Source organism: Saimiri boliviensis, chromosome 1 (genome assembly GCF_048565385.1).
Source record: "Saimiri boliviensis isolate mSaiBol1 chromosome 1, mSaiBol1.pri, whole genome shotgun sequence".
NCBI classification, from domain to species: domain Eukaryota; kingdom Metazoa; phylum Chordata; class Mammalia; order Primates; family Cebidae; genus Saimiri; species Saimiri boliviensis.
Genome location: NC_133449.1, coordinates 100,461,102 through 100,602,503, shown reverse-complemented (window position 1 = coordinate 100,602,503; position 141,402 = coordinate 100,461,102). Strand labels below are relative to the sequence as shown.

Genomic DNA, 141,402 nt, shown 5'->3' with positions numbered 1-141,402 from the left:
AGGAGGAGGAGAGGGAAAGGAGGAGAAAAATGAGTGAGGGGCAGGAGGAAAGAAGATGAGAAGGAGGAGCAAGGAGAAGGAAGAAGAGGAAGAGGAGAAGGATGTGGATGGGGTGGAAGGAGGAGAAGGGAAGAGTAGGAGGAAGATGAAGAAGGCAGAAGAAGGAGGAGGGGGAACAAGGAGAAGGAAGGAGAGGCGTGAGAAGGAGGGGGAGGAGAAAGGAGGAAGAGGGGGAGAGAAGAGGGGAGGAAGAAGAGGGAGGAGGAAGAGAGAGGAGGAGAAAAAGAAAGAGGAGAGAGAAATAGAAGCTAGACAAGTACAGAAACAACCATTACATTGTGCATAATAATTATTGTTTACAAGGCACTTTCACATTCTTCATCTTTCTGCTCCTTAACCACAACTGCAAGGTGGGACGGGGGTTTGGGGCCAAGATTGTTGTCTCTGCTCTGCAGATGAGACAAAGATTTCGGAGAGGTGAGGTGGCTTGCCTGTGGTCCTGTGCCTGGTTAGATCATGGAGGAGAGGGAAAAGCCCCAGACTTTCTCACTGCTTCCTGCAGAACCCCATTCTGTCCAGTGCTGCTTCCCAAACATCAGCCATTCCAGCAAACATGGTGCTTTCTGGAGCACATGACACTGTTCCATTATTTCGTTGATATTTTCCTTTAAGTTGACTCACATTTTTACTTCAATAGTTTTTAAAAGTCAACTTTACAGCACTGCTGTAAATGGAAAGTTAGTATCTCTTGATGAGGAGAATGTTAACTAAAAAATGAATACAATAAAAACAAAGCAGCGTGATTAAACTCTAGCTAGACATCATTACCTGCCCAGGGCTCCATGCTGCAGGCCTGGATCTGTCTGTTAAATGAGAAGATTAGCAGGTGCTAGACAGGCCCTCACCAAACTGAGACTCTCCTTGATACAATCAGGAGGTGAGGAAGAGAGTGGAAAAGGGAAGAGCTTTCCCATTGGGTGCCTCAAAGATAAGCAACCCTGCATCTGTATGTCATGTAAAAATCAAATAGGGATAGCATGTTCATTGTAGTTAGTGCTTATTTTCAGGCTGTCCTTTAGTGATGGTAGAGATGTCTGTTTTTCCTCCTCCTCAGGGACGTAAAGCTGCTTTTTGAAATAAATGTGTTTGTATTTGCAGTTTTAAGAAAGCAGAATAAAATTATTATCCCTCTATGCTTTAAAAAAAAAAAAGTCAGCTCCCCCTGCAAGGAAAAATAAAGAAAAGAAAACCCAAAGCTCCTTTCAATGACATGAGAAGACACCTGTGACCCTGAGTGGCTCTAAGGTGCTGTGCATGAAGCTAGGAAAACTACGTGTTGAGGAGGGGATCCCCACAAGCCCAAAGCTCCACTATTGGTTTACTACACTCCTGCAGACCCCTGGGAATGCTTGGGAGTTGGAAGCACCCTGTACTTTGGAAGGTGAGCTGAGACAGGGCTGAACGAAGAGGCAGCATGGGGGCAGTTAGGCTACAGGTCCCTGAACCAGACCTCAGTCCCACATCATGCAGACAGGATATCTGTCCACCCCATCCCTTTTCAGGGGTCATGACTGTTTTCTCTGGATATGTTAAACTGAAGAGCCCAGCACAGGGTCTCCAGAGATCTTGAGCAATGCTGGACTGCAAACATAATCACAAAAGTCAGCATCCTAAAATGTAAGATCCCACCATCTCCTGCCCTGCTAACCCCGAGTGCCAGTCACCCAGGCTCCTATTCCCAGACAGGAGGGAGCAAGACCCATGCCAGGAGAAACGGAAAGTATAGAGAGAAAACTTTTGGAGGACTGCAAAACCTTCCATTCGCTAAAGGGAAGCCCCCCCACGTGCACACCTGCTCTGTGCTCACAAACCTTCCATAGGACTCTGTGTGCTTGGCTTCAAAACTTGACTGTCCATTTAGGGGTCTGCAACGCAAAAGTCAGAGAACACAAGCTAACATTTAAAAAAAAAATCCTCACAAACAGAGAAAATCCAGAGCACTGGGGAAAAAATAACATAGTCAGAGACTGGGTAGTTTTTGAAGACAAAGGTTTAATTGGCTCACAGTTCCACATGGCTGGGGAGGAGTCAGGAAAGTTCAATCATGGCAGAAGGCGAACAGGAAGCAAGGACCTTCTTCACTGAGCGGCAGGAGAGACAGGGAGACAGTGAGTGGGGAACTGGCAAACACTTTTAAACCCCTGGGTCTTGTGAGAACTCACTACCTCAAGAAGAGCATGGGGAAACCATCCCCATGATCCATCACCTCCTATGAGATGCCCCCCTTGACACATGGGGATTACAGCTTGAGATGAGATTATGGTGGGGACACAGAGCCAAGCCATATGAATGACCACATGGGAAAGTCTGGGGAAAGTCCTACATGAGAGATAAATATGTGAGAAAAAAGAAGGGTGGTGGTGATGGCAGGGGGTGTTCCGGGCAAAGGGGAGAGCTGTGCAAAGTCTTCGAGTTTAGGGCAGGACCAGAAAGTGTGAGGAGCTGAATGGTCAGTATGGTGACTTACATTTCTCAAAAGCAGGTGGGGGTAGGGAGAAGCAAGGCACCTCTCACCTGGCAGTGGGCTCTCTTGTTTATACCCTGGTAACCAATGCACCTCGTGAGTGCGGAAAAGAGAGATTTTGGCTTCTGACTCACACGAGGGAGCTGGAGAAGAGGGAAAGCTGATTGGGCTTCCCTTCTGACCAGGAACAAGAGTGTCCCTGGAAAAGCATCTCCCTCCCTGGCTGTTCCTGCCCCTCTTTCCTGCTGAGGCTCAGTCAGGACAAAACTGGCTTCTAGCCCTGCAACATCTGTCCCTTGTAACTGTGGGTCCAGACAGAAAATGCATGTGGGTATCAGGTATGCCCGGAGAATGGAGTGATGTGGAGGGGTGAGAGGATTTATTCCAAGATAGGGAAAAGGGAGATATTAAGCCTATCAAAATTTAAAATAAATTATTCTAATAGACTTGATTGTATGAAATATATTTCCTACATAATCCTTGAGAATTCATATTTTGTAAGGGAAGAACTTGTTAAATGCAAGAATGCAGTCAGAAAAATCCAAAGTATGGGCTACGCCACATGATAAATGGCTTGTTTCCTTAATAAATAAATTGCAGTGAGCGGGGGTTGGGGAGGGTGTGGAGAAGAAAAAAGAGGAAGGAGCAGGATGGGGAGGAGGAGGAAGGAAGGAAGGAGAAGACAGGAACCACGGATTAAAATCAATCTCCTCCCAGCCTACATGTTTCTCCTGTGCTGGATGCTTCCTGCCCTTGAACATCAGACTCCAAGTTCTTCAGCTTTGGGAGTTGGACTGGCTTCCTTGCTTCTCAGCTTGCAAGCGGCCTGTTGTGGAACCTCGTGATCATGAGGAAGGGAAAGGAGAAGACCTGGAAGAGAATAGATCTCAAGAGAATGACCCTATCACTAAGCTTTGAACACAATCCCAGAATCCAACCTTGGCCCCACTGCTGCAGCCACGGAATCCTGCTTCACTGGACAGTGAGCCCATCAGCAATGACCTATGTGAACAGATGATCAGAGGACCTGCCCATCTGTTTGGCTGTCACAAGACCTTGGGTAGCCATACGAATTGGGATTAGCAGGCATGGATAATGCTGAAGCCTTATCACCTTGGTGAGTAAGATTGGAAGTTATATTTAATAAACTCAGAATAAAATGTATTCCTGCCAAACAAACAATGAAAGCAATCTCAGTGAGACTGCAACAAAATGCAATATACAGCCATTGACTCAAATAAGCCGATTGTTTAAAAAAAAAAAAATTGTGAGAAAATAGAGGAGGTTTAATACCTGGCAGGGCATTGTGTGACGCTGGAGAGGTCTTGTCAGTTTGTGAAAAGGGTATTGTGGAATTTTTCAGAATCTTTTTTTACATTTTAGAGCTATACCCTAAAATATAAGGAGGATGTTCTGCAGTCCAAATTCATTCTTAAATCAGCAGGATTAGCACTGCACTGATACTTGCTGAAGCTCTGTGAGCTCAGGAAGGCACTCTCTCGTGTTTTAAACTTTTCATCGTAAAAAGTTCAAAATAACTCAGATTTTATGAACGAATAAAATCTGTTTTATTAGACGTCTTGTGTAAGTTATATTCCTCTAAAATGTGGGGAGCCTAGTCCTCAAAAATGTTTTCCAGGTTGCAGTTCTCTGGACAGAGTCATTGGTTCCATGGAAAGGAGCTTACAGAGTCTTGTCTGACCCAGCCAATGAGAGGACTCCTGGCTGGAAGGCTGTTCACCCAGCCAGTGAGATGGCTCCTGGCCCCAAAGGCTGTTCACCCAGCCAGTGAGATGGCTCCTGGCCCCAAAGGCTGTTCACCCAGCCAGTGAGATGGCTCCTGGTCCCAAAGGCTGTTTTCCCAGCCAATGAGATGGCTCCTGGCCCCAAAGGCTGATTTCCCAGCCAATGAGATGGCTCCTGGCCCCAAAGGGTATTCATCCACCCAATGAGATGGCTCCTGGCCCCAAAGTCTGTTTACCCAGCCAATGAGATGGCTGCTGGCTGCAAAGGCTGTGGTCATGAATTGGAGGAGTGCTCTGACAGGTCTTCAAAAGAGAGTGGGTCTTGCCCATGTCACAGTCCACTGAGAATTCACAGTTCTCTAATTGTGAACCAAACATGAACCTTTTTTGACTTGGGAGCTCATTTATGCTTGGCAAAAGGCACCATCTCATTTCAAAGCTGGGAAGGAAAGACTTTAAACTCCTTGGACATCAAATACCTTTTGAAACAATGTTCTGATGAGTTAAGAGCACATGGATCAGAAACATATGGATTAAATTCCCCCTAAAATCCACATGAGTATAAAAGCAAAGGGGAAAGGGGCTTGGCAAATGTCTTTCCAGTTTTATGAAATCCCAAGCATGTTAAAAACAGTGTGAGATGGTCAGTGAGTCCAAAAAGCAGATGAATTCATCCAGTGCTAATCGCAGGGCTAAGGAAAAGATCCAACTGCACAAGTTCGGAACACCACGCCTGGATGGGTATCAGTTTCTCACTCTATCCAACAAGCACAGGTCTCCCTCCAACATGCCAAAAGCTGCGAACTGGAAACTACAGCTAACGGTGCCATGACGTGGTTCTGGTCTTTGTGGCCACCATTGTTCTTCTTGGAGATGTGTAACTGCATTACAGGAAATTGCAAAAGGCAGCATTTCCATGTGACTCTGGCCTCCACCTGCAGTTAGAGACTCCCTCCAAAATTCTTCCTGCAGCTGTGTATGGGAAACCAAAATGGCTCCTGCCAAAAGAAAGTAACATCTTCTTGCTCTGTGCACCAGAGACGGGGCCCCAATTCAGCCTGTGAACAAAGCAAAGCATGTGCCCTTTTAGAATCAAAGTTTGGACTCTTGAAGGGGTGTGTGTGGTCAGGCATGTTTCAATGGCAGCGTCTCTAAGTTCAAATGGCAGAGATCCACAGCATGTCAGGACTGAACAGCTTTTGGCCATCACTGAAGCCAACTCCCATTTAGTAGGTGAGGAAATAAGGCCCAGAAGGCATGGGGGCCTGCTGGGGGTCACCCAGTGAGATGAACAGCGGCCATGCAGGTGACAGGATTCATGATTCCCAATTCCCAGGCCACACATAGGCTGGATCTCAGGAGCACATGCTGCACAACTCCAGTGCAACATTCTAGAGCACGACTTTGAGAATCTCTGTGGATGGTGCACCTGGGGTTGCGCCAAAAAAAAAAAAAAAAAAAAAGCACTGGTGGGGCCAGGTGCGGTAGCTCATGCCTGTAATCCCAGCACTTTGGGAGGCTGAGGCAGGTAGATCACCTGACGTCAGGAGTCTGAGACCAGCCTGGCCAACCTGGTGAAACTCCGACTCTACTAAAAATACAAAAATTAGCTGGGCATGGTGTCAGGCACCTGTAATCCCAGCTATTCAGGAGGCTGAGGCAGGAGAATCACTTGAACCCAGGAGGCAGAGGTTGCAGTGAGTGGAGATCGCAACATTGCACTCCAGCCTGGGTGACAGAGCTAGACTCTGTCTCAAAAAAAAAAAAAAAAAAAAATGCACTGGTGGCCAATGCTTTTCTAGAATCAATGCCAGCTTTCACCTCTGTCTTTGTCTGTGCTATCTGAATGGCAGCAGCATTCTAACCCTCTGTGCTGAGAACCTGCCACTGAGACATTCCTTGAGAATGGACTCTGGTACCAAACTGCCTGGGCCTGCCTCCCAGCTCTACCACTTAGAGCTGTGTGAGGTGTGGCAAACAACTCCACCTCTCTGTGGTCGAGTCGCCCCATCTGTAAAATGAGGATGGTAGCAGTTCCCGCCAGACGCTTGCAGGAATAATTGCCAGCTTGTATGTGTCAGGCTCTGAGCACTCAATTGGTGCTTGCTGTTTTTCCGATGATGCGCCAGGCACTGTAGATACGTGACTTCATCCCATTTAACCCTCACTGCCACCCCAGTGTTATTAGCTCCATTAAGGGATGAGAAATCAGAGTCTCCAAGAGGCTGAATAACTTACTAGCAAGTAGCAGTGCCAGATTGCCGGTCCAGATCGGGCTGGCTCCAGGGCTACTTCAAACCCCAAAGGCATAGCTTCTTCAAGGAACAAACTTGGTAAGGAGGAGCCACGCTTCCAGCTCAGCCCCTCTACTGGCTCTCAGAGCAGTGAGCAAGAAACACAGCCAAACAGTATCCCCTGTTCCAGTCCAGAACTTTGTGTTCCTCTTAGCTAAACATGGCACAGAGGTGAGGGGAGGGAAGAGTCCCTACCCAGCACACAGACGAGAGCCCTGTTTCTGTGTCCTCCCAACTATGTAGCCTTGAGCCAGTGACTTCACTAAGCCTCAGTTCCCTCATCTGTAGAATGGGCCTAATGTTAGCACTTACCTCACAGAGTCGAAAGAAATAAATGACAGAAGACCTGTCAGCTCTCACTTGGCAGGGTTCCCAGCACATGCTAATTGCTGGGTAATTGTAAATGCTCATGACTATGTGGTCTCTCGGGCATGCTCCAGCCTCCACCCCCAGAAGTACAAAATTTCTCCATAACATGGAGTCCGGCAAACCCGGTGTTCCTTCTGCGAATCATCTCCACTATGCATGCCTTCATAACCAGCTTCCTGTGCACCAGAACCAGTCCAGGACTGTGGCACGGAGACCAGTGTTCCTGTTCCCTGAGCATCTCCACAGACATCTTTGGGTGTATCTTCATGGGCGTGCCAGGTGTCTGGCAGTTGTTATGTCTGGGAATGTTCAGGTGACTGCATCTAGTCACACTTTGAGATCTGAGACCAAACGAATCATTGTCACCAAGGATGGGGTCACATTGATGGGTCATGTCTTCTGTCCAGTCTGATGGATACAGGCTTAGCCCACCTCCACCTCAGTTCTTCCATCTGCAAAGTGGAGCCAATAATACCTACTTCTAAAGGGTGGCATCAGAAATCTAGCAAGCACCCAATCCCTTCCGTTCCCACAGTTGGACACCCTCCCTCAATCCTCAATGCAGTCTCCCATGAAAAGCCAAGAACACCGCAGGTTCAGACCATGAGCAGTAGGCACTGGGATGAGTCCATCCCCTGGGATCTCTGAAGATGAAAAGAATTGCTTTGCTATGTCAAGATCGCAAACCTATTACATGTTTAAACCCAAAGAGGGGGGCCTGGACCCTTTGAAGCCAACGTAAATACAACCGCTTAACAGCTTCTTTTAACTACCCAATGGGAACCGAGTTGTTTAAATGGATTCACGTTGCCGGCAATCTCTTTTTGCAACATGGTATTTGTTAGAAATCAGGATTTTACTTAACTAAATGTCTTGCGGTTGCCTTCACTTTGTTTCTTAACGGGGTTCTCTTTATGTGAGTTTTCTTTGGCTTCTCAATAGAAGAATAACAGATTCCTTTTGAAGTTTTTTATTGATGAATGAGCCGCTATAAATAACCCTTCATGGCAGCCACCCGATCTCTGAAGTTTACTCTGGAATAATAGTAGCAGTGGGAATGAAGGGCAATTTACAGCAGCATGTCATGAAATAGTTTAATGGGCTTCATACTGTTTAACTTAATCTTTACAGATGTAAAAACAGAAATACAATTATTTTAACAACTATTATTACATATTGCTTTGCTAATGAAAACAAAGGTTTGGGAAGCACTCAGAGACACTGACTCAAGATCTTAGAGGATGGTTTTAAAACAGAGAGGAGGGGAGGGGAGGGTGCCAGGAGGCTGGCAGGGATCTCCCTCCATTTGAGGATAGATCGAGTCAAAGATAGAGTCAAAGGTCAAAGATAAATCCCCCTAAAAGTCTCTTTCTGTCCCCGAGTTTTGCTACACACAGACAGACAGACAGACACACACACACACAAACACACAAACCATACATGTCATAATCATGTGGCCAGGCAGAGTGCAGCGTCTCTGGCCTGACTTCAAGCTCAGCTCTGTGATATAAATTATGGGCTCCATGGAGAATTTCTGTTGCCGGGAAGGACAGCCACTTGCTCTTAACGGAGCTTGAAGGACTTTTGCTATTTCTCACAGTCCCCAGCGGACACCTCCCCTCCTTGTTCCTTTCTCGTCACAACCTCAGCCTCTTGAGGGCACCCTTTTGCTAAAGGGGAAGGGGACATAACTCTCCTGAAATCCTATAAATCCAGAGATTGGATCTGCAGTTTGAAAGTTTTCCCTGTCCCTCCAGGAGGTTGTGGAGATTAAAAAACCAAGGTCCTGAGTCTTGTCTATGGTGGCGTAAATACTGCCCTACTCTTTGATTCTTTGGGGAGGTCCTCCAGACTCATCCAGTTAGCATTTTCATAGGAGCTTCAGGCTAAGCCCACTGATTTTGTGTCTTGGGGGAATTCATCTCTCTCCACTGTCCCTCAGTGAGGTTCTCTCCAGTGAAACTAGGAGGTTGTCTGAATTCGGAACCACTTGAGAAATGACAGACTGGGGCAAAGAGAAGCGAAAACTTGTCATGAAAGCTCAGTTGGGAGCCGGTGGCTTAGATTCAGGGTGAGCAGCAGACTCAAGCGTGCAGCCACAGCAGCCTGGGACCATGAAGCCCCCACCCCATTATTAGGGTGGATGTGGACAACTCCTTCTAAAATCCAGTGCGCAAAGAGCAACATAGAATGTCCCCATTGCCAGAAGAGCCAGGCTGGGTCCCAATTTCCCATTAATTCTCCTCTCGTTTATGAATCCCATCAGCCTCACCACACCCCCCACCCCTCCAGATCTGAGTGAGTAAAGGGCTGGGGCACCTCTGCAGGGAAGAAGTCTTCAGGAGCAGAAAGAAAACATGGAGAGGAAGAGGGCACCTTCAAAAGATTTCACAAGATTTCACGTCCATTCCACAAGCATTTATTGTCTATTATGCTCTAAGCGCTTGGTTGTAATCAGCTGGGGACTTTCAATCCACCAAGAGAGTCAGCAATAAGGGAAAAATTCATCCTTTAGCAAGTAGTTTTGGGGTACCCACTGTGTGGCAGGGACTAGGCTAGATGCTGTAGAAAAAAACGGGAGCAGCAAACAATAAACCTCTGCCTCCATAGAGCTCAAGAGTAGCAGGGAGGGGAGGGCATAGACAGATGCAAAACGTATTAGTGAGCAAATGATTATCTTATTGCCATTGTGACATGTCTATAAAGAGCTGCAGAATTCTCTAACAGCTCATGAAAGGGCATCCCAAGGGAGATGGAAGCCTGGCTGTCCAGTGCAGGAACTGCTGGACATGCTTCTTGAGCTCATGACCTGCGGCCAGTCTAAGTGGAGACGTACTGTGAGCACAAATGATGACCCGAATTTTGAAGACTTAATACCAAAAAAGTGAAGTAGCCATTATTTATTAAATTAAATGACACGATGAAATGAGAGCATTTTGGGTTTTTTGCTGGCTTGTTTGAGACGGAATCTTGTTCTGTCGTCCAGGCTGGAGTGCAGTGGTGCAATCTCGGCTCACTGCCACCTCTGACTTTGGGGTTCAAACAATTACCCTTTCTCAGCTTCCCAAGTAGCTGGGACTACATGCTCCTACCACCATGCCCAGTTAATTTTGTATTTTTAGTAGAGACAGAGTTTCACCATGTTGGTCAGGCTGGTCTCGAACTCCTGGCCTTAGATCTACCCACCTCGGCCTCCCAAAGTGCGTGGATTACAGGTGTGAGCCACCACGCCTGGCTGATACTATTTTGGATATGTGGGGTTAAATAAAACATTTTACTAAAATTCACTTTTTAAAAAATGTGGCCACTGAACATTGTTAAATTACTCTTTTTTTGGCTCACTGGTCTAGAAGGTCATAAGAAGCATCTGTACTTAAGAGGTATTCTATGCCCTTCAGCTTGAGAATCCCAGAGTTCTGTGAACTTCTAAGAGAGAGTTGAGAAGGTAATAGAAACATGACTTTTATGCCATTACTCCGTTCTTTGGAGTCAAGACCTCACAAAGAGAGATTATACAAGGTTTCTCAAACCTCAGTACTGGTAACATTTTGAACCCAAATATTTTCTGCTGTGAGGAGCTGTCCTGTGCTTTGTAGGGTGACAGTGGCATCCCTCTGGCAGTCATGACAACCAAAACTGGCTTTAGACATTGTCAACTGCCCTCAGCTGAGGAGCACTGTACTAGAGCAGTACTGGGGTCTGTGAGATTCATGGTTCCCATCCGTGTCTGTACTAGAGCAGTGCTGGGGTCTGTGAGATTAATGGCTCCCATCCGTGACTGCACATCAGGATCACCAAGTAAGCGTCCACCCAACCTCAAGCCAAATACATTAGAATCTCTGAGGGCACGGTCTACATATCACATTTTGCTAAGTTCCCTAGATGGCTGTGATGTCCTGTGCTGACCAAGGACTTCTGTGTAGGAAGCTGTTTGATAAGAGGGCATTTCCTTGCCTGTCTCTTTCACTTTATGTTGTGAGCCGGTAAGCATTGGCCCTGTATTCCTAATATTTTGATGTCTGGTTAGATGATACAGAGAAGTAGCCAGGAACTTTAAAGATAGGCATACCTACCTGGTGTGACACTTTGCCAAGCACTGGCTTTTCCACCTGGAGAAACTCAGTAGAAAACCACTAGTAAAGTAGAAACGATAGTACTTGCCCCCTAGGATTGCTCAAAGATTAAAGAGAGCATGCATATAAAGACCTCGGCACAGCGCTTGGCACATGACCATCATCATCACCTTCACCATCATCACCACCACCTTCATCACCACCACCACTACCATCACCATCATCACCACCACCACCACCATCATCATCATCACCATCACCATCATTATCATCACCACCACCACCATCATCATCATCACCACCATCACTACTAACATCATCACCACCACCGCCACCATCATCATCATCACCACCATCACCATTAACGTCATCACCATCACCAGTATCATCACCACCATGATCATCCTCTATCATCAGCATCACTATTATCACTATCATCATCATCATCATCATCACCTTCAGCAGCATCACCATTACTATCATCTCATCACCATCATTGTCATCCTCATCCTCATCACCATCATCACCTTCAGCATCAGCATCCTCCTCATCACCATCCTCAGCCCATTGTTGACTGTCTCCCCTACTGAAAGCGCTGTGTGGGCAAGGCCTGCGTGTCATTCACAGATGTATCACTCATACTCAGTTGGGTTCCTGGCACCTGGTCGTTATTCAATAAGAGTAAACTATCACTGTTTTTCACCCATTGGGTGTACTAATGTTCAACACAAGTTTTGCTTCATCTCCTCACTCAACAACCACGCACTGAGAGCCTTGCAGAGAACATGCCCTGGTCATGAAGATGCTCCAGTCCCTGCTGAAGTCTTCCTGGAAGAAACAAATGTACAAGTGACTTCTACTAATTCTTTAGGTTTTGGTTAGAAACACTTCTCTATAGTGTGACTATCGAGTAATTCTCCATAGGGTGAGTAGCTATCCCAGCTTATCCAGGACAAAAGTGTTTCCTGGGACCCATACTTTCAGTAATAACTTGGGAAAGTCTCAGGCAAACTGGGATGAGTTGGTCGCTCTACTTCTTTGACTTCTAAGGATGGGGGTAAGGAGCCCTCATGCCATAGAAGGCTGCTTCCAACAACAGGAAGTGTGGAGTGCAGTGGTTAAAGGCATTGCTCCAGAGCCAGCGAGCCCGAATCCAGACTCTAACTCTGCCACTTACTAGCTATGGGAACTTGGGCAAATGACTAAGCTCGTTAAACCTCTGTTACCTCACCTGTCTTTAAGTAAGGGAAAACAATCGTTCCTGACAGGGAAAAGTAAATGAGTTAATACCGTGTACATGTAAAGTGCTTAGAACAATCCAAGCAGAGACCAAGTCATCAGAAAACATTAAAATTACAATTAGCCCCTCATGTATCTTATCATTCTTAGTGGCTTTAGTTTTACTGCAAACTCTCCTTCGTTTACACAGACGGTGTTTATATTAAGGGATGCACACAGCTTACAGAATCTTTGCAAAACTTGCAAAACAGATTTGAGGCTGAGCTTCCAGGGGCGACTCTCTGCATTCTATTGCAGAAATAAGGACCAAGGAAACTGCTGGCTCTTTTAGGAACAGAAGCCTTCAAATTACACACAAAGTAGCTGCCACAGCCTTTGGCCCCTGGGCCACCTCCACAGTCCACAGTGGCAAAACCAGCATAGAATACCTTCCTCTTTGCTCACCTGTCTCCCTGACAAATCCAAGGCTCACTCCTGCCTGTCTGAGTGGTTGAGTCCAGATGACTAGCACACAGACAATCGGGGCTTTCTTCCTAAGTGATTGTCTCTGTGTGCTTCCTACCAGTTTCTAATGGATTCACATACTTCAAATCCTACCTATTAGGAAGGGAAGATTTAAAGTATGTGAATCCATTAGAAACTGTTTAAAAGATTTTGAGTACCCATAAAAGTCCAAATTGCCTTAGATGGTACATGTTAATTTACTTCTCTCATTTTTCCCGCTAGAATATGAGCCCTTGAAGGTCAGGACCTTGGTCTGGTTCATTGACATATTCCTAGGACATATCACAGCCTGGCAGTTAATGGCAATTACTATTTGTTAGATGAGAAATGGCAAACTATGCTGATTACAAAGACCACTAGGTACAAGGCATGTTCCTCATCACAGAAAAATGTAAGCCACCCTCCTCCTCTATGGATATTCCTAAATGCATGCACTTCCTTTGCCCTGCACTGGAATGCATTTTAGCATTTGTGAAACTGTAGCATGTGCAGCATGGAAGATGGGGTGAAGGAGAGCAAGGGTTGTAGAAGAAATTGACTTCGATTTTTGACTCAGCCTCTTCCTATGTGCTACTCATGAAGTCCTGTGTCCCTGCCTCAATTTCTTATCTGTCAAATGGAGAGACTCTAGCCAACTTCCTGGAGTTGTTGAAATTATCAAAGGACATGATGTATGGCAAAGACTGTGTGCTCAATCCTTCTCTCAAGTGTAGGGATGAGGAGGTGAGGGTACAGGGCTTGTGTCACATCAAACAGCTGAGCTGTTTCTTTCAGCCCTGAACCCACTTTTTTGTTCCTTCATGCCAAGTGGTTTTTCTGAATTATCCGGGCACTTGACCTCAAGCCATCCCTTAATGATGTCAAAACCACTGGTTCCCAAAATCAGTTACACTAGAATCATTTCGGGAGGTTTCTGAAACACCATCTGGGGTTGCAACAGTGCTGCTAACACTTTTTAAAGCTACTCCCCCTGACACACGCACACACACGCGCGCACACACACACACACACGCATAGAGTGATTTCAGTGCTTAGCCCACATTGAGACTCACTGGTCTACACAGACAACAGAAGTCACCCTTCTAACCGATAGCTAATTCTGTAATTTCAGGAAGCATAAAAGTCAACCTGAAAACAGAAAGTAGATTCTGGCAGGGCTTAGAGAGAGAAGCCAGTATGGCTTCCCCCATGAGAGTGATGGAGGGGACAGCAAGGTCATTGACCGAAACTGCCAGCCAGGGGTCACTTGGCAGAAGCCTTTGTTCCCAATCCCTGGTGCCAGACATCACAGCAGGAGGTCAGAATGAACCAGTGGACTAGAAGTGCTGCACCCTCAATTTCAGGACTAATTCTGAAACTGTCTGGCTATGTGCATTAAGAAAAGCCACCGAACCCTCTCTCAGTGTCCCCGTATGAGTGTGTGTGTGTAAGTGGAGAAAATGGTAGTGCCTGCCTTGCTTGCATGAAGGTGGTTAAAATAGAATGAGAAAGTAGATATGAAAATTCTGGGACAAAATAAGTCTCTCACCTCCCCATGCATTTCTTTGCACCTTCCTGTGAATCTTCAATTATATCGAAATTAAAACTTTTAATAAATAAATCTTTTTCACTCACCTCTCTCCATTACCAAGCTGTCAGAAATTAAAGTGAAAGAAGTGTCAATGCAGAGTTCTCTGTCCCCAGTACTCCACATGTGCACTGCACAGGCAATGTTGAAAATGTAGCTTGATGACGGTCATGATGACAATGCTGGAAAGGGTGGTGGTGATGATGATGGTGGTGGTGGTGGTGGTGATGATGACGGTGGTGGTGGTGATGATGACGGTGGTGGTGGTGGTGATGAAGATAGTGATGGTAATGGTAATGGTGAGGGTGACGATGATGGCGATGATGGTGGTGATGGTGATGATGGTGATGACAATGATGGTGACGGTGATGATTATAATGATAGTGGTGGTGATGGTGGTGGTGGTGGTGGTGATGACGATGGTGACGGTAATGGTAATGGTGAGGGTGATGGTGGTGGTGGTGGTGGTGGTGATGACGATGGTGATGGTAATGGTAATGGTGAGGGTGATGATGATGGTGGTGGTGGTGATGACGACGATGGTGATGATTATAGTGATAGTGGTGGTGATGGTGGTGAAGGTGATGACGATGGTAAGAGTGATGATGATGGTGGTGGTGGTGGTGATGATGGTGATGATGGTGATGGTGATTATTGTAATGGTAGTGATGGTGGTGAGGTGGTGATGGTAATTGTGGTGGCATTAATTGAAATAAAGACAACTTAGAGAAAGGTGATATACCAAAAGAAATGCAAAATACATTAGAAATACCAAGCATATTCTCTTGGAGGTGCTATTGTTACAAGTAATTGTGGGGCTATAGGTTTATTCGCTTTTTACCACCTTTCTGAATGTTACGCATATCCTGTATGGACACATATAACTTCTACAGTCGTATTTTATTGAAAGACAGCTCCATAAAGAATAAAGAAAAAGCATAGTTGAGGTCATAGAGAGATGCTGATAGTCTACTCCGAACAAATGAAACTTGTATATAAATATACATAGAGGGAAAGAAAGAAGTGGTGACTAATGCTGAGTACATCTTCCCACTACCCCTACAAATGCACCTGGTGACATTTGTACCTCACTGCAGTGACTCTCAACTCTGGTTGCAGAATCAGTAGAATTGCCTAAGGAACTTTTAAAAATACACCTTTCTGGTTTCACCACGGGCCAAGTGAATCAGGGTCTGAGGTCATGACACAGGTGTTGGGCAGATCGAAAACTCCCAGGTCAATCTTGGTGCAGAGCAGGTGGGAACCACAGCCTTATGGGTGTCTTTTGACCGCATACGGATGCTGCAGTGAACACCTACCAAAATGGCTGAGTCAGAAATGCAACACACTGGAGATACATTTGTTTCTCTTCTTTAGACGTGGAGTGGCCATTATGGCGACACGAGGCTGCCCTCGCTGTGACAGTGTCTCCCCCAACGTCTATCCCTGCACCACAACTTCAGTCCATGCAGAATGTCCAGTGCACTCAGCAAGAGCCCTGGGCAGTGCCAGTGATGAATTATTCATCATTTACCCACCCATCATGCTCTCAAGATGGAGGCTGCAGTACCGACTCAAAGTTCAAAAATGTGGGAAAGTTTATTTATTTCTTCAAAACATTCCTGATTTGTAATGTGCTTTCTAAAAATGTTCTAGCTGACCAAGCCCTGATATATTTAGCTGCAGCATTGAAAAGAAATGCTCTTTACACTTTATAAGGCGGGCTATGAAATGCATGTGTTTAGGGAAAGCCGCTCCTCCAGGCTAGGCCCCTTGTCCCCAGGAGAGGGGTGGAGCCTCTGTTTTGGCTTATAGGAATGGTCTCAGTGCTAGGGGGGCAGAAATAAAGAGTTGTATTTATTCCCAAGGCCCTTGAGTTCACAATGGCTAGACAGCCAGCCCTGGAAAGTCTCCTGTAGGCTCCTTCTACCCCTGGGCAAAGCAAAGAAGCACCAGAGGAATGCTGCTCTCCTCCAGCCTGTGAAAATCAGCTCTCCTATGGTTTTCCTACGATCCCCTGCCGTGTGTAGCAGCTTATTTTGCTTTTGGTTTCGTGTTCAAGCGGTTGGATCATCTCAAGAGAGGAAACATTGCAACAAAAAGATGAAATGGATCCCAGCCTGCCCGGGCAGGAGGACTGGAGAAATCAGCCCCAGGAGCCTTCTTTTCTCCACAGAATTCTCTAACATGAGCCCTGCTGTTGGTTTGTGATTTTGTTACTGAACAGAGAAGTCACGAATGGAGACTAGAGGCCACATCTGTATGTAGCCATAACACCTAGCGTGTATTGAGTGTTTTCTGTGTGCCAGATATTTTACAGATATCGACTAATTTAACTCTGGCCAGGTCCCATGCAGGAGAAGAGATTATTATTCCTATTTTGCAGACAAGAACCAGGGCAGGCTGTTGTCACGAATGTATAACCATCATTTAACTTACACCTCATGACAGCTCTACGAAGCAGTTACTGATGTTATTTGTACTCATGCCAGAAGTTAAGGGACAGAAGAGTTAGGTCACTGCGCCAATGTTCACAGCAAGCGAGAGCTCAGCTGTGTTACTCGCCTCTGTCTGATGGGTTCTGAGACCACACTCTTATCCAGGTTAAGGAACCGTCTTCCAGGGCCACCCCACCCCGACTAGATCAATTTCTGAGTGGTAAGGAATAAATGAGATGCAATTACAGCAGTTGTTCCCATTGTTGGGTGTGTTGGGACGGACCTGGAAGAGGCAGATGGAAGATAGTGACCAGCTACCTGGGAGAGATGAGGAGCCAAGAGTCCTGGGTGACGTGAGAGTCATAGTACTTCCTGCTGCATGTTGTGAAGGCATGAGCTGTTCCTTAGAGTTCATGCTGTTGAAGTCCACATGACCTCATGAACTCCAGGGTTTTTTCCTCACCCTTCCAAGTGGGCTAAACATGGATACTGTCCTGGGGTGGAGAAACCTTCCTTCATCTTCCTCTGCATTGGGCTTGAGGATGCCCTTGCCAACATGTGGTCCACACATTCTAGAAGGGCAGGACAGCATCAGCCATACATCCCAATGAAATCTGGGTGCAGTGGCTCATGCCTGTAATCCCAGTGCTTTGCAAGGCTGAGGTGGGAGAGTCACTTGAGGTCAAGAGTTCAAGACCAGCCTGAGCAACATGCCAGACAGACCCCTCTCTACAAACACAAAAATTATAAAAGAAGCCAAGTGTAATAGTGTGCATGTATAGTTCTGTCTGCTCCGGAGGCTAAGGCAGGAGGCTGGCTTGAGCACAGGATTTCGAGGCTAGTGAGCTGTGATGACACCACTGCACCGCAATCCAGCCTGGGCAACAGAGTGAGATTCAGCCTCAAAACAGAAACAAATTAAAAAACAACAACATGACTACCGTGCATATTCACAGGCAGTCCAGCAACTTCTCAGGCTCCAGGCGTCCCAGCAGAGACGCATGGCCGGAGCAGGCCCTCTCTGGAGCTCAGATCAGGCCGAGGCCCTGCCCACATAAGAGTGTCCCAGATGAAGGTCTACAGCCTGCTTCTCTTGGAAGCTTGCCAGATGGGAGATTCCAATCTTCTGGAACTCCAGAGGCAGGCGTCAACATTGTCTGAGACATCCCATCCTTGGCTCTTGCACATCAAGGTGTGGTCAGGAGAGTGGCAACTTCCTGGCCCCAGCAGAAGGACCCCCACTGGGCTGCTCACAGTCAGCTTGCCAACCGCTCCCTGGTCCACTCTCAGTCCCCTTCACCTCCTCTGCAGGTTGACGCCTGTGGATGGCATTAGGTGGGCTCCCTTGTAGGCTCGGCTTCCAGCAGATTTCAGCCAATCGGAGGGATCCAATGAGGCTGGAAGGCGAAAGAGGAGAGGTGGGCTATTTCCCTTTCCTCCTGTCCACTTCAGCTCTGAAGGTGGCACCTGCAGCATGAGGGGGTTGGAGCCGGGATGGAGCCGTTCTCTCCCTTGCTAATCACTGGTGGTTTCCTTCACCCAGCCCACGCCTCCATAAATAGTCCTTCCACCCCGATCCATTCCATGGACTCATTTAAGTGGATTTCTATTTCCTGCCAGGACCCCGATTCTTGTACCTAATGGAAAAAAACAGGTTGGGACCAAATCTTTGTCTCATTGCTCCCTCCTCTCTCATTGCGTGTGTAAAGACACCTGAGTTGACCGTGTCCCCCCAGATTTCATTTGCACCCCAAGGTGTAGAGCCTGAGCTTAACTCCACTTCTGGCCTATAAGCCACACATTTGATTTGCCCGGTGCAATTGGCATTTGGATGCCAATTTGAAGGGACAGAACTTCCCCCACCCTAGCCCAGCCCAAGCCCCACCAGTGCCCACTCCAGTGATCAAGCTCCACACCAGGTCACTATAAACACTTATGGCCCCTGCCTGAACCCTGGAGTAGAGAACTCAGCATTGGGACCTCTGGATAAGGACCAGCAGAGGAGAGAGCTTGCCATGTGCTTATCCAGGCATATTTTAAACACTGCTTTAAATGTAGGTCAAAATAATCTTATTTTCACAAGAAACTCATGCTTTTTATTTTTAATAACAAACTTTGCTTTTTATCATTTATGTTTTTCATTCCATGAAACAACCTTTATTTTGTGAAAGCAAAACTTCAGCCACCATGAAGACAGGAAGGGTACAAAATTGTGGCTCTCCCCCAGTTTTCTCATTCCTGGGCGCACCTGGTTACTGGAAATGTCACTCGCTTTTGTGGCATTAACATTAACCTGCCAGTGCCTGGGCAGCCTGGCTCTGGCTTCCAGCAGTAACAATGATTATATGTGGCTGATTCTTTAACACACACACAGGTATATGCTCACCACTTTGAGTGAAATGGTAAAGACCACCATTCAAACAGGCACGTTTAAATCTGAAAATGGCTAAACAGGTCCTTTCCAGGAACCTGTTTCAAAAATCTTATGGTTCATTGGAGACATAGGAGGCCATTGGCTTCTAGAAGAGCCAGCAACTACATGAGGCCAGGCAGAGCAAGAGTCCTTTGTAAAGCTCTCTGTCCTTGTGAACAGAGGGAAAAGTTCTCAAAGCTGGTATGTCTTCCAGGATTTTTAAATAAAATATTTTTGTTTCACTACAATAACACAGAACAATAAAGTCACCCCTGGTTTCTCTATGTTACTACATAGAGAAATAAAACTATTAAAGCAATATAGAAATTATACCTATTTTAAAAAACTATATAGAAAAAAATCTTTCAAATAGTAACAATACTTGGGTTAATGTGAAAGTTCTCAGTACTTGATCTAAGTCTGTGAGCATTCATGTGCACAGAACAAATACACACACACACACCCCTACACATTCATGTTTTCATATATATGCATATACATATATAAATGTATACATATGTATACAGTTATTACACATGTATCTGCCATATCCTCATCCATGCACACGTGTGTGTGTGTGTGTGTGTGTGTGTGTATGTGTGTGTAATCAGGGCTTGAACCAAAAGTCATTTACAGAAGACAGATCTGTTCTCTTTGTTTAGATGAGAGCAGAGAGGTATTCCTTCAGATTGCGTAAGAGTCCGATGATAAGCTTGCTTCTGGCTCATCCTAATCATAGCTGAGATTCTGTTTTAATTAAGAGCAGAAACTATTGACCTTATTAAGCCATAATTTTGAGCCAACGATTAAATCTGGATCAATAGAACACCTATTCAGATTGGTAAGAGCCGAAGTTCCTCTTTTTGGGTTTCGGAGGAAGGAGTACACGTGAAATTATATAGATTATATAAAAATGACCTCACTATCCATTTCTCTTAGCTTTCCTAAACCAGATGAAAGTGGAGATTAAGTAGAATTTCTCTTTATACATGTATAAACACAAAAGTGGATACATCTGCATTTTTCAGTGTCATAAAAATGTTTGTACAATACTTTTTAGAATGGTGACTTTAAATATGATCCTTTTAAAGTTGCAGTTATCAGATTACTGGCTTCTTCAAAACTTAGCCACCACAAATTAACAAAACCCCCAAGATAGCATATCAAACACAAAAAAGAAAAGATTAAAAACTGATTCAATACAGCAGATTTACTCATCGTGCTTTGATATCCAGGCACCTTTGAGAGCTGGCATCCTCTCCACTCCTTCCCCTCCATCTGTGTGTTTACCCCTCAGAAGCCAGAGCCTCCTGAGATGCTAACACAACTCCCAAATATAATCCCAGTCTCCTCTTTCTTATTACGCTGTTTGTTTATTTCCCTCCAGTAATCCACTGAACCAGTCACTGAGAGGTTAATGAAAAAACAACTTTATTCACAGAGGCTGAGGGTTTGGGAAAACAAAATATCCAGTGACAGCCCTTCCACCACATTTTCAGTTAATCACAGTGAACCTGGATCTCAGCAATGATATCTCCTGGAAGTTCTTCCAATCAAGGATAGGCTGCAGTTTCCCAGAGTCTTCCCACTGGCCTGGGTGGAACCCAGTTGTGGAAGCCTGCTTCAGCATGGCTATAAGAATGAATTTTCCAAAAGTCACCTCTGTGTCTATGAATTATTCAGTGACTCTGCCTGCCTGCAATGTCCTTTCAACACACTGACCAACAGGCCCGCTGGATTCAAAGTTGTCATTGTTTTTAGATAAGTTCTGGAAACCATTTTAAAGGCTATCTGAAAGACCTCCCTCCCAGCCTACTTCCAAGAATGTGTGACTGTGAGTGTCTTTCTCACATGACATAAAATGAAAGTTACTTGAATTTTCACAAAACTGCATTTCAGGACCTCAAAGATGACCCAGCTAGAGATGCCGTACAGGCTGGGTGCCTCTCCCCAAAGTTGCGGGCTGAACTGGGCTGTGAACATCTCAATGTGCTTCATTAGATTTTTGTCGCAGCCCTCTGCTCCCCTCCCCTGACTGCCAGTTACCTCTTTAAGGTGTTGATTTAGCATCAGCCTCCTGGACTGCCAGGCAGGGCTGGAGGGACGAGCGTACAGCAGAAGGGATACAGAGACTGGGTGTCTGGGAGATTCCTGCCATCAAGACTCAGGTCCTCTGGGGCTCAGAGAAGCCCCTTCCAGCGGACACCAGCAGGTCCCCTTATTCTGTCCCCCACATTCATCTCTCTCTCTCTCTGTCTCTCTCTCTCTCTCTTTCTCTCTCTCTGCATCTGCTTTTTGGCTGTTTCATCTAACTTTTTATAAATGTAGTCCTTCATTATCTGATTCTGAAAAATATAGCAACAAGCAAGACTGGATCTTAAAAAAAAACAACATGGCAATCAAAACTCTGACACTGTCTGAGACATATCCCCTCCCCCTCACACCCTTCCTCATGGTATCCCTTGAAATATTTTGATCCCTTAAAAACAAAAGCAAAAAGATAGGACGTCTGCTGTCTTGGTTACATTGCTGCACGTGTATTGGCTAATGAGCTATCATAATGCAAGAATACGTTATATAGAGTGCACGTTCTTAATCAAAGTTGTTAATACAGGCGTTTTCAAAGGCTTAGAGTCAAGTATTAATGCAAAGAATAAAACATGATTTTTTTTTTTACTACCCGGAAAGAAATTAAGAGAAAAATTCTCTGTTTAAAATACAAGTGTTACTGCTCTGGGCGGTTTATCAGCTTCTGTACCTGAACATTGGTAACAAATCCTCACCCGGCCCTGCACCTCCCAGAAAACCTGAAAACCCGGGGTCACCCCGAGCACTTCCACAACTTCAAGTCAGGGACAAACCCAGCTGTGTCCACCCACCACACAGATGGGCTCAAAACCAAGACCTGAGCCACATGGCAACAGCGAAGCAGTCTAAAGTCATACAGGGTCCCCGGTCGAAAGGACCATATTGAGCCTCTACTAAGGCCTGCCTTGGGTGATCTTCGGGCCCTCGCAGGTCCGGGACGGACAGGACCTGTGGTGGGCGGCTGAAGACCACTCCGTTAGGCAGGCCAAAGGTCAAGGAATCTCCTGCGGTAGAGGTCCCTACGGTGCCCACGACCCCGCGGGGACTGAGTCTTTTAAGTCTCCGTAGCCACGCCGGGTTGCTGGGAAAAGTTTGCTTCGAAGTCAGGCGAGCGCACCCACCTGCGCGCAATGGTTGGTAACACTTTCCTGAACCCACAGGCCGACCCAGGCAAAGATCATTTTTAAATCCCCGGCCCTTGAGAGCTGAGGCCTTTCGCACAGGGGAGGCTCAGGCCCGGCCAGGGAGAAGAACCGCGTCATTGTTTGCTTTACTGGAAGTGGAGTGTCGTGTCGGCGAGCTGCAAGGGGAAATAGGAGAGGAAGGGGATCCCGAGCTGGTAAAAGCCGCCCTGGACGTGCGGGTCTAGCATCAGGGAAGCGTTGAAAGGCGGACGGAGGCTGGAGGAGGCGGCCAGGAGCGAGGCGCCCAGACGGCCGCTGGGCCCCGGCTTGGCGCCCCCCAGGAGCTCGTCCCCTGCAGCCGGCTTCTGGCCCTGCCTTCCCGCCAGGATGCTGTCTATGCTGAAGCTCTTGGACTTGTCGGAGCTCTTCGGAGAGCTTCGGGAGGCGGGGCGCACGGGGGACCCCCGGCCGTCCCCCGTGCGCCCTGACTGGCCGACCGCCACGACCGCTGCGCCCTGGACAGCGTCACCGGGGTCCTTGTCTGGGGACGCGGTCCCCTGCCAGTGGAGGGGCGCCGACGGAGAGGGGTCATCCAGGTGAGGCGAGGGGCCGGCGGGCGCGCCCTCCAGGCTGGGGATCGCTGGGCCGGAGCCCCCTTCCCCGCTCCCCGTCTCCGGTTGAACCTCCGCGCCGCGCTCGTGAGTCTCCGCGCGGGGCCTTTTGGCCTCTGGAGCCCCGGGGGCCGGCTTGGGCTTCCTCTTCCGGCGCCGGTAGTTGCCGTTCTCAAACATGTCCAGGCAGCGGGGGTCCAGCGTCCAGTAGCTGCCCTTGCCCGGCCGCCCTTTTTCGCGGGGCACCTTGACAAAGCAGTCGTTGAGCGAGAGGTTGTGGCGGATGCTGTTCTGCCAGCCCTGCCGGTTGTCGTGGTAGAATGGGAAGCGGTCCATGATGAACTGATAGATGCCGTTGAGCGTGACCCTCTGCTCGGGCGCATCTTGGATCGCCATCGCGATGAGCGCAATGTAGCTGTAGGGAGGCTTCTGCGGAGTCTCGGCCCGGCCCGAGGCAGCCAGAGCGGCTGCTGGGGCGAAGGCTAGAGGCAGCCCGGGTCTCTCAGCGCCGTACAGATAGAGCATGGGCGAGGCGGCCAGGGCAGGCAGCCGGGGATCGAAGAGGTGGCTCATGGCAAGCGAGAGCCTGCGCTGTGCTCCCCGCCACGCAGGCGACTCGGGCGGCTTAGGCACAGCGCCCCGCGCCGCAAGGGCCCTCCTGGGGAGCCCGCCGTGCCTCTGCCTCTGGCTCCGACGCTCTCCCCCGCCGCTCCGAGCTCTGTCCCTTCTTCATGGCTTTAAAAATGTTAAATAATTGTTGTAAGTTTGCTGTTATATGTTGACTTAGCGCTGGAAAATAAATTGTCTATGATAAACAGTCCTTGTGTTCTCAGCCCACCCACATTAATTAAAATTTCATTGCTGAAAAACTCCAAGCTTTTCCCTCCACGTGTCTTTTTGATACCAGCCAATCGGTTTTGGGGCTATTCCTTCATTTGTTTATAGAATTAGTCTGTTGATAAGTCCGCCCACCCAAGTTGAATCAAGCTGTGTTTATTTGGAAAAATTTCCGGGCACCCAATATATAAACGCACTGATCTGATGTTTGAAATATCACGTCCACCCCTTGACGCTGTAAGCACACACAGTCAGTGAAGCAGGATGTAGACCCGGGTGGCTGGAGCAGGGTCTGCCGAGGCAGGAAGGAGAGGTGGAGACTGGGGTGGGTATGCAGGGATGAGTTTTATGCTGGCCTGGGGGAGCCCCATAACCTCGGGGCCTCCCACAAAAGGCCTTTTCTTCTCCCAGGCTTAACCGGAGATGTGGAGATGCCACAGTCTAGAAAATGCTTTTCGAGGTCCTAGGAACCGTTTAGATTGCGGCAGGAGGGTGTCTAAGAAGCCTGAGTGTCCGCTGAGAAGGAGGTGCAGTCCTCCTTGGAAAAACAGGTGGCAGAGCCCGTAGGACGCTGCACTCTCTAGGGACCTGCTCTGCCACACCGTCCTTTCCAGGGCTCCCTGAAAATCAAAGGGAAGTGGACTTTGGGAGCCCAGCCTCTCTGCAAGGGAAGGCCTAGGGCACTGGGGACCTGGGGAGAGCACCTGGTCTCCAGCTCCATTGAGGATGATTTCAAAATAAATCCATTTGGAGAATCGGGGGTAAAGCTAAGGTCCTCCTGAAGGGGCCAAGGTTGCAAAGGAGGAACACCATAAAAGGAGGCCGTGGCAGCTGGCGCGGGAGGCCTGGTATTTGTGAATGTGGGTCTCCAGCTTTATATTCTGGGCTTTCCTGTTTATAACAAGGAGGGGGTTATAACAACTTTACAAGTGCATGCAGCTGGCCCGTGATTACATTAGGCATTTGGGAAGGCTGCTTGCTCTCCCCGCATCCACCCACCCTAGGGTGTATGCGGCCCCCCATCCCCATCACATTTTACAATTTCCCACGTCACTGTTTGAATAAAAAAAATACTGAATCATGCTGATTTCGAAGGAGGCTTCTCTTTCCCACTCCGGCCGTTAGGGCAGGGGTAAAAGGGTACCTAGTGTGACTAATTCCTGTTTATGATCTCCCCCTGAATATTCACACACACACACACACACACACACACACACACACACACACACACTCGGGGTAACTGGCGTCTCATTGAGTAAGTCGCGTGAGCATGCCAAAGAGAGGAGGGAAGGGTGAAGATGGCAGGTGGGTGTAGAAATGGCCCAGTGCCGGTGGGCCAGGAAGGAGAGGCACCGAGTGTATTCACAGGAGTGGGGCGAGTGTCTGTCGCTGCCACACCCGGCTGGGGACCCGACTAGGGATGTGAGTGCCCAGATAGCCTCTGAACCCAGAAACGTGGCGGGCATCCCACTTCAGAATGAGAAAACCAGAAATAACCCTTGTGTTTGGGGGTCCCGGCTACCCGACCCATGGAATAAAGAGACCGCAGGGAAACAGGTAAATTTAAAATACCAAAAAGGAAGTCGCAGTACGGGTGGAAAAACCGGTCTGGGTATCGGCATTGCCTGTGGGAGCGACAGGCCAGCCCCTTGGGCACCCCGACTCTCTCCGCAGCCCAGTTCCTCTAACGTGGGGCTGGTGGGCAGTCCGGCCGGGCCCGCCTAGATCCTAGAGGTGGACCTCTGCCAGGAGGGGCGGGGCGTTGCCCTTTCGTGACTACTCTTTGTCACCCGCGCACCCCTTTCAACCTTGGAGTGAAGAAACCTCAATGCCCACGCCTTTGCAACCCGTGGGCCCCACAGTCTCTGGGGTCACCCAACCTCTTCGGGGCCGATGGCCTCCAGCAAGCTCAAGTTTGGATCCAGTTCCGTTTCCAGCCTTGGCTCTCGCTCCAGCAAACCCAGACCGAGAGATAAGCCGATGTCACTATGCAACCCCTTCCCCACCTTCGTACCCCACAGCCCCTCCTGGAGCTACCCCCGCGGCACTCGAAGACCAGTACCCACATCCCTGCCTCTACCGAAACGCCCGCCGTCCCGGCGCGTCTTCTAAACTCTAAGGCAAATCCGAGCTTAGCTTAAATTTGTACAATAATAAACACTGCCCGATTTGGTAATGGGCGGGACGCGGGCGGAGACTCCGGCGGCTGGTGGGCGGGGCACCGATAGTAAAGGAAAGAAAAGGAAGAGAGAAAGAGAGATTGGGGAGGAAAGGAGGGAGGGAGAGAGAGAGAGAGAGATGAGAAGAGGAGAGAGAAGAGGAGAGAGAGAGAGAGAGAGCGAGCGCAAGCAAAAAACCCAAAACAACAACAACAAAACGCAAATGCCCACATCCTAGCCGTGGTTTGGAGACGCACACCCAGCCCCGCGCGTTTGCAGAAGTGTCCAAAGTCTCTGGGAGGTTTCAGCTGCAGAACTCCGCGCCTTGCGCCCCAGCCTGGCTCGGCGCGAGTTTGAATCCCAGGCTCCCCGGTGATTGATGAGTTTGTAACCTGAGCCCAGGAGGGGCCTGCGTTAGAAGGAAACCCGCGCTGGGGCAATTTCCATATTTCCGGGGAGTGCGCTCTGTAGCCCTCGGCGTCCGAGAGCGGATGCGCCCTCGTGCGGAAGCTCTGTTGGCTGAGGACCGAGCGAAGGCCCTGCGGAGGGCAGCGGAGCCTGCGAGACGGCCGGCTGGGCGTCTAGAACCAGTGTCCCAGAGAGCCAGATGGGGACACTGAACGTTCCCTGCAGATTCATAAGCCTCAGATCCAAACAAGTTCGTCATGTGAGAAGTCCCTTGGTGAGTGCTCACCTCCCAGCCTGCAGGAAAAGCCTGATATCTGGCCTGCCCGGACGCTCCGGAAGGACTGGAGTTTCCAACTCTGAGGCTCGAGCAGAAAAGGGGTTCCCCGTGAGATGAGGGCAGACAGCCCCGTTCCCAGTTCTGGAACAAAGCACATGTGTGCTCCTCAGGAAGGCAGATGGGAGCCCAGGCACTGGTGAGAAAAACGGCCTCAGATAAAAAGGCTGAGGGGTGAGAGACAAGAGGTCCTCGCGCTGCCCCCCAGCCATCCACACGACCTTCCCCGCTGACAGTAAAACGTAGGAACCAGAGTTAACAGTAACCGGTGTCACCTTTCCAAATGTCTGCATCACTTCCAAGACGGTACACACACACATAATGTGTGTGTGTTACATACATATATATGATTCAACCCCATGTGTAGCAAGTTTGAGAAGAGCCCGGGTGAAAAGATGAAGGACTTAGCCTGTCACCTTACTGACAACCTAAAAACACTGGAGACAAAGATGATAATAATGTTAATAACTAAAATGTATTGAGGCATTTCGTCCTCACAGCAGCCCTAAGCAATAGAAACCTTTGTCGTTCTCATTTTGCAAACTAGGAAACTGAAGCCCTGTAAGTTAATCTGCCTCAGGTGTCCCATGAGTAAGTGCTCCAAAAGACAGAAAAACAATCATCTTATAATAGCACCAGCTGTGGACACTCAGAGCCCAGTGGAAGTTCTCTTGCCAACCCTTACAGCGTCTGTGAAAAGCAGGGGTGGCAGATTCACCCATTTGACAGACGATGAAACTGAGGCTCGGCATGGAACACCCCAAGACCCTGAAAATAGGAAATGGAGGCACAGGGATCACAGCCCACGTGATTGTCTTCCAAAAATAGGTGCTCTGGGGTCTGACATGCTCAGATATCCAGAAGGGCTCAAAGGCAGAGAATGTCTGGAGTAGACAGTGGGAGAGGGCCCCTCTAGAAAAGAGAGGCTGTGCAGCAGCACCCCTGGAGCTGGGAGATTTGGGACACTATAAGTAGAAAATCACAGAGTCCCTACTTACCTTCCACCAAAACCCAGAAGACCTCTTCCTCCTTCCCTCCCCTCCCACTTTGAAAAGAGTGGAAGAGTTCCAGAGCTGGGAGAGCAGGGCCTAGGGTCTCCCTTCGCTTGGCGGGCAGTGAGCGGCACATGAAGGTAATAGCGGTCTGAGTCAGCGAATGCAGGAGACCCAGAAGGCAGGGTGGGATTTCCCAAATGATCCACTTATTTATAGCACACCTTGTTCCCAGAAATGACGGAAAGGCTGTAAACGGAGGCAGTTGGGACAATGCACTCAGTGGGTTTTTGAAACGCCCAACCCTCTGCTTTCCCTGCAGAGCAGGAAGGTTGAAAAAGGAAGGAAAGCCTGGCAGAATTAAAGGTGAGTGGCATCGTCCCAGACACCGTGGCTTTCCCTGCTGGGGCTCTACAGCACGGTGTGACAAATGCATGTCATTCAGACCAAAAGCTCCTTTCTCTTTTTCCGTTCTGAGCTCCAGTAAACCTTAATGGCTGGTCCTGAGCATTTACTATGAACAGGGCACTATGGAAGCACCTTGCCAACCTGTGTGAGGTTCATGAATCCTGGAGGTAACCTTCTCAAGCCAATTTTTTTCTTTCAGCTGAGAGGCTGCCCCAGGGAGCTCAAGGTGATCTGTCTGATGTCACCTGAATCCTTTGTAAGGGCCTAAGGGGGTGCACGTGGATTCAGACTTAGAGAGGGACTCCACTGGGGAGGTCACCTATGAAAATAACACAAGACAGATGGAGACCTAGGGCCAGAGGACCTAGGACAGAAGGGCCACCAGGCTGAGACTGGCAAAGCTCGGTGTCTCCATGATCTGGAAGCCTGGGTGGGCAACGACTGAGGTTCCAGAGCATGAAGCTGCATCTCAGGACATGAAGTGGGTAAAAGCCTCCCAACTCCATCCTGTAAAAGGGTCGGGTGTGCCAGCAGCTTTACCAACCGTCCCCTTTCCCTCTTCACGCACCCACAACCCCGCAAGGCTGACACTCAATCCCAGCCCTCCGCTTTTGTTCTACAGCAGGAAGGTTGAAAAGGGAAGAGAAAGCCTGGCACAAATTACAGTTGGGTGGTGTCTTCCTAGACCTAATGGCTGTCCCTGACGAACGGCTGCCAGCCTTCCAACCTCCCCTGAAACCGTCCACCCACTTCCTTACATGCCTATGTCAAAAAGCAAACATTTCAAACGCCTTGGTGAGCTGAGGCTGTGCAAGAGGCAGGCAGTGAACGCGTCTCAAAGTTTGGGAAAGCATTTCAAATATGTGATGGAAGAAGGCGCCCACTGGGAGGCAAGGGGCGGGCTCTTCAGAGGCTCTGACCCGGCCAGTCCCACTCACCTGGAACAAAGGCATGGGACTCCAGACCCCCAGGCAGCCTCAGCCTACTGGCACCTAAGGCATAAAACCTCAGGTCTCTACTTACCCACCTTCATCCCACTGAGAGAGTCAGACAGGGACCTGGGCAAGCACACATTCCCGAAGTGCCAGCCACAGGCCCAGAGACCCGCACCTTCTCAAGGCACAGGGCTCTGCCACCCTTCCATGGGTGTCTTTTCTTGGTGTCTCTATCTACACCCAGCTCAAGTTTTCAGTTAACAGTAAGTTCCCATCAGTCAACCTTGTGCCCAACACCCCTTCCCCCTTTTCTGGATGAGGGTGGGAAGTAGGAGTGAGGAGACCCTCACAAGCACACAGGGTTCATTTTCACCAGTGAGCTGGAAGCTCTGTTCACAAGCATCTCCCTGCTTCAGCAGCAACCCCCAGGCAGTCACCAAGTAAAAGGGAGGAGACGGACCCCAAAAGATTTATGAGCCAAGCGCAGAAGTTCCCAGGACCCTGTGTTTTCTTCTGCCTCTGGCTTCTGATCTTCTTGTGTTGGTGGCAGGAGGGTCAGCAGTGTAAGCAGCCCTGGCTATGCCCAGAAGGAGAGTGCAGTGCAGCCCTGGCCACTGGGTCATTTGACAGATAAAAAGGCTGGAGAGGGGAAGAGGTTTGTTCACACAGAGAGACGTGGTCTTCTCATTCCTGGCCCAGTGCTCCAGCAATTCCTGGACAAAAGTCACAGCAAGATTTGCATCTTCAAGGATAGGCCACCTGTTACGGCGGTGATGGCCTTTCGACCACAGACCCAAGCCCAGCCTTTGAGAGGCCTGGGCATGGCCGGCAGGAGGCAGGCAGTCCCTCTTCCTGAAAGCTGTGAATGTGGGTGGAGCCTCAGAGGCCCATTTGAGGAGGCTACTCTGGCTGCATCCTCTCTGTAGCTGAGAATGTACGGGATTCTCAGAGGCCACGGGGTGTCTCCGAGTGGCCCATATCTGTCATAACAGGGCTATGCTTAGAGTCAGAGGCCACCCAGCCAAAACCCACCAGGGACGCAGTGTGAATTCAATGGGAAGGTCTCTGCCATGGTGTTCCGGTGCTTTCGTTTCATTTGCCATTAGCTCTGGGATATCTTCTTACTGGATTAGGAAGGCACAGGGCCATCAACAGACTTCATGCAAACTGCATTTGCGTGGCCCTCAAAGTCACTCCAAGCCCAGTCTCTGCAGCCTATGGCAGACAGTATGGCCCTTCCCTCCCTAACCTCCTTTCCCCTTTCCTTGAAAGGCCCAGAACGTCCCAAGGACCAAAAGGCCATAGGAAAAGGTGCTGGACGAGGGGATCAAGAACAGTCAATGCCCTAGACATGTGCTTTTTGTACAGTGGGCAGCAGACAAGCAGGGTGGCTGCCAAGACGCGCAACTGTTGGTGAGAGCATTGGCTGCTCACAGCATGTGCTGTAGAACCTTCCCACTCCACAGGGAGAGCAACGGATGTCCCAGAGGCCACTAAGCCCCAGGCCTTAGGTCCACACAGGCTCTGCAGGGGGCCTGGACTGCGGGAGGGAGAGCGGAGAGCGGGGCTGCACGGAGCTCTGAGCCAGTTCACAGCACAAGGGGCTGCGGGCCTTCTAGCACTTACCGCACCTATCCCTGTCCACTCAGACCGAGGAAGCCTTGAGAGGGTCCTCAGATGAGTCCCAAAATGCCCAGGCCGATACACATTTAGGGCCTGGTTCTCCACTCTGCTGCCTCCGAAGACCTGAATAAAGCCCCAAATATAACACGCAGTTGCCTGGGGAATGGAAATACTCCCTCCCGATAACCTCCACAAGGACCACTCACTTGGGTTTCCAGCCCCCACACAGCAGGACTTCTTTAAAAAGGCTTTCTAAAGGTGTGAAAGCCCAGCGTGGTTTCAGCAGCAGGGCTGGGGGCTCTGAGCCACACCACCACCGCCGCACTCGTTGATTTTCCGTGTGTCTCTCAGGCCTTGCCATTAACAGGACACCAATAGTTTCAAATCTGACGACTAGGGCAAGCTTTCAGAAAGACTTCTTTAAAACATCGAGGGAAGGAAAAAAGCCAGCTCGCTTAGGGTCTGGAATCCTCCCCTCTTCTCCTAGGGCAAGTAGCATGAAGGGAGCAGAAGTAAAATGAAACCGTCTCGGCAGAGGAGGGCAAGGAGCTTGGGCCACCTTATTCTGCAGCTTGGAAAGGGTCTCTCCCCACCCCTACCTCCTTAACTTCCTCCCCCTGTTCATTCAACCAAAGCCCGCCTGGCCTGGGGCCTGATGAAAGTCTAGCACCCGGGCACCCGCACATTATGAAAAGGAATGAAACAGCCTCTACGTCTTAACTGTGTGCCACCTCCGGGGCCACAGATCGAAAGAGTCTGTGTTGCACATATGGGAAAATTGTCATAGTTTAAGCTTCCCCTAATTCTCTTTCAACACAGCGTAGAGATAAAGTGCCTTGTTTAAAGCAACAAGAACAGCACCCAGGTTACGTTCAGCGCCACAGCATCAAGCAAAATCACCTTTAGCAAAATCATCAGCTCTTGAAACATTAAGCTCACAAAGAACTTCACCATTGGCAAGGCACAGCTCACTGCTCACCTGCTGGGGTGGGAACTGATGAAGCTTTGGTCCCGAAATTCACACATAGAGACCAGCAGGGGAATGGCGGGTTTTAGCCATTGAAATAGATAATAAAGCCATTTCCCCAGCTACATTTCAAGAAAACTATGTTGCTATTAAAAATGTAAAAGACAAGATATTAACATTGAAAAGAAAAATAATCTCTATTATTTAACATTGACAAACTTGATGAATTTAGAATTCTAAAAGCATCATAACTTATTTTTGAAGGGTAAATGAGGTTTTAGAATTTTTCACTGCCATGACGGTACAGATTTAGATATGACACCAAGAAGTAAAGAAGTCTGAAATTCCCCTCTGATCTGGCTGCTAAAGGGGTATGGATATTAAACGCTAGAAAATCTGTCCCCTTCAGACCTTCATTGGCTCAGTTAAAACTCTCAGGAAAACCATTAGACCAGGCTTAGAAACTCGAATTTTAGAAAATCGGGGGAAAGCACGACTTAGCCTGGGTTGCAGTTAGCAAACGGGAAATGTTTACTCTTCCCTTCCTTCACCTACTACGTCGGGGACGGCTGGACACTGAGATGCAGTGGCATTGCTTGTTTGTTTGACATCTGGCATATTTTTCCTGCATTTAACAAAATGCATTACAGCAAGCTCATGGTCCAGTCCTTCAGGCAGCCCTCTCCAACTGGGCAGTCTCTCCAAAAGAAAAAAATCCTAGACTGGGATTTTAAAATAAATAAAAAGACTTTTCTGTCACTAAACAAGACAGCAGGCATGTACTCCCTATTCTCTGATCGTATTTATGTGTCTACATGTATACCCACCTGTGTAACAAAAATAATCAAAACAGGTGGGTTTGCAAACACACCTCATTTTTTAAAAATGCAAGAACACAAACACTGTCCAAACTGTGGGCAGGAAAACATCATGGGTTTATTTTAAGGTAAGTACAACAATTAAGACCACATAAAACAAACATAGATGAAGTTAGATTTTTTAAGTTTTTTTTTTTTTCTTTTAGGAATACTCAGGGTGGAACCTACTATACAAAACCATCACACTTTGTAAATAAAAAGTATCAGATACTTGACTTCTTTATCCACCAACAAAAAAATAAATTATTTTCTTGTTTTGTAAAAGACCTACAAGGGGAAAAAGAATTATATCTTAGAATTGTACAGGAAGCGAAACCCACATCGGTTTCTTGAATTCAATTTGGCAGTTAGAAATGGCTGGGCAAGATGAGAAAATTATCCAGTGAACTCAACTTTAAATATTATATTAATGGCTCTGAACAACAACAACAACAATATAGCCTGATTACAAATCCACACATTTGTACAGCACGGTTGGAGAAATTTAAAATTACAGACAGCACATACATTATCTGTAGAGACCCCCCCATACACCCAGGGGCACCTCTACAGAATGTCAGTAGGGGGTCGCTATGGGATTTGGTCCATAACTTAACTTTGGAAAGCTCAAGTCGAGCACAGCACAGCCGTTCTGGTAGGGGAGGGGGATTTTAAGACCAATACTCATTTTGTTGGGCTGAGTCCCTTTAAAGGGAGTTTCCTGGGATCCCAGAAAGAGGGCGGCGAATTAAAGTTACCTGCGCGCTTCACAGACCGCTGGGGGCTGGCGTGCCCGGTCTCTGCTCCCGGGTCTGAAAAAAGGTTGGTGGACACGTTTTGTTTCTTTTTTTGCGTCTCTGCAGCCTTAACTGTCTGGTTGAGTCGGGGCAGGGAAACGAAGCCGGAGCCGGCCGGGGAGGTCAGTATTTCGTGCAGTCGTAGGAGTAGGGGGCTGCGTGGCGGTAGAGGGACGGCGTGGATCTGTAGGGCAGCTGACAGCTGGCATTGCCGCTCACCTGGGACTCCGAGAGGCTAGAGTTCTCAATCCCCAGCCGGTGGGAGTTGAACATCTCCCGCACGTTGGGGAAAGTCTGCTGCTGGGCCGCGAACGTGTGGCCGGGGAGGTGGTTCAGGTCCCCGCTGTGGTTGAGATACCAGGAGGCCGCCTGGGCTGCGGCGGCCCCGGGCTGCGGCGTCGGCTGCGGCTGGGGAGCCGGCGGAGGCGGCGGAGCCTGCGGGTGGTGGTGACCGTGGTGCTGGTGGTGGTGGCCCGTGGCGGCGAGCGCGCCCTCCTGGCCGGCGGCGAGGTTGAGGGCGCTCAGGGGCGACGCGGGGCCGCTCGGGTGGTCCGAGAGGGCCTCGTCCAGGGCGGGCGGGACGCACATGTGCGCCGGCCGCTCGGCCCCGGTGTACAGGCTCATGGCCCGCATGCTGCACTGGTAGCCCCCGGCAGCCCCGGCCTCCAGGCCCTGCGCGCACGGCTGGCCGTAGGCGGCGGGCGGCGCGGCGGCGTACGGCAGCGCCAGTGGCGGCACCACCAGGCCCGCACGTCCGGCCCCCGGGCTCAGCTCTCCGCCCGGCGGCGAGGTTCGCAGGGTCATGATGTTCTCCACGCTGAAGCCGGGCAGCCCGTTGGGCGCCGCGGTGTGGTGCTCCGGCAGCGAGCCGTCGGGGGAGCCTGCGGGCGTGGAGGCCGCGCTGCGGGGGCTGCCCTGCAGCGCGCTCTCGGGGCTCAACGTCTCCACCTTGGTGATGACCGGCAGCGCCGGGGACGCCGCCTCGCTCTTGATCACCACCTTCTTCTCGGCCTCCTTGGGGGGGTCCGCGAGGTGGGGGGCGGCTGGGGCGCCCTTGGACGCGGCCGGGGGCGGCTCCTTGAGGTGGGCCCGCTCCTCCTTCTCCTTAGACACGTCCTTCTTTTTGAAGCGCCGCCGGCGCCGCAGGAAGCTTCCGTTCTCAAACATGTTATAGGAGTCCGGGTCCAGCGTCCAGTAGCTGCCCTTGCCGGGCTTCTTGTCGTCGCGGGGCACCTTGACGAAGCACTCGTTTAGGGAGAGGTTGTGGCGGATGCTGTTCTGCCAGCCCTGCTTGTTCTCCCGGTAGAAGGGGAAGCGGTCCATGATGAACTGGTAGATGCCATTCAGGGTTATCTTCTTCTCGGGCGCGTTCTGGATGGCCATCGTGATGAGCGCGATGTAGCTGTAGGGTGGCTTCACCAGGTCCTTGGGCGCCGCGGGCTGGTGGTGGTGGTAGGGCGCGTAGGAGCGGCCCATCCCCGCGCCGTACTGCTCCGGATGGCCCGAGTAGACGCCCATGGGGCTGGCCATGCCGCCGTAGCTGCCCGCAGCCCGGTAGTAATTCTGCTCGCTCAGGTAGGGCACCACTCCCAGGGCGTTGGGGTCGGACACGGAGTAGCGCGCCTGCATGCTGCGTCCGAGAGTGCTCGCCGGAGCCCGCGCTCGCGGACTGCGGCCGGGGGAGCGAGGGGGGCCCCGAGAGCGAGAGAGCGCGAGAGAGCCAGAGGGGGAGAGGAGGGGGGCGGGAGGGGCAGCCCTGGGCTCCTGGCAGCCTCCGGTGCAAGGGGGGCGCAGGCGGCGGGGCTCGGGCCGAGCAGGGGCGCGCGCTTTCAGCGGACCGGTGGGATCGGCATCCTGGAGGGCGCGCCCCGGGCGAGCGCAGCGCCGGCCCCGCTCCTCGCTCGCTCCAGGACCCGGCGGCGGCAGCGCGAGCAGGCGGGTGGCCGCGACCCAGCGGAGGCGCAGCGGCCGGGGGACCCAGGTGGACCCTCGGCCCGCGTGAGGAAGGGCGCAGGAGGCTCTCCAAGCCCCCAGCAGAGCAGCAGCCCCGAAGGTCAGCGCGCCGGGGTTCCAGCGGCTGCCCAGCCGAGCCCGGAAAAAGAGGCCAAGTCCCTTTTAGAGATTGGGAAAAGTTTCAAAAGTCTTCTTGCTCAAAGCGAGTTTTTACTTTCCTAGGGCCACGCCCCCTCCCGGAACTTTCGACCAATCATCCGGCAGCGGAGGGGAGTCGGCACCAATCAGGGAGAGGAGCGCAGGAATCCGTCGGCTCTAAGACCCGGCGCCTCTGCTGTGACTCCGCCTTCCCTTGAAAAGATTTTTTTAAAAAGAGTTATATCTTATTAAAATTTATTTTAGATCACATTTTGGTGAATGGGCCCACATGCCCAGAACAAAAAATAGCCACTTTCCTCTGTAAGAAAAAAAAAATCAGTTTGAAATACCAAACAGAATGAATTAATGGAGTAAAATACCTCCCCCAAAGACCTTGTAAGTAGCAATGATCCTGGGACATTTTTCTTATTAATGAGTGATGAAGCGAATAATTAGATTTCCTAATTATGGGGGCCAAGGTGTAATGGATGGAAAGCAAACGCGCTGGATTGGAATGGCAGGCCTCCCCTAGATGTTATACTTATTTAAGCCAATAATTAATCATCAACAGGGAGTTTCCAGTCTTGGGGTCGCCAAGGAGAACCCATCAAGGTTTTAGAGGCAAACCCTAGAAACCGAGTTTCCTTCGCCCCCCGCCGAGGAGTCAGGCCTCGCTGTTGATAGAGGGAAAGGTAGCAACGTCCTGACAATTTAATCCTCCGAATTCGCCGTGAAGTCGGTAAATCACTAGCGTCACTGAGAGCAGTTTGGTGGAGTTTGGGGAAAGGTATGAAGTGACTCTGCTATTTCACCTTTTGTCTCCCGCGTGGACACTCGCAGCCCACTGACTTCAGTTTCGAGCTCCTCTCCCTTTTCCCAGATAGAAATTCCCTCTGATAAGCTGACTCCGCGCTCCCAGAAGACCCGGACGATGCCGCGACCCGCCGGGGCCAGACAGAGCCGAGTTCCTGGGCCGTGCGAGTAGAAACCCGAGCCTATTTTCCGCCGGGGCTTCGCTCGAAGATGCGCGCAACTAGCGGCGCGAGCCGCGGCCACCAAGCGTGGAAGCTTCCCCTGGCCCAGCCGGCGCCGGCGGCTAACACCGACCCCAGGGCGCTGTCCCTGCCTCCTGCTCGTCGCAAAGTCCCTTTGGGAGGCTCCAAGTTGATTTTCTATATTTTAGTCTTTTTTGTTTTGTTGGGTTTGGGTAGGGTGAGTTGGGGAGCGGGCTCCTAGGGGAGACTGGGCGAGGGTTGATCGCAAACGGTGCAAGACCCCTTGGAGATGATATTATTCGGGAGGCGGACCTGGAGCGACTTGGATCTCCTTCAAAGACCTCTCCTTCCCTCTAGGAATCTCGGACAGTTTGTTTATTTGTGGACTGATTATTTATTTCTTTCACACCTCAATAATCAGATCCCCCTTTCCCACTTCCCCTGAAGGAGTGAGATATCCCCTAAAAAAGGCTAAACACGGGGCAGAATTGTAGAAGTTGCTCGTCTGGTTGGGTAGGGAAGAGGGCTTCAGGGAGAACATGTGTATTTCAGGATTCCTTGTCCTTCCTGCCCGTTCCTCGGCTGGTATTAGATTCTCAGCAGAAGGATGTCAAGAGAACCCACCAGGCCTCCTCGATTTAGGGAGGCGACTAGAAGGCAATCGGGGCATGCTACTCATTTCCAATCAAAGAACAGAACACGAAAATCTATGTGCATAATCTTTGTTTCCTGATCTATTCAAAGTCAAAGGGAAACGAGAAATCAACTTTCTTGACCTTGAATATTTCACTTCCAAAAGACTGTTTTTATGAGTATTCTGGGGTCTTTTTCTAACCTGATCTTTTTTTTCTTTCTTTCTTTGAAACAAAGTAAAATAAAGCTGCCCAGGTCTCAGCTCACAGGCAAATGATTTGAGCTTTCTGCCCCAACCCTAAACTGCTACCATGACTTTATTATTTTTTTTAACACTTCTGATATTTCCACATCTAGCCTTGTTGTTGTTGTCGTTGTTTGTTATTTTTAAAAAGGACTCTAGCAAAAAGTGCTCTTTTCCTACAACGCATGACAGGCACACTGAGTTCGTGTCACGATTTTACTGGAAATGCGAACTATTGATCAAGAATCACTGCTCAGCCGGTGGGCTTCCTGGAGGAATATCATTTATTCTGCTTTTTACTCTGCGTTTATGAGGGGTGTGTGTGTGTGTGTGTGTGTGTGTGTGTGTGTGGTGTGTGAAAAAGAGAGAGAGAGAAACAGTTTTATCATAGCAAAACCTAAAATAGCTAAGGACTATGAAAAAATAAATTCCAAAATGGCAATGGCTGCCTGCCTTTGTATTCACAAGAGTGTCCAGGTTTAGACCAATGTCATCTAGGGGGGTGGATGGAGTCGCTTAATATATTAACCATCCTCTTCTGCCCCGAAGAAATGAAAAGGGGAGAGGAAAGAAATTCGTATAATCCAGACAGAAAAGGTGAGAGAGACATTTCCCTCTGCCTCTGGAATTAGGTTTCTTCTCTGCCCAGTGGGACTCCGGGAGAGATGTTTGTTCAGGTTATTAAAACAACGCCTTCCACACACCTGGACTTGGCAAAAACCGTGTTTCCGAGCTTTTCTTTAACCCGCCAGGGTATTTGGGATGGGTGCGGGGGGAGGGAGCGCTGCTACTTTCTGGCCGATTTTTTCCCCTTCTTGACCTTGTAAGTCAGTGAGCCGAAAGCGGAATCGGGTCCCAGAGGGCCCGGGGTGTTCCTGGAATAGTAAGCGGCGGTGAAGCCTGAAGGTACCGAAGCCGCGCTCCGCCCGCCCCGCGCCGCGCTCCTCCCGGCCGGAGGCTGCTGCACCTGGAGCGGCTGGGCGGACTCCGTGGGTGCTGGCGCCGTCTTGTGGCCAACCGGGGAACTGCGACAGAGAAAAGGAAAAAGACCGCCCGGCCCGCTCTGCCTAGCATGAAGGTGCTGACACCTGGTGGCTATACCTGGGCATTGCACGGGCAGGAACAGAGCCTTCCGAAACCTGTCAAAGCAGGGAAAGTAGATCATCTGCGCCGCGTCGATTGGAAACCAAACGTCCCGGCCGGGCGCGGTGGCTCACGCCTGTAATCCCAGCACTTTGGGAGGCCGAGGCGGGTGGATCACGAGGTCAAGAGCTCGAGACCGTCCTGGTCAACATGGTGAAACCCCGTCTCTACCAAAAATACAAAAAATTAGCTGGGCATGGTGGTGCGTGCCTGTAATCCCAGCTACTCAGGAGGCTGAAGCAGGAGAATTGCCTGAACCCAGGAGGCGGAGGTTGCGGTGAGCCGAGATCGCGCCATTGCACTCCAGCCTGGGCAACAAGAGCGAAACTCCGTCTCAAAAAAAAAAAAAAAAAAAAAAAAAACAAAAAGAAAAAAAACAAAAACAAAAAACAAAAAACAAAAACAAAAACAAATGTCCCATGGCTTTGCAATGTGTCAAGAACACGATCTGTTGGGAAACAAAAATGTCTCTGAAACTGCTCGGGGAGCAAGATATTTTCTGTAGGGAAACTCGCTGAGGTTTTCAGCAAATAAGATCTACGTTGCTTGGATAGCTAGAAGTGTAGATTTTTTTCTTTTCCCCCAGAGCTGTTGAACAAATTGCCTCGTCCGGGTTTTGCTGCTGCAGCTGTCTTTCTGCCAGAGGTGCGGCCTGAGCTTCAGGGAATTCATCGGAAAGCTGTTTGTGCTGGGCCTGTGTTTAGGGGGTTGGCCTGAACAACAGGACGACTTTGAAGCTGGGCTGCAGCCACTTGGCTTTTGAGACACAGAGAATCCAAAGAAGGGACAAGTGAAAGGAGTTTTGTTTCTTCTCTCGCTATTTCTCGTGCATTCATTTCAATATCCTTCCAACATTTCTTTTCTGGGGTCAGGAGGTGCCTTGGTTTTAGGGAAGGAGTTCGGGTAGCAGAGGAGTCCCAGGCTTCCAGAAACTGCTTGGGAACTGAAGAGTTCTTGGGTTACACAGAGTCAGCGCCTTCTCCTAAAAATCCATTGCAATACGCCTTCTGGAAATTATCTTTTGTGGGACCAAAGAAAAAGTGTCTTTTCTAAAACATAAAGCTCATTTTACTGTGCCAGCTTTCTGGGGATTCAGAGCCGCGCACGGCCGGGAAGGACAACAAAATGCTGGCTCATGCCTGTCATCCCAGCACTGCGGGAGGCCGAGGTGCGTGGATCATGAGGTCAGGAATTCAAGACCAGCCTGACCAATATGGTGAAACCCCATCTCTCCTAAAACTACAAAAATTAGCCGAGTGTGATGGCATGTGCCAGTAGTCCCAACTGCCTGGGAGGCTGAGGCAGGAGAATCTCTTTGAGCCAAGACTGTGCCACTGCACTCCAGCCTGGGCGACAGAGCAAGACTCCATTAAAAAAAGAGAGAGAGAGAGCGAGCGGGGATGGTAGTGAGGACTGCTCTGTTAAACTAAAAGTTCAACAACTGAACGCAATACTCAATCCTAGGTGGAAGAAAATTTTAAACCCCAATGAAGAACAGGTTTGAGAATACATAGTGAAATTTGCATCTGGGGTGTGTATGAGATAATAATCTTGTATTAAGGGTATGATACTTGAGTATGATAATTATACATGGTCAGGTAAGGGCATGTCCTTGCTTTTAGAAGGTATGTGTTCAAAATATTTGGGGCTGATATTCATCATCTCTGCAACCTTTATGTATTCATCCTGCTGGGCATACTGGCTCATGCCTGTAATCCCAGCACTTTGGGAGGCTGAGGTGGGAGGATTGCTTGAGCTCAGGGGTTTGAGATCAGCCTGGTCAACATGGTGAGACCCTGTTTCTACAAATAATAATAATTTTTAAAATAGCTGGGCGTGGTTGAGCATCTGTAGTGCCAGCTGTGTGGGAGGCGGAGGCAAAGAATTACTTGAGTCCAGGAGATTGAGGCTGCAGTGAGCCAGGATCACACCCCTGCATTCCTGCCTGGGTTACAGAACAAGACCCTGTCTCAAAACAAAGAGGAGGAGGAGGAGGAGGAGGGGGGGAGGAGGAGGAGGAGGAAGAAGAAGGAAGAGGAGGAGGAGGAGAAGAGGAAGAAGGAGGAAGAGGAGTAGGATGAGGCGGAAGAGGAGAAGTAAATTCAACCAAGGTGGGGTCAGATGGGAGGAGGGCAGAAGGCCATGCAAGGTAATAAGAAGAGAACAGTTGTTGAACCCATGGTGCCTGGGTGTTTATTGTATTGTTCTTGCAATTCTGTACATTTAAACTTTTTCAAAATAAAAAGACGGGAGTAAAACACCTTTCTTACTGTGAAAATTTGAAAAGAAATGTGACAGAAAAGGAAGGTCTTTCCATGGAAGGAATTTGCAGAATGTTTAGTGAGGGCCTAACTGGTCCAGCGTCTGCTGTCCTTTTCTGGAAGTTTATGGAAAACTGCCATCAACAGCTATGGAGTTTATCACAATAATCCGTGCCTATTTTTTTTTTAAATACATTCTGTGAGGAACTTACCTGTTTTATAATTCAGGCATTGCCACACTTCACCAAAGATGCCAGGCATTCAGTATTACAGATGTTGTGGGGTTTCGTTGCTCTTATTGTCATTGTTGAGGCAGAGCCTCCCTGTGTTGCCCAGGCTGGAGTGCAATGGCCCATGACTCACAGCAGCCTAGAACTCTTGGCCTCAAGTAATCGTAATATTAAATATACATATGTTTCTTGTTAGAGAAAGCTAGTCTCAGTGACTTCATCCTGAGCTAGCCCCAGCCTAGCAGAGGGCTCTGCTCATCAAAGTCACTTAGGTGTCTGAGTTTTCAGAGACCACCTCTCTTTGTATCTGTTCCTGTCACCTTGGCAGGGGAGAAAGGACACCCAGTCCTGGGAATTAAATCTCCCACCCTGGAAGTGAAGGGTGTCACCTCTATTCACAGCTCATAGGCTAGAGCTGTTCATATGTCCCCAACAAGCCCAGGGGACAGGAAGATCCACCTCTCTGCTCAGCAGCCTCACATCCTGTCCTTCCAGGCAGGTAACAGCTGTCCTCTGTTTTCTGCAGCCCCAGAGCACTGCCCAGTGCCCCAGCGCAAGAAGTGCTTGTTGAGTGAGTGTATGACTCTCTCCAAGATTGCTCTCCATAATAGAGAAGGCGGAAAGTCATGTGGACATACCACGTGCCAGGCACGGTGCTAAGCGTTTTGGCCACGACCTCTCACATCCTCCTCTTTTAGGGTAGGTACTATTAATACCATCATCTTGCAGATGATGAAGCTGAGATCTTAAATAACTAAACCAACTTTTGCAGCTGCTAAGTGATGGGATTGGGAACTCTTAACCCACTCCTTTGCTGCCTCTTTGAGATGAAGAGTTAGACACTTGGAAATTAGAGGAGATTTAAAGTTAAAAGAAAAACTTCTACATGAATAAACACAATCTATATGGAAACTATAACTAGACAAACAGAGTCAGTGGTGTATGCCTGAGGTCATGACTTCTGACCTCACGCAACTTAATGTGGATGGGTTTCAGTTTTCCATATCGCTAACTTGAACCCCTGTGGTTGACCCTGTGGGGTATGGATTCTGAAAAAGCCTGCGGAAAGCAGGCTGCCCTGAGGAGGTGGGACAGGACTTTGGTGTTTGGGCAAGGACAGGGTGAGAAAGAGGCGAGGGGGACAATTTGATTTTCACCAAATGTGCAGCCTGTAGAATGGGCGTTCCGAGCCCCAGGGGATAAGCCAGGCTCAAAAGCCACAGTCTGGAGGCAGCTTCAGCCGGTGCCTCAGTAACCCTGGGACCGGGGCTGGGGCCCACAGTGGCATAACTGAGACCCCAGCGGGACCTGGGAAGGACTAAATAAAGCCAAGAGTGTAGGGTGCTCCCCTGGGGGAATCCGACCACCACTGTCCACCTTTAGGAGCCCGTGAAAGCCAAGACCCTCCCACACCCTGGCCCCCATCTTTGCCTGTGTGCATCCACACAGCGGCCTTCCGTGGCCAGCCCAGCCTGGACCCACTGCAGGGCGCTTGCGCGTGCTGTCCTGGGCCTGATCCGTCAGCCCAGTTCTTCACTCCCATGCCCCACCCCTGAGGCCTCCCCGGCCACCTGCTCGCCTCCCTCCCGCTGCCTCCCCGCTTCTCCTCACTCCTGTTCTCAGTGGCACAGGCCGCCCCGCCTGCTGTGGTCTCCTGTGTTCTTCCATCTGTGTTCTTCACCCCCACCCCGTACCAAGGAGGCAGGAGGGACCCGGGCTGCCCTGGGCATGGCTCTCCTGGTACAGACTCCATGCTCTTAATGACACATTGAACAAAGGGGCCTCAGAGATACGCCCCCGCTCAATTCTCTGCCTCCCCAACCGTAACACCCAGGCCTTGTCTCCCATTTGTGGTTCAACCCCAGGATGTGCTTCAAGCATTTACCGGCACGTATTTCAGGCAGACACCGCATAAGAAATGGGCACTAATTGTCAAGTGCTTTCTGGTTCCCACAGTGTGGCAGGCACACAGGCAATGACAGGCTGAGACTTTCTTTGAGGCCATTGCCTCTGAGGAGCTCTCACTGTGTCCCAGGTGCTGTTCTCAAGGCTGCGTGTATGTTCAGCACTTGACGCTCCCAGCACAGAGAGGCAGATGCCAATGCTGCTTCTATTCCCGCTCTGCAATTGAAAAGCAAGGCACAGAGATGTTCAGTGACTCCCCCAACCTCACACAGCTCGAGAGCTGCAGGCCCAGGATTTGAACCAGCCAGGCGGCAGGCTCAAGCCTCTACCGTGGTGCTGTCCCTGCCACAGGGTGGTGTAGGGAGGGAGGGAGGGAGGGACCAGGCTGAGCAGGCCCAGAAGAATCAGAAAGGGAGGGAAGAGCCTGCGTGAGTTTCTTGGAGAAGGTGGCAACAGACTGGGGGACTTGAAAGCTGGGAAAGGAGCAAGTTTTTGCTGTGGTGTCCTTTCTCCTTGGCCTTTCTGGGTTGCCAGCTTGAGCAAATGAAAATAACAGTGTCCACACACTGCGTGGGGCGTGCTTCTACTAACAATGAAAAAAAAATCCACTTATCTGAAGTTCACCTGGGAAACCTGTATTTAAGCTGGCAACCCCTAATTTGAGGGAAAACATTTCTTGAAATACCTTTTTAGTTATTAGCTTCCTAAGCAATCTTACATTTTGTTAAGTTGGTTGGTGCAAAGGTAATTGAGATTTTCGCCATTACTTTGAAGGTAGATTAAAAGTACAATTAAAGCTACTGGATATAGCTTTGAGGAACTATGATCTTTAAAGTTCACCATAAAAGGGAACACAGAAGGAGAATGCCCTGGCTTCCCTCTGTCTCGGGCAGTGTCGGATATAGGAGATGGCAACGGGTTGCTCACAGTTTGTACTGATGGTTACAAAGCATGAGCATCACAAGTTAATTACATGGCTAGAAATCCCTTACAGAAGACGCTAAAATGAAAAGAATGCTTTCTAGCCACAATTTCCCCAATCAGAGACCATTAACTCAACTTTAACGGTGTCTTCTGGCAGTTACAATGAAGGAAGGAAGAAAGGAAGGAAGGAAGGAAGGGGGAGAGAGAGAGAGAAGGAAAGAAAAAGAAAGGGAGAAAAGAAGGAAGGAAGGGAGAGAGAAAGAAAGAAAGAAAGAAAGGAGAGAGAGGAAGAAAGAAAATACAAGAAAAAGAAAAGTTAAACAAACAAACAAACAAACAAACAGAGCAGAGCAGAGCTGAGGCCGGGCACAGTAGCTCACGCCTGTGGTTCCAGCACTTTGGAAGGCTAAGGTGGGTGGATCACCTGAGGTCAGGAGCTTGAGGCCAGCCTGGCCAACATGGTGAAAACGGTCTCTACCAAAAATACAAAAAAATTAGCCAGATATGGTGGTGGGTGCTTGTAATCCCAGCTACTCAGGAGGCTGAGGCAGAATCATTTGAGTCCAGGAGGCAGAGGTTGCAGTGAGCCGAGCTCACATCGCTGCACTCCAGCGTGGGTGACAGAGTGCGACTCCGTCTTAAAAGAAAAGAAAAGAAAAGAAAAGAAAAGAAAAGAAAAGAAAAGAAAAGAAAAGAAAAGAAAAAGAAAAGAAAAATAGTAGGGTTTTGCTGCTCTTTCTCTTTGGCACTTAAAATTGGGGTCCGCCGGCTTCCTGCTCTGTATTTAAAGAAGGCAATAAGTTAACTTCAGAAGAAACTGGTTGGTTCCCAGGTGCCAAGGGAATGTTTTCAAACATGACCCACATTGTCCCTGTTATCAACATTGCTTAATCGTCACACACTGTGCGCAGTATACTTACGTTCACATTTGGGTTCATCTGAGGATGCGGGAGCACTGTCCCCGCATCAGCCAATCCTCCCTCCACCCTCCAGCTCCCAGCAGGGCTTTTCCTTGAGTTCTCAAGCCTTGAAGTCATTCAGCTCCATTTTCGTGGCTCCCTGCGTTACCTTTCACCGCACTTTCTGGTTCCCCACTTGGTCGGATAAAAAAATGCACAAACCTGCTGTAACGATTCCAGGTCAAGTTCACGAGGATTTCAAAGCTTGTCACGGGCATCCGATGAATCCTCACCACTCTTTTTAAACATAGCTGGAAGGAATAGCATGAAATGGTGAGTCTGCCTAGGTGCAAAGAGTGTGAGTGTGAATCTCCAAGCTGTGTGACTTTGGGTAAGTAACACCACCTCTCTGAGCTTCAGCTTCCTTTTCTGTAAAATGTGAGGGAATGAAGTTTGCTGAAGCCCCACTTTTATTTTTCAGAGTCTATACATACATACATGGTATTCTCAGATGCACAGGAAACCCAGTGGAAGCTGCAGAGTTCTCCTCTGCCCCCAGCCCCCCAACATACCCAGCTCCTCCACCAACACCCCCAGGATGCATTTACTTCAGTCCCTGACCCACACAGATGCACCATGGTCACCTGAGTCCATGGTTCACATGAATGCTCACACTGGGGGCCGTGGGATTTTTGATCTGTGGAAACTGGGCTGGGAAGAACATGACGGAAACCCGGAAGCAGAAGAGGAGAACTGAATTTGGAGCTGGCTGGGCAGTACAGCTGAGGCACGGTTGGCGTGGAAGAGGGCTTGGCGAGGCCCCAGCTGCCCAGATAAGAAAGCTGTGCTCTCCCTGGGGGAGGCCGTAGGAAGCCACCAGGTCGCCACTGGAAGACATGCAGGGATCCAGGCAGATGGAGGCCTGGTAAGAGGAATGACAGGGGTGGCAGCTGCAGGAGCTGGGAGAGCCCAAGGCAGGAGGCGGTTGTATTCCCAGGCGGGGTGACACATTCTTGACCTGGGGGGTGGCAGTGAGAACAACAAGGTTTGACTGTGACTCTTCAGGCATCCCCATCTTGCCAGGAGCCATCTCCCAGGCCGTGCCAGGTGCTGACAAATGTGCCCCACTGGATCGCAGGAAGGGGTATCGGCAGGGCCAGGCAGCAGAGCCCACTGACAGGGACGGCCCAGGGTGGCAGGGTTGTTTTAGCTCCTCAGGAGCTGGACTTCACTGTGAATAGAATCATCCATGTGTTTTTTTTTTTCTTTTTCTTTTTCCTTTCTCGTTAACAGTGTAGGAGTTGCGTGAGCATGAATATGAGGCAGGAAGCAGGAAGGAATCTGCCGTTCACGCTTTCAGCCCAAGCCCAAAATGCACAGGCTCTGGGAAGTGCCGGAGCCTCAGAAGCACAGTGGGGTTGTGGGGGGGAGGGAGGAGGGGAGCCCTCAGTGGACCTCATCTCTGCAAGCCTGCCTTCTCGTGTCAGTCTCAGGATTGTGGCAGAACAGGGACAGCTCGCTTCCGTGCTCCGCCTCTGAGGACTGGCCAGGCATGTGCTCACACTCCCTGTGCACCAAACCCCTCTCCATTCTCTCAGCACCTCTGATGAAGGAGTCACCTCCCCGCCCCCACCCCCCCCCGCCACGTTTTACAGAAGAGGGAACTGACGCTCAGAGAGGTCTTGTTAGTTACCCAAAGCCACACAGCTTGGAGATACACAGCCAGGCTCTTCACACCTAGGCAGACTCACCGTTTTCATTCTATTCCTTCCAGCCAGGTTCTAGAAGGATGGTGAGGATTCATCAGGTGCCTGTGACAAGCTTTGAAATCCGTGAACCTGCACAGGAATAGTTCCAGCAGGTTTATGCCTGTTTGCTGAAATGCAGGGACAACGTGGGGCCCTGCCATGGGTGAATGGCTAAACTGTGGGACACAAGAGGGATGAAATACTACTCAGCACTAGAAAGAGAGGACTGTCCAGTCACGAACACATGGAGGAACCTCACATGCGTGGTACGAAGTGCAAGAAGCCTGTTTGAAAAGGCGACATCGTACAGGATCCAATTATATGACTTTCTGAAAAAGAAAAGGCTATGGAGAAAGAAGAAAGACCAGTGACTGCCAGGGCTTGGCAGGGAGGGAGGGAAGAAGAGGCAGGGCACACAGGATCTGCAGGGCAGTGAAAATACTCTGCGTGATACTCCAGCGACGGGCACATGCCATTGTGTGTTTGTCAAAAGTCCAGAACATGCATGAAGCCTGAGCCCTAATGTAAACCATGGATGTTGGATAACAACGTATCAGTTTAAGTTCATTGAGTGTAACAAGTGTAGCATTGCACTGCAGGATATTAAATAACAGTGCATCTTCTAAGTTCATTAATCGTAACAAATGTATCCTTCCTTGCAGGATGTTGAATGATAACAATGTATCAGTGTAAGGTCATTCATTGTAACAAATGCGCCATTCCCCTATGCCATGCTGATAGTGGTAGAGGCTGTGTAATATGCAGTAGTGGGGGTGGTATAAGGGAACTCTGTACTTTCTGCTCAATTTTGCTGTGAACCAAAACTTTTCTTTGTTGTTGTTGTTGTTGTTGTTTTAAATGAAGTATTACTCTGTCGCCCAGGCTGGAGTGCAGTGGCACAATTTCGGCTCTCTGCAACCTCCACCTCTAGGGTTCCAGCGATTGTCCTGTCTCAGACACCCGAGTAGCTGGGATTACAGGCACGAGCCACCACCCCTGGTTAATTTTTGTATTTTTAGTAGAGACAGAGTTTCACCCTGTTGGCCAGGCTGGTCATGAACTCCTGACCTCAATTAATCTGCCCACCTCAGCCTCCCAAAGTGCTGGGATTACAGGTGTGAGCCACCACTCCAGGCCAAACCAAAACTTTTCTAAATGATAAAGTCTGCCAAATATCTATCTATCTCTCCTAAAGGGCCCAAATAAAAATTTACATATATGATTGAGTTTAAAGCATTTGGGTTAAAGTTCAATAGCATCTTCTTTTTTTAAAAAAAAAATTTAAGTTCCAGGATGTATGTGCAGGGGGCGCAGGTCTGTTACATAGCTAAACACGTGCCATGGTGGTTTGCTGTACCTGTCAACCCATCGCCTAGGTATTAAGCCCGGCATGCATAAGCTATTTATCCCAAGAGCATCTTCCTTTCATAAAAGAGCCAGTCGATTTTTTCTAAGGGATCTCTTACTACTCTTTATTACTGCATTTGTTGTTATGTTTTTCAGAGAGTGGTCTCGCTGTGTCACCCAGGTGGAGTGCAGTGGTGCCCTCATCATAGCCCACTGCAGCCTCAAACTCCTGGGCTCAAGTGATCCTCTACCTCACACCCTCAGGGAGCTGGGAGTAAATGCCTGAGCTTTTTGAGGCACTTCTAACTTGAAAACGTGAGATGAAGGAGCTGAAGCACCATCTGCTTTCTAGAATTGCCACTGGCAGATTGTCCCTGACGTCTCGTTACCATGTGGAGGCTGTGCCAGGCTGTCCATCTGAGGGACTTGGGCTTTTGTATCTTGAGCACAGCTGGGTAACTGAATCTTGCACACACTTTTACTGCTGGGACCAAATCTACGTGCATAAAACACTCTCTGCAGATCTACAGTGCTTCCACGAAAGCGGGGAAAGGACACCCAACCTCTTTAATGTTATGACCTCCAAAATGATGTTTGCCCTGCTTTTGCAAGCCTGGAGAAAGACAGGGCCACCCACAAGCAGAACTAAGTCTCCTCAGTGTCTCTGTGTATTAATGCTGTGGACACCACAGAGAGAGAGACAGTTGTGATGGGACCCTCACGAGTTGCAATTAAGCAGGTTGCCGCCTCACTGCTCCACCCGTTTCCAGCTGGGAGACTTGGGCCAGGCTTCTTTAAAGTGTCTGAGTATCTGTCGCCTCCTCTGTAGAACGCTGGCACATTTGCCTCTGAGGGTTGTTGTGAAACATGTTCAGCCATGATGACTTTGAAGGCGCTAAGCTCAATGCCTGGCACCTCGTAGCTCTGTGAATCACCATCAGTAATTATGTCCTGAGGAGGGCAAAGGGCGCAGTAGCAGTTACTGGGAGGCCTGAATAAGTCGCTTGAACACGGAACACCGTTTTCTTTATCTGTCAAGTGGGCGGGCATTCAGACGCTCTGGTCTGTTTCACAAGTTTGTGGCGAGGATCTCATAAAGCTTTGGGCATGTGAGGTGGCAACCACGTTTTGAGTGTTTGTGATGTGCGAGGCACGTGCCACGGCTCCGCTCAGGGAGTGCTCCCAGGGGCTGGTCCCTGACCTCCGTGTGTGTGCCGAGTGGGGTGGGGTCTGTCTTCTTCCCAGTAAGCGATGCACCGCCAGGCCGAACGCCCTCCTTTCTTCCCGCTGGACTGGAGCCTGGGAGGGCACGGACGTGAGGGTCAGTGCAGCCCGGGCTCCCCGAGCCCTCCCCGACCCTTAGGTGGACAAACACGAACGACAGAGAGGAGCAAGCGCACGCTGCCACGTTCTTTCTCTCAGGGAATGCAGAGGTCAGGGTGAGGATCCACGGGTGTTTCTCAAAGCATGGCCCACGGCCGCCCGCAGCGCAGTCGCCCGGGCTGGGCCTGGGCGGGCCCCGAATCTCCTCCATCTGCCTGACCCTTTAGCGAGCTGCCGGCTGAGTCCGCCGCACACCCAGATGGGAGCACCCGAGGGTCTGCAGGGTCTCAGAAGGCGCGTCCTGCAGGAGGAGCAATCATGGCAGGCTTTCCGGAGGAGGCGGCCTCTGGGCCTGGAAGAGGAGGTGGGATGTGTATCAACCGGCAGCGGGCTCCGAGAGGCCGAGGTCTTGTTCACTTCAGTGACACCAGGGCTTAGTAAACCGCCTGCGATGGGCGGCGCTCGACAGCGACTTGCTGAGAGCAGGAACGTCAGGACCGGGAACGGCGCGAGGGACCCCGGCTCAGGTTCCACACGCTCGCGCAGGCGCGCCGGGCCCACGCCCACTCAGGCCCCGCCCCTCCCACCACTGCGCAGGCGCGGAGCGGGTGACGTCACTGTGCGCCAGACTCGACCCCCGGAGGCGTCGCGCGGAGACGGCGTAGCCATGTTGCCGAGGACGGGTGAGGGGTGCTTCGGGGCGCTCGCGGCGCGGGCTGGGGAGGGATGGCCGGGACCGGTGACGGTCGAGGCAGGGCCACCGGGACTGGCAGAGCATGGGGCGGAATCATCGGAGGCGGGCAAGGGGATCGGAAGGCATCTGTGCTGGGTTCGGTCGAACCAGCGGCTCTCTCGGACCCGGGATCCCGAGAAAGCTGTAGGAGAGACAAAGATGGCGCGAGGGACGCCTGCCGTGCGCGTGGGGGAGCCCCTGGCCTGTAGGAGGTCCCTCTCTAGCGGGAAAAGCGCTGGGTGACTGCTCGCAGGCTTGCCTGGCAGATAGGACCCCGTGCTCCTAGTACACGAGGTGCGCCAGGGTCTTTTACATGCCGGAGCCGCGGCGGTGAACAGGCCCACTCCCACCCATACTGCGCGAGCAGCTTGCACACAGTCCGTGCACGGAGGGTGATCAGTATGCTGGCATGGTAGGGTGACCTTTGGGGAAGCCTGCTCTGTGCCAGCAGGGAGCTGGAGCTGGAGACTGGAGTGAATGAGACCCACGCTGACCCAGCAGGGCCCACCGCCTGCTGGGGGAGCAGACACACAATTACAGAATAGGGTTCAGGCATTTCACACGTTAGTAAAATGTCACCTTTCATTATTCTAATTATTCCTCACGGTTTTGGAACTTTCCAAAGGGTAGGCCCTGCCCTTTTGTTTTGCAATGCCTGCTCCGCCTGCCAGGTAGCCCATTGCTCTTTTAGGGGGAGTCGGGGTTGTGGGATTAATTGACTCCAGAGTAGGGGCCACAGTGCCATATTTCTGTGTAACTCTGTGTGGGGTGTCCTGACAGTGCTGGCGGTATTCCAGGCCCTCTGGACTGTTAGTGAAAGTAGCTCATGTGGCAGCCTTGTAGTAATTGTTCTAATGTAATTGTTTCAGTTTGAAGAAAAACCCAAATGGTAGGGGTACTCTTTCTATTCCTAAAAGAGGGTCATCTGCCTGAGACTGAGCACACAGTGAGGGTTTCCTGGGGGAGGTCAAATCCAGGCTAGACCTGAAGGGGAGCAGAGGAGGTACAGGGCTTCAAGGGAGAGGTGGGCAGGTCAGGTATACTAGGGCCAGGGAAGAACAGCCCTTGAGCCACTTTGGATTCAGTGAGGAATGACAGGAGATGAGGCCAACATGGTCATCTAATTACTAGGTCCACACTAATAAAGGGATTGTAGTTGGTAATCCAAAGTCATCTCTGGTTTACGGATTACTTAGTTTTAAGGCAGGCTTACCTGACTTATGACAAGAATAGAGGAATCGTAGTTACGTAAAGACTGAGAGGGCAGTTTCTCTACATCAGCAGAACTCTAGGAGGGCTTGTTTACAAGGCGTGGGTTATATTGTTCTCCCCTACTGCTACAAGATTAGTAACTGGATTAAATAACTGGATTAAATATTACGGCTATGTTTAATTTACTCTGAACTTTAATAATTTCTCCTATGTGGTGGCACATGCCTGTAATTCTAGCTATTCAGGAGACTGAGGCAGGAGAACCACTTGAACCTGGGACGTGGAGGTTGCAGTGAGCCGAGATTGTGCCATTGCACTCCAGCCTTGGCAGCAAGAACGAAATTCTGTCTCAAAGAAACACACACACACACACACACACACATATACACCACTTATCATTACATTTTTTGATGTAGAGACCAAAAGACCTCGATCTGGTCTGGCATAATTGTGAGCTCTGGCGTAGGAGGCTGAGTGTGTAACGGGAGGGGGCTTTCCACATGTGCTGTGGAATTCCTTTGTATGTTAATAAGTGGGAATCTTTTGTTGTAATAGATGTCTCCAAACAGGACATTCGTGAACACATTTGGGACTACATGGAATCACAGAATTTAGCTGACTTTCCCCGACCTGTTCACCACAGGATTCCCAACTTTAAGGTACTGACACATTCCTGGAGTATGTAAAAGGAAAACAAGATCTTCCTAAATGAGTAACACTAATAATAAAATTATTGTAGTGCTTCATGGTGGATCAGAATGTGGTGAGCAGTGAGTAGCGATGTGAAATCAAAACCATTTGGCAAGGGCGTTCTTAGCATTTGGAGACCTCATTTACCCTTCACCTGGGGCCTCTTACTCTCTCAATGGGGTGGTTTGGTTGTTTCTAGGTGAAGTGGTGTTACTTGCTGTTTTCTGTTTGATACAAGGTAAAATACTTATCCTGGCTGGAAGCACGCTATTGCTGTGATGTCTTTTCACAAAATTGGCCCTGCTAAGAGCATTAGGGAGTGAAGGGTACTGAAATGAAAGCCCAGATGCTAGCGCCTTTGGAAAGAAATGAATGCCTTGCCAGCCTAACGAGGCTGGGCCTCAGTTTCCCAGCTGATCAAAATATAAGACAGCCAAAGATGGCTGTTCCTAACAGTGTTGACAGTAAAAAAAAAAAAAAAAAAAAAAAAAAAAAAAAAAAAAGGTTCTTTGAAAGAGGCAGTGTAACAGTTCATAGTCTCTGCCATGCCTGTTTTCCAAGACAAAAAGAAAATGCTTTTCCAAAATGCTCTCTCCAGCCTGACGGACTCAGCTGTTCGCTTTCTTCAGCCCATCTTGTCTGGATTGTCTCTCCCCAGGCCTGGCTTCTCCCCAGCAAGCTCCACCTTCTCTCGTCCTCAGCTAAGGTGGTTCCAAGACTGTCCTGTCCCTTTGAAAAACTGCTTGTTTTGTATGGTTTTTGTTGTTACTGTGTTTTATTTTAATGCTTCTTGCCCTAGAGAGAGAAACATATCTTTACAAAGATGAAGGATGTAGAGAACATGTATAAATCTTTCAAAGTGAATCAAACAGGAGAGAGGTAGGGCATCCAGGTCGTGCTGTGGCTTGATTTTGGTGATGGTTACACAGCTGTGTTCATTTGGTGAAAAATCATCCAATTTTGTACTCATGATTTGTATTCTTTTTGCAACACATGTTTTACTTCAGTAAAAACTAAATTGGGGCTAGGCGACTTTTCTCAAATCCCTTTCTCCCCTGACTACTTCCTTAGATGTTCCTTTGGGTGACTGTTGGTGCCTGTCTGAGTGAGATTCTGGGTGGAGCTCCCCGGGTGGCGGTTGGCCTGAGGGCTGTTGTCCTCTAAGTAACGGGTGATTGCATTGAAAACAGGGAGCTTCTCATGCTGCTGAGCAACTCCTGCGCTTGCCAGCATTCAGAACGGCCAGGACCATAAAAGTAAATCCTGATGCTCCCCAGAAAAACGCTCGCTTCTTCGTTCTTGAAGTAAGTGCAACTCTGTCTGTTTGCCTAACTAGGGGTCTTACCTGGCTTGCCAAAACCTCAAAGACCTAGACGTTTTTGCCAGAACTCAGGAAGTTAAAGTGGACCCTGATAAACCACTAGAAGGCGTTCGGCTGCTGGCGCTGCAGGTAATTCCACTTCCGTGGGCGGAGCCGACCCCTGGCCGCCAAGGGGGACGCCGTTTCCAGGTAGCTGGTCGGTGCATACATCTGTCTTGTGTTTAGAAAGTCAGTGCTTCTGACTTCCTCCAGTACAGAAAGTGCCCTTGGTGGTGATTTTTCCAAAGATAGTTCAGAAGCGTTCAGCTGTTTAGCATTGAGTCAATCAGGAGTCCTGAATGTTTCTAAATTCGGAGATAAAGGCTATTGAAAACAGTGGCATCCAGGCATTGGCACAGGAGAGGGATTCAGGCAGAACCTGTGGTGTTCCAGAATTGAGGAGCTGGAGCTGAAATAGATGACACCACTTTGCCGTTTGAAATGAGCGTGCTAACAAGCTTGCTGAATACGCAGTCATTTGCTTCTGGGTGACAGATAGCCACCTGTCATGTTCTGATACTGTAAAGAGCATGGTTAAGAACTGAGAGATTTCTTCTTAACACTTAAACTTTTTTTAAATTCAGGCATGCTCTTAGAATAAATTGTTATTTTTTCACTTCCTAACCAAACAAAAACATGATGGCTTTGAAGCATTCTCAGTTTTGATGTGCTTCATCAGAAGAGGAAGACGATAACATATTTAGTTCTTTTTGCCACGTAATTCTTTGAAACATAAATCATGATTAAGAAGTCTGATGTGTTCTCAAAATATTCCTATTAGAGGACTGTTTCTCAGCTTAAAATACATAGGCCCCTTTTCAAGAAAAAAAAAAAAAAAAAAACCCAGGGTTGATTTAAATTACTTTACTGTAATCTAATTTAATATGATAAACATAAAACTTGGTATAAGTTTTAATGCTGATAGCTTTTATGCAACTATAAAAGCAAAATAAGCCTATATGTTAAAGGCAAACAAAACTATAAAATCAGTAACATTTCAATGACCCCATTAATTTAATGTGATGGGGTTGATGTGGCTTTGCTGAAGCTGGTCACAGCTGATCATGTGAGTGGTAGTACTGGACGCCACGAAGCAGGATTATTGTTCTGCCTTAACGCTGCGACGCGTTGTGTGCTGACTCCGTTCTCCCACCCATGCTGTCAAGTCAAACTCCCGAGAAGCCCTGGTTAGAGGGGCACTTTCCACACCGTGTGGTAAGGTGAATGGCAGGGTGCATTCTTGCCAGAGCTGAGAGGAGGGTCCTGTCCTGGGTCTGAGCTCATGTGGGAAGTCATTTTGGGTACTGATTGCAGTTCAGCCTGAAGAGAGACTTCCGTGTAGGCTCTTGCAGAAGCATGGCTTCATGTCAGCTTTATTTTCCCAGTTAACCATTTTAATAAGCTGGAAGTGATGCTGGCAGTAGCAAGGAAGGACAGCAGTCGGCAGTCACTCCTCTCGAGGCACAGTTCTGTCTAAATGTTTCCCTGTATTATTTTGCTTAGTTCTCCAGTAATCCTATGGGAGTCATCTCTGCTCCTCTGTGACACTTGAAGCCAGAGGCAGAGAGGCTCTACCTCAGGTTACCGCACATCAGTCTCGGTGCAGCCAGGATGCTGACCCAGCCATCTGATTCCAGAGCCAGTCCTTGCAGGTGTGAAGTTCAGGGTGTTCTCAGCTGTCAGCCCCTCAGAGCAAAAGTCAGAACCCTTGACCGTGCAGAGGTCAGCCTTAGCCAAGTCAGCCTGGGAGGGGAATGCAGCCCTGAGCTCCTCCCTGTTGCTTCGTTCTCAGTTATTTATTCAGGCTGAATAAATAACCGAGCTATCTCCTGGGATGCATGCTGGACACAGGGATGGAGTGTGGAGACACCATCACACATAAGATCCCTGCTTTCTGGTGCTTACAGGGTTCTCAGTGGTCTTTGGAAACTTTAAGGACTTAAGAATCAGCTGGGACACAGGTAAAAATCTACGTCACTGAGCCCCAGCTGCATTTGGGCAGGCAGTGGTGACATGCACAGCCTCAGGCCATACCTGAGGTGACAGGCACAGCGGCCAGTGCTGGAAGCATGCACAGTTTCCCAGGCTGAACCCCAGACCTGTGAGTCAGTCTCTAGAGTGGCATCAGACTCTGTTGAATGAGTTCTCTGGGTGTGCTCCAAGCACTCAGGCTTGTGGACCACTGGCTTAAGTGACACTTGCTAGCCCTGGCCACACTGGTGTCACTCAAGGAGCTTTGAAGACTGTTGGCCATGCCAGGTTTCAGTCAGCCTCTAGAGTGGGGTCTAGATCTCCGTCATTCTTAAAGCTTGCTGGTGTTTCTAATGCACAATAAAGGCTGAGATCCACTGAGCCAGGGGATGAGTAGGTTCTAGAAAAGAGGGAGCGATCCCCATCATGTGGCGCACAGGACCCCAACTCCACCAATGAGGGGAGCCACACTTCCACCACTCAGAAAAGCAGTGAGGTAGTTCCAGCTGCCTGTGTTGAAGTGCTTTGCTCTCGTGGTTGACAAGGCTTTGTTGAAATAGGCCACACAGGTGTTAATAGGTCTTTTATTGGTCTTGAGTTATCATCTGCTCAAAAACTAATATATATATATATATATATATATATATATATATATATATATATATATATATATATATATATATTATATATATATATTTTTTTTTTTTTTTTTTTTTTTTGAGACAGAGTTTCGCTCGTTACCCAGGCTGGAGTGCAATAGTGTGATCTCGGCTCACCGCAACCTCCACCTCCTGGGTTCAGGCAATTCTCCTGCCTCAGCCTCCTGAGTAGCTGGGATTACAGGCACGTGCCACCATGCCCAGCTAATTTTTTGTATTTTTAGTAGAGACGGGGTTTCACCATGTTGACCAGGATGGTCTCGATCTCTTGACCTCGTGATCCACCCGCCTCGGCCTCCCAAAGTGCTGGGATTACAGGCTTGAGCCACTGTGCCTGGAAAAATATACTATTCTTTACATGAAAGATGTCTCAGATCTTATGATTGCCTTGTGGCTTACCCTTGCATAATTTACAGAGACATCCCAGCCAGTGGTTTTCAAACTTCTGTGTGCATCAGAATCGCTGGAAGGCTCATCAAAGCTCCCCCACCCCCAGAGGGGCTGATTCTTTTCTAACAGGTGCCAGGGGTGCTGATGCACTGGCCCTTCACTCTGAGAAGCCCTGTTGTAGAGGTTCTCACAATAGGCATGTAAGAACTGAATAGAAGGAAAGGGCTATTGGCATGTGTGGGTGTATTGATTATCATGATTACTGATCTCTTTGACTGATGTACTGAACGGTCCCACTAGATAGAATGTTTGAGTAAGTCAGGTAGTCATGCGGTGCAGTTTCTGATCACAACATTGTTGTCACTGTGTAGCGCTTGGTGCTGACAGCAGAGGAGCACAGGAAAGTCGTGGTTGGGATTTTGTCAGAACTGTCCTAAGTTTGGATTTCTGTTGTCTATTTTTAACTGTAACGATTTTGAATGGCAGGTGAGGTCAAATTAGCAAGTTTAGTAAACCCTCCTGCTCTTGAGAGTAGAGAGGTGCCAAATGGTGATGGTAAGAAAAATCCACCCACACATGAGTTAATTAGGTTTTCAAATAAGTAATTTCCTTGGCACACACCGAAAAAAAAAAAAAAAAAAAAATGCAGATAATAGTAATTGGCATCTTTTCTTGAAGTTGTAGAAGCATGTGTAAGAAAGTCCTATGGAAAAATTTAATTTTGTAATGTGTTGATTGTCTTTTCTTTAAAAGAACAAAAAAACATTGTTGGTTCCAACACCACGACTGAGAACGGGGTTGTTTAATAAGATCACACCGCCCCCTGGGGCAACTAAAGACATCTTGAGAAAATGTGCCACCTCTCAGGTAAGTGCTAGAAGCAACGTCCCCACCTGGGAGAGAACGAAGCCTTCCGGCGAGTTAGGATAGCATAAAATAGCATCACACAGTTGGAATTCATTTTTAACAGAGCCAAAATAGCAGAGATATTAAAGTGTTCAAGCATTCTGTGATGAATGGAGCCAAGTAGAAAAATGTGAGTAAATGGATTGTATTTCTGTCACTCTATTTGTATTTGCACGAAATTGGCAAATTATGAATTCCTTATTGTAAGAGAAGGGAAGACACGTGCTCTGGTTCTCTGGCCTGCCCCAGTGTTGACCTGCAGTGTTTAGTATCGTGTGGTTTTTCCTTTTCCCAGGCTGTTCATCAGATGCCACCAGAGCAACTGGGAGACAGCATGGAATTTCTAAAATGTGCTCCATTGGAAATTGCCTCACCAGTTCTAAATGAGTAATTGCTGACCGTGTTTATTTAAGATTTTCTTGAATGCCTCACAATTTAGTAAAGCTGAGTGTGTACATATCCCATTAGCGTGCATTATAATAAAATGTGTCATGGATTTTACAGTTAAGGAAGTCGAGTTTGGTGACTTTTTTAAGAATACTAAAGTAAATTCCAAGCCATCTAATGCCTAATCTACTGAGAATTAAAAAATAAGGCAATTCAAGATACCCTTTTTTATGGGATTTGCCACTTCAGCCTAATGTATAAAACTGGAACGTTTTATTGTTTACTTACTAGCAGTCTGCTTATTCCAAAAACAGAATTTGATATGGCTTATGAAATACATACAATAAAGTTAAAAAAAAAATGTATATATATATGTATGTGTGTGTGTGTGTGTGTGTGTGTGTAGAGAGAGAGAGAGAGAGGAGCAAAGGAAAAATAAAGGATAGAAAAATGAGACAAAATCATGGTGATGGTTAGCATTCACAAATGCAGATGGTCTTTTCTTTGCAGGTGGTCAATACCCACCCTCTGCAGCCCCTGTGAGTTGAGGAGAATGCAGGGCTTCTTGCAGTGTAGGGCTTTCTGTGACTGTCGGGAGACCCCAAGCCTGCACTGACCCATGTGGAACTTGTCATAGCTCTCACTGGCAGGCAGGGCCTAATGCCACATGAAATGATCAGCTACTGCCGGATAATGGCTGGAAATGGCTTTTTCTTGAGATTTGTATAAACCATGTTATGAGAATCATGAACATATTCAACTTCCCTGTTCTTTAAATGCAGGCCTGCATTAGTATAAAGTCATACACTTGGGGGATATTTTTTTAGAAGCGAGTGTATTGTACATAAAGATAGTGACCTTTAGGATTTTATGGTGAATCAATATACAGTGTTTACTGACCATGTCTTATGTGCTAAATGCACACATTTCATTATTTAAGTCCAACACTGGTCTGTCGAGGCAGAGGGCGGTATCCCTGTCTTACAGGTGAAGAAACTGAGGCTCAGAGAGCTCCAGCCTGCTGGGGTCTTGTGGCTCAGAGGCTCTGGAACCCAGTTCTCTGGGACCCCACCCCTGCATTCTCACCACTGTGCTCTTCTGCCTTATGGGGATAACCGATATGATAAATGTTAAGGAATCAGCAGCCTATGAATTTGTGCTGTCAGTTACCCTTGGCCACTTTTCTGGGAAAGAGACTGGGGGAGCTATGCCCTAAAATGGTTTCTAGAATGCGGCTTCCCCTGAAACGCCACATCCCCAGTGCTGAGTGTGCCTGCTTCGGTTTTGTCCAAGAGGGTGACTCAAACCCTGAATGCACTTTGATCATAAATTGTACAATGGGGAAGCAGCTGGAGTGAAGTTTTCAAATCCATCTCTATTGCAGGGTGTGAGGAACTACAGTGTCCCCATAGGCTTGGATTCCAGAGTCCTTGTGGATTTAGTTGTGGTGGGATCCGTGGCCGTTTCTGAAAAAGGTAAGATGAGCAAATGGGAACTCGGGTGTGACAGCTGTGCCTGAAGGTGGCTGCATGCCAGGCTTTCTTTGTTTGGCTGTCTTTAAAAAGTCGCTGATGATTTCTGCTTTCTGAATTCGCTTACCTGGTCCCGAAGCCACTGCATTTTTCAATAGTGAAGAATTGGCTCAGCCCACCCACTCCTGGCCCCAGCCCAACGTGTACAGCATTTTCAATTTTCTTAGCAGGAAAAATAAAGTGAGATAACTCTCTCTTCAGATGGTGACACATTTTCTCTCTGTTCTTAAATGAGCTGGAGCTGGAACTGAATTTCTTTTCAGTATGTCAGTAAATAGTTGGTTTTGGAGGGACTCCAGCTAATGGAAAAACAGTATGTTCTAAGCTTTGCTTTTATGATGAAGAGCAGCAGACTCCTGAACAACGTGGTGTGTCCCTGAGACTTCTTCCAGGGCTTGGTGCTTTGCCATGCTGCGTGTGAGGCAGGCTGCACTCGGTCCACAAGGCCAGGGGACCTTGTCAAGAAAGCAGGGTCACTGCGCCAGCCCTTACTGTCTCCGCCTGCAGGGCGCTCTCTTTTTCTAGCTGCCACTGGGGCTGACGTGGGTACACTGTTCTTTATTCTTTGTTTTCAGTGCATTCCCAGTTTCCAGTGCTTCCTCTATGTGATCAGGGCTTAGGACTCAGGAGCACACTGTTCTGGTGCACCTGCTGTGTGCCAGGCATGGCACACACTAAGATAGAGAGTGGTCTCTATCTTAGTGCACGATGTGTGGGTAAGGCAGACACAAGAGCTGGACCAGGATAGGACATGACATGCTCAGTGCTGGACACAAGTCGGAACTCACAGGAGTGGGAGGAGGAGTCTGAGGAGGGACCTGCCAGCCCGGAAGGGACATGTCCTCAGTAGGGGCCTCAGGGCTGGCTCCTGCATGCTGGTCACTGCCCAGGCAGAGAGTGCTGAAGGGTCCTCAGGCAGCAGGCTCTTTACAAGGTTGCGGCCCTTAGCAGCCTTCAGGCCAGACGATGGGATGTGGGCTCTTGGCAGTGGGAAATCGGCAAAGGTCTCCTCTTCAAAAGGAGCATCAGGTTCAGGGATATATCCAGAAGGAAGCAGTGTTTCCTGTGTCATCATTCAGATAACCCCCTATGTAAAGTAGTAAAGTAGCCGCGCATCTGCTTAGAAAATTCAACAGCACAGAGCGCTCTACCACACATCTTCCCTGTTCCTTCCCAGCTGCCCCATCAGGAGCTCCTAGTACAGATGTCGTGCATGGTAGCATGCATGTGAGATACAACATCTTTTTTTAAGTTCCGAGATACATGTGCAGGAAGTACAGGTTTGTTAGATAAACGTGTTCCATGGTGGTTTGCTGCACCTATCTACCCATCACCTAAGTATGAAGCCCAGCATGCATTAGCTGTTTTTCCTGATGTTCCCCCTTCCCCTGCCCCTGCCCTGACAGGGCCAGTATGTGTTGTTTCCCTCCCTGTGTTCATATGTTCTCATTTTGCGGCTCCCACTCAGGAGTCAGAACATGCAGTGTTTGGTTTTCTGTTCCTATGTTAGTTTGCTGAGGATGATGGCTTCCAGCTCCATCCATGTCCCTGCAAAGGACATGATCTCGTTCCTTTTTGTGGCTGCATCGTATTCCATGGTGTATATGTACCACAATTTCTGTATCCAGTCTATCACTGATGGGCATTTGGGTTGATTCCATGTCTTTGCTATTGTGAATAGTGCTGCAGTAAACATACATGGTATGTGTCTTTATGGTAGAATGATTTATATTCCTTTGGGTATATACCCAGTAATGGGATTGCTGGGTTAAATGGTATTTCTGGTTCTAGGTGCTCTAGAAATCGCCACACTGTCTTCCATAATGTTCAAATTAATTTACATTCCCACTAACAGTGTAAAAGCATTCCTACCTCTGCACAGCCTCCCCAGCATCGATTGTTTCTTGACTTCTTAATAGTCACCATTCTGACTGGCATGAGATGGTATCTCATTGTAGTTTTGGTTTGCATTTCTCTAATGATCAGTGATGTTAAGCCTTTTTTCATGTTTGTTGGCTGTATAAATGTCTTAGTTTAAGCAGTCTCTGTTCATGCCCTTTGCCTACTTCTTAATGGGGTTGTTTGGGTTTTTTTCTTGTAAATTTGTTTCAGTTTTTCATAGACTCTGGAGATTAGACCTTCATCAGACAGGTTGCAAAAATGTCTCCCATTCTTTAGGTTGTCTGTTCACTCCAATGGTTTCTTTTGCTGAGACACAGACACCTTATAGCAGTTGTCCCCGCCTTTTTGGCACCAGGGACTGGTTTCATGGAAGACAGTTTTTTCATGGACCAGGGAGGGGATGGTTTCAGGATAATTTAAGAAGATTACATTTGTTATTTGCTTCGGTTCTGTTATTCTTACATTGTAATATATAATGAAATGATTGTACGACTCATAGAGTCAGTGGGAGCCCTGAGCTCGTTTTCTTGCAATTAGACGGTCCCATCTCAGAGTGATAAGAGAGTGACAGGTCATCAGGCATTAGATTCTCATAGGAGCATGCGACCTAAATCCCTGACACACACAGTTCATACAAGGGTTTGCACTCCTATGAGAATCCGATGCCACAGCTGACGGAACAGGAGGCAGAGGGCAGACAGTAATGAGAGTGATGGGAGCCACTGTAAATCCAGAGGATGCTTCACCTGCTCACTCCTCACCTCGTGCTTTGCTGCCTGGCTCCTCACAGGCTGTGGACTGGAACTGGTGTGTGGCCCAGGAGTTAGGAACCCCTGTCTTATAGTTGTGTGTGTGTGTGTGTGTGTGTGTGTGTGTGTGTGTGTGTGTGTGTGTGTTTGAGATGGAGTTTTGCTCCTGTTATGCAGGCTGGAGTGCAGTGGCATGATTTCAGTTCACTGTACCCTCTGCCTCTTTGGTTCAAGCGATTCTTTTGCCTCGGCCTCCCAAGTAGCTAGGACTATAGGCATGTGCCACCACGTCCAGCTAATTTTTGTGTTTTTAGAAGAGATAGGGTTTCACCATGTTTGCCACGCTGGTCTCGAACTCCTGAGCTCAAGTGATCCACCTGCCTCTGCCTTCCAAAGTGTTGGGATTACAGGCATGAGCCACTGTGCCTGGCCTATAGTTTATAGGTATAGATTTATATACATCCCTTTTCTACATTCACAGAAGGGACACTGCACACACACAGCTCCATGCCTTGCTGGAGAATGTGTCTCACAGCCCATTCCCTGTCAGTGCAGCAGACTGGCCTCCCCGTCCCCTGTATTGAGCCGTGGCAAGGTCTTCTTATATGACTGCACCTCGGTAACTGAGCCCACTCTGGCCGATGGTTGCATATGTTATGAGTTATCTCCAGACTTTGCTTTGGTCTTTTTCCTTGCAGATCATGCTACAGTGAAGTATGTCCTGTGGGATCGTCTAGGTGTGCCTTTGAGGCTATCCAGGGGCCAATTCCTCAGAGGGAAATGACTGAGCTGAAGGGTAGATTGTCAGCCTTGATGTTGCCACCAGAAGGGCCGCTCACTTTCGGCCCCCAAGGGTGGTACCTAGCCTCTTTCCCCGCTCCCTTGTTCCTAGCTGGGATGATCCAGCGTTGACTCAGCAGTCTGCTAGTGAGCAGTAAGCAGTCTCCTTTTCCTTTGCCTTGTACTTCATTAGGAGTCAGCCAAGCATTTCTCATGTTTGCTGCTTATCTGCCTGTCATTTTCTATGGACCATTCATATCCTTTGCTATTTTTCTGTTGAATTTTCTTTCCCTTGTTCCTTTGCATGCACAGTTGAAGGTTTTGAATTGTCAGAGTAACATGACCAGATGTGAGTCTTAGACACAGCAGCACTAATGCAGGCGCTCTGGGGGTGATGCTGGTGGTGGTACACACAGGCCTCAGTTTCTGAAGTGCCTCAGGCTTCTCCTAAGAGGAACTGCAGATTGTCTGTGGGGGCCAGAAGGCATTTGACGTCCCCTGTCTTCCTGCATTTTTGTCTCTGAATAGCTGATTTGGCTAGAGAGACTGTTAAACCTCGGTTGCATCTTAGCTGCTCTTTTAGGCTCAGATAGTCCTTTTGTTGTGCCACTAATGACAGATTCTCAAAGCGGCTTTACTACTGCTTCAGCCATCCCTCAGAAGCCAGTGTCCAGTGGCTACTGTCGAGTGCTTTTTCAGAAGCAAGGCCGTGCCGTCACGAAGTCCTGACTTCAGAGTAGCGATTTTCCCTCCAAGCTAAGCTGATTAAACGTATTTTCCTTTTAGTAGGAATTTGTTCTTAGTCTTTTTGAAAACTGTTGATTGTTTTTAGATATGAGTCTTGCTGACATAAAGCTTACCTGTTTCCCTTTGTGACATGCTTAAAAGCGTCAGTGTTGATGTCGTCGTATTTTTGCCATCGTCCATTTGCCATGCTGTTACTCCTGTTGAATGCCCAAGAGTCCATCGTCATTGTGGGCTGCTTGTGGGCGTTTCTGTGGACATTTCTATAGATGGGCCAGGGATATTTTTTCTCCTTCTGCTGGCCTTGGTGGAAAATCTACTTCTCAGTGATGCCCCGGACCACACAGTGATACTGATTCTCGGTTGTCTCTTAGGCTGGAGAATCGGGAAAGGAGAAGGCTACGCCGATCTGGAATATGCCATGATGGTGTCCATGGGCGCCGTCAGCAAGGAGACGCCAGTGGTCACCATCGTCCACGACTGCCAGGTGCTCCTTATGAGGGGGCTGAGCAGAGCCACTGCCACTCTCTTCTGAGGGAGGGGGCAGGGAAAAAGACTGTTTGCTACTGAACCTTGCCCTGTCACGAGTGGTGTGGGGTCAGCCGGGGCTGGACTTGCTAGTTGTGCGCTGGCTAAGCCTTAGCCCTAGATTGGATTTGGGGGTGCTTCTCTGGCCAGCCTCACATTCCCACCGGGCCGGTGTAGCGTGCACGACTGCAGTGGCCCTCCTGTCAGCCCCTTTATCCCACAGAGGCGCTCCTGCTGGCTCCTCTGTCCCATAGTGGCATTCCCAACGGCCCCTCTGTCCCACCCCCCAGGTTGTGGACATCCCTGAGGAGCTCCTTGAGGAGCACGACATCACTGTCGACTACATCCTCACGCCAACCAGAGTCATCACCACAGGCTGCGAGCGCCCAAAGCCAATGGGAATCACCTGGTCCAAGGTGGGTCACAGCCATGGCCAGCTCTGGCCTGTAGCTTAGCAGCCACTCCTCTTTTAAGTGTTTCTGTCTGGCACAGGAGCTGTTGGCAGTCCCAGCGTGGCTGTACATTACAATTACCCAAGAAGCTTTTGAACAATTTGGTTCCTGAATGACAGTCTCCAGGCCCAGGCCTAAGAATCTGCTTACACATCTCTGGGATTCTAAAAAGCAGCTAGGTTTAAAATCTGCGTCTGTTGACAGCAGAAATGGCCACGTGGGCCAGGAGGGCAAATGCCTGGAAGTTTGTTTGTCACCTGGTTTTCGTTTTTAACGTTGTTTTCTGCCATCCCGGTTGCAGCAAGCTCTGCCTGGCCGCGTCGCATTGGTCTTCCGTTTTTAAATCCAGATTCTTTTCTTACTGAAAGTCTGGATCTTCAAGCAGAGCTAGCCCGAGCAGAAGGCAGTACCAAGCCTTTGGACATTTGATGCATGTGTGGTTTTTATCTCCAGGTGAGGTAGTGGCACATGTTGAAAATTAGTCTGCAGTAGGAGCTTGACACTCTGCAAGCCAGCCTGTAGGTTATAACACTCTATCTCCTGGCAAACAGCTAGAATTACCGAGAAGACCTTTGTGCTGCATGTGGACAAAACTATTGGTCAAATAAGCATACTTGTTAATGCCTCCCATTCTTTAAACCCAAATCATTCAGCGTCTGAGAGTATCCTTCCTTTGGGCATGGAAAATCAACAACATCCACCTCTAAGGGTGAATATCAAATACTTGCTATGTTTGCCACAGCCTAGTGGGGCCTTTCCCTGCAGGTGTCCTGGGCAGGCACTGTTGGGGCCTCCCGGGGCATACGCTCCTTCTCAATTGGCCCTGGATAAAAGCAGAGGGGAGCAGCCTTTGTGACCCAGAAGTGGATGGGCAGCTCTCCAAGTGTCCCTGGAGCACTGGGGAGAAGGTGGTCACTGCCCTCCCAGGAAATGAAAATATCCCTTGGTGTCTTTCTAAAGCTTGGGGCCACCTGTGAAACTTGATCCACAGCTTCCTTGTAAGTGGAAGCCAGTGTACCAGCTAGAGCTTGAGGGCGGTGATTCCTCAGAGCTGAGAACAGGGTGCCGGGAAGGTGGCACAGGGCAGTGGCCACTGTGAGGCCGCGGCAGTCCCTTCAGGCCAGCCCTTCGTGGAAGGGACACATTGTAGCCATGTTAGGGGGAGCCCGGACAGCCTCTCCCGGAAGAGAGACAGGAACAACCTGCTTACATTCTAAAGATTTTAACAAGAAAAGTAGAAAAGTAGCAACAAATGAGTCATTGGACTCGTTAGGTGAATATAATCCTTTTACAGCAAAGCATACCAAACTCAGCCACAGTTTCCTCAGTCAGCGCTATGTGTGTGTGGGGTGAGGGGGGTGGGGGAGGGCATTGGGGGCTTCACTGTTTGTCAAGACCCTCTTTCAGGAAAATGGTCATTGTTTATGAGGCCTCAGCAAGAAACTCAAACTTCTAAAAAGCCAGCTCTCATTCTGGGTCTCGTCCTCAGTTTTCCCGCCTGGGAATCCCTTGGCAGGGTCAGAGGAAGTCAGTTCCTTTCTCCAGCCCCAGCGTTTCGGTTACTCTTGCTAGCCATGCAGCCAAAGTGAGTCTGTATCAGCATTTGTTGGTAGAAAAAGAAATCCCTCAATTCCAGTAAGGATTTTGGATAAAGATGGGGGGCAGTTCAGTGCTCGGTTATAATACTGTTTCAAATGGACTTTTTGGCAAGTATTTGGTATACCTTTCATGATACAGTGATAATAGGTTTATAGGTTTTCGAATCCCAGAGTTTGCCTCTTGGGTATATTTCTGGAATATCTGGGATACAAACACTTTGGATCTCTTGATGGAGGTGGTGAGGGAAGTGGAAGCCATGCCTTTTCTTTACTCATTTTCAATCCACAAAGACAGCAGCAGCTGATTCCCTGGTCTTTGTTCCAATCTTCCAATGGTTGACATCCTGCTCCATCTTACAGACCAGTCTAATACACACTGACTGAGTGCAGTTACTGTAACGACGCATCTCCTTGATTCACCGTCGACGTCATTGAGGGCTCTTCTCAGCCGTGTCTCGTGATTTTAAGGAAGGGAGACCAGGTGGCCAGTGAGCGTATTGCTGAGTTTAGCAGTCAAGAGTTTCCCACTTAGTAGTTCTCTCTGTAACCTCCAGCACACCCTCAAAGCCTCCTCGTTTGTCCTTGAAATCGGACACGGTCAGCACTAACTCCTAGCGAGGGCGCCAGGCAGTGCATGTAAAGTGCCCAGCATGATGCTTGGGAGCATGGCCACAGCCATCGTCATGGTCACAAATGTGAGGCAGGTTGTTAATAAAGTTGAGAAATCTTCCTGGACACCATGCGCGTTTCTTCTTTCTCCGTGCTGTTGGCAGATCCTTAGAACAGACCTTCTGGGTAGCTCCCTGAGCCAAGCTGGCGTCCTGCACTTGCCTTCCTGTGGCTGTGGTTGTCACATGATGCCCTGGTGTGCCCTTTCTACCTCTTGGTGAAGGACAAGGAGGGAGGCACTGACCCGGCTCTCCAGCCCCGTGGCTGCTCCATACCGCCTGTGACTGTGCAGGTGCTCTGCAGAGACCACCCCCACCCCACGAGCAGCCATTGTTCTTCCTCCTCCCTCTCCTCTTCGGCAAACGAAGCCTGGTATGGTTGGGTAAAGGGCTGAAAGTGCATTCCAGTACCCTGCACCCTCATCAGAAACTTTGTGTCAGGAAGAGAGAGGCACAGAGACGTTCCACAGAAGGCGCTGCTTTTACTCCTCCCTTCTAGAAGGTACATTGTCTCCTCCGTCCTCGAGGGCCCCTCTGTCTCTAGGAGTGATCGTCTCACCCACAGACCCGTGAAACTCAAGGTGACTTGGCCACAAGATGCACAGCCACTGCTGCCCCATCCACTGGTCACTGTACCCTGAAAACCCAGGACTCCCTGAGCCTCCAGCTACGAGGATCTGTGCCAGGCTGGAAGTGATACCAGAGACCTGGACCTGAAGTTGGAACATGGTCCTGAACCTCTGGGCAGTTGTCCAGCTCAGGTGGTCTTCTGATCTCCTGGAGACAGTAATGCAACATCCCTCCCTGTGACAGCCATGTGTCAGGTGATCTGCAGTGGGCTGAGAGCCATTTGGCTGCCTTCGCTCTGTGCAGTAGCAAACTGAAAATGGCTGAAGTCCTTGACCCGTTAGTGTTGAGCAGCCCCGGCCGCTGACCAGTCTGCCTGTGCAGGGAGTGAAACGCAGAGGCCTAGCCAGTTCCCAGGGCTGAGTGGTGTCCTTTGAGTTACTGACAACAGAAGGACAGAACTTCCTGTTGAGACCTGTGGCCACCTGCTGGACCCAAGTGAGCACCTGGACAGCACCAGCAGGTGGAGCCTCTGGGGAGATGGGGGTGCTGCGGCTGCTGCGTCGAAGCTCCACACCATCTGAGCTGCACCTGGACAGGGAGATGGGCCACACCGCTGTCATGTTTGTCATGTTTCCGGAGAGCTGGCCTGAGGTGGGGCATGGGAAAGATGGATGTTAAGAATGCCTTGGAGGTGGAGAGGAACGCAGGACATGGCCACAGACTCAGAGCCTCAGCTGCACCAAAGGCAAGGCCAGCCTGCCTGGGAGACTGAGGGCTCAGGAGGAGCGACTCGGGGGTCCACAAGCCCGTGGCCCCCATCACCACAGCCACAAAGCAGAGGAGCTTTTGGCCTTTGCCCAGTAGAAGGACTGTCAGTCACACACGTCTTCTCCCCCATCCTGTGTTCCTCATGGGAACTCCTATCAGCACATGGCTGATTACCACAGGGGTGGCCAGGACACCACAGACCGAGGTCTGTGCGTCTGACTTTCTCAGGTCGACTCATGGCTCCTTCATGAAGGAAACTGGATTCTCCTAGGGCCAGTCTTGTGTTTATACTCAAGGAAACAATTTCGTGCTTTCAAAGCTTGGCCCATTTTTTTCCCACATAGCCTTCTGGGGAGGGTGGTCCTCAGATGGCCACAGTAGGCTGCATGATCCATAGACACCTCAAGGAAAAGGATTTGGGAACAGGCCCAAAATGCTTCTCTATGAGCAGCACTCCTGGGACAGCAAAGCACAATTTCAGATTCCATATTAAAAAAAAATGTTCTCTGGAAATCATGCAGCTAACTGCGAACCAACCCCTACTCATAACTGGGCCAGTATGTTTAGAGTACTGAGAGAGGCTTTCATTGAAAAAGAGTTGCTATATTTGGCCCGATAATTTACCTTCTAGGAATCAGTCCTAAAGAAATATGTAGAAATTCAGATAAGGATTTACTGAATTTCTGTAGAAGATATGCAGTGCCTTAAAATGGAGGTGGGGGAGCCCATTGAAGTGCATACAGCCTTTTAAAGAACGTTGAGTGGCATGAGAAAATGCATGTGGTGTAAAGTAGCAAAGGCACAGTGTGACATTATACATGCTGGATACGGAATTTCATATTCTGCTCAGTATGTTAAAAGGCAGAGAGAAAAGACAGGAGGAAATATAGCAGAATATTAACAGTACTTATCTCTGGGAGATAGGATTTCAAATGTTTCTACTTTTTTTCCCACAACAAGCATATACTAATTTTATAATCAATATTTAGGAAAAGCAATAGTAAATTTGTTAAACATCTACCAAGGTAGACATTGTGTCTGGGTGCGTGTGAGCCCAGCCACACAGTAGTGAGGTAGGTATCTCTGTTACAGTGTGCTCAGTTAGTAGAAACGAGATTTCAGAAACCAAAACAGTTAAATGTGTGCCAGTTCTTAAAACTCAGAAACGTGTGTGTAGGTAACACTGGAATAGCCATCATGGAAAGCCCAGGCATGTGTGTGTGACGTGAACCACATGGCTGCTCTTCTCCAAGGGTTGACAGGAACCAAGTGAGACAGGAACTGCTGGTCCCATGCAGGACTCTGGAGCAGGTAGAGGGAGGCATGCCACTCCCAGGGACCTTTTAGTGACAGCCAGGCAGGAGCCATGGCATGCAGATGGAAGCTGGCATTTTACAACATCAGTTTTAGGGTGATCCTGTATGCCAGAAAACAGAAATTTTTTTTACTAAATAGTAACTTCCATACAAGTTGTACCATCCCTTCCCAATGTTGGGGCCCGGTTGAATGCAGTTCTACCTGTGATCAGGCCCCTTCCTTCGCTGGGAGATCCAGGCTTTGCCCCTGCTGTCCCTCAGCAGTCCCAGGAGAAGCGTGATTGAAGAGGTGACCCTACTGAGCCTTTATTTTATTTTTATTTTTATTTTTATTTATTTATTTATTTATTTATTTATTTATTTATTTATTTGAGACGGAGTTTCGCTCTTGTTACCCAGGCTGGAGTGCAATGGCGCGATCTCGGCTCACCGCAACCTCCGCCTCCTGGGTTCAGGCAATTCTCCTGCCTCAGCCTCCTGAGTAGCTGGGATTACAGGCATGCGCCACCATGCCCAGCTAATTTTTTGTACTTTTAGTAGAGACGGGGTTTCACCATGTTGACCAGGATGGTCTCGATCTCTCGACCTCGTGATCCACCCGCCTCGGCCTCCCAAAGTGCTGGGATTACAGGCTTGAGCCACCGCACCCGGCCTATTTTTATTTTTAAATATAACAACGGACACCTTTGATCAGCTGTGTGCAAAAGGGTTTCCATGAGCTGCGTCTAAGAGACTTTGCCCTTAGAGATCGAGCAGAGGCTTTGGGGCCTGCCTGGCATTGATATTTATGGAAGGCAGCACAGTCCCTCGGCCTTCCCTGTGCTCTCCTGAGCATGCCTACTCTGTATGGTTATTTCACTGTGGCCATTTGGAAGTATCTTAAAGCATTTTCATCAGTGAACAATCAAATTTAGTCTCAGGCAAGAGAACTCTTTATTTGCGGTGGTTGAACTTATTATTAGAAATACTTGTGATGTGTGCCCATCTTCGCCAGCATGGCTCATCCCTATAATCCCAGCACTTTGGGAGACCATAGTGGGAGGATCACTTGAGGCCAGGAGTTCAAGACCAGTCTGAGAAATATAGCAAGACCCTATCTCTACTGAAAATACGGAACTTAGCTGGGTGTGGTGGTGAGTGCCTACATGTAGTGTCAGCTGCTTGGGAGGTGAAGGCAGAAGGATTTCTTGGAGCGGGGTATTCAAGGCTGCAATGAGCTATGAATTGTGCTCCACCCTGGGTGACACAGTAAGACCCTGTCTCTTAATGGGAAAAAAAAAAAAAGCCGAGGGGGATTCACAGATCGTCCTTCCAGTTGCCTTATCTTCAGGTCAAGTAATGTAAAAGTCAGACAAGCAGTTTATCCAGAATGGTAAAAAGCAGCATGTAGTTGCCTTAAGATTGGAGCCCAAGTTTCTGCTTTTTGAGCAGATTTCTGACTTTGAATCAGAATTCTTGAAAGTCAGATTTCGGATTCATATTTGAATATGAAGGGACAGGTTTTTAAACTTAAAGTTGATTTTTTTTTTTTTTTTAAAAGAATAGGATTAGTTATAGAAAGGCAAAACTGTTTCCTCACTTTTGAATAAGATGCAAAATGTTTCACTTCACATGGCAAATTGACAGAATATAACAACTGTCCCTCATTGCCAGCCAGGAAACATAGTAGCAGTGCTATGGACTCATGTGACCACGGCTGTCCAGCCACTCCGTGGCACACAGGAGGCTTTCTGTCAGCTGTGGCAGGGACTGGGCTGGCTGTCCAACAGACTGCAGACATGGCCAGCAGCTGGCAGAGGAGGGGTAAGACCGCCCCACAGCCATGGAGATGGTCTCATTAGCGCCTGTGGAGGAGGGAGCCAATGCGAAGCCTGGTCATCCTTTACCCAAAACACTGCTGATGAATAGAGCGATTTTACTTCAGTGGAACACGCTTCACATTTCCATTCTAAAGACCCGCCTGTGGATGCCAGTGTGTCGGTGCCGTGGCTGTCCACTTAGCTCAGCATGTGTGGCTAAAATGTTTTCATTCTTCAGCGGATTGTACACTTGCTGGCAGAATACAAGAGCTCTCTGTGATGCGCATGGAAGGACATACTTGTTTTCCCACGGCATGCTTCAAAACAGATTTCTGCTGCAAAACCCCAAGTGCGAAGCCTCGACCAAGAATGAGGTGTTACAGGACACAGATGGGAGGGGAGGTAACTCGGGGCAGGTGACGGGGCTGGGGCAGCTCCTGATGGACCCCGTCAGAAGAGCAGTGTTTACCTGGGGGGCGCAGCCTGCCCCCAAACCCCTACCCCTCACTGTGCCCCTTATCTCACCCCCACCCCACGGGATGCCCTCACCTCAAGGATCTTGGCGCTGTACTCAGAGCCAAGTAGCTTTTAGTTCTTCCAGATAAATGCATAGCCACACTTTTTCTCTCATTGTAATTGCAGCTTTAAATTTTATCATCTGTTCTCAATACTAAATCTGGTAATTAAAAAAATCCTTCAAATGATAACAGTTTATATCTATTTTCAAATGTCTCAAAAGAACACATAAGTGAAGTTTCTGAGAAGGTGGAATAGAGGCGAGGAAGGAGGTGGGGTTGCTTGGACTTGGTTTGTCTTTGAGATTCCTCGGGCCCCAGAGCTGTGTGCTACTGCTCCTTGAGTTGAGTCAGCACGGTGGAGGGCCCAGTGGAAGAGAAGTGCCCTGGATCAGGAAGGTACGTTGTTGCTGTGCTCGTGGCATGGATGTGCACTGTTTTCCCTTGTGTCTAAACAGTGGGAAATGTGGGAGCAAGTCTTTCTTTGTGGAGCCTTTCTATGACAGCTAACAGTCTGTTTGCCGTCCAAGACCAAAATGAGGTCCTGGGCCTGCCAAAGCTTCTGATGCAGCAGTGCCAGGGGGCACAGTGGCATGCCACCACGAGACTCACCAAAGCAAAGGCTTTCACGGGAAGGGCAGTGCCAGGGAGCACAGTGGCATGCCACCACGAGACTCACCAAAGCAAAGGCTTTCACGGGAAGGGCAGTGCCAGGGAGCACAGTGGCATGCCACCATGAGACTCTCACTAAAGCAAAGGCTTTCACGGGAAAGGCAGTGCCAGGGAGCACAGTGGCATGCCACCACGAGACTGTCACCAAAGCAAAGGCTTTCACGGGAAGGGCAGTGCCAGGGAGCACAGCAGCATGCCACCACGAGACTCTCACTAAAGCAAAGGCTTTCACGGGAAGGGCAGGTGACTTTCCACCCAGCAGTGGGAGACAGAGCCAGGTATGAGATTGCAGAGGACTGAGAGCTTTTAGGTTTGCAGGAACGCACTTGGCTGCTCTTAGGTGTGTGGGTATCTTCGTCACTCGGATATATTGATGCTTAACTTGGGACCTCTGCACCTCTTGTAGTTTGGGGGCACATGAATAGTCTTTATCGACCCGGGGAAATTGTACAGAAAATTGTGGGTGAGTCATTCTTGGGAGGGAACCCCAGCTCCTCGCAAAGGTTCCTCTCTCACCCTACCAAGGGTAAGAACCATTGCTCTAAATTACATGTTATTCTGAATGTAATGGGAACATTGATACTAGCTGAACGATTTAGTCTTGTAGAACAGTGGGCAGTTCTCTAACTCGTGCTGCCCCATACTGGGACGTTCTCACCTCTGTTGGAGGCCTGCAGGTGACCACAGCTCGCCTCTTGGTGACCATGCTCATGTGAAAGCTTGGTGCCCAAAAGAAAGATAAAAAGCATCTCTAAAGAATGAGAATTGTCCAAAAGGACTACACAGTGTCTGTTTCTTTTCTGCACAGGGCATGGTCGTCCAGGTTTCACTCAGCCTGTCCTGACCCATAGGCAGCTCCCAGTGCAAACTGTCCCACCAGGACAGAGCCTTCAGGTCTTCATGGTTTAGGCTGCATCCAGCCAGTTCCAGTCTGTTCCAAGGGGCCGCTGTGGTAGCTGATTGATTAGAAAAATCTAGATAAAGCCAACGATGTCCTTTGTCTACAAGTCGAATACAATTGAGACTTAAGCTTTGTGTAGTATTGCTGATTTCATAGCTGGAATACCCATCGCTTGGAAGTGTTTTCAAAGCTGTGTTTCACATTTGCCTTGTTTCTGCATTTTTGGCTCTGCATTGAAGGGGTTGACCCTTAAAGGCATGTTCTCTCAGTAGAGAGGAGACCCTTGTAGCCCTCTTAAATTCCTCATCCCACCTAAAGGCACAGGTAAGGGGCAGATATGGAGGCAGTCCATATTATTCCAGGGGAGGGGCCATTAGGGGAGTTGCCTTTTGTGGCCCTGTAATCCCAGTAATAGCAACCTTAGGCACCTCTTCTGGGTAGGAGGCCTGAGCCGAGAGCCCCAGCTTCACTTTTCTGCTTCTGGGCCTGGAGAAAAATGGAGGCCCAATCCTGCAACCTCCGTAGCATGTGGGCAGATGCTCTGGAGAGCCCCCATGAGTGCTGATTTTCCTTAAGCCGGGGGTGAGGGTGTGAGCAGAGCTACAGACCGGTTGGCATGGTCTGTGAGACAGTGGGTGGGATGGTGAGAGTCCCATGTCCCTGGGGCTGAGTTAGACCATTCGCATAGCTCGTGTGTGCAGCACAGCCGGCAGTCAGGTATGGGTGTGTGTGGCAGGTACCCCTGTAATTCTTTCCCTGAGAACACCTGCAACTGCTTTACTTTTCAGATCAGCCGGGAGATGATGGAGAAAATCCCAATACTGAGGAGCCTCCGTGCCCGAGAGCAGCAGGCTGGGAAGGATGTCACCCTCCAGGGTGAGCACCAGCATCCTCCGGACCCAGGCCGGCAGCAGACAGTGCCCCCAAGTGCTGGCAGAAGGCCCCAGGACACACCCGGGCCAGAAGCCAACTCTGTGGAGGCAGCCTGCGGCTCCCCACCAGGGGAGGGTGCCCCTCTTGCAGCCGATGTTTATGTTGGGAACCTCCCCCGGGATGCCCGTGTGAGTGATCTGAAGAGAGCCCTGCGGGAACTCGGGTCTGTGCCCCTGCAGCTCACGTGGGAGGGCCGGCAGCACAGAGCCTTCCTCCATTACCAGGACTCAGCCGCAGCCCAGCGGGCCGTCTCCTGCTTGCAGGGCTTGTGCCTGGGCACTGACACCTTGAGGGTGGCGCTGGCCAGGCAGCAGAGGGACAAGTGACCTCGTGGAAAGCCACAGAGCCCACTGCAGTGCGCCATTCCCATCACCTGCTGCTCCGGTTCGCGTGGCACTCGTGGCCTGTGTGGCGAGACGTGACGGAGCCTCTGTGTGAGCTGCTCGGGTCTCAGTGAATTCCCAGGACCTCCTGTAAGTGGGAAAGCCAGCCCGCAGTGCATCTCACACTGCGCAGGAGGCTGCAGCCCCCCGCTTGTGCAGGCCTTGAGCCAGTTTGTATTTCTCTGGAAGGACAGAGCAGACGGGCCAGGGACTGAGTGAGCAGCGAAGCAGGTGTGGGAAGTGTGAAGATGATCTTGGGTTTGCAGGGTGGCCTCAACAGAAGATGGACAAAGGAGCCAGCTTCCTAGAGGCTGTGGCAGGGACCTCACGCTGGCACAGAAGGGTGCCCCTGGGCTCCAGGCTTCTGAGCTGGCAGCACTGCAGGGAGAGCTCCGTTGACATCGCAGGAGCCCAAGGAGCTCCACCCCTGGGTAAAAAGCACTTGCTGCAGCTCAGCTCCATTCTCAGGCCACACTTGGGGGAGCCAGCCTTTCCTGGTCACCTCCCGAGCCATGCTCCTCCCTCTGTGGACACACACGCCAGGCCCTCAGCCAGCTGCCCTGCCCCGCCCACATGGGAGCAGCTTTGTGCTGTGGAGAGACTGGCTCTGGGAGGACAGGGTTCATCCCAGCCTCTATCACATTTGCCCATTGCCTTATGTTTTCTGGGTTTTGTTCCTCCAGTTCTGTTTCTGAAATGCCAGCTGGAGTTTGGCTGAAGGGTCCTTTCTCAACAGAAGGCTTTTTGCAATTGATCCTGGGCACCAGGTCAAAATAAGCATTTAAGGGGAGATTTTTTTAAATGTATATGCTTTGGAAATGGAGTTTTTAGCCAGAGGGTTTTCCTGAATGTTATTTTAAGCACCTTATTATGCCTCAAGAGGGCAGCCCTTGCATGCACTTAAAAGAACATGTTCTCAGGACACTTGGTCTCACTGAAAGGGCATTTTAAGGACATTTTCTCATTGGTTTTACCATGAAAATCCTGTGGAGACTTTGGAAAGAAAATGCAGCCTTAGATTTGCTCATTAACTACCGGTTTCCTTTCCAAGTTGTCATGAATAAAGTGAGGGAGTAGAAGCGTCTGACAGTGCTACCCTGGGCCTGCTGTGTCCTTGGCCTCGCCTCTGCCGGCACGGCTGGTCACGTTTGTCACTGGGCATTCGGCTCAGTGTCAGAAGCTGGCTCAGTCCCCGTTCAGAGGAGTCACCTAAACGGGGGGTGTTTGTTTTTTGTTTTGTTTTTTTTTTTTTAGAGTGCAGGCAGCATATGACAAGGCCACAGGTCATCCCCACAGCTCGTCTGCAGAAGCTCCTAAGCCCACCGTTGTCACTGCATGCGTTTCTGGTGGCCTTTGGTCAGTGGGCTGATCGGGGTGGAAAAGGGTCCATGGCTGATTACGCTGAACTCATCTTTTCTGTCTCTTTTTTTTTTTAAAGAATATTTCTTTGATTGAAAGATTTCCATTTGTTTTTTTGTTTCCTTTTTCCCTGTGGATCTGCTGCCATTAGAATAGCAACTCCAGGAGAAGGGCAAGTGTGTCCGCCCCGCCCTGTCCGCTCCCTGCCCCGCCCGCAGCAGGAGCAGCTCCTGCAGGCAGGACTTGGGAATGGACCCACTGGACCGGTAGAGGGAGAAGCTGGGTTCTGACTCCACCACCGCCAACTCCTGTGTCCACCCCACCCTCAGACGGTGGCGTTCTACGAGTCAGGGAAGCCAGATTGCTGGAGTTTTCTGTCACTTTAGCCAGAATAATTCAGGTGTATTGATATATAGATAATTTGAAGGAGTTCCTCATTTTTCTATTTGTGGAACATCGTCTAAGAAAAGCTAAAGAGTAAGCACCTAAAATAAAATCCCCCACACGCGTTAGCCTGCACACCTTTCACTGTCCTGTCCTTCCAGGGAGGCCTGTGGGGACAGTTCTTGCATCGATTAATACTAAAAAGAAGTGCGTAGAACAGCATGGTTCTAGCTTCTGGAAAAGCATTCTCAGCGTCAGGAGGAAGCCCAAACCCCTGGCTTCCACGTTTCGTGGCTCCTCCCTGTAATCCCACCACGCTGCTCAGGAAAACGGGACACACCTGGCTGCGGACCCCAGGCGTCTTCTTACTGTGACTCCACCCCCTCAGGTGAGCGGCAGGGCTGTGACACAGGTGCTGGTGTTCCAGGAGCCTGCATTGACATTTGTGTGGTTTTTCACACGTGGTTTCTATGTGAAGTCAAGTCTGAGTGGTGTAAGTGGTTCCTAATCGTTTCTCGGTAATGTAACAGAAGTGATGGGTGATGGAATAAGCACCCCTGAAACCTTCTGTTTTTCAACGTGTTTGACGCGTCTAGTCCTGCAGTTTGTTGAAACTGATGTTCGCTTAGGCCTCCCTCTGTACTGCAGGAGGACTCTGAGCCAGCAGTGTGGGCCGGCCAGAAGGCGGCAGCAGCAGCCGCAGAATCGTCACACCACCTTCACCAAAGCACCACTGGGATTTCCGTGGCATCTTTTCTAATGTTTGTCATTATGCATAAGTGAGTTTTTTTCTTTTTTTAGTATTACTTAAATCATTTTTGGAACAATAGCCAGGATAAAAACATTCTATAACCTTTGTCTCCTGAAAGCAATTTCTAGAATGCTCAGGGCGAAGGCTTCATGTTCCACGTACACAGGCAAATACGTCTGTTCTTAAGTCTGGCTCCACAGGTTGGTTAAGCAGCCAAATTGCCCTGGGGGCTGGCCCCCAGCACACCCTCTCAACTCTGTAGGGAGGAAAAATGCTCTCCCCAGTTTTGCCAATGGAAAGACTGAGATGCCAAAGGAGGAAGTGACTTTGCCCCGGCCGGGTCCCACAGCCAGCTCTGGCAGAGCTAAGCCCAGTAAAGGTGACCTGCCCAAACATAGAACAGCCTGGTTCTAGCTTCTGGAAAAGCGTTCTCAGCTTTAGGAGGAAGCCCAAACCCCTGGCCCCATTTCTGTTCCACCTTTAATGGCTCCTCTTTGCAATCCCACCACACTGCTCAGGAAAACAGCTGGGACACACCTGGCTGCTGACCCCAGGGTCTGAAATAGGGTCGTCAGAGTCATTCCCTTCATCCGCGGCTGCGCAGTCTGGGGAGATCAGTTTTCCTGAAACATTTTTAGGCCCCAACGGCATCTGCGCAGAGTGGACAGCAGGTGGCGCTGCCTCCTTGCAGGAAAACAGACGAGCGCAAAAAATCCCTGGGGCGGGTCACAAGCTGCGCTGTAGGAAGGACCCTGGTGCTCGGCTGCCTCTGCCCTTCTTGCTGGCAGGGCCGCATGTCCCAGGCGGGGCCCGCTCAGCCTTTGGAAAAGGATTCTGACTGGCAAAAGGACACGGCTGTGCTCAGGAGACCTAAGGGACTTGTCAGGGTCCCAGACCTAAGCGGGGGTAAAGCTAAGACTTGGGCCCCAGACTCTCTGCCCCCAGAGCTGTGCCTGCCTCTCTCATTACTTCTTTCTCAACCAGCCAGATGGGCAAAGCTGGCACCCATCCTCGCAGCCACTGCAGCCCCTCAGCTCTGGCAGCAGCTGCCCCCTGCACTCAGGGGAAGTATCCTGTGGGCATTTTTGCCCCTGCTAGGTCTCAGCCAGTGGCCCACACACACCTCACCTCAGACACCCACATAGAGAAGGAAGTGGATGGAGAGACAAGACAGCAAATAGAAAGGCCGAGAACAGCAGCCCATCAGAATCACCCAGAAAGGGCCAGTGCAGAGACCACCATGAAGACTTACATTTTAGCAAAGCCATAGTGGGGAGGATGAATTGTCAGATGTGCGCAACGTTTAAAAGGAAGCGGGAAGATCCAGGTGTAGGCATGGTGGCCAATTTAGGGTAAACACATGGGCCCCTCCGGCCCCCACCACAGACATCAGTAATGGTTCCCGTGCCCTGCTCTTGCTAGCTGGTCTGCAGTGCCTTCCAGAATGCATTAAGGGCCATTACCTGCTGATGTGGACAGATGCAAAGCGTTCTGCCTTTTACCAAAGGAGCAAAGATGAGGGCTCCCTCCCCTCTCCTCTTCCCATCCTCCCGGGGATGGCCGGGCAGTGTCTCTCCCTCTCCCGCGGCCCTCAGGAAGCACCTGGTTTGCAGCTGACTCAGTTTCCAGAATTTTAATTATCACAGCCCTCTCCCCCCAGCTGAAATAACCAGTTGAGGCTTACCAAGCCCACTTTTCTCCATCCTGCTCCCTTTATAGATGTATAAAGTATGTGATGTATTTGTGTATAAAATACATTAAAGATAATAGCTACATAGATGACACATCATTTCACATAATCCTCGCAGTCACTTGAGAGGCCTACTTCACAGCCAAGGTAACTGAATTGCAGAGAGGAGTTCGTTTGCCCACCGTGCCCCTGTGTGCAGGGAGAGAAGCGCAGACTGCCACAGCAGCCGACCGCAGGTTGAGCCAGCAATGCCCCCGTGCCTGCCTTCGCTGGGGATCGTCCAGTGCTTGCCGCCTGAGGTAGGAATAGGCAGACAAAGCCAGGGATGTTTTCTAGAAAAGCAGGGCCCTGTGGAGGGGTGGGTGGCTTCCACCAGATCACAGGGCAGAGGCACGCTGGGGCCCAGGGCTGCTCCGTCAGAGTCCCCGGGAGTCCCTGTCTTTTCAACTCGATATCCCTGATAAGACTGATGTTTGGGCCCCAACAGCATCTGCGCGAAGTGGACAGCAGGTGGCGCTGCCTCCTTGCGGAAAAACAGCCGAGCAAAAAAAGCTTCAACTACGATCTGCACTTGTGGCCAGCCCGCCGTGCGACAGTCCCACACAGGCCTTGTCCTGTTGCTGGAAATAGCCCCGCATTTGATTGCATTTGTAGGTGGAGAAACTGAGGCATAGAGTATTGGCAGCTTGTTTCCTGGTGCATTTCAGAGAGGCAGGTTCAGCGGATCTGGGAGCCCCTCTTCTGTCCCCCTCTCCCCACCACCCACTGCTGCAGCAAGTCCCCTTGACTCTGCCAATCTCAGTGGCCATCCTGTGTTTTTACCGGAGATTATCTGGGCACTTTTTCCAATAAGCAGAGACGTTCAGGGAACCACATTCACATTCCCATGAACACGGCAGGACTTTACCCTGTGAATGGAACCTTTTATTCTTGATGTCCATAAATCGCAAAGCTCGGAATGGAGCTGATGTATGACTGCGTAGTGTGGGCATTTGGCACTCTGAATGGCTTAGCAACAATGAACCCAGGCCTTGAGTGCTGAATTGTGAGCAAATTAAATGTCCCCGCCCACCTTGGAGGGCAAATTAGCTCACTTAAGCCTTACAAGAGTCCCAGGAAGCATGTACTATTGTTTCCATTTTCCAGATAGGAAAGGTGTGGCTCAGAGAGGCTCTGTGACTCCCTAGGGTCTCACAGCAGAGTCAGCCATGGCGCCAAGCCCCTCCCTGCGGGGTGGGGGAAGGCTGTGCTCCTGAGAAACACCGAGCGTTCATCTCTTGACCACAAGCAGGGCCTCAGGGATAACGAAGCCGTCAACAGCTTGTCAGAACAGAGAGCTCATTTAATGGTTGAAGAGTACCGTGCTGGAGCCAAGCACACCAGGGTTTGCACCATGTCCTGGCTGTGTGGCCTCGAAGTGCTTGCCCTCTCTGTGCCTGGTTTTTTCACTGTTAGCTCTTCACAGATTATTCACTGATTTAACCCTCACAGCAATGCTGTGGGAAGCCTGCTCTGACCATTATCCCCACTGTACAGATAAGGAAGCCGAGGTGAGCAGAAGAGAGACACCTGTGCAGGTGCACAAAGTTAAGAAGCGGTGGAGCTGGGACTCTAACCCAGGCCCTCCGACGCCAGTGCTCTGATCCGATAACTATATCCCTTATCTGCTCCACCTGGAACCACGGGGTCTCTGCGGGTGCAGAGAGACCTGTGGCCAACACAGCTGTCTCACTTCAAGAATGGGGTTGGGAGTCAGTTTTACTTCTTCGTATCACTTTTTCTAAAGTTTTATTATTTTTTTAATTTGGAATAAGCCACATCATTTGTGTTAGTTAGAAAAAGACTACAGTAACTGACCCCCTGACCAAAAAAAATAAAAATAAAAAAAATTAAAAAAAGACAGTTACCCATTATAAAAGGTCAAAGGGTCTGAAACAGGGTAATCAGGTTTATTCTTCGCATCCGCGGCTGCCCAGCCTGGGGAGATCAATTTTCCTGATGAGACTAATTTTTAGGCACGGCATCTGCGCATAGTGGGCAGCAGGTGGCGCTGCCTCCTTGTAGAAAAACAGTCGAGCGCAAAAATCCCTGGGGTGGGTCACAAGCTGCCCTGCAGGAAGGACCCTGGTGCCCTGGGCTTCCTCTTTTGTTTCTCAAGGGGGTCCTTGACCCTGAGCTCTCTCCCTGGGGTGTGCATCGCGGCGAGGGCCCCTGGGAAGTGAGCTGGTACTGCCGTCCTGTCCCCATAGACCATGTTTGCTGTGGCCTCACCCATCCTCCCCTGCCTGCCTGCCTCCCACTTTGCTAAGGGTGCAGCTAATTTAAGGTGATAAGCTTACATTAAGGCTGCTTCACTTATTTAAGCCTCTCACAGCAATGCTTTGGGAGGCTTCTGTACCTGGACAGAGACGGCAGAGACTGCAGTGAGGCAAGTATTCACTTATTGAAGCTTCATTGCTGTAAGACTTATAAATAAGTGAAGAATTTTTGCTCACCCAAGCTGGTGACCCTGCAGAGGATCACAGCAGAAAGCCAGGACCGGCCTCACGGAAACATCATGCACTGATTGATCTACAGCATGTTTTGGGGGAAGTATCCAAACAGAAATGTGTCTGTCCTCTTCCAGGGACGTTTGCAGACTCAGCACACTTCCCGTGGCCCAAACCCAGACCTGCTGGGGAACACGGAGTTGGGGGAACAGGGAGGTCCCTGCTTGCTTCCGGTGTGCTGGCGCCGGTTCCCATAAGATGCCTGCAGCGGCTGGTCACAGCACTACAGCACTTTGAAGACCCTTGTGGGTTGCACTGCTCTCCCCTAAGCTGCCAGGCCACGGGCATAGAACATTGTCCAAAATAAGCCAGAAAGGACGCCTGCACCTGCCCCAGTGACCCTGCCAGCTCTTCCTCTTGGCTGTCTCCAGCAAGCGTCCTGCGCTATAGGATGGGAGAAAGACCACCACAGGTACCCTGCAGACACTGCATCTGGCGAGCTTTTTGAGTCTGCTCAGGACATTTGTGGTCATCCTGGCCTTGGTGTCCTTGTCTCTTCATGGTGTCCACATGACTTCAGGTGTCCTGACGTTGGTAGCAGCCGGATGGTCCCACAGGACATGGCCTTGTGTATTCAGCTGCTGGGCATCGTATGGCTTGGGCATCTGCTCCTAAAGGGACCACACACTTTCCCACCTCAATGCCAGCCACTATGCAACCACCACATGCTCCCTGCCAGTGGGCTGGGGCGATGGGGCACTGGCTGGTTTGTCTGTAATGATAGGTGTATGTCACCATGTCCATCACAAATCTAGTCTATTGGTGGACACAGAGCCAGGGCCCCGTGTGGAAGGGATAGCTCCACGAAGGTTCCCCTCTGTCGTTTCATGCTGGCGATGTTTTATTTAAGAGTTTAATTGAGCAATGAACCCTTTGGAATCGGACAGCCTTCCAGCCAGAGTTGGCTTGGAGATGCCTCACTCCCGCAATGTTTTATGCTTGCAGGTGTTTTGCTGCCCCTGTCTACCCCCAAAGCACATGAAGATGTAGAATTGTCAAAGGCCCAGGTTTTGTCTCGGCCCCACAAGTCAGCGCCCCTTCCTGGATGGATGTGACTCCCTCCCTTGCTGTCCCACCCGGCCGGCCACATGGCCCAGAACATGCCTCAGGGCTCAGACACTGGCAAAGGGCCTTTCTACTTAAGCAGAGTCTGGAATGCTGAGGTCTTGGTGCCCAGAAGTTTGCATAAGCAGAGTGTGGAGGTGGCCACGGTGCTGTGTGGCCGGCCTTACTCACCTTGAGCACCCACTTTCATCTGAAGTTTTTCTCTGCTGGTCTAAGGGGACCCCATAAAGCAAAGGAAGCTTCCACGGCAGGCCATAGTGGAACCTGTGAATCACAGTTGGAGCTCTGAGAGGGTAAGTTGTGGCTGGCTGCAAGGCCAGCTCCCTGCTCTGCCTGCAAGCACCCTCCTAGCTCAGCTGGAAGGCAAGAGGGGGTCTGAGGGCATGTGTTTGGAGCCCCCGACCGCCTGTGGTCCTGCCCATTGCTGCCCCTCCTGTGGAGGCTGGAAGCCAGCAGAGGCTAAATCATGCACCCTGGGTCAACTTTCCTTTTCCACAAGGCCTTTTGGATGCAGGCAAATGGGTATCCAGGAGCTGTGTAGTGTAACGGTGAGGGAAACGGGCTTTAGGATCAGAAAGTACTGGTCTGAGTCCAAATTCCACGTCTTACCAACCATGTCTGGAGCAGACACTGACCCTCCCTGAGATCAGTGTCTGCCTCCAAAAGTAAGAAGCTTTGCCCTGGTCTGTTACTCTACGGACACTGTAGAGGAACAAGGGCAAAGCTTGGCCAGGAGCGAGTGAGGGTGGTCTGGGGTAGACTGAGATGCCTGCATGGGAAGAAGGCCCGCTCCGGCCCGGCGTGCATGTGGTATGCCTGCACATGTGGCCATGCTGCCTGTTGCCTGGCCTCCAGGTTCTCCCAACCAGCTGCTGCAAAGACACGGGGGCCTGATCTGGCAGGCGGGCAAGAGGGGGCAGCAGAGGCCACTCATAGCAGCCTTGGCCAGTGTGAGAGAAGAGACCCAAACTAGTGCTCACCAGTACCGCCTGGCTACCTGAGAACCCCTGGACCCCTGGGTCTCCCCTCCAGAGATTCTAACCAGGAGCTGTCAGGGACCCCTCAAATCTGCAGTTTAAACAGATACTCCAAATATGTCTGATGAGTGTGATTCCTGGGCTGAACTCTGATCGTTACCATCAGAGGTGAAGTCACTGGGCTCAGGGGGCTTCTGACTTCCCTCTTCCCTCCACGGGGCCATCTGCAGAACTCTCAGCAGGACTAGGAGGAGGGTCAGTGAGGTTGGGGGAGATTCTGGTGGCTGGTTTATGTTGGCGCCTCAAGCTCTAACCCACTGTGAAAATTCTCTCGGCTATCTGAGCCGTCTTACTTCTCCCTGGGAAGGGAGGGAAAGTCCGTGAAGATGGGAATTTAGCTGTCTCCACACTGGGATCAGAAGTCCCTGAGCAGAGGACTTTGTAAAATGTGGATTTTTGCACCTCTTATGGTCTCCACACCCCTCGCAAGCAGACACACACACCACCACCACTCCACACTGACCCCGAGAGACGTCGGGAGAGAAAAGCTGGGTCTGACTGGCCACTCCTTTCTGGGTACCAAGGAACCAGGTCACCCCTTGACTCCTTAGAAGCATCTGCCTTATTAACCCTGGCGCCCATAGGTCCACCAAGACTGTGCTATTAAAGATCAGGAAACCGAGGCTCAGAGGCGACTTGGCTTGCTCAGGCTGGGGTGGCCCCAGAGCAGGAACCCTAGCTCCTCTTGCCACTGCGTTGAGCAAAAGCCGCCTGCTGGTGGGTGGCTGGGAGGGCTGAAGCCGCGCTGCTGTAGCTAGTAACTCCCTCCGGCCCCAAAGAGAAAAGAGAAAAGAAAGTGCACACCTCGGTGGCTCAGGCGCCACCGCATCAGAAGCTCACACCCCAGGCGCCTTCCTGCTGGGCGACTGACTCTGCTCGCCTGTCCTGGCCCTGGGGGTGAGCTCCAGGAGGGTAAATCCCGTTTGCCTGGGGCTGAGGAGTTCGGAGGCCCTGGTGCTTCTACTCCCTGAGGCTGCAACGGGAAAGCCACTGAGGTTCCGGTGCCTCCAAGGCGGCCTCGCGCGGGGAACGGAGGTGTCCGTCAACGTGTAATCCACCCGCAGAAGCCTGCGAAGAGCGGCTCCTACCTCTGTTCCAGGGCTTTATTACAGGGGGGATTTCACATCAACAGGCACCTTGACTTCCCTGTTTCGGCGCAAAACGCTTAAAATATATGAAGAAATTGTAAATTAATTCTACGTTATTCCAGGACAAAAACCCCTAAGATAATACCAAGCTATTATGAATTAATTCTACATAGGGCGCCTCTGTGCTAGTGGATCCTTAGCGGTCCTTTACGCACGCAGGGCGCATAATTTCGCACCAGACTCGGGAGCCCTTTGCTTTTTAAGCTTGTGACTTGCACATACTGGGCACGCTTTTGTGGCATCGCTCAGCGGTGGGAGCTTCACCCACGACCCCTGTGCGAGCCCAGCACTCAGTGGACCGGGAGGAAGACAGCCCAGCCGAGCGCAGTCTCAGCGCTGCAGCCGCGGCGTGCGAAATCTCGAACTCGGGTGCCGAGGCAGCTTCGCCTGAGTTAACTGGCCCTTCCGGGCTTGCCTGGAGCCAGGATCTCCTTGCGGGAAGGCTGGACTTTCCCTCTCATTCCCAGGCCGCAAGTCAGGCCGGAAGACCGAGGCCGATCACGGTTCCCGGGCAATCTGGGCCAGTTTTCTTGCACAAGCCTTCTAGATCTCCACAAGCCTCCCGCCCCGCTAGACCTGGACATGGGTGTGCTGGGAGATCCCCCTCAAGCGAAGGCAAGGAGAGGAACAGGAAACCAGGCTTTGCTGCTGCCCGGGACCCTAGTCCAGCGGCGCCAAAGCCACGCACAACCAGGCGCATGGAGGCCTCTGGCGCGCCAGGGCGCCAAGTGAGTGGGTGCAGGGGCTGAAGACTCCGCAGAAGAAAACCTGGAAGCAGGCAGTTGGGTTTCTCCAAATCAGCCCCACTTCCCCGGAGCCTCTGTGGGAGAGAGGAGGGGTCCCCAGCTCCTCTATCCTGCGAGGCAGACCTGACGCTAGAGCAGCGTTCCCGCGCTAGGAGGCCCAGGGAATCTTCTCTTCACTGGATTTCCCGGCTCTAGTGAGAGGCGGAGGGTGCAGAGAAGACCTCCTCCGCAGGAGGACTGTCTTCTCCGCCTGCTGCTAACCTGCTCTCGGAGCCGGGGCCAGGCCTGTGCGCCCAGCAGAGCCTGGTCTGACGCTTCGGCCCGCCAGAGACCCCAAGGGATGGAGTCGCCGGCCTTTTCCTGTTCCCTTTATCTCGATTTTATAGACAGCTGTTAGGGACATCAATTGCCCAGGCTAGTTTATTGATAATTTTGATGTAACAGAGCACCGGAGAAATTACCCCCACGTCCAAAATGGCAAGTCTGAGAAGAACCAGGTTCAGAGACTCACGACCCCACGACGCAAGACACTGCGGGGGGTCTGGAAGGGCCGCACCAACAATGCGACTTATTGTGTTTGTTCTCCTCGGAAGTCCGGAATTGGAATAGAAAGAGGGTGGTCAGTGGAAGGCACAAGTGTTACGTATTTTTCCCCCAGAGGGGACGAACTGTGACTTAAGATCTTGATAAATGTTACAGGGTTGGAAACATGCCTGTCACTTTGCCCACCAAAGGCCCTTTTGCCTCATTCAGATTTTATTCAATTTTCTATTGGGGAAAACCAAGAACAAGGCACCAAAAAAACCAAAACAAGACAAAACCAACAATTACAAAAATACCCTTAAAGTTGACTGACGATTTATAACAACTACAGCAAGAGAATGAGAAAGTCTGAAACCTAAAGTAAAACTCTTTGGTCTTGTAGTGGCAATATATATATATATATATATATATATATATATATATTGTACATGGACACATATACATATATGTCCATATACTCATACACAGATCTGTAGCATATATGTGCACATATATGGTTTACTTGGTGCTCCCTAGGGGAAGGAGGACTACAGAGTTCTTTAAACGTTTGATTATTTCTTTAAAACAAGCAATGACATTTAGAGGGGCAGAGGGCTCTTCTTAAAAAACAGAAGCCAAGAAAAATAGTTCCTCTGGTCCAGATTTTACTTCAATGTGGAATGAAGAGTAAAAAGAGGGGGATTCGCCAAAAAAGTATTCAGAATCACCCAGACAGTAAAATTTTAAAAGCCTAGAGATCCAAAGCCTGTCTTGTTTTTCTCTTTATTTGGGAGTCTGGAAGATACTCTGCAATCCCAATCCCAGTAAAATACTCTTGCGATTTTATTTCTACTTGACACAATTTTAAAGGCCATGTACAAATGTTACACATTTTTATTTTTGTTTTTTTTTTTTTTTAGGAAAAAATACACAAAAGGCAAAACATCCTCAAATGGTCCTTTTATACAGTGCAGAAGGAAATTTAAAATTTCAAATACGTGTCACAAATGCTGCACTCTAGCAGCGGAAATGCTAAAAAAAAAAAGGGTAGTCCTTCATATTATATATATATATTTATATAAAACATATGGAAATTTGTTTTTACACAGATCTGTCTTTGTTTCAAATTTACAATGGATATCTAAAAAAATTCTACATGGCAAATATTGCCAACAAAGTTACACCATTAATACTGATAAACGGAGGAGCCTATGCGGTGTTTCGATTATTAGGGAAAGAAAGTAGAATAAATAAACAGGAGCCTTGCTATAGTTTTTAAAAGTGCCTTAACCTTTCTGCGTGCCCGCAATCCTGAATCCGCGCGGTCACCGGCCGTCTCTTCCCAGTCCCTGCGTCGCGCTGTGTTCGGCTCGTTCTTGGACCAGAAAGTTTACAGTAGAGGTTGAGAGAGAGAAAAATACCCACCGAAAAAGTGGAAATAAAATTCAAGACAAAACACAATAGAAGAGGCTGAAGCGAAGGAAGAAGAGGGAAATGGACGGGGACAGAGGCAGAGGCCCGGCGGTCGCTCGCTTCGAGGCTCCTTCAATTTTCTGTTTAAAGACAAAGACGGACAGTGGCTTCCGAAATGCAATTTGTTTGCACAGAGATCCACCTGTGGTCCACGGAGGAGACTACGGAGGTGGGGAGGGAGATCCGGAGGGAGATCCGTCCCCTCCTGCTCCCCGAAAAAGACGGCTCTAAAGGGAGACTTGCACAGTCCAAGACATTCTTTCCAAAAAAAAAAAAAAAAAAAAAAAAAAATTAAAAAGATAAATACTCAACCAAAAAATAAAAGTATTTGATAATGATTGGTCTCACATGTTTGCCTTTCTTCTAAAAATCTCCCCCGACTTCTGCCCTTGGCCAGGAAGGAGGGGGGACCTCAGCAGAATTTCCGGGTGGATGAGGAAGGCTTTCCCCGGCACAGCACCGTTGCAGCCGGGTTCAGCAGGATCAAAAACGTTTGTTACCGACGGCTGCAGTCCGATCAGACCCACCACTACCATTTTTTAACATTTTTGAGGGAGTGGGGAAGAAGATGCCAACCACAGCTCTATGTCTTTGCGTTGGAGATTCCTTGCCAAAAATTCCGGTTGGGAGGGGTCGAACCCTTTTCTTCTGCTGACGGTTATACCTCGAGAATAAAGCAGTTTCTTGTGCCGGTCCAGGGTCCCTGTGACCCGCCTGCTTGCACCAGGAGGGCCTGCGGCGGCAGCCTCACATCACACAAGGCTTGATGTCTTGGTAGGTGACTTGCTGGTGGTAGTAGGAGCCCCCGCCGGCAGAGTGCATGGAAGAGGACGCCATGGCGTTGAAAGAGAAGACAAATTCCTTTCGGTCACACATGCTGGGCGACTGGGAGTGATATCTCGGGATGCCTGCAAGGCGAGGTAACAGGAGGGGTTGGGGGAGCAGAAAAGCCAGAGTTCAGGCGGAGGAGCACAGCCATCTCCCCACCCTGTTCCAGGAGTCCCGGCCTTCCCGCCGTGCACCCCAGAAAAAAACCCCAGAACACTTGCCATGGCCTCCCTCCCGGCAGTGCCTGCCTGTTGGGTGCCTTCGGCTCTGCCTGAAGACTCCAGGGAGGGCCCCTAACTGCCATGGCGGCCACCATCAAGGCAGCCACCTCCCGACCTGAGGCTTGGATATCTGTGTGGAAGGAGAGGCCAGCGCCAGCCAGCAGCAGGGGCGAGAAGAGACTTCTCCAGAGAACAGGGCCTGGAGCGGGAGAGCCCCCCATGGAGAGGCCGCCTAAGAACTCCAGGCCTGGCTCCTGCCTCCTGCGGCTGCCGGCAGCTGACCCTGGACAGGCCCTGGTGAAATCACTCCAGCTCTCTCTAGAGCTGGGCCTGCAGGCTGTTGGGGGCGCTGAGGCAGAATCAGGCTGTTGCATCTCCCTTGGCAGATGCTTCTGTTTGTTGGGCCTGTTGGGGTATCAGGGGTGCTGGGGGCGTGGGTATCTGAAAACCTGGATTCTAAGAAACAAGAAGTCCCTGTGGCCTGGCTTGCAGCTCTGACCCTCCTGGGCCTGGCCACGGCACTGACCTGTCCCCGACACCACAAAATGCCAGTGGACTCAGCTGTGGCTCTGCCAGGCCTAGTCCCCCGAAAGGCTGGGGCTAAGCCTCTGAGCGATGGCTGGACGTCTTTGGGCCTCACTCTTCTGCTCTGCCCAACCCCAAGCAGAGGCAGCTCTTCAGGCAGCCTGAGGGCCGCCACCAGGGAGGGAGGGCCATCTGGCCAGGGCTAGGAGCCCTGGGTCCACACCAGGACCTTTCCAAGGTGTGAGGGGACTTAAGGGTTGCAAAAGGACTTAAGGCACTGGGTCTGGGACTTCTTGCTAAGGAACGGCCTACCTGGTCAGTCTTGGGGCAGCCTGCAGCTGGAGTTGGAACAGAAAGAGAAACAGTCCCAAACTAGGGTCAAGAGCGCTAGTCACTCTTCAAAGGGGGAAAGGTGGGGCCAAGAGACATCCTGGGGAGCTGGTGCCTCCCCTCAGCCGTGGGGTAGAGGGGATCGATCCCGGCTGGGTCTCGGTGCCACTCAGATTCAACTTCCCAGGGACCCGGGCGCCCTCTGCTTCCCCACTCACCTTGCAGCTCGGCTGGGGCGTTGTGGCTGTTCTGGTGCAGATATGGCTGCTCCAGGGAGTGCGTGGAGAGGCTGCCAGACAAGGGGTTGGCCGCGGGGTTACAGGGGGACAGGGGCTGCTGCTTGATGTAAGAGGCGCCGCTGTTGAGCGCCGCAGAGGCGGAGGGCGGCCAGGCCGCTGCAGTGCCGGAGTAGACGGCGTGCGGCTCCATGACCCCGCCGGCGCCGGCGGGCAGCAGCGGGGAGGCAGGCACCGAGCTGTCGTGGTGCGAGTACTCGCCGGCCGCTGTGCCACCGCAACTGCCCATGTACGAGTGGCCGCCGTTGGAGGGCAGGTGGGGCACCGAGTGGCTGGGCAGGGCCATGCCGTCCACATTGCCAGGCAAGTGGCCGTTCATCATGCCCAGGCCGCCCTCCAGTGCCAGGCTGTTCGGCGGGCACGAGAGGCCGCCGGCCGAGCCCTGGAAGCCGTAGGTGTCCGGGAGATGGTTGAAGCCGAGCCCGTTCATCATGCTGTACATGGGCTTGAGCGCCTGGCATTTCCTTCGGAAGCCGCGAGGCCGCCGGCGAAAGGAGCCCTCCTCGAACATGAACTCGCTGGCCGGGTCGATGGTCCAGTAGTGGCCCTTGCCGGGCCGCCCGAGGCCCTTGGGCAGCTTGATGAAGCACTCGTTGAGCGAGAGGTTGTGGCGCACGGAGTTCTTCCAGCCTTGGTAGGAGCCGCGGAAGAAGGGGAAGCGGCTCTGCAGGAACTGGTAGATCTCGCTGAGCGTCAGGCGCTTGGTCGGCGAGCTCTGGATGGCCATGACGATGAGCGCGATGTAAGAGTAGGGCGGCTTCTCCGGGCGCCGGATGCCGGCGTTCGTCTTCTTGGCCTTGGACGGGCCGGACGACGCGGGGTCCATGGCCGCGCCGCCTCCCCCGCCGCCACCGCCACCGCCGCCGCCGTGCGGTGGCTGCTGCTTCTCAGGCGCGGAAGACATCGGGTGGCTGCTGCCGCCGCCGCCGCTGCCGCCGCTGCTCTGCGCCACGGACCGGCCGGGAGGAGGAGGAGGAGGAGGAGGAAGAGGGCGAGGGGGGGGAGGAGGGCGAGGGGGAGGGGGCTGCGCGCGCGGGGCTGGCTGCACCTCTGCCGTCATCGGCGGCCACTTCTCCCGAGCGAGCCGCGGCGCGCCCGCCCCCGCGCTCCCGCCAGCCCTCCCCGAAGAGCTGCTGGATCCGCCGGCGGTTGGCTCAGAGCCCCTCACTCTTCAACTCCCTCCTCCCCCACCTCTCTCCTCCCTCTTTCTCTCTCGCCCTCCCACTAGGAAAGGAGCTGAGACCGAGGGCAGCCCGGGCGGAGGCCGTGAGGAAGTTACCCCTGCCGATATTTTTGGGGGGGAGACACTGCCTCCAGGGCTTACGGCCGTGCGCCCCCGCCGGGAGCAGCCCTGGGTCCCCAACGCCCGCAGCGCTCGGCTCCGAGATTCCGGCCGAGGCCGCCTTCACTGCAACTCTGCTCGGCAGCGTCTCGCCGGCCGGCGCAAGACCCTGCCGGAGTTCCCTCCCTCTCTGCCCACTCGGGCCCCCGCGCGTTTGTGGGCGCTTAAAGAGCCCCCACTCTCGCCGCCCCGCGGCCGCCAGCGGAATCCGCCCCGCCTCCACCAACCTGGCGAGCAAGTGTTAAGGCGCCCTCCTCCCGCGGTTCGGCCCCGGAGCGCGCTGGCCCCCGCCTTCCCAGCCCGGGTGGAGGGAATCGCGCCCTGGGCCCGGGCCTTCGCCGACGCGCACAGCCCAGTGGCTAATCGCAGGCGCGGCGGCCGCCAGGTCGTGACCATCGCTAGCACAGCCGGCTTCACTCCGGGTCTCGGCCAGTGTAAGTTCCCGCGAGGGACCGCCTACCCAGTCTCCCCGCCCCGGGAAGGACTGAGCCGCGCCCGGGATTTTTCGGACTCGCCCAGCGGCGTGCGAGCGGGCGGGCAGTGGCCGGGGCAGAGCACAGGCGGAAAACGAAAGCGCTGGACGAGTCGCGGCCGCTCTATCTCGGGCGCCGCGGGCCTGGTGGGGGCGAGTGAGAACCCGCTGGCCCAGCGGCGACACAAACCTCACAGGCTCCGGAACAAGCGGAGTGCTCAGTCACTCACCCGGACGCGCACACACTCGTGCTCTTGTGTACATATTAGCACACACACACGTCTTGATGCACATGCAAACCCGGTAAATTACGCAAACAGATGTGCAAACACACATGCGTGTGTGCACACTCAACTGCAAAGGGCGCGCAGGCATGTGCGCATCCACTAATGCGCTCGCTGACACAGAATAGGCCCACAGGAGCTTAGGTTCGCATTCCCACTCACGCGTACACATGCCACACTCGGATCTGAATTCAGTGGTAGTTCGTTGGCTTCCCCCACCCCCAACACACACTGAAAACCCGCCTATTTGGCCCTGCTGGCCCCATTTTCAAAGCGCAGGTTCCGATTTCCCGAGAGATGGCAAAGGCCCTGGCAGGAAGTTTACAGGGTTTAACGTAAACAAGTTCTGGGGGATTCTTTAATAATAATAATAGAGAATTCCGAGTCCGCTGGGTGGGAGGGGGGAGTTGGCCTAATGCCCTTGTGGGCTCGGCCTGCCGCCGCCGCGGAGGCCTCTGACACTGCGCACCAGGCCAGGTTCTTGAGAGCAGAGAGCGCGGGCGGGGAGCACCGGCCAGGGCGGCCCTAGAGCGCCTGGCTGCCAGCCTTCAGGGTGCTCCCTTGGAGGCCTGCCCTTGCTACCCCTAAGCACTGGGGTGCGGGCTGGGGGCGGTGGAGCCATGAAAGGTAGTGCGGAGAGCCGAGCGCAGGACCGCACCGGAGCCACCTCTCAACGCGGCGCGCACAGACCCAGGTGAGTGCTGCTCTCGCAAAGACAGCTGAGCTCGGGGCCCGGCCTCTCCCTCCAGGATCCCGGGTTGGGAAGAGTGGGGCGAGGGGTGTTTTCGAGGGTCAGTGCGAGGAGCCTAGAGGCCCAGCTCCGGCGAGAGCTTTGGCAGGAGGCGTGTGCCGGGCTCGCAGCACTGTCCGCAGCGCGTTCAAAGCCCACCCGCCTCTCGGGTTTCTCCGGGCTCCCTGTCCCCCGCGAACTATCCTCCACCCCACCTTCCTTGCTCGGACGCCTTCATTTTTCGGCAGGAGATGCCTTGTCGCTTTCAGGGCGCCTGGCATGTCCGTGCGAGGAGCTGGGGGGCTCGCCAGCGCAGCCTGCCCGACTGTGGCGTTCTCGTCCCGACAGCCGCGCTCGCGGGAGAAGAGAGTCGCCTTCCCCGCGCTGCCCTTCCGCGAGCCTCTCTGGCTTTCCGCGCGCAGACAGCCTGACCCGCCTAGGAAAAGTGAGTGTGGGACGTGACTCGTGCTGTTTGATTGTGCATTAATGCAGGTAAACGCTCACGGGCAGACACACTTCTACTTCACACAACCAGCTCAGCCACCGCGCAGACACGCTCGCACCGCCCACAGCCTCGAACACCGTTCTCAGCGACCCTCACACAGCTCGGGTGCCCCAACCCTCCGACCAGCACACAGGCCTGCTCACCTGGGAGGGCACACCTTGAGTTAAGTGCAAACCTCATGCACGCCTTCGTTTTGCACTGCGCGTTCGCCCACGCATAGCCAGGCGCGTGCACACACAATCATAGGTACCACCGCCCCACACGTGCGCACGCGTCCACGCACGCAGGTCCACGCACACACGCATTCTCACATTCCCTTCTCTCCACATTTTTTTTTTTTTTTTTTTTTTTTTTAGCAAATGGCAGTTGCAGATGGGGAGACTGGCCTCCGGAGGAAAGTTCTGTTCCCAGGAAGGGGCGGCTACTGCCGACTGCCAGAGCACATCTGGCCTTTAGCAGAGAAGTGAGCAGGGGAGGCTGCCCAGCTCTTAAGCCAGCAAGGGGTGCAGGGCGCACCCTGCGGCTGGGCTCTCTGAAAGTGGAAATAATATCTCCCCTCCCCCACTCATGTTGTGCGATCAGAGTGAGGGGGTCTCCAGAGCATGAAGTTGGGGAGCCCTTTCCCAGCAGCCTTCTTCACTCTTAGGCCCTCTTCGGTTGGGAAAGGGAGGCAGCAGGTCCCATCTTTGGCTAACCCGGTGATCCATTTTTTCCACCCTCCTTTCTGCCCTTTCACCGGCTCTGACAGCAAACCAAACCTCACAGGACAGCAAGTCCTGAAGCCCAGGGGAAGAGCTGACGCAATAGCCCGGGGAGTATTGGCAATGCCAAAAGTGGAGGCTCTCCCCAACTGCTACTCTCTACTGGGGGTGTGTGTAGAAGTGGGGGCATGAGAGAAGAGGGGAATGAGCTCCTAGCTCTGCAATTTGGAGGGAACCCCCTGAATTCTGGGGAAAATCACAGCTGTAGCAAGAAGGGCTTTCCTTCATACCCAGAGACTGCAGTCTCAGCTCTTAAAACGTCCCTGAGAGGTCTCCCTTAATCCCTTAATCCTACATTTTTAGGGTGGGGAAATGGAGGCCCAGCATGGACGTGGCTTGTACTAGCCAGCGCTGAGAGGTGAATGTCTCTCCATCTCTCCTCTCTACCCCAAGGACAAAATACCCTGGCATTTCACTCTCCCAGGTGCCTCTGTATAGGCTGGGAGTAGAGAGAGTGGGGCTTAGGAATGCCTCTGCCGTTACCACACTGCACAGCCCAGGCTTCCAAGGTGCAGGGGGCCAGAGAGGCCCATTGGAAAACCGATGGTGATAAAATAGCAATTACAACTACAAATACTGTGACCGTAACAGGATCATCTCCTGCAGCCCAGGCACGGGGCTCTGCTCCTCACTTGATGAACTACCCTTGTCTGCTCCTAACCTTTCTCTTGGCTGTTAATCCTTTGAGAACTAGTCTCACCTGACCCCACTCCCAGAAGGTACATATCTGTGACATTCATAGAATGATTTTGAAGTTTTCACCAAATGCCTGGAGCCCATCTGTGAACCTGTGACGCACTAACCATGAACACAGGACCCTGATTAAATGTCCCAAAGAGACTTGTTTAATATTCACCGTTGCTCGTACCAAGCGAGTATAATTTCCCTCCTCATTCACAGATGGAGATGGGCGAGGTCAGTCCAGGTCGTAGGTCACCCTGCAGAGCCAGTATTCAAACCTGGCCTGATGGCAGAACCAGGGCGTTAGGTGTCCTGACCATCGGGTGAAGCCCCGCGGCGCTCAGGGCAGAGGGGCCCCTCTACCGGGAGCCACAAAGGCAGGGGTATTTGAACTGTCCCCACGACACAGATGACGCAAAGCTTTCTGTGCCTTCGTTTATCAGAAAAATGGAACTAATGATGGTTCCTATTTCTTAGGGTGATAGAGAGGGTGGGACAAGCCCAGGCAGGGACAGTTTAGGTTGTTAACACAGAAGCAAACACCCCAGGGGCTCAGCTCCAGGGACAGAGGAGAAAATGCAGAAGGGACAGAGATCGCGGGCAGCCTTTTGCTCTTGGATTAAAATACACGAAGATCGGCCCCCTTCCACCCCAAACCAAATCTGCGCCCCAGCTCCGGCCCCAGGAATCCTGAAATTGGCGGAGTGGGGTGGGGGCGTAAAAACAGGCGCGTCTGCGAGGTCTCCCACTCCCCAGGCCCAAGGTATTTTTACTGGCTAATTGCTTAAGTGAAGCCGCCGGGGCCGAGAGCGCGCCGTAACCCGAGCGGGGAACCAGATCCCGCTCTCAAGGAGCCTGGGCCGGCCGCGCGGGCGGGGTTGGGGGCCGCCTAGACCACCCACCGCGAGGACAGCCGACCCGCCGGCCGCCGCCACTCCGGCTCGGCAATAACGCTGGGCCCGCGCCCCTTGGCCCCTGCTCCCTCCAACTCCCTTCGAGGCGAGGTTCAAACTACGCCTCAAGGTATGGCGGCCAGCCGGGACCCGACGCGGGCACTGAGCAGGAGGGAAGCGGCCTGTCCTGGGGGCTTTGGAAGGGAGGGAAGGAGGATCCGGCAAGGGTAAAGGAAACTTCGAGCCCGGCGGAGGGGCGCGGGAGGGATATTTGTGAGTGAAAATGCAGTCCTGGAGGCTAGGGGACGGTGGGGAAATATCAGGTACAGCGGGTGGATTATAAAATGATCTGTGGCCGGGCGCGGTGGCTCAAGCCTGTAATCCCAGCACTTTGGGAGGCCGAGGCGGGTGGATCACGAGGTCGAGAGATCGAGACCATCCTGGTCAACATGGTGAAACCCTGTCTCTACTAAAAATACAAAAAATCAGCTGGGCATGGTGGCACGTGCTGTCATCCCAGCTACTCAGGAGGCTGAGTCAGGAGAATTGCCTGAACCCAGGAGGCGGAGGTTGCGGTGAGCCGAGATCGCGCCATTGCACTCCAACCTGGGTAACAAGAGCGAAACTCTCAAGAAAAAAAAAAAAAAAAAAAAAGATGATCTGTGTCCAGGTACTTGAGGGACTTCTTACACACTCTAGATGTGCACACGTCATGCTGCTGGCCGGTCCTGTGGGTAGAAGAGTGTGAGGTGGGCATCCAGTGTGAGTGGCTGGGCACACAGAATATCGAGAAGTGTGCACATACATCAGCCTCTGTGCGGGACATTCCGGGAGGATGTCAGTACCATGTGGTGGTTTCATGTGTAATGAACATTTTAAGATGTGAGCAATATAACTTGTTATGGAAGCCAAATATCTGAGTACAAAATGAGGCACTTTCCACAGAATATGAGGAAATGTGTACATAGCGTAATAGTATTAGGTACACAGACTCCTTCAGATGTGTGCAGGATTGCATGCTACACACACGTTACATGTTACTCTGAGGGGTGTGGACCACATAACTCATTCCAGACACGGAGTATGGTAGGTTCTGTGAGCATGGAACCGAGGGTATACGTAGACTGCGCGTGTCCTGCAGTGGGTTGTATGCATGGTGCATTTAAAAATGTATACAGTGCAGTGCCTGAGGGAACAGCACTCCACGGGAGACCCGTGGATGCCAAACGAATTCTGGCTACAGCAAATTGCAAGGACAGGGTCCACGTGGTGACCAGTACTGTCCCCACCTAAGCACCGGGCCATGTTTGTACAGGGGTGCATGGCTGCATGGCTGCATGAAGGGAAGACTGTCCCCAGGTTACCACGCCTCCTGACACGAGGCTGTCGTAGTAAGAATGCAGTAATGCAGTGACTGCACAGCGAATGTTTTCAGATGCCTGCCTGTGTGCCCTGGCTAGGAGCCTCAAGGTCATCTCAGCTCACAAAATCCCGCCACAATGCTGTAAGGAAGATTCTCCTTTTGATCTCAGGTTCCAGGAAAGCAAAATGACACTCCTACTTTATTTTTGTAGCCATCAAGTGACATTTACCTGCTTTGTGGCTCTGGGAGGGGAGTGTCAGCAGTGCCTGGTGTGGTGTGGAGATGCTGGGAAGGGGTGTGTTGGGTTCCCAGTGGGCCTGTGGGAGGCTGTATGCTCAGGACATGGAGCCTCCTATCTGCAGTGGGCAGAGGGAAGACGCAGGGGCCAGAGAGATGTGCAGAACTGGCAGCAGAAGAGGCCTGGAATCCTGGGGTCCCCCATGCCTGCAAGCTCCTGGCTTGAGCCACACATTTTGGAGTGCTGTCTTCACTTGTACCTGCTGCTGCCTGATCAAACTCAAACCAAGGTAGTCAGTCAGTAGCACATAGCAAGCCAGGCTCCACGCTCCTCCCCAGACTCTTCATGGGGGCACCCCAAGGTGAGGAGGAGGGAAAGACAGCACCCCCTGGCCTGCCCAGCCCTGTTACACCCTCTTAGCACAGATGGGGCTGGGAACCCACCTGTGGGGACCATCAGGGTCAAGTTTGGGAGCAGCTGTGACGAAGGTGATCCCTGGTCCCAACCTCTGGCAGTAAATCTCCTCTCGGCTGTACAGTACAGAGAGTTTCATAGTTTTGTTAAGAAAAATAAAAAAATAAAAAAATTAAAAAAAAAAGAAAAAAAGTACTTGTGCTGCAGCTGGAGCTTGCCCCCTTCCACCGGCCCTTTTACCCAAAAGCACACATTTTCCATGACGTTCTTCAATGAAATATTTGACAACAATGCAGCTCAGGAATCTCCAGCCCTCTTCCCAGTGGGGTTTTCAGGAGATTTCTTGCAGCCGCAGTACGTGTGGCTCTCAGAAACAGAAAGTGCCTGAGACAGTGAGCTTCCCGGCGCTCCCTTGCTGGATGCCTGGCCCATCTGCAGCTCTGTCTTCCCTCAGGGGCAGCGCCCAAAGCATCCAGATAGATTTCTAATCTCTGCTGCCTGGACAGTTGTGCTTGGAAAGATGGCGAGAATACTTTCCTTACAGCAGGAATGCGTGTGTATGGGGTGTGTAAGTTGAGGGGGGGGTGTTGAAGGGGTTCCCAGAATTTGTTTCTGAGTGAAGAGTCCACATTGAAGGAGATTGATGTCAAAAAAGAGGCAGCAGAGAGAGAACGGGAGTGGGCCTGTGACTCAGTGGGCTTGTGGAATTGTAAGTCCCCCTGAGACGGGGCAGGATCCAGGCAACAAAGAGAAGAGAGGTTGGAATGTCACTGATTTCCAAAAGACAAACCAAAAGGAAAATATCAAATTTCAGTGGGCAGGTGTTGTATAGTTTCAGATATGAAAGAGGGAGGTCCCAAAATCATGTGTGCTCACCCCACAGGGGAGAGGGAACCAGAAGCCGGAAAGATCCCTGGAAATGGGGATCACAGAAATAGAGGTGAAAGGGGAATGCGCTCAGATTTGTTTCTTAACCAAAGGTAACAATTTGCTCCCAGAAACCAGCCAATGTGGACACTCAGCATGTGCCCATTGGTCTCCATTTATGGCTTGCAATGCTCTCTGTCTGTTCCCATTTAGAGGATGTTGAAAATGATGAAATCAAGTTTTTGTTTTGTTTTATTTTGTTTTAAGGGAGAAAACAAAATCCATTCAGCCAAGCAGTGCCAGGCTTGGGAAGGGAGGAAGGAGCTTCACCAGCTGAAAGATGCTGCCCCCAGTCCAGGGTTCCCTGAGAAAATGAAGATGCCTCTTCCCACACCCTCCTCCAAGGCTAGTTTGGGTCCTTTTTGTCCCAGCCGGGTTTTAGTTCAGCCACCCCAGGGACCCCCTGAAGGATTTACGCTTGTGCGTGTGCAGCACAGACCCACCAGCCTGTTTTGTTTGTTTGTTTTGCAAAATCGATTGGAGAGCCAGCTCCTGTGTGCCTGGCGTGGGCAAAGTTGACACAGCTCCTGGGAAGTCAGTAAAGAAGAAAAGTTCTGAACGGAGCCTGGTGGGGTGTATGCAGAACAGAGGCACGGGGAGGCAGAGAGACCCCCGCCCACCCCAGAGAGAGACCGAGAATGTTCCCTCATCAGAATTCAGAGACATCTAGAGGCCCAGGGATGGGGGCGAGGCCCCAAGAGACATATACAGAGATGTGTGAGAATCAGGGACTCAGCCCAGTGAGAGAGGCACGGATGGAGGGCAAAGACGGGCAGAGAGAGAGCAACACACACACACGCCCAGGCACATGTGCAAACATGCACACAACACATACAACACACACAGAGAGCACAAATACACAAGTACACACAGAACACACCCAGAGAACACACAGATACATACAGAGGCATACACTGATCACACAAATACACAGGCGCACACAGAACACAAATAGGCATGAACAGAGAACACAGATACACAGGCATGCACAGAACACACACATGCACACACAGAGAACACACACATACACAGAACACATTCGCATGGATGGATTTCCTTGGTTGGCTGCAGGGCAGTCTCTGAGGAAGAAGTGGGGTTTGGGGTGACCAGAGCCTCACTCCAGAGAGCTTCAGCCTTGGCTCAGAGTTAAAACCTTGCTTATGCAGGAGAGGCCCCTGGGGTGGAAAAGGGTTCAGTCCTGCTGCCTGGCACTAGATCTGAGCCTCCGGCCAATGATTTAACCTCCCAGTGCCTCCATCTCCTCATCTGACAGTGGGGATAATGTCAGTCCCCATCCACAGCTGATGTGAGGACCAGGAAAGGAACACCAAAAGGGTGTCATGCAGGGTCTGGCAGGGGCCGGGGAGATGGGCACTGTGAACTCAAAGCACGGCAGAATTGTTAAACAAACAAATATAACCATAGTGATTGGGAGTGTGGGCCCCACCTGGTTAAGACTCCCCTCCACTGCTGTGTGATGTGGGCTGGTGGCTTTACTTTTCTGTGCTTGGTTTTCCGCATCTGCAAAACAAGGACAATGACAGCACCTCCTTTCTGGGTGGCTGAGCTGATGAAATTCGTTAGAAATTGTTAGCTGTGGTTGTTATTGTTGGGGGCACAGAGCCCCTTCAAGCCTGGCAGTTTAGGATCAGGGCCCGGAGTGAGCGTAAGTGGGGAGTTTAAGCTCTCCCATGCTGGGGGATGAGTGCCTTCTCCTCTGGGTTCTGGGAGGAGCTGGGGATCAGCGACTGGCCGTCTTGAGCCCTTTGAGAACTCAGAACGACTTCTTAACACCAAGTAGATGTCACAGTCTCAGATGTAGCCCCCATGCCCTCCTGGCTGGGCTTGGTCCTCAGTCACCCTCTGCAGTCAACAGAGCCCCTCATCAAGCCCCCCCCCAACCCCCTGCCAACCGCATGGCACTGGCTGCCCCAGAGCTGGGTCAGAATCCCACCTGGCTGCTCCATCTGCTGTGAGGCCCCTGGCCAGCTTCTTGACCTCTCTGAGCCACCTTTCTCTGTTGCAGGATGGCAAGAATAACAGTCCACCTTCACAACAGTCCACCCCACAACACCTAATAACAAAATAACAGCTTCTAGGCTACAGTCTTGCGTGGAACCATCCCCCCCCCAAATCAGGAGAAATCTGAGGCCTCATGGGGAGGCCCTACCAACTCCCACTGCCACCTCCCGGCCTCCACTCCCCTATAGTCCAGCTTCTGAGAAATGACCTTGACGGTGAGGGGTGGGGGTTCTGTCCTGAACGTCCCCTGAACATCTGCATTCTCTGTTGCTGTTTTGCTGCGGGGTTGGAGGAGGCGCTCATTCGTCCCTTGACTGCCTCTCCTGGGTGTTCACAGAGAGTCTACTGAAGGCTCTTTTCAAGTCATGGAATTGGAGCGGGAGGACTTTGAGCAAAGCAGGGCCCTTGGAGCAGCTCGAATTCAGCTCCTTGGAGGTCAGAGGGGCCCCGGTTCCCCACTCCGCAAAGCAGACCTGGAAGGGGAATTCCTTGGAGTAGGGACCCTGACTGGCCCAGGCAGTATCTCTAGCTGGGGGGTCATGGAGACTGCTCCACTGCGCTGCAGCCTAAGGCTAGGAGCGCTCCTAGCAATGTAAATAACACGCGTGGCCCCCTTCTTAATGATGATGATTTTTGCCTCTCACTCAGAGCTCACCTTCTTACCAGCCAGCAGTTTTCTATCCTCTAGAATTTAAAAATCAAATGGAGGCAAAAACATAAAGTAGCCACTCAAATTTTCTAGCCCTTTTATTTTGAAATGTATTTTTTTAATGTTTGAAATACACCAAATCCTTAAACAATTCGATCACACACAGATTCTAGCACCTTTTCGTTTTTAAAGGTAATTTCTGTGGCTCACTTGGTTTTCATATATGCATTTTATTTCTCTACCCCAATGCCAATTTATTCTCATCCTGGGGTTTTTTCTCAATAGTGAGCAATTAATTACCTGTAAAAATTCTATCCCTGACATGGGTAGATGCCTCAGGCCCCCTGTTTTTAAAAGCATAAACCTCAAAATATTTTAAATAGTTTGTTAAATACCCAAGGTCAACATTGATCCTTTTATCTGGCTTCTCCTCCCACCTCCCTTAGCGTTTGAAAACCACTTGGCTGGCACTGTCAACTGCAGGCAAAGCTTTCTCTCCGCGGGGTCATTGTTTTTCCCCCCAAATTGAACTGAGATCCATTTAATGCACCATGAAAACGAACTTAATTAGGAATCAAATTCACTCTTTTGTGAGACCAGCGGTAAGCGTCCGACACTCCCTCCTCCGCCGCCCCGGCGTTTCTCTGTGTTTTTTGCAAAGCCGCCTCCCCTGAAGTACGTGGCTCCCGGGCAGCCGCCCCTCCACTGCCGCCCACCTGCCCCTGACTCACTCTCTCTCTCTCTCTCTCTCTCTCTCTCTCTCTCTCTCTCTCTCTCTCCTTTTTAAGCAGCGGAGGCGCACTCTGGTTTTGCAAGTCTGACATTCTTTACATCGCCTTGACGAAAAAAAATTGTCCAGGGCTGGCGTTCGGCCGAGGTGGTGCATCTGACGTCCGGAACAAGCAGCGCCAGGACCTTTTGGCATGGACCTGGGACCCCCGCGGGATCGGGGATGCCATCCCTTGGGGTTGGCGTTGGGAACTAGCTTCGAGGCGGCTAGGAGGCCACCGTGGCGCCGGCAGCGGTGGGAGGGTGCCGGGCAGACCAGGCTGGTGCTGCAGTTCTCGCTCTGCGACCAAGCGCTCCTTTCCACTGCGATTTGGGTTAAGGATGGGTCCTGCCCGCGTGAACGCCGTGTTTATTTTACCTTCACCAGCCCAGGGGAGGGGTGCGTGCCTGAGCACCCAGGGTCCAGGGGCGCCGGAGCTGCAAATCCGAAAACTTCGCAGGCTGGGGAAGGGTCTTGGGGCCCCCTCCCACCACGCCTTGTTTGCACTGGCTTGCCCTTGCCTCTGTCAAGGGCGGATTCAGCCTGCTCTCAGGCTGGGGAGCCTCGGGGTGCCGGGATGAACCTGGGGCCGGCCCCCTTGGGGAGGCATCTTCTGGAAACCAAGGCCCCAAGCGTCTCCCGCCGGGACTGCCCCTTGGGCGGTGGTGAAACTGCCCAGGTCCCAGGGATCAGGATCAGATTCCCACCCCAGCCCCTGCCCGCCCCAGCCAGGAGGGGAGAGAGTTGAGGGTAGGAGGCCTCGGCGTTGTTCTCCGGATGCAATTTAGATTGCCACTAGAGGGTGACGCCCGGGTCGGAATCCGAGGTCCACGAATCTGGGGTGCCTTGAACGTGCTTCTTTCCGGAAAACCGAAGAAATGCACTTTTCAGTGCGAGATTGGCTGGGACGTGTCTGTAGGGGCAACGGGAAATAGCAAAGACTAGGGATTATGTGCTAAGGGAGGAAAAGCAGCTCGAAGGTCCATTGCACATCTCTACTAAGATTCAGGGCCTGAATCATCCAGGAAACCGGCTTTGTACTCCATCTGCCTATGCCAGTGTAGACGGGTTCTGAGGCCAGGGCCAGCTGATTTTCCATTGTAGTCCCCAAAACCCTCCCAATATTTAAATTTTGGGCGGGTGCAGGCCGAAATTGGGGGTACAGGCGGTGCGGGGGTTTGGGGACGAGCAGATGTGAGACTCCCGGGTTACTGTAGTAAGCTCTATTTGGGGCGGGGCGCACGCGCGGAGACCCTGTGCCGCGGGAGGGACGTGTGCACAGGCGCGTGGGGGTGGGGTGGTAGTGAACCGGGGAACGCAGACCCCTGAGAACCGCCAGATGGTCGCTGCACCCACTTAACCCGGCGGCAGAGACCCCTCCCCATGATTGCTCTTCCCACCAAAAGCCCACCCCAGCAAGCGTGGGTCTCCAACCCCAGGCCGGAGGTTCCAGGCAGCGTGTCACCTCCCGCCCTCTTCCCCCGTCTCCGCCTCGCGTCCGGCTTAACGAAGACCGGTCGGGTTCCAACTCAATTAGTTCGCTGCAGAGGCCGCCGCCGGCGTCGATCTCCTCTAGCAATTAGGGCCGCGCCGGCTGTGGCCCGGGCCAGGGGCAGGGGCGGGGGCGGGGGCAGGCAGGTAAAGACCGAACCAATTTGCCTAGAGGATTTATCAGCAAGTGGCTTAACTAGGAATTTGCGTTGACAACTCAGCACCTCCGTCGGAGCTCCGGCGGCGGAGGGCCGAGGTGACAGGCTGAATGGAGCGGGAGTAGGGGGATGGGGGACGTCCTGGGAGCTAGGAAGCCCGAGGCTTCAAAGCCAACCCGAAGCCACCTCGGCCAAGCCCCTTGCGCTGCGTGGACTGAGTGGACGGGAGCAACAGGGGCGCCGTCGGGACTCGGGGCCCGGCAGGCAGGCGAGCAAGGGCCGGTGGGCGCTGAACTGTCTTTCCCTACGAAGTAGGTGGCCATGTATATTTTTGTTCAAGTGGTGTTTATGTTAATGAAAAAAGGATGGAATTACAAACAGCCAGCCGATCGCGCCGCGGCCGCCGGAGACTCGCCGCGCTCTGGTCCCAGGCCCAATCAAAGGGCGCGCGCTCTCGGCCGCTCGCTCTGGGACCTCCAGCAGAAACCTTGTCCCCCCTCCTCTAACTGGGTGAAATTGTTCTGTCCTCTCCCACAACTTTTACCAAATCGAGAACTCTCTGTTTGCAATCAGCCCCCTCACCTCGCTCCCCTCACCAATCCTCGGTAGCTCAATCAGGTTTGTGGATAAGAAAAACCGTAATTGAAGTCCCAGGGCTTCTTTTTTTAAAGGAGCACTCAGATAACGCTTCCGGGAACCTCGGATGCGGCTGGAACTCAGTCTCCCCTCTCCCCTCCACCTCCCTGCTCATTTTCATTTTCATTTTTTTCTTTTAGATAATATAATCAGCCCGGATTTTGACATTATTTCCTGGCCAGCTGCCCTTTCCCCCCTCCACCGGGGGAAAGCAATGAGATTTTCTAAAAGCCCCATCCAGCCCTTCCATCCCGAGAGAACATTTTTCCTCGCCCCCTTTTCCGGAACCCACTGCAGTCTTTCCCTCCGTTGATAGGGAAGGACCCTCCTCCTTTGCTTTGGTTACAGGAGAACCGCCAACAGGGGAGACAGCCCGACCTGCAGCCGCGGGAGAGAGTCCGACTCACGCTGCTGGGTGACCTGGGCCGTGGCTGCGGCCCTGGGACAGGGTGGTTGTTACCTGGGCCAGGACAGCCGGGCTGATGCGGGCACCGGGCTTCTGCCACCCCAGCCCCGCACTTCCAGGTCGGGTCTGCTTCCCAGACACCGCGCAGTTGCGCCTCCACAGACAAGGCGAAAACGAGACTCAGCGGGTGTCTGGTCCAGTGGGACTTTCAGGGCTGTGTCATATTTTCCTAGATGACCTTTGCCTGGGGAGACTTAGGGTATCCGCTCTATTTTCCCTTGTGGTCGCCATGGTCTGCTTGTATCGATGCTGCTTCCTCCCTTTCTGGCCAGTTCTGCCCAGGTGTGGGTTTTCTGGACCTGGAAGGTAGGGCCCAGAGAACACCCAGCCTGGGGTTTCCACGGGGAAAGCTGGACCTTCCGGCAACTCTGGGGCGCCATATCCCGTGTCCTGTTCTGAATCTCTGCTTTCCTTGTTACTACAAAGGGGACTGACACTGCTTCAAAAAACACATTGAAGGCCATGCCCACCAGCCTGGTCATCGGATTAGCACCCCAGCGGTAAAGAGGCCAGTCCATCCCAGGAAACAAAACTTTCACAGGGAAGAGGAGACATCGAGGAATTTGCATTCACAAATGCACGATAGAGATAGTTACTAGTCGAAATTAAAGTCCTGCCTGTAAACTTTCTCCCCACTGGAAGGAGAGTTGTTCCGAGGGTGGTTCATTCCTACTCCGAGGCCGACAAAGCCACAATGCTCGAAGCGTATGGAGTGAGTTACATGGGCATTTCTTTGAGGACTTTCTCCCACTTTCTCTTGCCTGCCACCTCAGAGGAGACCAGCAGACCCCTTGATTGGGGACAGGGAGGTTGCTGCCCCCAGTCAAGGGTCAGCCTGGGGGCTACTTCCAGGGTCTTGGGTAACAGAGTGGGTCAAGCAGTGGGAGGGCTAAGGACTGCGTTTTTAACTCCCGATAAAGGACATTGAAGTGGAAGTAGAAGGTGCAAACCTAGGTGTGTAGGTGCATTTTCGGAATAGCAGTATAATAGTTTCTATCAGATACAGCGAGTCCCTAACACATCTCCCTCCCAAATGAGAACGGCCCAGACAGAATGAAGTGCACCTAAGTCAAAGTTATCGGGCACCCCGTTCTTTGAGCGAACTATGATTTGTCAAACACGTGCGTACCGCTGACACTCCCTTGACGTGTTGTGTAGCCTTGACACTGAGCAGCCCAGAGAAATATCTGAGAAGAGACAGGGGTGGGTGCGCTAAACGCCGGCACAGCCCGAGGCCTGAATGCATCCCCTCTCCTCCCGGCGGCGGCGGAGGCCACAGGCTCCGACTGGTCTGGTCGGTGTTTTCCGTAGGGAAGTGCTGGAGTTGCAGACCCGGGGTGGGAGGCCTGGTCTCCTGATTGCTCCGTGGAGCCCCTCCAGCTGGGCCAGCCGCCATGCTCCGCTGTGAGCAATAATTTGTTCTCCAGTATGGGTTTCATTCTCTGAATAACCTTCAGCAGGTGTCAGGGCTGGTCTTCATTCCCGCTCCCTCTGGGCATTGGCCTGGCCGGAGGGATAGACACAGATACGCTTCGCACCTGTGTTTAAGATGTCCCTTTGGTGAAAAGATGTGCGCCCAGGTAGCCGGCCCTGCGTTTGTTCAAGAGGGTGGGGTTGGCCTTTTCTCCTGGTGCTTTGAAAGGAAGGCGGGCAAGCTGAAGAGGGAGCAAGTCTGGAAAGGGGCACTTCCCAGGGGTAGGGGGCTCCCTAATCCGGCCACACCGGTGTTTGCCAGGAGCAGCTCTAGCCATAGACTGCGCCCGGCTGCTCCAGGGCGCCTGCGCCCTCACGCGTCTCAGCTCCCCGGGCGCTGCGGGAGCTGCTTTCTCCACCCGCACCACTTTCTCTAGGGCTGGCAGATGCCAGATGCTGAGCCCTGAACTTGCCTGCGAGCTGGTAGGGCCCCTTCCGAGCGTCCCAGCCATTTATTCCATCCTGCAATTAAACCCGAGGTCAAATATCTCCTTAACGACGCTATCAGGCCAGTGGCTCATTATGGCGTATATTTAGCCAAAAAATATGGGTTGTAGTTAGGAGGAGATGAAAATTATTGTGTTCTGGGAATGAATCCTTTTAGCAGAAACCAGAGCTGTTATTTCCCACGAGAGCTAAGTACAGACTCAGTCTTCTAGGCGGCCCCAGCAGGATCAGCCGCTCTTCCAGGCCCTTTCCGGCTGTGCCTGCGCCCTCCCCGCCCCCCCCCCACCCCGTCACAGGCCTGGCACTGGCACGCGGCCTCCGGCCACTTAGCGCACAAGAAGGAGCTGCACCGGTGATGCGGTGACGGAGGAACAGCGTGGTTGTGGAGCCTCAGGGGCTTATGGATGGTGTTCTGTCTCAGTTCCCAGAATCGGAGCTCCCTGCAGCCAGCTCGCCTGGTTTGTGGTGGGAAAGCCTTTGGCAGGATGGTAACAAGATGATGTGCTAGTCGGGTTTTGCTGTGGAACTATCTTGAGCTTGGTAGAGTCAGTACATCTGGCTTCTAGGGAGGCTGTACTTCTGGCTGCCATGGGTGGGTCACTGAACCTCTCTTCCCTTCAGTAACCTCTTCTGTGAAATGAGGGAAAGGCCGTGGCTTCTCCCAGAAAGCTTAGGAGCATTAAATCCGATGTTAATGTGAAACCTGTAGCCCAGTGTCTGGCACAGAAAAGTTTAGTCCATGGTGACTAAATGACAAAATCATGAGGATGCTGATAAAAATAAGATTTTGGGCTGCTGATATGAATGAATGAAACCAGTCATGTAAGGGGCTGTGATTTGGAGTCCAGGATTGGACAGCCTCAAGTTTGGATGGAGCTCAGATCATCCCCAGCTGTGCCCACCAGCTCGGGTAACTTTTTTCCCTTGCACAGGATTCCCACTTGCCTGCAGGGTTGGACAGCTGCAGGTTTAGGAAGGGGAGCCCAGACTGTCATCCCGGGCAATACCTGCCCCATCAGCCTGCTCAGAGTTGCTGTGATTTGCTGAGATCCTGCTGGTTGGTGATCAGCATTGCTCACCATGAGTTGCTCACACAGGATCTCGTTTTCTGCTGCCACCCCCCTGCCAACATCTTGGATGTCGAAGTGGCCCCAGTTGGAACCAGGGGCCTCCAGACACACCAGCAATGCTCAACTTCACCCAGGCACTGCTGGGGGGATGGGGATTGTATGGACAGGGACATCCCCAGATTTACCCTCTCAGGAAGTGGCCGGGTGACCTGCAACCTACGAATATTTGGAGAAACCAGATGAGGGAGTCCCCAGTCTAAATGTTTGCCCAATGCCTCCAAGGGGGCAGATTCTTTAAAAGGCTAATGCCCCCCCCAGGCAGGACAGTTGTGTCCTAGAGGAAAGTGGCCATGTCCCCTGCCCCCACTGGCCAAGGCCCAAGTTTCTTGGCTTCCAAGCTGGGCAAGACACCAGACCTTCCTTCCCTCCCCTATATATGTCCTGCTTAGAGATTCTGGGAGTTCCTGACAGATAGATGCGGGCTGTGCTGGGACAAGAACAGATTCTTCAGACCATCTCCTCTGGACACACACACACACAACCTCCAACAAGTACCCTGACACTACTTTAGGGCAGCCTCCTTACGTCCATCTGAATACAGAGACAGCAGCGAGTCTTGGCTTTCTGAATTTCAGTTCTGGCAGGGAGAGGGGTGCCCATGGCCCTTTCTGGAGTTGCCTGCCTCTCTGAGAGAGAAGCACTGGGTGGCAGAGCTTTGTGCCCATGGCCATGTCCTGCTCCATCTCTGGGTCTCTGTTTCTTCTTCTGGGAAGTAGGGATTCTTCGTTAATTCTTTAGAGATCATGTCTTCTGCCTTGAGCACTTGATGGTGCCATACTTCTTAGTTTAATCATCTTGTCTCTCTCTGGGGTGTCACCTTTGTCACCACCGCTGCCACCTTCGTGAAACACACACCAGTTCCTTCACAAGCATTTAATCATCACACCTCGCCAAGGCAGGTAGTATTGTCCTGCTTTTCCAAGTGAGGAAATTGAGGTTCAGAGAGGTTGAATAACTAGCCCAGGGACACACAGCTAGTGAGCAGTGCCACACTTGTTACCTCTCTGCATCCTTGGTGCTCGTGGATTGGTGATTAGGGATCTGAGTGGAGAATTTGTGCTAAGGTGAGCCCGGCCCCCAGGCTTTCCTGATGGTTCCATGGCTGGGGCATGGGTTCAAGGGAAATGCAGCAGGTTGACTTACGTAGATCCACCATTTAACCTAGAGTTCCTATTAAATGATGCTGCAAGATGTAACTTTTGTGGGTCTATTATTATAAATATGTGGGTTATTACTATAAAAAGTGTGCATTCAGGGCTTGAATTTCATTGGGTTGCATCCTTTATGCCCCAGGAACTCCAAGAAGGGAAGATAGGCTGCAGGCAGCCACGGCCTGGACAGAGCCCTGGGTGCCCCCGCTGATCCTCCTTACCCGCAGGGGCGCCTAAAGCTCCAGCTTAGACCAAGCTGGGATTGTGTCTGAACCAGGGATTGCTGCTCAGAACTGGCTTCCTTGCTACCGTTCAGGTTGTTTTGTTGCTGGGAGGGTCCCCCATCTGAGATGACAAATGTGACATATACTCTTGGAAGCACTTGGCCTGTTAGTCACAGCAAGAGAATCTACCACCCAAAGGTTTTATTTCATTAGAAGCTTGTTTACCGTCCGGCGAGCTGGCTGCTCCGATGAGGAGCCACCAGTACAATACCCTGATTGTGTCCTTCACGACCTCAAAATTGCAGTTCTTACACAAATCAGTTCTTGCTGTGAGAAAGGTTTTCTCTATGCTGCTTCCCCTCCAAGAGTGCGATTGAATGCTTTCCTTGTGTCAGGCTCAATCAAGCAGTGGAAGAAATAACGGGAGATACAGGAGGATTAGCCTTGCTCGGGCAATCCTTTCCCTTTGGGGATCATACTCGCGCCTGCTCTCTGGGTTTAACACAGACGCTTACAGCTGACCTACAGGGAGCCTGGCACTGGGCACAGCCAACCAGCATCTGGCCACAGGGAACCCTCACTCAGTTTGGAAGGCAGCATTGTGATGTTTGTGAGGCACTCTCTGCGGTCAGGCACCACGCAGAGTGCTCAGCTTGTGATCTCACACAATCCACGAAGCAGCATAACAAGGGGCACTTCAGATGAGGACGTGGAGGGGAGGAGAGGTTGTGGAGCTGAGTCTTATGCAGGCATTCGATTCCAGAGTCCGAGTTTGCAGGGCACCTGGCGTGTGCTCATTGCCGCCTCTGACGTTGAACGTGAGAAGCAGGATGAGGGAGCATCAACAGTAGTGGAGGGGGTTGGGGCCGGGCTGGGCCGTGTTAAGCTAAATGACTAAATCTACACATCACATTTATGGTCAGCAGTGGACTGCAGGACACCCTAGCATCACTCCTGAAGTTCTAACAGCTTTTTCCAAACAAGAAAGGATAGGCGTGCCTGTTTGTAGTTGTGTTTTAGTGCTTGTGACTCATCTGCAGCGTCTGTTCCTCATAAGAGCACTTTTCCAAACAGGATTTGTGAAGAGGTGACCCAAATTTAAAGACAATGTTGGATGCAAACCGATTTGCCAGCAATTGCGTCACCATCAAAACCAGCTCTGTCCGTGTCTTCGGAAGACACCAAGTGAAATATGTGTGGATGGGATTGACGTCCGAAAAACCAAGGCAAGAGTCCATGGGAAGGGACGGAGGTGGAACAGGACTGGACCGGAATAGCAGTGGGCTGGTAAGTGGTTGTTGCTGACTACTGGGCAAATGGAGGTTGGTTATACTATTTCCTTTACTTTCGTATATTTTATTTTTTCTGTAATAAAAACAAATTAAAATCATCTGTCTTGATCTCATGGGGGGCCAAAATCCATGCTGGATTTTAGAGTGGGACAGTGGCTTATGCCTGTAATCCCAGCACTTTGGGAGACCAAGCCCAGGAGTTCAAGACCAGCTTGGGCAACATAGGGAGACCCTGTCTCTACAAAAAAAAAAAAAAAAAAAAAGGTAAAACAACAACGAGAACTAGCCAGGTGTGGTGGTGAGTGCCTATAGTCCAGCTACTTGAGAGACTGAGGTGGGAGGATTGCTTGAGCCCAGGAGATTGAGCCTGCAGTGAGCCATGATCACCCTGCTGTACTCCAGCCTGGGCAACAGAGTGAGACTTTATCTCAAATAATAATAATAAATTAAATAAAATGAAAAATAACACAAACAACTCTGGCTGCAATCCAGGGTCAGGAAGCCTCCATTCACTTGTTCCTTGGCACCCCAAGGTGCCTGGATGCTGGAATGCTACCACAGAAAACCTTGAGTTTCCATGCTGCGACACTGGCTGGTCTCAGCCCCAGGTCTCCTGTGCCTGTGTCTTATTGGCTGAATCTCATTCACCTCCAGCCCCTTAGTTACAAGGGAGCCTGGAAATTTTTTTTTAAATTCACTTTCCAGGCTAAGAAGACACATCCAAAAAGGGAGTGATTGCGCCACTGCAACCCAGCCTGGGTGACAAATTAGCTGGAGGTGTCAGCTGCTGTCTGCTTGCGCCTTGTGCATTTCACATCTCCAGTACCTAGCACAGTACCAGGCACACACTATACTTCCAAAGGAAGCATCAGTCTGCATTAATTTTCATCAGTGCATCCATCTGTTGTCTATTCATTCAACAGATATTTAGTAAGTACCCGGCATTGCCCTCGTGGTTAATGAGGAGCTGTCACTCTGGGTAGAAGAGGCAGACAATAAGCAACATGAATGGGCAAATCCACAGGAAAGATGGTTTCAAATAGAGCTAAGTACAATGAAGAAGGCAAACCAGGTAGAGAGTGATGGCATGAGGAACACACCTGCCCTGGTGTCATTTGAGTCAAGGCTTGCATCATAAAGAGTCAGACAGGAAACAATGCAGAAGAATGTCCTAGACAGAAGGCATAGTGCATGCAAAGGCCCTGAGGTCATAGCAATGTGGTGTCTTCCAGGATCTGGGAGGAGGCCAGTGTGCTGGGATTGGGGGAGCAGAAATCTGAGAAAGCAGAGAGGATGGAAAGTAGGGATGAGAAGAGTGGGCAGGGGCTGTGGTGATCCTGCCAGGCTGTCGAGCCAGGAAGAGCATGCATTTTATTTTAAAAGGGATGGTTAAGCATTGAAGCATATTAATGAGGATGACATACTCTGTTGGTGGTTTAGAGAGCACATTTGCAAACTCTTTGATGCTTCTTCTCTGGGTGATGAGGTCTTGGACTCCTTCCCTTGAGTTGGGCAGGCCTTTGAGATCTTTTGGATGGCTAGACTGGCAGAAATGACACTGTGACTATCAAGGTCAGGTGAGCAGAGAAGCGTCTGATTGGGCCCTTTCTCAGGATGCACACCTTGGGAGCTGCCTTGCAGGGAGTCCAGCTATTCTGAAGCCTCCATGCAGGAAAGCCCATGTGGAGAGAACACAGAAAGGTAATAGAGAGTTCCAGAAGCCTCTGCCACTCTAGCCTCTGCTGTTTGGGTCTTCCCAGCCCGGGTGCCAAACAGGGGAGGAAGAAGCCTTCAGATGACCTCAGTCCAGCCCTCCTTGAGGATTGAGTATGTGAGAGATCCTGAGCCAGAGCCATCCAGCCTTGCTCCTTCCAGAATTCCTGACCCACGAGAACTATGAGAAGTAATATGAGACGGCTGTTTAAAGCCACTGTGTTTTGGCATGATTTGTTACGCAGTCATAGATAACCAGAAAAAAATCTGATTTCTATTTTAAGGTTGGCTTTTTATTGAAACATCACAGGCATACAGAGAAGTCCACATATTGGCTCAGTGACCTTTCTCAAAGGAAACACACTCTACAGGCAGTGTGCCGATCCAGACATATCATCTCCATCCTCCAAAAGCCCCCTCCTGTCACCGCCACTCACAGGTCACTCATCTTCTGACTTGGAGACACAGAGAGAGTCCTGCCTAATTTTGAACATGGTATAAATGGGATCATACAGAATGTGCTTGGCTTCTTTCACTCTGTGCTGTGTTAATGAGAATCAGCCAGATTGCTGCATGGAGCCATAGTTTATTCCTTTTCACCACCATGCAGTATTCCATTGTTGTTGGGACACAGGCTGTTTATTCCTTTTACTGTTGAGGGAAACATAGTTATTTTGAGTTGGAGACCATCATCAGTAGTGCTGCTCTGCGTATTCTCGGATGTCTCTTGGCTACCTTCTGCATGCATTTCTGTTGGAGATTGTTTCAGATCTCTCTAACGTGTAGCAACAGACCATCCTAAAATTGAGTCCTTAGAACAATAACCATTTTCTTTTTTCTCAGGATCTGGTGCATGGGAATGGGCTCAGCTGGGCAGTTCTTCTGTTTCATGTGATGGTGCCAGGGCTGCAGTCATTCACAGGCTCAGCTGGGCTGAGGGTTCAGGGCGTCTTGCTCATGTGGACATCAGTGGTGCTGGCTGCTGTTGGGAGCTCTGCTGGGCTTTTGAGCAGAACTCCACAGCTCACCTCTATGTATCCTCACTGTGTGGTTTAGGCTTCTAACAGTACAGGGGCTGGATTCTAAGAGGAGGGAAGTAGAAGCTTCTAGCCTTCTTAAGACCAGGGTTCAGATGTCCCAGGCCATCACTGTATTGACCGGAGCATTTAGAGGCCAGCTTAGTAATTTTTCCGTCTCTGGGCAGGAGCGGTGGCATGTGCTGGAGGTAGGGGTAGCATTGTTGGGGACCATTTTTGGAGCTGCATGCCAAGGAGTAAATTGTTGGGCTACATTCTACCTGAGGAAGTGCACTGTGCTTGCTTGTGGAGAGTGGGTTGTGTGCTTGGAGTCCAACAGGATTTAAGAATCAGCTCTGAGCCCTGCTTCCCTTGCCTTGGCCTGTGCATTAGGGCTCTGTGGTGAGAGCACTGAGCGATTGTGAATCAAAGCCTCTCCCTCTGCCTGCATACTGACATGCCAGAGGAGCTGGCTTGATTTTGGTCCTAGGCTCCTGCCTGTGGGTTGGATTCCAGGGGCACTCCGCATCCACAAACCAGATTGTGGCAGGTGCAGCGCCTCCATGGAAATGGCCCAAACTTCACCCTAAAGACAGATCCTGCTGTTCAGCAACAATGTGAGTGATGTGATGACAGCTCCTCACATTTGTCCAGCATGAAACCATTTGCAAATTTCTTTTTGGTACACAGTCCCATTAGCCAGTCACATCACCATGACAGCTCCTCAAAGCACCTTTTGGCTTGCAGTTGTGTAGTTTAGAAGCAGGAGCCTGCACAGCTTCAGGACATCACAGGAGGAATATACTTTGTGCTTCAAAAAGTTAATTATGGGAATATCCTGCAACCTGCTGCTCTGAGCCTGTACACCTCGGGTTTTCCCCCACAGGTGCCATGTATGAGGATATTCATCAGCATGTGGTTTGGGTAAGCCTAGCGCTGGAGGCCACCTAGGTGGTCCTTTCCAGGGGAGTGGGTAAGAGCCCCACAGTGCATGCATAGGAGGCAATCCTATGCAGCAGTGAAAAGCATTGAAGGAAAGGTGTGTTCTCTTTCCTTCTACAGCACTCACCCTTGGCCGGGCTCAGTGACTTATGCCTGTAATCCCAGCCCTTTGGGAGGCTGAGGCAGGTAGATCATGAGGTCAGGAGTTCGAGACTAGTCTGGCCAATATAGTGGAACCCCATCTCTACTAAAATGACAAAAATTAGCTGGGCACGGTGGCATGTGCCTGTAGTCCTAGCTACTCAGGAGGCTGAGGCAGGAGAATTTCTTGAACCTGGGAAGCAGAGGTTGCAGTGAGCCGAGATCATGCCACTGCACTCCAGCCTGAGTGACAGGGTAAGACTCTGTCTCAAAAAAAAACAAAACAAAAAACCCCAAAAACAACAACAACAACAATAAACCACTAGGGTAGAGGCACTAGAGCACCATAGATACAAACTCAGACTCTGAAGGTCAGTGCCCAGGGTTCAAATCCAAGCCCCCTTGCTAACTGACCATGAGTCCTCCAGGTCACCTGACTTCTGTGTTTACATCCTCAAAGGTAAGTAGTCAGGAAAGGGGGCTTGCTGCATGGATGCTTGCCACTCTGCTTCACAAAGTGGAGTCCCCAGAAACAGGTGGAGGAGGGAAGGGTCCGTTTAGAGGCCTGAGTACCAACTGCTGTGAGTAAGCCAGAGCCACTGGCTCGTGACACCTAAGTCAGACTTGGTGGGACAGCAGAACTAGGATGACCGTTACATTCTAGGATAGAACAGATGCCTGCTGTCCTGGCTTTTTATCCAGCTTGGACAAAGATGGGCAAATAAAGTAATTTAGAAAATGATAGAGACTTACACAGAGAAAGGGCACAGATAGAGGCACAAACAGAAGGCCATGTGATGGTGGAGGCCGAAATTCGAGACATGCCTTTGCAAGCTGGAGAATGCCCAGGATGCTTGCAACCCTGGGAGTGTGAACCTGGAGCACTCTCCCTTAGAGATGTTAGAAGGAGCCAGCCCGGCATCACCTTTTGGAGCTCTGGCCTCCAGAACTGAATGAGAAAACGTTTCCTCTGTTGGGGGAACATCCAGTTGGTGGTCATTTGTAACGGCAGCCACAGAAAAGGAATACAGATTTAGGCATCTAATTTGCATATATAGATGTGCATGTACATTTGTTAAATAAAAGATAAAGCATTATAACTCAATGGGCAACGATACCACTGATTAAATCATATTGGTTAAAAAAATGACAGATATCATCCACATATTTTATGTGCTGATAAAGAGAAAAATCCAAGACTACATAGGGTTTCTCTTGTTTTAATTATTTTATTCTTTTAAACAACAATGTGGCTAAAGCAAACAAATTATTTTTTTTTTCATGAAACAAACAGAAAGGGTTCAATGCACTTAAATGATCAACCATTCCCACCAGCTTGGAGACAGGGCTGAGGTTGCAGGCAGTGATGTGTGTGGTGTGCATCTGTGGGGTTTGGGGTTTTGCTTATTTGGAGGGATGGGAGTAGGAGCCTTTCCGAGAAATACACACCCATGAGCTAGTTCCTGGGCCACAGTGCTGGCTCTCTGCTGACTGGTTCATGGTGCAATCTGGGTTTAAGGGCAGCTTTGCTGTAGGCAGGAGCCTCAACCCTTTGGAATGAGATTCCACTCCTGAGAACCCATCCGTCCTTGAGACTCAGGACATGCCAGCTGGAACCTGCAATCCTTCTGTGTCAAGCAGGCAGCTCTCGTGCCTTTGAAATTCCCCAATGTTCCCAGCACACGTGCATTTGGGAACACTGTTCTCAGTATTCTCTGTGTGCTTATGTACTTACTCCTCCAGAGTTCCAGCATGCCAGACTATTGTCATCATTCTACATGGGAAACTGAGGCACAGAGAGGTAAAGTCACTTTCCCGCTGTAGCACATATAGGATTAGAACTCCAGGGCTTCACCATCCAGCTGAAGGAGGAGGAAGGGGGCTTAGCAGCCTGGAATGGGGGGCTGGCCCGCTGAACTCACCCTTGGCTTCATAGGGGCCGTCCCCACCCGAGGGCGCCCTCCCCACCCTCGCTGCTCTTCATCGTGCTCTCTGCATGGTACTCGACTTGTCACTGAAGTTATCCTGCTTCTTTAGTGTCCAGTGCCCCTCTGGTCAGGGTCCTGCGGGCAGGGAATATTCTTTCTTGTTCCCGGAGGTTGTTGCCTCCGCAGCACTTAGCAGAGTGCTGGCTCCCAGGTCCTGGGTCTGCGTCCTCATGGACCAAGCACGCAATGCCAGTGGAGACACATGGGACTTGGGCCCCGACCTCAGCTGCTGACATTTACGTCCATGTGGGGAGTGCCAGGCACATCATGTTTAACCCTCAGTGGGAACAATACATTTGTCCCATTTCACTGAGAAGAGGCCAAGTCACCTTGCCCAGGTCACACAGCAACAGGTGAATCGAGAGTCAGGCTCTCCTGACTGCTGAGCCCCAGGCTGCAGCCTGGCCTGAGGGCTGGGAAGACTTCAGGAAATTCCAAGGGAACAGTTACTCTTTCTGTTAGGAGTCAATAGCCATGAGACCAGCTTGCTGGATGCCTGGGATCTTGCCATCTGGACGTTTAGACAGAGGCTCCAGAAGCAAGGCAACAGGCATGAAGTCACCCCACAAATGCGAGGTCATCCAAGCAGGACACCCCATGAGAGGGAAGTGGGTCCTTCCCCTGCCTCAGTCCGCAAGAACAGGACAGCAGGGCAGAGGAATGAAGAATCCACATCCAAGGGCTCTGCGGAGCTCCCACTCCATCCCGGAGCCATCTCCTTGGGCCTCTGGTAAGCACACGTGCATGGGACACTAGAGCCCTATTTTTTTTAGGCCACAGTGGTCAGGTCTCTCCTACAGTTAGCTGCAAGTGCTTGGTAACTAACACGTTGCTTGAATGTCTGACTCCTTTTGCATTTCCTTGAGAGGCAGCAGTTCACCCCAGGAAGGATTAGGATGTTATGGTTGGAATGCAGAGAGAAAGGATTTGATTTCCAAAACAGGCTATTTGAGTCTGTGTCATCCCAATGCCCTGGTGTCTTGAGGAGACAGTCCTGCATTCTGACCACCCACCCTTTCCATAGCAGGAGTCAAGACCTCTGCAGCAGGTTGTGGAGTTTCACAGAACCCGCAAGGAGAGGAATCCATGCCTGCACCTGTCACGGGAATCCTTCAGAAGGGAAGGCTGAGAGGAGCAAAGTGAGGCTGGGTGGGTGTGGCTGGGCAGGGTGAGGCTGGTGTTCTCACGGTTGAACCTCATGGGGTAGATGCAATCTGAGAACCCAGGGGCATCTGAAGTCTGTGGGACCACCAAGCAACTACCCTGGACTACTCATCCATGCTTTTTACATAGGGCCACACTCTCTTCTGCAGGAGACAAAAATGTCCGAGATGGCAGAGAAAAATAGTCACCGTGGTGTGGGAGAGTGCCCTGGGGCAGCCAAAGAAAATTACCACCACAAACTTGGTGGCTTAAAACAACAGAAAATTATTTTCTCATAGTCCTAGGGGCCAGAGCCTGAAAGCAAGCTGTCAGCAGGGCTCTATTTTCTCTGGAGTCTCCAGCGTGGCTCTTTACTGCCTCGTCCAGCTCCTGGTGGCTCCGGGCACTCCTGGGCTTTCGTAACCTCGCACCAATCTCTGTCTCTGTGTCTTCCTCTTCTCTCTCTTATAAGGGCACTGTCATAGGACTCAAGAACCTCCCCAAACAGGATGATCTCATGTTGAGATGCCTAACTGATAATATGTGCAAAGACTCCTTTTGCAATGAAGAACTCATGCACAGGCTCAGGGTTAGGATGTGGCCGTCTCTTCTTGGTGAGGCGTAGTGACTGAAGGCTACCATTCAGCCCGCTACACCCAGCAATAGCTGTTCCATGCCCTGCAGCTGCACTGAGATGACAGAAGCTGTTGTAGGAAAATTTTCCATTTTCTTTTCCTGGAAAGCAAAACTAGTGCAGGAGGAGAAGAGGAGAGAGTAGGAGATGTGTCTGGAGTATGGGCTTGGCTGCTACCGTGCAGATCCAGAACCGCACAGATCTGAATGAGAGGAAACTAAGTCTTGCTCATTCACAGCACTCCAGGTGCGCAGTGTGCAGGTCCGAGTGGTAGTTCCCTGTGCCAGAGATCCGAAATCTCTGTCTTTCTGGTTCCTCTGCCAACCATAGGCTGCTGTCCCCATCTGCATGGCTCACCTCCAAGTCCTCTTTCTGACCAAAGAGAGAGCTGTCCATGGCTAATGGTGAGGTTGGTGCACATTGGCATGGTGGAGAGGCTCCTCCTGGTGCCATGTATTCTAATTGCCTGTGCTCTATTGGTTGTTCAATGTTTGGGCTGCCACCCCTCGTATATCCCTTCCCTTGAGGGCATGACCTGGAAATTATACCTATCACTTCCTCTTCCACTCACACCCCATTGGCCAGTGTTTGGTCATATGACCATACAAGCTGCAAGGGAATCTGGGAAATGTAGCCTTTGTTGGCAATGGCCATTTGCCTGGCAGAAAATTCTAATAATGGATATTAGGGAAATGAATAACTGGGTGATAACAAACATTCTCTGTGAAGGACAGGACTGGCTTTCTGGGACTAGGCTCAGCATCTCCTGACTCTTCCACTGACTGGGACATTGCTGGAGAAAAGCTGATGAGTCTTTGCCTGGAAAAGCCCTAGATCTTATGGTGGCCTGAATTCATAGAGAAATGCTTGCTACAGTGCCTAGCACCAAAGTATACAATTGATGCAAAAAAAAAAAAAAAAAAAAAAAAAAAAAAAAAAGCCAGGGGCAGTGACTCATGCCTTTAATCCCAGCACTTTGGGAGGCTGAGGTGGGCAGATCAGAAGGTCAAGGGTTCAAGACCAGCCTGATCAACATGGTGAAACCCCATATCTACTAAAAATGCAAAAAAAAAAAATTGTTTTGGGACCAGGCTCAGCATCTCTTATTTGCCACTCAGCAAGTAAAAGTATGTGCTAAGGGCCAGACCATGGGCTAAATGTGCCAGGCATCATCTCTGCAGCTAAGCAGTGTGTGATAATATGGACATACAGACACAGACACAATGATATCATGCTAAACTGCTATGCTAAAAATAACGTGAACTGGCCAATATGGATATGAAAATAGGTCCAGCCTCACTAGAACTGTTGAGAAAATGTGAATACTAATGCCCCAGACACCTTTTCTGGGTGTATATCTAAAGGAACTGAAAATGGGGCAGAGCTTGGTGGCTCACATCTGTAGTCTTACCTACTCAGGAGGCTGTGGAGGGAGGATCTTTTGTGCCAGGAGTTCATTGCTGTAGTGGGCTGTGATCACACCACTTCATTCCAGCCTGGATGATAGAGATAACCCATTGCTTAAAAAAAACAAGAAACAAAAAGACAGAAACTGGATCTCAAAGAGATATTTGCACACATATTCACAGCAGCACCGTGCACAACAGCCCAGAGGTGGAGGTGACCCAATTACCCACTGATGGATGAATGGGGGAACAAAAGGAAGTAACATTTTTCACCCTCTGGACTAAATCTGTTATTGCTGAGAGTATCAGCAGCTGAACTCTCCAGGTTAAGTAATTTGGGAACAACCTTAAATTTTTTTTTTTCAGGGGAAAGCGCGAACGCAGCCCCCCGCTACCACAAATTATACAGTCGAGTTTCCCACATGTGGGGAAATCGCAGAGGTCAGCACATCCGGAGTGCAATGGATAAGCCTCGCCCTGGGGAAACCACCTTCGTGACCATGGTATCTCCCCTGCCAGGTAAGCATCAACCTTAAAATTTTAAATGCATGAGTCTTATGATACAGCAGTGTCTCATGTGGAAGTTTTGAGAAACGAAAGGAGGTGACGAGTTGGCTTAAATGAGACAGTGGAACCCCTTAGCACTCTGCCCAGCAATCAGCTAGCACTCAAAAAGCGGCTTAGAACTTTATCATTCCAACAGTGATGAGAAGACCTCCCCTCACACCTCCCGCCCAGCTTAGTCGTAGGAGTGGTATTAGCAATCAGGGTTTCCAGAGAAACAGAATACACACACACACACACACACACACACACACACACGTGCACACGCACACACACACACACACACACACACACACACACAGGTTCTCATGGCTGTGGAGGCTGGCAAGTCTGAAATCCACAGGGAAGGCCAGCAGGCTGGAAACCCAGGTAGAAGCTGATGCTGCAGTCTTGAAGCAGAATTCCTCCATCCCAGGAATACCTTGGATTTTGCTTATCAGGCCTCCACCTGATTGGGTGAGCCCACCCACACTGTCAAAGGTAATCTGCTTTCCTTAAAGCTGACTGATGGAAGAGGTTAAGCACATCCGCCACATACCTTGGCAGCAACATTTAGACGAGGGTTTGATTGAATCACTGGCACTAGAGCCTGGCCACGCTGACACATAAACCTGCCCATGGCAGGGGCCAAGGTCGGATCACACTGTGCCTGACTGGGTCCCTCTTCCCTGCAGGCCCAGCCTCTGCTTGTGTCTGCTGTTGGGCCCAGCCTTGTAGCACCGCCACGTAGGGATATACTGAGGTGCTGACTGACACTTTAAGGTTTTTGTTGTTCTCTAGGTCTGAGCTTATCAATGGGACAAAAAGTCAGAGCCTTGGCCCTTTGCTGGCCTTTCAGCCACCTGGCAAACCCACAGGTGGACAGCCTCCTCCAGAGAGTGGCACCTTGCCATGGGTGAAAGAAGGGCAGGAAGGGAGGATGAGCATAGCGACACCTACTGGGCATTTATTGTGCACCAAAGGGCTGGGCGCAGTGCTTCACACCTGTAATCCCAGCACTTTGGGAGGTTGAGGTGGGCGGATCACAAGGTCAGAAGTTCGAGACCAGCCTGGCTAACATGGTGAAACCCCTCTCTACGAAAAATACAAAAAAAAAAAAAAAAAGCTGGTGTGGTGACAGGTGCCTGTAATCCCAGCTACTCATGAGGCTGAGACAGAATTGCTTGACACCAAAAGGTGGAGGTCACAGTGAGCTGAGATTGCACCACTGCACTCCAGCCTGGTCAACAAGAAACTCTGTCTGAAAAAAATAAAAAATATATAATAAATAAATATTATGCCCCAAGGGCCTTTAACCCACTTCTGAGTATTAACTTCTTTAAGTAATAGTTAGATACTATTACATTATTACACCCATTTTACAGATGAGAACACGAAGACGCCCAAAGTCAGGTAACTTGCTCAGGTTTTCGTGGCTAGAACAGGGAGGGCCAGGATTTGAACGCATGCCCTCTGGCTCTATCTACATTCTGTTCTCTTGATCCCAGAGTACATGCCATCATATGTCACTATCTGTCCCTGTGTCAGCCTTGGGGCTGAAAGCTGGGAGCAGGACACACACCCGGGAGCCTTTGCCACAATGCTGACTTCTTTTGACAAATGGAAACCTCATTCCACTCTTGCTGATGCATCTTCTTACCCAGAGCATAGTATAATCCCCATCTCTTTTCTCTGGAATGTTGGGAGAATTTGTGTCTGTCAAATGCCTTGGAGAAATGTGAAAAGAATGTTTAAAATGTCAGATCCATTTTTTCAAAAAAATCAATTATAGGTTTGCCTTTGGGATAACCCTAAGACAACATAAAATCTCAAACTTTCATCCCACTGGAGTGAATGAAAATAATTACTCTGTTAGGTTTTCAGTGATCACGCAATTGCCCCGGATTTTGGATTTAAATTCCAACCAGTAGAGAACTGTGATCTTGGAGAGAATTCTAAAGAAATGCTGCAAAGGCACAGGTCTGTTCCAAGGCAGGGCCCGGGCCTTGGAGCCAGCAGAAACTTTGCAAGTGGCATCTGCAGTCACAGCAATTCTGACAGCTCCTCTGGAGGGGTTGGTAACTAGACTCTCTGCAAACTGGAAGAAATTAGCTCTGACCACAGACCATCTGACAGACCCGTATTTAATAATACTTCCCAAATGTGTGAAGCACTTAGTTGTAGAATAACAGGAAGAATGGAATCACCTGGAACTACAGATCTGAGGCCATCACACCCTTTTGGGAGCCTTGCTCCTCTGGTGGCCAAGAGGGTTGGCGGAGGCCTGGTGCTGCTCCCCTGTGGCCCCCGCACCAGGGCTGGCCTATCTTGGAGAAGGGTGACATTGAGGCTCTGTGACCTGCACCCCTGGCCTTCTCGAGGCAGAGGTCGGGTCTGCCTGGGGAAGGAGCCCACTTGCCAGCTTGGGCCTGGAAACGTGAGTCTCCACAGATTCCACTAGGCCGTGGGGGCGGCTGCAAAATTGCTCCCTTCCTTCTCAGCTGCTCCTGGACAGCTCCAGGAGGCCTTTCCGACAAGAGATCATTGTGCCCCATTGGAGCCCTCCCCTGTCACAAAGGGGGCCTTTCACGGCTGCAACTGGGGAGGGTGGAGACCTCGAGGCCCGCTCATTAACCAGCTCTGGGCACAGTGGCTGTGGCTCAAGCGACTGCTACCTGGAACGGGCCCTCGTTGGAGACAGACCCTTTATTTGACTTCCAACAGGGAGCTCTCCTGAAGGAGGCCAACTTGTTTGCTGGGAGGAGAACTGGTTGCCTACTTACCAAACAGATGATACAAAAGGCTCACATTATCCCTTCCGGAATAAGGACTGTGGAGGGATAGACGGGCTTATGGTGTGAATGGTTTTCAGAAGCATATGCAAGAGATTGACAACCCTGGTTGCATCTGGGGAGCTAGGTAGTGTGCAGAAAGGACAGGAGGGAAGGAAACTTACACTCTGTTCTTGTGGACTGAGGCATATTGGACTACGTGAACAAATATCTAATTCAATAATATCCTCACCCTGCAAAAGGCTAAATATATACTCCCCTCTCAGAGACGGAGGGCGGGTGGGGCTGGGAAGTCCTGCTGGCTGCCCCTGGAGGCTGGGCATGGCATGTGTGTGTGTGTGTGTGTGTGTGTGTGTGTGTGTGTGTGTGCACGTGCACGTGCCTGTATGTGTGTGTGAGAGAAGATCTAAAATGTAATTGCTTTTGGTGGAATATGGCCCCACTGTGTAATTAAACCAGAGGGCCGTCGGCTCCCAGAGTTTTAGCGGCTTCATGCGCATTTGGTGATTATGCCCCTCTCCTTGGATAAAAGGGCTGCTTCTATTTTAGCCATACAAAATGATTCCCAGACCAGGAGGAAGGGTCACCTTCCCTGCCTGCCTCGGCATGAGGCTCCCTCCAGCTGGCAGTCCCAGAAGGCTGGGCTTCTAGTCGGTGCTGGGAGGGGAGGTCAGAGAAGAGAAACTCCAACAACCTCTGCCACCACCTCGGCCAGAGAGACAGCACCGCAGCTCTGGGCTTGTCTGGACCGCGGGGCCGCTGTGTGCTTCGTCATCCAAGGACTCCCGTGCTCGACTGAGCCAGTCTTGTATTTCTGGAGGCGTCAGTGTCCTTGCTCCTTGATCCACCGCTCCCCTGTGGTTGCTTCTGTGACCCATGGATGATTTGGAAGAGTGTGCCTTAATTTCCAAGTCTCTTGGGATTTTTTTTCTAGATATTTTCTTGCTGATTTCTAACTGAATTCCATTGTGGTCAGGGAACATATTCTGGACGTTTAGTCTTCTGCAATGGATTACAGCTCTTTTTATGGCCCAGCATATGGTCTGTCTTGAGGAATGTTTCACATGCACTCACAAAGGGTGAGTGTTCCACGATTGTTGAGTGAGTATTCTATGCGTTCTGTTACATCAAGGTACTCGCTAGGGTTGTTGCAGTCTTTTATATTTTTACCGATTTCTGTTGCCTACTTTGGTCAACTACTGAGAGCAGGATTTTAGTATCTCCAATTATGATGGTTGATTTCTTGGTTTCTCCTTTTTTACTATAAAATTTTGCTTTATGATATTTTCAGGCTCTGTTATTAGGAATATACACATTTACCTATTCACATAGGTTAATGTACATACACATGTATATTTATTAATCATAACATTAACAAATATACATAAATAAATTTATTAACATACATTAATATGCATTAATTGATGCATATAATATACAAATGTGTATTTATATATTAATGTATAGTAATATACATTATACAATTATAAATTAATATATGTTAATATATTAACAAACAATATATTTTATATGACTATATTAATATACATTAACAAATGTATATTAATATACATTAATAAATATATTTATAATATACATTAATAAATATATTTCTAATACACATTAATAAATATACAAATAAATATATAGCATTAGTAAATATAATAAATTAATATGAATATCTTATTAACATGTAATTAATAATACATTATTATAACATAGTAATGTATAATTATACAAATACATAAATATAAAATATTTAATAATATATTAATTATGGGGCCGGGCGCGGTGGCTCAAGCCTGTAATCCCAGCACTTTGGGAGGCCAAGGCGGGTGGATCACGAGGTCAAGAGATCGAGACCATCCTGGTCAACATGGTGAAACCCCGTCTCTACTAAAAATACAAAAAATTAGCTGGGCATGGTGGCGCGTGCCTGTAATCCCAGCTACTCAGGAGGCTGAGGCAGGAGAATTGCCTGAACCCAGGAGGCGGAGGTTGTGGTGAGCCGAGATTGCACCATTGCACTCCAGCCTGGGTAATAAGAGGGAAAAACTCCATCTCAAAAAAAAAAAAAATATATATATATATATATATATATATACATAATAACATTAATAAATATTACTGTTTTATTAATATTTAATCAATAATGTATACATGGATGAAATTATGTATACATCATATATGTGATACATATGTACATACAGTACACAGACACGCATGTAGAGAGAGCTCACTCCCATCTCTGTGCTCCGTTTACTCAGGTTCTAGTATCTCCTCCTCTGTGCTCCCTTCCTGGATAACCACTTCCATTCTTCTGGGATTACTTTATGCACATAAGAGAAAATGCAACTGCAATGGACCCTGAACAATGTGGGTTTGAACTGGTTCAACATGGGTTTGAATCCACGTATCCATTTACATGTGAATTTTTTTCAACCAAACAAGGATGGAAATACAGTGTTCATGGATGCACATGCAGAGGGCTGACTGTTGGTATTGTGGGTTCCACAGGGCCAGCTGCAGGACTAGAATATGCACAGATCTGATATAGTCAGGGGTCCTGGAACCAACAAGTCTTGGAGTACAGCGAGGGATGTCTGTATATATATTATTCCTCCAACGAAAGTTAGTGCATCATACACACCCTTTTGCTTCCTCCTAGCAATAGACCTTGGTACTTCTTCCCTATCAGCCCCCAAAGAGCTTCCTCCATCCTGGTGGCAGCTGTGTGAAATTTATACCATTTATTTAACCAAGCCCCACTGACGGACCTTTGGCTGGTCACACACACTGGCTGTTACATCATGCAGCCTCTGTCTGTCCCACCTTCCAGATCCCCACCATCCTGCTTTTCTTGTCCCCATACCACACCCCAACCCAGGAACCAGCCAGGCAAAGGGAGGACCCTTTCTCTTTAGGATGGTGGTGAGCAGTCATCATTTGACACGTTCTTTCTTTCAGGCACAGATGCCTTGATGTTGTGTTCGCTTGCATGCAACTATGCCCTGCAGCCACTGTGGAAAGCTCACGTAAGGAGCCCTTCTCTGCGCATACCCTGACACCGTGATGGCATCTTGCAGCCGCTGCCTCTACCCAAGGTACTGCAGTCTAGTAGTCAGAAGCCCGAAGCCCAGCTCTGCCAGTAATGTACTGTGTGCTCTTAGGTAATCACCTTGCTCCAGGACAATGGGATAGTAACAGCTAAGCCATGTACCCGGCATTACTAATGAGAGCATTGCCTATTTAGCTTTATTTACTTAAAACAACATTTTGAGGTGGGTCACACGATTTTCTCCATTGTGTCTTTCAGAGTCACAGAGAGGTTAAGTAACTTGTGCAGGGTCACACAGCTCAGCAGAACTAAGACTCAATCTTAACAATCCGGCTCTAGGTTATTATGAGGGTTACATGTATCAGTGAGCAGAAGGCCCTTGGACTAGGACCCAGTACATAGCATGTGCTCATTAAAGCTTAGCTGTTGTCATTAGGACTTGCCTAAGAAATTGGGATATGGCTGGTCTTGCCTAGGTGGGGAGGAGGGAAGACTGAAAAATACCACTCACACTTAGAAAAGTCAAAGATTCCCGTTTACTGTGTCACTTTTTTAAAAGCTCTGTATTCATGGGAGAGGAGGAGGAAGAGCAGCTCCCACTGGGATCAGGTGGGAAGTGAGCCCGGGTCACCCTGTTATTACAAGCCCCGCCCGAGGAGCCTGGCTTCCCGTCCGGCCTCCGGGATCATGCTAGCACGGGGCTCTGTCAACGTGAAATGTGCAAATGATTTGGCGTTCCCCCCTCCCTTGCTTTTCTTTGCAGCAAACAGAGAAGCAAAGAAGTTAGCAAGCTTGTTTTGGCAGAAGAAAAAACACAAAATGCCCAACCACAGATTCTCAAAAATATTGCTATGCACTAATTTTGCTAACATGTTAGACAGCCCTCGGATCTAGGCAATCTTGTTCCTCGGCTGGGAAGAGTTCCCGCAAGCCATGTGATCCCAAATCCACCCTAGGGATAATGAGAAAATCAGTTCCGGCCTTCCCTGGCCTTCAAGCCAAGCTGAACCAGGGCATCCCCTGGTGCTTCAGCCTAGGGTCCACCCAAAGGATGCTAGCTGGCCTGCAGAGGCCTCAGCCCTACCCTCCTGGACTCAGGTAAGACCCAGAGGTTTCCATGCCCTCAAAATAATTGATCAGATGAAAACTCACTGCCCAGGTCAAAGTCACAGCACCAGAAAGCCAACCGGAGGACGAAGACAAGGCTCCTTGTTGCCACAGTCCCCTGACCCTTCAAGGTCAGCATCTCCATCAGAACAGGCTCAGCACTGAGGTAAGAAGGAGAACATCACTGTTAAGAAGGTAATGAGTCACAAATGCTATTTTGATGGTTTTCTTTGAAAGAAATACACATAACCAAACCAATTTTAATTAAAGATCTTGTCTTTGTAATCAGGCAGCCACAAATGAAGGCAAAACGCTTTCATGTGGCGTAATATACACAGAGCTAAACTAGTTTTCCCATAAAAGGGCAGGTTCTTTTTTTTCAAATAAGAAAATAGTTTGTTCCTCACAATACGGGGGATGCAACAGAAAGCTGTCTTTTGCAAAGTATAAAATTGCAAATCCTCCCATGGAAGCCATGTGTTGATGCTAAACCAGCACGAACATGTGCCAAATGAGCATGGCAGCCGGGATGATCCTACCCTTTGAGATTAGACATATGATCCTGATTTTTAAGTGAAAAATGCAGCCCAAGACCAAATAAACATACCTACAAGCACATCGAAAGCTCAAATGGTTGAGAAATGATTGTAACACACCCCGGTGTGTATTTCTGAGGGAGAATCAACATGAACACGGAAACTGATGTTTTGAGTTTTGGTTTTAAAACTACAACAGAACTGAAATACCGCCCTTAACTATGTCCACTGAAACCAGTGAGGAGATAATCATTTTCAGTTAAATATGCATGTAATTTAATAACCCACAGAAGGCGAATGCATTTGAGGTGGCCTGAACACAGCCAGGAGTTCTTGCTTATCAGCAGCATTGAATCCTGCCTTTATTAGAGAAAGTTGCCCTGTGACCTATTGTACCCAGAAGGCATCCTGGAGACCACTCCCCCATCACACTGAACTGACTGGACTCCTATTTAAGCATTTTCAGGCAATTGACTGTCTCTCTCTCTTTTTTTTTTTTTTGAGATGGAGTCTTGCTCTGTCACCCAGGCTGGAGTGCAGTGGCATGATCTTGGCTCACTGCAATCTCCGCTTCCTGGGTTCAAGTGATTCTTCTGCCTCAGCCTCCCAAGAAGGTGGAATTGCAGGTACATGCCACCACGCCCAGCTAAGTTTTGTATTTTAAGTAGAGACTGGGTTTCACCATATCAGCCAGGCTAGTCTTGAACTCCTGATCTTGTGATCCACCTGCTTTGGTCTCCCAAAGTGCTGGGATTACAAGTGTGAGCCACCGTGCCCGGCTGACGGATCATCTTTTAATGACCTTACAAGTACTGAACTTTATTATCGGGTCATAACCAGAGCACATGATGGGCCAATAGAACATACGAGTGAAGTTCTAAATGCAAGATAGCTCTTATTCTGTGAGTGACAAAACTCAGTCAGCAGATGAAGCTGGCAGGAGGCATTGGTGCCCTAATGCTGGGCAGAACTAACCACGTGCCTGGACTGGGAATATCTGTTGGGTCCTTCTCATATCTGGTCTGTTCTCATGTTTGATTAGATCCTGGTGGTGAGAATAGCAAAATCAACTCTCATTACTATCCCATTTGGGGAGGGCATGAGTTGAGTCAGAGAGCGTTATCCTCTCTGCATTATGTAACCCCTGTCACGTGATGCACTTTATCGACCAGCAAGTGTCCCTGTGGGGAATCCACAGCCACACGTCCGCATTGGTTGCAAGGTTCAGTGTCCAATATCTACTGCCATGATCATTCTCATTTTCACACCTGCAAAGCTTTGTAGAATTCTAACACCCCAGGTCAAAGTGGAGGTTTTGGATTCAAAGAGGGCTAGATTCCACCTCTGACATCAGCTGTGGGACTGTTTCTCCATCTGTAAAATGGAGACAACAGTATCACCTACCTCATGGTGTTGGTAGGATTATTAAACAGAATTCTGACCGTAAAACCCTTAGCCTGCTCCCTGCACAGGCCACATGTGCTCAGTGAACAGTGGCTCTGTTTTGTGGAGCAGGGTTATTTTATTTCTTTTTTTTTGAGACAGATTCTCACTCTGTCACCTGAGCTGAAGTGCAGTGGTGTCATGATGGCTCTCTGCAGCCTTGACCTCTCAGGCTCAAGCAATCCTCCTCCCTCAGCCTTCTGAGTAGCTGGGACTGCAGGTGTGCACCACCATGCCTGGCTAATTTTTGTATCTTTTGTACAGATAGGATCTCACTGTGTTGCCCAGGCTGGCCTTGAACTACTGGGCTCAAGGGATCTGCCCACCTCAGCCCACCAAAGTGCTGGGATTACAGGTGTGAGCCATTGTACTGCACCGTATAAGCAGTTTTAAAAATGCTAGAAGCTTTAGTCATAGAATTACCATATGACATAGCAATTCCACTCCTAGGTATCTACCCAAGAGAATGGAAAATATATGCCTGCATAAATGTTCACAGCAGCTTTATCTACGATGTTTAAAAAGGAGAAACTCCCTAAATGCCCATCAGCAGGTACATGGATAAGCAAGTTGTGGTCTATGCACCCAGTGGAATATTATTCAGTCATAAAAAGGAATGTGGCACTGACCCACGGCTACAACACGAGTGGAAAACTTCGCTGGGAGTGCAGGCAGCCAGACACAAAAGTGTGAATGCTGTCTGATCCCGCTTGCATGAGGTATCTAGAGTGGTCAGATTCAGGAGACAGAAAGTAGATTTAGGGTTATCAGGGGTGGGGGAGGAGGGGATGAGGAGCTTTCACTGTTAAATGTTTACGGAGTTTCTGTCTGGAATGATGGAAATGTTTGGTACTAGATGGCGGTGATGGTTAGAAAGCATTGTGAATGCAATTAATGCCACTCAATTTTACGTTTAAAAATGGCTAACTGGCAAATTATATATATATATATATATATATATATATATATATATATTATAAAATGTATTTTATATTTAATATAAAAATATATTTTATATAAATAAAAAATATAAATATAAATATATAAAAATATATTTTTATATTTATATATTATATATATTATAAATGTATATTTATATATAAAAAATAAATATATATAATATATAAATATATATATTTTATTTATAAATATATAAATAAAAATATATTTTAATAGAAAATATATATTATATTTTTATTTATATATATAATATATTTTATATATATTTTATCACAAGTGTTTTGTTTTGTTTTTTTAATGTGGTGAGCTGTGATTTTCCTTTTCAGGACAAACAAGCCAGTGTTCTTGTGGTGGCTTCATACACACTTCAGCTCCTCTCACCTTATGGCCAAGCTGCTTCTTGTCTGAAACACAAGCACAGCATCCGTCAGAGCCAAGGGGCCACCTCGGAGCTGGGGTTCTGCAGAACCCCCAGCCTGGGTGTTTCGTAGTGACCACGCCCCGAGGACCCTGTATGGAGCTGTCTGCTTACACAGATGAACCGTGACCGCTGTTCTTCAGGAACACAGACTCGTGCAGACCTGGCATGCTTTTGTGAGTGGAGACGTCTCTGTGCAGAAATCTTACTGTTGTGCCTGTCCGACCCTGGTCTTCTCTCTCCAGTCTCCTGTGCCCACATTCCAGGCTGTTCTAGGCACTCCTTTCTGGAATGCCTGGGAGCATCTTGAGACCTCGCTGGATGCAGGGCAGCTGAGCCGCTCTGGCCACGTGGGTGGTCTGCTTGGCCTCGGGATGGGCCCTCCTCACAGACTGAGCGGGCATTGCAGGCATGGTGAGGGCTGCTGGTGGCTGCCACCCATCATGCTTTTAGTATTTTTTTTCAACAATACATTTAAAAAATGTTTGTGTAACTCTAGGTTCACAAAAAAAAATTGAGCGGAAACTATAGAGGTTCTACATGCTCCTTTCCCAGTCCCCCACCTTCTAGTTTTTTCTGTTATTTATATCTTGTGGTACTTTTGTCACAACTGATGAGCCAATATTAATAGGTTATTATTCACTGAAGCCCACAGCTTACCCCAGGGTCGGCTCTTGGGTCTGCACATTCAATGGGCTTGGACAAACATATGAATACATTTGTCCCAGCCAGCTGTGGTGGCTCACACCTATAATCTCAGCACTTTGGGAGGCTGAGGCAGGCAGATCACCTGACATCAGGAGTTTGAGACCAGGCTGGCCAACATGATGAAACCCCAATCTCTACTAAAAATACCAAAAAATGAGCCAGGCATGGTGGCGTATGACTGCCATCCCAGTTACTCTGGAGGCTGAGGCATCCGGGAGGCGGAGATTGCAGTGAGCCGAGATTGCGCTATTACACTCCAGTCTGGGTGACAGAGTGAGACTCTGTCTCCAGAAAAGAAAAAAACAAGACATGTGTCCCGGTCAGAGTATCCTACAGAGTAGTTTCGCTGCCCTGAAAACACCCTGTGTTCTTCCTATTCCCCCGTCCCCTCAACCCCAGAGACCACTGATCTTTTGACCATCTTCATGGTTTTGCCTTTTCCGGAATGTCATATGGTTGGAATCATGCACCACGTAGCCTCTGCAGATGGGCTTCTTTCACTGAGCAATATGCATGGAAGTTTACTCTATGTCTTTTCAAGGCTTGATGCTCAACTGTCTTCCAAAGTGGCTGCAGCATTTGGCATTCCCACCATCAGTGAGTTAGAGTTCCAGTTGCTCCACATCCTCACCAGCATTTGGTGTCATCATTGTTTTGGATTTTAGCCATTTCATAGGTGTGTAGAGGTATCTCATTATTTTAATCTAATAAACATCTTATTGAAGAATAATGCACAAGCAGAAAATTTCACAGATAAAAAGGAACAGTTTTTTCAGCAGTCACCCACTGGATACAGCCCAGCGTCCAGCATCCAGGCCAAGAAACAGACACTAACAGGGTCTAGTGACCCCTCAGGACCCATATAGAACCACTTCCAATAATTCATTCTTGCCTTAGGTAATTTGCCTCAGGAAAGTAAAGAGAGAGAGAAATCGAAAGACAGAGAGTCTCACAGAATGAATGAAGAAACTAACGAAGAATAACAAAGCAGATATGTCAGCTCTTTATGGTTGCATTTATTACTACAAACAATTCTGGAAACATGTAATTTACACAGAAATAAAAACAGAGATGTGTTGATTCCATTTGATGACAATGGGGCCCCCGAGGCAATAGATTCATTTATTTTTATGAAGGCTAATCTGATAAAAATGATTCCCCAGAGCCATGCACAAGATAAGAATTCTGAGTTGCTGGTGTTCCTTTGGCATATGGCCAGGACCTCCCTGGCCAGTGTCACTGGATGCATCTAGCCCAACACCCAGCCTGCCGTGGGATGGCCTCATCCTGGCCCCTTGCCTTTGCCGCATTCTGGGTACTTGCTGGCATTCTGAAAGGGGACAGTCTGAACCTAGGGAGAGGAGGGGGCTTCACATCTGGCTGAGGAATATGTCAACCATGGGTGCAGGAAGACAGGACAAGTCATCCAGTCCTGAGCCGAGCTGAGAAGTATTGCAGCAAGGCCAAAGTGACTGGCAAATTTCTGCAGGTGCAAATTTTCTAGGAGCCTAGAATCAGGTTTTCACTAGTCTGTAAAGTCAGAAGTCTAGGCCAGGCATGGTGGCTGACACCTATAATTCCAGCACTTTGGGAATCCGAGGCTGGTGGGTCACTTGGGGTCAGGAGTTTGAGACCAGCTTGGCCAACGGGGTGAAACTTCTTTCCTACTAAAAACACAAAAATTAGCCAGGCATGGTGGCAGGTGCCTGCAATCCCAGCTACTGAGGAGGCTGAGGCACCGTGACCTGCTCTGCAGGTTTCGATTATCCTCAGCTGGAAACAGTGGAAACCCCAGGTCACAGTAGCTTCAGGTAGATTCTGTGTTTTTCTCTTTCACACTAAAGTCCGGAGGAAGGCAGGCCAGGTTAGAGAGTGCATCTCCCTCGAGCCGTCCTGAGCCGAGGCTTCTTCTGTCTGTGGCTCTACCATGTGGGGACTCTGTCCCCAGGAACCTTTTCAAGATTGGCCCCTTGAGCCTCAGCCCTCACATCTGCCATTTCAGCCAGCAGGAGAGGGGAGCGCTGAGAGGAGGAAGCCCAGGGGCTTGGGCCCACTGCGCTTCCGTTTTGGAAGGAAGGGTCCCCCACACTGTGTGCAGTCTTGTCGGCCGGGGTGAAACCACATGGCCACAGCTAGCTTCAACAGAGGTGGGACGTGCAGTTTCATGCCTGGGTGGCCACACCCCTGACCAAACACGGGTGTTTATTACTGTGGAGTGACAGCAGACAGGGCGGGAAGCCACGGTCCTCGCCACACCATCCGTGCACTCCTAGGGTGCAGCTCAGCGCCAGAATTGTTAGAGGTTCTAGGTAAACAGGCAAAGCTCGAGTGAGCGAATGAGTAAATGAATGAACGGCCAGGTGGAGCCATTCAGACACGGGGCTTCTTTCTGGAGGGGATCTCGCGGGACTGCGCGTCTCTGTGAAGCGGTCGCAGAGAGCCCTGCTGTGACTGGAGTGTGCCAGGAGGGCTTTGGCTGCTTTGGTTGAACAGAAGCCCTGGAGTCGGAGGCATGAGGCAGTCTCCGGGGAGGGATTATTCCTCCCCCAGCCCTTGCCTCTCCCATCTGAGCGTCCAGCCGCTGCCTCTGACTTCTGCAGTCCCGGCCCTGCCCAGCGTGTCAGCAGGTAAGCCCGTCCTTGGTCTGCATTTCACTTATCCGGAGTCAGCGGGACCCTGCTTTGCAGACAGCTGTGAAGCAGGATCGTCTTTTACGATCCAGTTAGCAGCAGACCCCCCAGACAATGGGGAGGCTCGAGGCCGTTGCAGGGGAGGTCACGCTGCTTGGTTTCTGGAGAGAAGGAAAGAGACAAGGGAAGAAGGGAGGGGACGGTGACTGGATGTCCTTGCAGGGGCAGAGGAGGGATGCTCTTGAACTGGGCCAGACAGAGAATGAAAGAGGCAGGAAGGGTGGGAGACACCCACACATCCCCCATGTGGCATCGCAGCTTCGACCCCTTCAGCTCTTCTCGGGGCCTCAACACGCTAAGGACTTGTGTCCCTCTTCCCCTGGCAAAAATATGGGGAGGCATCTTTGTCTACACCCTCCACCCCCAGCAGGGGTAGCAGGGAGAGTAATCTCTTGAGTGCTGAAAGGGACTTTGATGCTCTCATGCCGAAACTCCTCTTGACGGAAGAGGAAACTGAGGTACAGAGTGAGGTTCCGGGAGAGGCCAGGTTAGATGCACCACCTCTTAACTTCCTCGTCACCGAATGAAATTATTAGGTCCCCCCAGAAGGGCCGGTTTTGAAGGACTTGTCATCTTGCCTCCATGATGTTTGGACCATGAGCACAGTGCAGTATTGGATGCCTGGATTCCACCTGCTCCCCCTCGGGAGGCTCTGCGTGCCTTGCTTTATTATTTACTCCACCGTTTATATCGTCACAGGGAATTCTCTGAGCAACCAATCATTCCTCCTTGAGACTAGGAAACTGAAGTACCAATGAGTTGAGAAGTAACTTTCTTGAAAATAAAAACACCTTTCAACCCTGGGACATCCCACCTGGTCTGCACTGGAGGCTGCTCCTGCTCCCCGGAGGCACTGGCTTCCTACATCGTGGTGTTTTTCACGGCTTTTGCACCCCAGGCCGCTTTTCCTCAGCTGAATACTGACATTAGAGTCACCAGGAAGGCATCACCAAGAAAATAGGCTCTTGAGTCTCAAAGAACTGAGTGACCTGCCTCCCTCAAAATCATACAGAGAAGGCTGGACTGAACGAGGGTAGTCAGCCTGGCTTCCAGCCAAGAAGGGGGGACAGTGTGACTGCAGATACTCTTGAGTTTCTTTCTTTTTTTTTTTTTTTTGGTGGAGTATCGCCCTGTCATCCAGTCTGGAATGCAGTGGCATGATCTTGGCTCACTGCAACCTCTTCCTCCCAGGTTCAAATAATTCTCCTGCCTCCCAAATACCTGGGATGACAGGCGCCTACCACCACACCTGGCTAATTTTTATATTTTCAGTACAGACAAGGTCTCATCATGTTGACCAGCTTCCTCTGGAACTCCTGACCTCAGGATATCCACCCGCCTTGGCATCCCAAAGTCCTGGGATTATAGGTGTGAGCCACCACACCCGGACTGAGCTTTGCATTTAAAATGAAATTTAGGTGGCTAGGCACAGTGGCTCACACCTGTAATCCTAGCACTTTGGGAGGCCGAGGTGGGTGGATCACCTGAGGTCAGGAGTTCAAGACCAGCCTGGCCATCATGGTGAAACCCCATCTTTAAAAAATAAAGAAAGAAATAAATAAAAAATAAAATGAAGTTTAGGGTTATATGCTGATCACCTTCCTACAGGCCGAAATCATTATTTTAAAAATTCTAAGTCAACTGAAAAAGCTGCTCCAGACTACAGATACGGTGTAGCCTCCTCTATCAGTAGCTGACCCGAGACCCCCAGCCCAGTGCCCCTTGTGATGTGTCCCCACCAGGACTGGGGTGGATGTCCCACAAGTCTCCTGGTTTGGTGGGACAGGCTCCTGAACTTGACCTCTTGCTAATTATCCCTCCAGTGACTCGGCCTGATAGTTGCTGCATTTGGAAATAAATGCCACACTTTTCCTACATCTGCTCCAAATTTGCATTTCAGAAATGAGAGCCCCGAGTTATGTGGTATTATATGGCAATCCGGGCCGGGCCTTGGAGTATGGAACTGATTGGATATTTTGCCTAAATAAGAGGAGTTTCAAGCTCTTTCCAGGAAATTGAGTGGAACACCAAAACTGACATCCAATATTAAATGTTCTATTGGTCGAGCTGTTATGTAGAGTTCCCTGGCATCCAACATCTGGGAGCAAAATTTATAAATGGAGAAACTGAATACCTGGTTGGAATGATGCTCATCAGAGCTGAGAAATTAAAATATTACTGTATACGCTCCAAGTCAGGCCGCTTGTAAAGGTAGAGCTATTAAAATATGATTAGCTGAGCTGTATTTTGCCTCAGAAATGTCATACACCATTAAAGTTGAGAAGACTTTGATGCACATACCCCTGGCAAAGGCTCTGCCCAGTCAGCATCAATGGACTCAAGAAGGTTCTCTGCAAATATACAGTCTGACCGAGTGAGAAGAGAGCCCAGGAGCCGCCCTAGACGGCAGAACTCCTGAGGCTGCTGGGACACCCAGCGCCTGTGATTTCGTCTGGCCAGGCTCACCAGCATCTCACTATGCGATGTTTCTGGCCAGGGCAGGTTCACTGAAGTGTGGGAGATGGGGCAGGACTCACTGCAAAATTTAACTGTGCACCAAAAATCTTGAAAACTAATACTTAAATATTTAAAAAAAAAAATCAAACTGGCAAACTGATGCTTGCTGCTACTGGCTAGACTGTTATAAGAAAGAAAGTTTTATTGAAACCAGGGCCAGGATTAGGAGGGGCAGGTAGCCAGCAAGGCAGGGTCGTACAAGGTCAGGGTCAGGTTCTGTGTTTATTTACAATTTTAACATTTTGTTCATTCTAGTTTTTTCTGGTATTAATTTTGATATAAAAAATTATCACATTCAAGACCAGCCTGGCCAACATGTTGAAACCCCTTCTCTACTAAGAATACAAAAATTAGCCAGGCATGGTGGTGCACGTCTGTAATCTCAGCTACTTGGGAGGCTGAGGCACGAGAATTGATCGCTTGAACCTGGGAGGTAGAGGTTGTGGTGAGCTGAGATGGTGCCACCGCACACCAGTCTGGACGATAGAGCAAGACTCTGTGTGTGTGTGTGTGTGTATTTTATATATATATATGGTCTTGATCATTGGGTTTTTGGGACGTCGATTTGAATTTGTGCCAGAGACAAATGCCTCTTGGGCCTCACCCTAGTCCTGGCTCTGGCCGGGGATCAGTTTGGGTAACGCACGCCCAACCCCATTCCCCAGATGAGATCTCCAGGTTCTCAAGCTCAACTCCCGCCCTCCCTGCTGTGTTGAACAGAGCTGGGGCCTCCCTGTTACTGCAGGAAGGAAAATGAGTTTTGCAGTGTGCAGGCCTGGGGAGGCAGCCTCTTGGCCAAGCCCCACTGTAACTCCCTGCTCCCCTCATGGTGACTGTGCTCAGAATCCCACACCCAGAGAGGGTGCAGAGGGTACACCGAAGGACACACGCTCTCAAGGAGAACGTGGGCCCAACCCAAAGGCCACCTGCCCCATTGTGATCCTGCCTCAGTGGGCTTTCTGGGTACCCACTGCTGTGACCGTTCTAAAGTGCAGCTTTGAAGCGGCACTCCTCGCCCAGGCCAGCGGAGGGCTCTGGGTGCTGGTTGCTGCTGGCTTTTGGGGACCACAGCCCAAGGTCTTGGGAGTTGTGCTATCAGCCTGAAGTGTTCTTGGAAAGTCAGTATTGATCTTGACAATGACGTAGGCTGACTCTGCAGGATGGGGTAGGGTGTCCTAGACCTGGTGGATGGCAGAACAAGGCGCTTCCATCATCCGCTGCTGTCTGCGCAGCCTCCATTGCCCTGTCTGCAGCTGACTGGGTGGTAAAACTTGCCTGGCCTATGCCCTTGGATTTCAGTTTGGTGAAGGTGCCCCAGCTCGGAAGGGGTGCACACATATCAAGGATCCATGTTGTCTTGCAGAGATGAGATCAAAGATACTAAGCGTCTTCTCCAAGATCACACAGTTGGTCACTGAGGGTGAGTCCTCAGGAAATCCCAGCCCGGATCTTCACCCCTTCTTCTAAGTTAGTGCTTCTCCAACTGGAGCCTGACTTGAGATAGACCAGGGGGATTGTTAGAGCAGACGGCTGGGTCCCATTCCCATACTTCCTGGTTGGGTAGGTCTGGAGTGGAACCCAAGAATGTGGATTTCTAACAAGTTCCCGGGTGATGCTGGGTGATCCTGGAAACTCTCTTTGGAAATACTCTTCTAAGGGTGATTGGAGAGGGGGAAGAAAGAACAAAAAGCCCAGGGTGAAAGCAGGGAAAGCTGGTACCCGACTGTGTCCCCTTCTTTGCAGGAGGAGAGGGGCACCTGGCCCAGCAGTGTTTCCCCAGTGCTGACCCTGCCCCCTGTGCAAGAAGCTGCTTTAAAAAGCTGATTTCTGGGATCCTTCCCAGATCTGCTGACACAGAAGTGGGATGGGGGCGTGAACACTCATCTGTGACCCCCCTCCCAGGTAATGCTAATACCCACAAACCAGAACTGCCCACCATTGTCACCCAGGCTCCTCTTAGCAACATGAAGGGTGGGGCAGGGCCATTTTAAGATACCGATTCCTGAGCCCCATCCCACGGCCATCTGAGCCTGTGTTTCTGGGGCTGCCGTGGGCGTCTCTAGCTTTTCCTGCTCTGCCTCATGCTAATGATGGGCAGGATTGAGAAAGTTCGAGCTGGAGGGTTTTTTCCCTGAGCAGCGATCCTCTAAGAGAAAATGAACCACACTGGATTGAGCTTCCCAAGGACAAGCTAAGGGACAGCAGTTGGTGATAGCTGGTGAACAGCAGCTGGGCGCATGGCCATATGGAGGGCGGGCAGATTTAAAGAGTCATCGAAGAAAGTTGTATGTGGGGACATGGGGCGAGGCACTGTTATTCTCTAGCGTTGGTTTTCCCTTCAAACCACTGAGGCCTGGAATGGGCCCAGATATAATAGAATTGACCATACTGCCCACTTATGATACAGACCACGCAGCCTCATAAACTGCCTTAGAGACCTATAAACTGAAATCACAGCCCCTCGCCCCCGCCACCACCCCTCCCTACTGGGCCATTTGTTTGGCTTGGCTGAAAGCGGAGTTCTTGCCTGGCGCTGTTACTACTTTGCCGTTTTTCATGGTGACTCACCTCCGCGTCGCGGCTCTCCCCTCGCTGCCTGCGAAGGAAACCTCTCTGACGTCTGCATTGCCACTGAGGTTCGTCAGGGCGGTCGGAGCCCTTCTGCCTGATGGGGCTGCTGTCTTATCATCCTGGCGGCCTTGGCTTTCTGTGTGAGGCACACGGTGTGAGTTTCATGGGTGGGTTTTGGGTCAGGGGTGGGATCCTCAAGTTCTGGAAGGACTGCAGTCACCCGGGGAGCTGCTTCTGGCTGAACCTGGACACAGCATTTGGCCAGGTCATGAGTTTTGCTCAGCAGAGCCCGAGGAGGAAGGGGAATGCTGTTAACCTCAACCACTGGGCAAAAGGAGGTGCCTCAAGTGTGGGGTAAGACGGCCTTGGCTGAAATCTGAGTTCGCTCACAGACCTGCTGAGTGTCCTTGGATTAACTACTTAAAGGAAAAAAAAATACTCTTTCACTGTGCCTCGTTTCTCCACCTGCAAAATGGGAATGATAACCAGAGTGCCACATAGGGTTGTTTTAAATATGAAATGAAGTCAGCCACAGAGAGCAGTCTTGCAAGAGTAAGTGCTCAGAAGTATTCACTTTACCAGGACATCTTTCCACCCCTAAACCCATGGGTTTTTTTTAACTTGAATTTTTTATTTTATTATTTTTATTGTAATTATACTTTAAGCTCCGGGGTACATGTGCACATCCTGCAGGGTTGCTGATACGTACACACATGCCATGGTGGTTTGCAGTCTCTGTTCCCTATCGACTACATCAGGCATTTCTCCCAGTGTTTTCTTTCCCTAGCCTCCTCTCCCCCTGCTGTCTCTCTGCTAGCACCCCACCCTGCAACATACCTCAGTGTGTGGTGTTCCCCTCCCTATGCCCATGTGTTCTCATTGTTCAATATCCACCTATGAGTGAGAACATGTGGTGTTTGGTTTTCTGTTCTTGGGTCAGTTTGCTGAGAATGATGGTTTCCAGATTCATCCATGTCCCTACAAAGGACATAAACTTGTTTTTTTTATGGCTGCATAGTATTCCATGGTGTATATGTGCCACATTTTATTTGTCCAGTCTCTCATTGATGGGCATTTGGGTTGGTTCCAGGTCTTTGCTATTGTAAACAGCACTGCAATGAACATATGTGTGCATGTGTCTTTATAATAGAACAATTTATATATACCCAGTAATGGGATTGCTGGGTCAAATGGAATTTCTATTTCTCAATCCTTGAGGAGTCACCATACTGTCTTCCACAATCATTGAATGAATTTACACTCCCACCAACAGTGTAAAAATGTTCTTATTTCTCCACATCCTCTCCAGCATCTGTTGTCTCCAGATTTTTTAATGAATGCTGTTCTAACTGGCGTGAGATGGTATCTCAATGTGGTTTTGACATGCATTTCTCTAATCACCAGTGATGATGAGCATTTTTTCCATATGTTTGTTGGCCATGTAAATGTCTTCTTTTGAAAAGTGTCTGTTCATAGCCTTTGCCCACTTTTTGATGGGGTTGTGTGTTTTCTTCCTGTAAATCTGCCTTAGTTTTTTATAGATTTTGGATATTAGCCCTTTGTCTGATGGGTAGATTGCAAACATTTTCCCCCATTCTGTTGGTTGCTAGTTCACTCTAATGATTGTTTCTTTTGCTGTGCAGAAACTCATAAGTTTAATTACATCCCATTTGTCTATTTTGGCTTTTGTTGCCATAGATTTTGGTGTTTTAGTCATGAATTACTTGCCTGTGCCTATGTCCTGAATGGTACTGCCTAGGTTTTCTTCTAAGATTTTTATTGTGTTAGGTCTTATGTTTAAATCTTTAATCAATTTGCAGTTAATTTTAGTGTAAGGTGTAAGGAAGTGGTCCCGTTTCAGCTTTCTGCACCTGGCTAGCCAGTTTTCCCAACACCATTTATAGAACATTGCATGTTTTTGTCAGTTTTGTCAAAGATCCAGATGGTTGCAGATGTGTGGCATTGCTTCCGGGACCTCCGTTCTGTTCCATTGGTATGTATCTCTGTTTTGGTACCAGTACCATGCTGTTTTGATCACTGTAGTCTTGTAGTGTAATTTGAAGTCAGATAGCATGATGCCTCCAGCTTTGTTCTTTTTGCTTAGGATTGTCTTGGCCATGTGGGCTTTCTATTATTATTATTATTTGTTGTTGTTGTTTGCAGGCATCAGGTTTCACCTCTGGATCCCAATTAATGTAACCCAAAAGCATCTGTTTAAGGTTTCAACAATGCAAATTTGGATCTCCCTATAGAAATGCAATTGTCCCTTGGTAACACGATGGGCAGACTCAGAACCTAGCAATTTCTAGGTGAATAAAAAGAAGGACGGATGAGAGGACACTCCAGGGAGAGGGAGCTGCACAGGCAGAGGTGCTTTTGTGAAGGTCTGATATTGTTAAACACTGAAGTGGAATCACTCATCCATTTGTTCACCCATTCACCCACCCATCTATCTACCCATCCATGCACTCAACCACCTGCCCATCCACCATTCCATCCACCCATCCCTTCATCCATCCACACACCCACTCACCCATTTATCCATTCACTCACCTACCCACCTGCCTGCCCATCCACCATTCTATTCACCCATCCATCCATCCATCCACACACCCACCCACCTTTTCATCCATTCACTCACCCACCCAACTGCCCATCCTCCATTCCATCCACCCATCCATTCATCCGTCCAAACACCCATGTCCCCATTCATCCATTCACACACCCACCATCTGCCCATCCACTATTCCATCTACCCATCCATTCATCCATACACACACACACACACACACACACACACACACCCATTTATCCATTCACTTGCCCACCCATCCACCCATTCATCTATCCATTTGTGTAAACAGCATTCATTCAGTGTATCATGATTAGAAGTCACCTAGTCACATGCCCTCATTTAATTCTCACAATGATTCTCCAAGAACTATTATTACTTTCTTTGGACATGTGCAGAAGCTGAGGCACAGTAGCTTACTGCGGGTGACATGACTACAACTGGCAGCACTAGGATTTGACCTATCAGGCTCATGGACCTCCCCATACCAGTGCTTGGGGCTGTTCTCTTCCTCCTTTGAGAATGACTCGGCATTTCCAAATGGAGAACAGAAGTGGGTGATGCTTCCATCCCTTGTGTGATAATGGCCTCAGAGTATGACATCATTGCCCCTCGAAGAGCGCTGGTGAGTCCTCCAAGCCTGGCAGTTTCTTTCCTAGGGAGGTGGGATTTGGACCTGCGATGGCTTCAGGGGGCCTACCTGCGTTGGAATCCAGGAGGTCAATTTTGAGGCTGAACTCAGGGCCTTTTCCTGGAAGGAGCATGTCCCACCCATCAGAGTCTTGAGTAGTCATGTCTGGAAACAAAACCGCATTTCCTGTGTTTACCAAAGCTGTTATGTAGGATGAGCAAAGACCTAGGTCACCCTGTGTACCTGCACATATTCCAAGGGACC

At 50.2% G+C, this 141,402-nt stretch overlaps 4 protein-coding genes, 1 long non-coding RNA gene and 1 other non-coding gene across 12 annotated transcripts; 2 read left to right on the top strand and 4 right to left on the bottom strand.

Moving 5' to 3' along the window:
* Nucleotides 1-20,580: 20,580 nt before the first annotated feature.
* FOXL1 (forkhead box L1) lies at nt 20,581-23,568 on the bottom strand. Its single transcript, XM_010333690.3, has one exon. It carries the CDS (start codon nt 23,560-23,562, stop codon nt 22,525-22,527), a length of 1,038 nt encoding a protein of 345 aa, XP_010331992.1. The 5' UTR covers nt 23,563-23,568; the 3' UTR covers nt 20,581-22,524.
* Nucleotides 23,569-33,429: 9,861 nt separating this feature from the next.
* On the bottom strand, nt 33,430-35,430 carry FOXC2 (forkhead box C2). The gene has a single exon (XM_039480364.2). The coding sequence runs from the start codon at nt 34,933-34,935 to the stop codon at nt 33,430-33,432; it is 1,506 nt and encodes a 501-aa protein (XP_039336298.1). The 5' UTR covers nt 34,936-35,430.
* Nucleotides 35,431-49,653: 14,223 nt separating this feature from the next.
* On the top strand, nt 49,654-87,195 carry MTHFSD (methenyltetrahydrofolate synthetase domain containing). Of its 3 annotated transcripts, XM_074401042.1 has the most exons (9): nt 49,654-49,732; nt 51,550-51,653; nt 53,021-53,194; nt 56,818-56,931; nt 58,742-58,832; nt 63,439-63,551; nt 63,883-64,008; nt 73,640-82,258; nt 86,339-87,195. In XM_074401042.1, exons 1-8 carry the CDS (start codon nt 49,717-49,719, stop codon nt 74,108-74,110), a joined length of 1,209 nt encoding a protein of 402 aa, XP_074257143.1. In that variant the 5' UTR covers nt 49,654-49,716; the 3' UTR covers nt 74,111-82,258; nt 86,339-87,195. The 3 variants fall into 3 exon arrangements, with proteins under 3 accessions (XP_074257143.1, XP_010331990.1, XP_010331991.1); XM_010333688.3 differs by lacking the exon at nt 86,339-87,195 and having other exon boundaries at nt 53,021-53,134; nt 73,640-76,045; XM_010333689.3 differs by lacking the exons at nt 53,021-53,194; nt 86,339-87,195 and adding an exon at nt 52,875-52,988 and having other exon boundaries at nt 73,640-76,045.
* Nucleotides 87,160-90,872, bottom strand: FOXF1 (forkhead box F1). The gene is made up of 2 exons (XM_003922891.4): nt 89,014-90,872; nt 87,160-87,799 (listed from the first exon to the last, which is right to left on the bottom strand). Exons 1-2 carry the CDS (start codon nt 90,149-90,151, stop codon nt 87,639-87,641), a joined length of 1,299 nt encoding a protein of 432 aa, XP_003922940.2. The 5' UTR covers nt 90,152-90,872; the 3' UTR covers nt 87,160-87,638.
* A 778-nt stretch (nt 90,873-91,650) lies between these two features.
* On the top strand, nt 91,651-131,235 carry LOC120365984 (uncharacterized). Of its 5 annotated transcripts, XR_012518079.1 has the most exons (6): nt 91,651-91,883; nt 109,392-109,604; nt 118,959-119,111; nt 124,895-126,258; nt 127,133-127,254; nt 129,358-131,235. It is a non-coding gene; the product is annotated as an uncharacterized LOC120365984 (long non-coding RNA). The 5 variants fall into 5 exon arrangements; XR_012518076.1 differs by lacking the exon at nt 127,133-127,254; XR_012518077.1 differs by lacking the exon at nt 129,358-131,235 and having other exon boundaries at nt 127,133-128,997.
* On the bottom strand, nt 118,956-119,119 carry LOC120362314 (U1 spliceosomal RNA). Its single transcript, XR_005578261.1, has one exon. It is a non-coding gene; the product is annotated as a U1 spliceosomal RNA (small nuclear RNA).
* Nucleotides 131,236-141,402: the final 10,167 nt, after the last annotated feature.

What these genes read in the sequence shown, in the direction of transcription:
- FOXL1 (XM_010333690.3), bottom strand. Translation starts at nt 23,562, where the DNA reads ATGAGCCACCTCTTCGATCCCCGGCTGCCTGCCCTGGCCGCCTCGCCC.
- FOXC2 (XM_039480364.2), bottom strand. Translation starts at nt 34,935, where the DNA reads ATGCAGGCGCGCTACTCCGTGTCCGACCCCAACGCCCTGGGAGTGGTG.
- MTHFSD (XM_074401042.1), top strand. An exon ending in CCATCGTCCACGACTGCCAG is followed by an intron (nt 63,552 to 63,882) that starts GTGCTCCTTATG and finishes CCCACCCCCCAG; the next exon opens with GTTGTGGACATCCCTGAGGA. An exon ending in TGGGAATCACCTGGTCCAAG is followed by an intron (nt 64,009 to 73,639) that starts GTGGGTCACAGC and finishes TTTACTTTTCAG; the next exon opens with ATCAGCCGGGAGATGATGGA.
- FOXF1 (XM_003922891.4), bottom strand. Translation starts at nt 90,151, where the DNA reads ATGACGGCAGAGGTGCAGCCAGCCCCGCGCGCGCAGCCCCCTCCCCCT. An exon ending in CGCCCCAGCCGAGCTGCAAG is followed by an intron (nt 87,800 to 89,013) that starts GTGAGTGGGGAA and finishes CTCGCCTTGCAG; the next exon opens with GCATCCCGAGATATCACTCC.